This window comes from Camarhynchus parvulus, chromosome 4 (assembly GCF_901933205.1).
Source record: "Camarhynchus parvulus chromosome 4, STF_HiC, whole genome shotgun sequence".
Lineage (NCBI taxonomy): Eukaryota > Metazoa > Chordata > Aves > Passeriformes > Thraupidae > Camarhynchus > Camarhynchus parvulus.
In genome coordinates, this window is record NC_044574.1 from 35,857,624 (window position 1) to 36,001,802 (window position 144,179).

At 35.8% G+C, this 144,179-nt stretch overlaps 1 protein-coding gene across 2 annotated transcripts; it reads left to right on the forward strand.

Annotated features, from left to right (window-relative positions):
* The first annotated feature begins 26,866 nt into the window (after positions 1 to 26,866).
* On the forward strand, positions 26,867 to 108,702 carry GLRA3 (glycine receptor alpha 3). 2 transcript variants are annotated; one of them, XM_030947726.1, is made up of 9 exons: positions 26,867 to 26,985; positions 47,987 to 48,114; positions 53,350 to 53,417; positions 71,992 to 72,215; positions 74,970 to 75,052; positions 85,041 to 85,178; positions 97,487 to 97,701; positions 99,267 to 99,413; positions 108,171 to 108,702. In XM_030947726.1, the coding sequence occupies exons 1-9, from the start codon at positions 26,867 to 26,869 to the stop codon at positions 108,438 to 108,440; spliced, it is 1,392 nt and encodes a 463-aa protein (XP_030803586.1). In that variant the 3' UTR covers positions 108,441 to 108,702. The 2 variants fall into 2 exon arrangements, with proteins under 2 accessions (XP_030803586.1, XP_030803587.1); XM_030947727.1 differs by lacking the exons at positions 26,867 to 26,985; positions 47,987 to 48,114 and adding an exon at positions 52,069 to 52,176.
* The last annotated feature ends 35,477 nt before the right edge of the window (positions 108,703 to 144,179 follow it).

Genomic DNA, 144,179 nt, shown 5'->3' on the forward strand with positions numbered 1-144,179 from the left:
TTCTTGCCAGGTAACAGGATTGGCAAGATCAAAAATGCACCTCCTCTTTACCCATATATATTCCTTTCCCTCTCCTGTTTCACATATATATTGATTTTTAGATAGGATACACACACGCATACTTTTCATCAGATATTAAATATACATTTTTTCTGCATTGTAAGATTTTTCTTGGAGATATCTTTTTTATTAATTTTATGCTAAGAAATTAGGCCCAATTTCATTCAAACACCACTCCCAAGAACAAGATTAAAAGGAAGTCATTTTGAAATCTCAAAGCGTTCATGCTGAAACCGACTCCACAAGCCAAAACAGAAACAATATATTTTATTTTTGTTGCAGTGTAGTTTTCATTAACTAAGAACCAAATTCCATTAAGTTTTCTACTTGTAGCTGTCTTGAAAAAAAGCAATGTAAAAATCAGAGCAGACTTTGTAGCATGAAAAAGATGTATTAATCCCTCACACAAATTTTAAGCCCTTCATTTACTATATTAGACTACATATTTTCCAAATAATTACATTTTCAGTATAAAAAACTAGCATAAAGTCAATCAAATTTTTATCTGCTTCTCTTTCCCTTTATTAGCTACTGAAATAACAGAATATAACTCAGGTAGTATATGTAAGCTTTATATTTCTTTCTGGTTTCACTATTTCAACACTATTACTGAATACATACATAGTTAGTGACACTTAACAGAAAACACACCAGTTTTGAATTCTTTTCTTGACACACAATGTCAAACTCCTGCATTATTCCATAACAAATAACTCATTACATTGTTAAATTTCAGTTTTGCCTTGAAAGGCTCTTACAACTAACACAATCACTCATAATGCAAGTCTCTACCAGATGCAAATGCTTTAGGTAAACTGATGCTAGAAATATGAAGTTCACTTATTATTTATATCCTTACTTTTAAAAATATATTTTTAGAAGACTGTGTTGGTAGATTTGTATTCTAAATTTTTTTCTATCCTGAGAGATAACACAGATTTTTTTAAAAAAGACCTAGAAACACACCAATATATGTCACACACAAATTCTTTTGTTCTGGTGTTTTTTGTTTTCTATTGCCAATGCAAATTCATCAAAAATTTCCTTTTGTATTCTTCTTTCATCACCCAACATCCAAAACATCTATAATTTTCAGAGTAACTTTATTTCATGCAATAAGTAGTAAGTCAGGAGGTTGGGAGGGAGAAAAGTGTCAGAAGATTCCTCCACATCCCACAGTAGTAATATTCCAGTTTCCAGCTTACACCTGTGTCTGCAACCAGAATGTCAACAGGCAGAAATGATTTCGAAATCCTGGCTCCCTCACGTGCACCTGAAAACCTAATGGTTCCCTTACTGCTGTCATACTTGCTTCCACTTGTCTCATTCAAAATTAACTGACTGATATCAAATAAATGTTGACAAAAATAAATAGAATAAGGCAGAATTAAAGCAAATTTCCTATATCCCCTGTTGTTTGTAATCACTGGACAAAGACTTAGGTGGAGGAAACTCCTATAACTAAAAACCAAAGAAACCTCAAATAACAAACAAAAATTCCAAAAAGCCCACAGCATGCTGCTTATCTCAGCAGACATGAAGTATTTCTGGGTATTTTTAGAAAACCATAAGATAGTTTTATTGATAGGTGCCGACTTCACCACGTGAATTTCTCAGGTCAAAACTTGACCTGAAGAGGAACTTCAGACCCTAAATCCTTTCTGGATCTCATCTCTTATACTCCCAACATACTGAAAGTAGACATCCTCCCACAACCCCAACAGAGTACTGGTGTTTACTATTGAACTCTCTAATTAAGATTATTGTGTTTGGTGAAAAACAGAAACAGGCTTATAAAGAATTTCAACATTGTCATATAGAAACACAGTGATGGATTCACAAACAATACAGAGTAACATATTAATTTCAATTACATCTAATATCACTCAGGAGAACAGTGAATAAACCTAAATCATTCTGAATTATTGCAGCACAAGTAGCAATAAAATATGACAGATTCTGCAACTGCATTGAAAAAGCCTGTTATATTTTATGTAATACTGCAAGTCAAAGCTCTGAAGTGATTGCATTAAAATCTTTCAAGCACAGATAAATTCAAGATTTTTATATCTCAGTAGAAAATATACACAGTTTGCACATATCTGCAAGTGTAAATTTCAGTTTGTAAATTCTAGTAAACAAAAAAGAGTGGCTAATGATTTATCAGTGTTCACAATGCTATGTGAGATTAACTGGAAAACAGTGAAAGATTTTATTATCACTAAGAAAAAAAAGCAGAGTATAATGATTTTATCAAACTCTATACATCTGAACCTATGAATTTTTATAAAAGGCTACCTGGATACTGAAAAGAATCTGGAAAAATATTTCCAGAATTGCTGTGTTCTCCCTTTCTCATCAGTTCCTTAAAGTCTAGGGTCAGAATCTTGCAGTGAAGAAGCGAGAAAGAAGCCTCACTTAAGGAAGGGGAGAGAGGACATCTATGAACCAGGTATGTAAGTCAAAGTATATGATTGATTGCTTTCATATACATTCCAGTCTTCAACACCAAAGAGAGCCATATATTCATCTACCCCTGTTATCATCAATTCTTACCATTGTATCCAGCATTAAGTAACGATGTAAGTAGTTTTTCTTTCACTACTCAGAGGAAAGGAGGATTTCCTTGTTTGTTTCAAGGCTTAATTTGAGCTATTTTTAATGAGCCATAATTCCTATATAATAACATTGGTAGAAGTATTAGCCTGGAGACTATTTTGTCCCTGTTCATAAAGTCTATACACAAAAATTGTTTGTCCTGTCTATTATTAAGCCACTCATGAGTCATCTGCCTTAAAAAGCTCACACTTCCAACTGATAGCTTCTCAAATGCTTCACTAGTCGCTGAACATTGAGAAGACTGAGCAAGGATTGATGGTGCAAGCATAAAAGTGCATTAAAATCTCATTTTACTGTAGAATTTTTATTATTTTTCATAATAAAGTTTTGAAATTTGAGACCACCAAGTGTCAACAAATTTAACATCAGCCATTAAGATGTGGGTAAACCACGACTGCTCATAACAATAAATGTGTCTGATCCATGCATATATTTATTGTTGAGTCTAGCTTTTAGACTAGTGGACTCTACTGAAAGCAGAAAGCTGAAAAGCAATCAATTGTTTTTAGCATCTAGTATACTTCTGCACTGCAACATCCAGAACACAGGACCAAAACTGGCTAAGTAAAAATTTACCTAATCCAGGATTTATTCCAAAATGTATTAGATGATACACGGAATTCAATAAAAGCAAATATAAGCCAAATTACTGGCCAGAATGTTTAATTCTTCCTTGAATACAAAATATTTCAAAAATTCTGCACAAAAATGTCTTTTGGAAACAGAAGTTTAAAATCCTAATTATTTGCAGGACACTGCTGCTCAGCCCAGAGTCTTACAATGCTGTAGAACTGCCTACATAATGTTAATATTCAGGCCTTGAACCCAGAAATACCTTGGTGCAATGTATCTGTCTTAAAATGTGATCATAATAAAACTTTGTCAGGAGCAAGATCAAGCTCAAGAATTCCTTTTCAGGAAGTGTAGTTTAGATGCCACATGTAGTTTCCTGAAGTTTAACAGAGTAGGGAAAAAAGGAATCTTCTGGGGTCTTTTTGTAGAAAACATAAACGATTTAGTAGAAGTTAATCTCTTAGCAAGAGATTTGTACTAACCTTGTAACAGATCAAGTCACAGGCAACACAAAACATGACAATGTCAGACTGGCATGCATATTACACTTAACAATCCATACCACAGAAGTTCACTGGGCTGCTGTTAGCCACTTTAGTTTATTTTGACAAATATGGATAAAATTAAATACAAATAAAGTCATAGTTCTCCCCTTAACTGTAAGGCATATCTTTCTTATTTTATTAATAGTTTTAGGGCCAGCAACTGGCAATGCATGATGAGGTTTCTAGGCACATACTTGTTCCCACAAGGAGTTAGCTGTTACCCTGAAACCATGTAACAATGAGGAAAAAAATCTTCCAACTGTTTTTATAGTGTTTGCAGTTCTTAAATAGTACACCTGAAGGTTCTGTTGAGATAAATAATTAATAATAAGTATTTTGAATGCCCTATTAACATTTAATAGGAGAAAATATGTGATTAATTGTATTTCTGTATTTCACTTTCCTGACAAAGTTCAAGACCAAACATTGCATTGCAATAAATGCCATTTACTTGGGAGAAGAAACCCAAACAAAACACGCAGGACAAACAAACAAAACTAAAAAGTGCTCATCAAAAGGTCAGATTGCAGTTGGCAAGACAAAGTTCTCTCAACCTTACTAACATTGAATGCAGTAGCCACAAGAGTTAGTCTTGCATGATCACTGCTGCAGGCAATGGCAGCCTGAAGATTTTCAGCATGAATAAAGTTGCCTGTCCGTGTCCACTGGCAGAGTAAACTTTGGTTTCAGGAATAAATATCCCTTAATTTCCTTATTAATTTGTTTAGAAATATATTCTGTTTAATTCAAAGTAATAGATCTTATATCCAGGTTACAAAATAGATATTATTCTCTTTTCAACTCTTTTTAGTTCCATTCATAATGTTAAAACACCCTAAAAGTATAAAAGTTTTATGAACTTTTCTATCTGCAGGCTCATTTTTATGACTCACTTCTTGGCTACATCCACAATATCTTATGCTTTGGCTCTCTTTGGGATATCTCATAGATTCAGCTGTGATGCCAGCCTTGTCTAGATCTTGAGCCCATGGGGACAGCACACATTATCACCTCACAAACCCATGAAGTCACAAGTAAGATCTCTATTTAAATTCCACATGATTCAAAAAAGCAAGAAGTGTTTATATAATCTGGTTTTGTGGGATTTTTTTGTTGTTTTTTTTTTTTTTTTTTTTTTTTTTTTTTTTTTTTTTTTTTTTTTTATTAGAGGCATTTTATTCTAAGTGGAAGTTGATTACTGATGTCTTGGCAACATGCATTTCATTGTACAGCTGACAGAATTTCCTATCAAGAATTTCCTATCAAGATAGTGGTATAAACAAGCACCTCATTTACACTAAGATCTTGATCTCATCTATTCAGTTGTTGTGGAGGTTTTTTGTCTGAAAAAAAAGTGTGTGTTTGCAAATACCCATGCATGCTCCCTTATGCATAAGCACCAATCCCACCAGTATCCAAATTACTTGGTCACAATTACCCATCCTCCTTTGACTGACAAAAAATTCACTGTTTCCCAAAGCGTATATTTCAATTACTCTAAAAGTGGAAATATTTCATTCAGCAATACTGATACATTTATTTTGTAATGTCTGGATTCACTTTTGGAAATTTGTCTTGGCAAATCACTCTCTGGCAGAACTACATTTAACTAGGATTATCTTGGGAAAAGGAGATAACAGAGAAGTACTCAGTATACTAACTTCACATTTATACAAAAACATAAAATAGAATAGAATCTATGCGGAAGGCTGCCATGAGGAGCAGTTTAAGGAAATCAGCATATGCAGCTGTCTTCTATTTCAAAGCTTCCTCTAAAGAAAATTTTTATATTTTACCAAGACAATTCAAGGCCATAAAAAGACAGTGAAAATGAAGTTGACTTTCCTCTAGCAACATAAAAGGGGAAGAAGAAAAGAAAGATTTTACCCTTGTCATTGTACTCCTTCCAATTATTTCTAGCACTTTTGTTTGAGGCGAGAATTGTCATCAATTTAGAAACAAACTGTAGAAGCATATTCACTATGACACAACCACTTAGCTCTTCATAAATCCAAAGACACTTGTATCCTTTATAACAGCCTGGAAGTTTATTTGTAGAAACAAGTTTGAAAGATTCTAAAAATCATTGTTTTAAATAAAGTCTAAGAATGTTCCATGTCATGTCCCTTGTAGGTCCACTTGCTGCTGTAACTCTGTTGGATACCAACATAACATACAAATATCCAAAAACAGCAATAGGCTTGTAGGATCATCTAAATCCTATCTCTGTCTAGACCTGTTACCAAAGTATATAAACTAGGTTTTGATTCAAAAATTAACACTACCTACGTTTTTGTGTACCAAAGTTAGGTATTAAAATCCTTAGTTGGTATATTTTTTCATTATCCAATTGTGGATTTAGTAACCTTTCTTACCAAAACCAAATGTTCATACCTACCAGCAGTAGAAATACCCATAAACATTGAAAAATAAAGCTATCAAAGACCATTTATGTGTGTGCAAATTGACATGCAAATGAAAAATTACTCCAACATAAAACACTCAGAATAAGGTGAATATTTGCTGAGAAACATTAACTGAATGTTAATGTTTCTCAAATTCAATATAAAAGGATTTTCCAGAGACCCCTTACGGAGTAATAAAAACATAATTCAAACAAACAGCTGCATAAAAACTTAACAACTCAGTAAGTTCTTAACATACTTGAGTTGGTAAGTTATTTGTCACTGTGCACTTAACAATTCTCAAGAGCTTGGAAAAGTTTAACAGCAGAAATACAAACTATTTCAGCTACCTAGAAATAAGTGTTGCAAAGCAAAACCACTAATGACATGAGATATTTCACTGCTGCCACCACAGAAGGGGTTCAGTTTTCAAACAAGGAGCAGGACATGAATTTTATTTAAGCTCCAGCAGACTGAACGCAGACTGTATTGAACTCATGGATTTCTGAAACTCTGGGTGTTCTGGAATCACATTCATTTTAGAGGTATATTTTCCATCACTCTGAATTTTTCTTAAAGTGCATTCCTTCTTATCTCCCCTCCTCCCCAGTCATTCCTTATACAAAAGGGACTTGAGCCATAATCTTGTAGCTGGTACAAATATACTACGTTAGAGCTTTATGCCTGAATTAAACCAGGAAAATATTAATAGTCCCTGACAAAGTGAGTTTATTGGACTATTTCTTCCAGCTAAACCAGCATAAATTCCACTGACATTGGAAGCCTGGAATGTTAGTTCACTTAATATCAGCCTCTTATGCTTAATGTGCCTACAATAAAAAAGTGAGTTTTGCATATTTCTCTGTGTGCACAGATAGCCATGGTCACAGTAACAGTATTTTATGACAAATGAGTAAATTCAGATGCCCAAAAGAACAGAGGGGGATAATCACCTTCCCTGAACATGACACTTGTGACATCCAGGATGTGGTTGGCCTTCTAGGCTGTGAGTGCACATTGCCTAGTAATATTGAATTCTTCATTAAAAAAAAAAAACACCCACCCCAAGTCTTTCTTCCCAGGACTAATCTTGATCCATTCTCTGCTCAGCCTGTACTTATGCTTGGGACTGCCCTGACCCGGATGCAGGATCTTGCACTTCATGAGGTCCACACAGACTCACCTCACAAGCCTCTGTAGGTCACTCTGGGTGCCATCCCTTTCTTCCAACATGCTGATGGCACCACAGAGCTGTGTGTTACCAGCAAATGTGCTGAGGGTGCACTCAGTCCCACTGTCCATGTCACCAAGATGTTAAACAGTGCCCATCTGCTGTGAGGAAAGGGCTAAAACTGGAAAAGTGGAGAGGAGGATGGTAGATTCACTTAAGTCACCTTGCAGCTGGGAATGTTGAAGCCTGTGTGAAGAGTGTGGGAAACCTCATGTATAAACCATATATTATGCCTACTGCTTGTTATGGTTTGTGTGTTTTGAGAAGTGGAATCTCTGTCTAGAGATAACATAGGTGCTTGCAGAGACCTGGAGGCACTCTCACAGATGTGCTTGAGCTCCCTGTCTTCGCAGGGAGACCAAAGCTCAGAGCTCATAAAAAGCACAGGGAGATCACAGCATGGTGATAAACCCTGTGTGTGTGGACCCTTGGTAAATGGGTGCAGACAGCAGCCCCACTATGTTCTGGGGTGAACTGAGCCTGACAGGGTCTCTGTTCCTGCTTGTGTGCCTCTGCCTGGGTGCTGCTCTGGGATCCTCTGGATAGTGAAGTAATGAAATAAATTTACTCTTGGCATTTTGGCTGTGGCTTTGGGGTTGTTCTGGCTGCCTGCCTGTGTCGACTCACACAGTATCTCTGAGGAATACCACTTGTCACTGCTTTTCACTTGGACGTTGAGCCGTTGACCACAAGTCTGAGCACAACCCTCCAGCCAATTCCTTATCCACTGTGCGGTCTGTCCATCAAATCCATGTCTCCCCAGCCTAGAGACAAGGATGGCATGTGGGCCAGTGTCAAATGCTTTGCACAAGTTCAGAGAGATGACATCTGTTGCCCTTCCCTTATCCACCACTGCTATAATTCCATGATAGATGACCACCAAATTTGTCAGGAATGATTTGCCCTTAGAGAAGCCATGTTGGCTCTCACCAATCACCTCCTTATTTCTGACCATGCCCTAGCATACTTTCTAGGAGGATCCACCTCATGATCTTGCCAAACACTGAGGTGAGGCCTGTATTTTCTTTGGCCTTCCCTATTCATCCTTCTAAAAAAGAAATTTATGTTTTCCCTTTTCCAGTCAGTGAGAACTTTACTAGACTGCCATGACTTTTCAAATATAATGGATAATGGTTAAGCTGCTTACTCTGCAAGTACTCCCAGGACCTATGGATGTATTCCATCTGCTCCCACAGACACATGCACCCTCAAGCTCCTTAGATGGTCTCATGAGCAGTGCTTCATTCTCCCAATCCCTGCTTTCACCTTCTGCAGCTTGGGTGCTGTGGCTTGCACACTTGCTGGTGGAGACCAAGGCAAAAAACTAATTCACCTCCTTGGCCTCCTCCATGTCCTGGTGACCATGACTTCTGTGTCCTTCCTGAGAGAATTTTTATTTTCCCTAGTATTTCTCTTATTTTTGGTGTACCTAAAGAAGCTCTTTTTTTGTACCTTGAATGTCCTTGGTCAGATTTACTTCTGTCACTACTTTATCTTGCTAACAAGATCCCTGGCTGTTTGGACAATTTCTCTGTATTCCTCCCAGGCTACCTTCCACTGATTCCACATTCTAAACTACCTGTTTGCATTTAAATTTGTGCAGAATCTCCTTGTTCATCTATGCAGGCACCCTGGTGTTCTTCACTGGTTTACCCTTTGTATTCTTGAGCCTGGAGGATACAATCCTGGAGTATTGTGCAGATTTCTTGGGCCCGCCTCTGACTGTTCTTCCTAAAGATCCTGTATCATTTCATTTCAGCATTCCAGTCATAGGAACCATTCCACAGTGTTTCAACGATGCCAATAAGGTTTCAGCCCTGTAGGCATGGGCACATCTCATTTCTCCTCTTTATTCCCCATGCTGCATGTGATAGCAGAGCGGCATTTAAGCTGGGACACCAGTGAAGCGGGCTTTCTGACTGAAGTGACCAGAATTTCTTGGTGTGGTCCTAATGACCTGTGCAAACTCAACAAGCTCTGGGCATCTCTTGTTGGTTCTGCCATCTAAAACATGAAATTAATTGTTTTCAATTGTATGCCCTACTACTTGATTACTCCTATCTGAAGCACATGGTCCCTGACTACATATAATCCTCAATATTCGTGTTCAGATTACATCCCTTATCTTGCTGCAGGAAAAGTGTGTTACCATTGCTCCAGTGTGCTGCATTTTAGCAGACTAAATATTTTAGATGTCACCTCCTTGATACAATATCAAATGAGATAAAAGGAGGCCATGAGGTGAGAGAGCTCATCTAGCTCTATGGATTGCTGTTATTCTTTTTCCCTGAGATTTGTTGTCCTGTTGGTTTGGGATTTTTTTAATTTTTATTTTTGTTTTCAAATAGTTAGGTCAGTATTGAAGACAAAGGTGTCTTCATAAAGAAGAGCAAGTCTTCCCAAAGTTTGATCTAATGCAGATAGTGTAGGTATTATTTTCTCCCTGCTCCACTTTCCAGACCAAAGGGACACATCACCACCACTTAGCTACAGAGTAGGCTATGCTGAGGAGAGGGACATTTCATGTTCCTCTTCCTATACTGCAGCTACAACAGAGAAAAGCATTGCTAAAATTATGACAGTATATCAAAGATAATTCCCTTTCACGGCAAAGAGGCACAGGAAGCAACACTACTGCACTGAATCCCATAGGGAAAAAAAAGATCCATGCTATAGTTAAAACTTGCATATATTTAGGCTATTTTCCTTAACACAGAGCAGACCATCCTGAGGCATATTTTCCACAATCCTGATCCACTTCTCCTATACCACCTATTTCTCAACCTTTTTGAAAATGTATTTTCAACTCCTTAGTGCCCTGCCTTTTTGTCATAAGCTTCAAATAGCAGGGAAAAAGTGAGAAAAGAAGTCTGACACAAGATGGAATTCAGTTCAGTAGGTTTGCTGTTACAAACCTCTCCCTTTATATGGTTTGTAATACAAAGCAACTTAAACACTTCACAACATCCTTCTGAGAAGTTACTATTAATGCATGTTTTCTCATAAATATTTACAAAGGTAAGACACCATAGTTCTGATCCAGTACCATTTCAAATATTCACGTTAAGCAATTGTGTGAGACGGAGAAAATAATTAGTATTTACATCTGTTCAAATAAAGACTAAAAATCCTAAAAATCTGTTTTTCATTGTGCCATTCACATATTTTTGTGTGTGGCCAAGTGGGAGTGTTGGTCATTACAGCTCAAATCTAAAATCAGTGATAGATTGCATACCAGTAGGCAGTATCATCTATGAACCTGCCTGTGGCTGAGTTACCTCTCTTCAGTAATAGCCAACCTCAGTTTAAGGCCACTTGCATAGCTTGGTAGAGAGCTTTGTACACAAAGACTGTCTGTGGCATAAATAACCCAAACAAATCCCAAACCATACATAGTATCCGAAGTTCTACATAGCAGATGTACTAAAAAGAAGTGATTTCCCTTTATCAATCCCCACAGACCTTGCTGCATTTATTACTCCAAAAATGCCATCAGTTACAAGGTAGTGCATATTAGGCAGAACAGGTAGCAGGTTCTGTTATCAAAGGAAATGGGAAAGAAAAAATCAACACCAACCCCCTCTTCCATACACACTTCTTCCCTTGTTTACTATGGACTTCTTTTTTCTGAGCCTACTCCTTTTAAATATCTGTGATTGTTAACCAACCTTAAGATGACTCAAATGTGTGTGGGAATTTGTCTTTTTTAATTAAATAAGCCTTGCAGTTGCCAAGCAGCAAAGAAAACTTCTACAGAAAAAAGAAAATAATGTTGCAGCAAAACCTTTTTCAGTCCTACTTCCAAAAAGATCAAAATAAAAAAAAAAATCCATGCATCTTCCTTTAGTAAGATTCTAAAATGCTCTTCCATTAATTTCATTACTATCCTTGCAAGTAAAACACTCTGTTTACTTGTTAGACTAGCATCTCTCAGGGAAAAAAAGCTTTAAATCATGAAAACAAAGGGAAAACAAAAACATAGTCACAAGATGCATTTTCACTGGCTGTGAAAGACACTCCAAAATGATCTGTCTGGTCATGGAATGAAATTTCCTCTTTGAAATTCATTAAGTCAGACACTATCAGCCCAGTCCTGCAATTCTGATTCAGGCAAAACTGTCACTGACATCACTGAAAGATTTGCCTCTATGAAAAAGCAAGAACAGATTTCAGGACTGGAACCTAGTTGTGTTTCATTTCATTACCATCTTATTTCACAAACAAAAACCCCATTAAGATCAGAATGATATTCTAATTTAAAGGAAAAACTGCATATCCACAGAACACAAACCAAGCAGGGTATGATTTGCAGTGGAATTTTATTGTGGCTTTTATTTTAACTTTCCGTTAGATGTCAGGACTGTGCAAAAATCAACATATATTTTCTTTATGAGTGTTGGCTTCTCTCAAAGTGATTTATGAAAACAGATCTGCTGCTAGAAGTGCTGTAGGGTAGACAGAAGGTTGTAAGGAAAATGCCAGCACACCAAAGAGACTAAAGAAAAATAGGCAAGAGCAAAGCACAAAAAAAAAGCATTATAGGAATATTCAAGTATTTAATATTTTCTTAAGATATTACAAACACTAAAGAAGCTATCCCATTTATGCTTAAATAAAAATAAAATTTAAAAACCAAACATCTATTGTATCAGAGGGACTTTCAGAACTATGCTAAGTTTGGGAATACCGACCTTCATTTTCCTTTTGCTTTTCATACAAGACTAGAATTATAAATCTCCAAATTTGAGACTTCTCATTGCCTGATCAGAAGTTGCACCTTCTGATCATAAATTTATAGAATATCTCAAGTTTATATCTCTATAAATTTATAGAATATCCCTCGAGTATGGGAGGGACCTATAAACATTATCAAGTTCAACTCCTTCCTCCTCATATTTGGTGCTATTTAGGTATTAATAAACTATTAATAGAATATAAGCAATCATTTTAAGACAGAAAATTGACATTCACTTTTCCTAACTGAATTGTTCCCAGATCAGTATGAAGTGCAATACTGTTGAGATACTTATAACACTTACAGAGTAAACTCAAAAATGGTTGTGGCTGTATTTCAGACCTCCTGTGTCTGAAAGCAATCACTATATATCCGTCATTTTTTGTTTAAACTTTGCCTCCAACAGCATTCTCCTAGCCATGAAGCTACAAATGTCAACAAAGCCATCTGCTCCTCAAATTAACTTCAACCAGGGGAGTCAGAAGAAAATTCTATAAATCTATCTGTCCCAACAATCTTACCACATAGAATCTCAAAATTTTTTAGATTAGAGAAGATCTCTAAGGTTACCAGGCACAATCATAGGAGTCAACAGTCTGTCCACTTCCACAGGATGTCAAGTATTCGCAGCTCAGGTTTTTATACCCCAGAGACACACACTTTTCTAATGCATAGGTATGATCATCAACTCAATAAATTTGCTCTAAAATTACAGTTACTATGCTTAGATCTGCAAGATCTGGTCAAGCATTGCCTTGGATGTGATCTATTGACATTGGAATGACACCTGGAAAAATGATGTACTATTGATTCTATTAAAACACAAGGTAACACAAGAAGGCAGAGAATGTTGCTTAGAGAGCAACATTAGAGGTTATTATTACAGAATATCTTAGTATCACATGCTTAAGATTCATGTCACTCTACTGAATGTGCAAGACAGTTAAAAATATGAAACAAAAAATATGCAGTGCATATTAAAAAAAATTATAAGTACAAAGAAAATATCAGCATGTATATCTTAGTTATTCCATATACAAACCCAGTTTTCCAGAAGGATTCTTTAAGAGAAAAAAGAAATTTAAAAAGAAAAAAAAGTCTGAGGGGATAGAATAAAGTTTAAAGGTTAGCAAGCAACTTTTTGCTAAATATGTCTGTTTGGAAATATGCTCATTACCAGGGAAAAATTCATGAATTTAAAAAAAGCATTCTCTTGGTAATTTTGGGAAAAAGAATATATTTGAATTATCTCTTGGATACAGTTCTCCTCTTTGGACAGTCTTCTAAGTAAACATTTCAGTCCTTAGTATTGTTTGATATTAATATTTTATTATTTTTTATATATCTGTTTTCATCATATATTTTTATTTGCTTTAGAAGGGAGGAGAAATAGGGCTTAAAAGCAGTCTGATATTTTCAGCAGTCATCTCATCATGTATAAATGGATTACATTAAGATTCAGTACATGAAAACACCAGATAATATTTTTTTAAAATTTTAACATAGTATATTGTACATCAAACTCTTTTTATTTAATTGATATGTAAATTGAAGCAGATTACAATTTGGAGACACAGCTTTCCCTCTTTTGTTTCATTGCTCAGATATGCTATAAAGGCAAATCTTCTAAAATACACTGTAAAGCAGACCCATGTTAAGGAAAGAGCATTGGAGAAACAAAAACTCCTGATTCCTCTCAGGTCTAATCAAAGCTGTTACTGGGCAAGTAGAACCTTCAATAAAATGTTTTTCTATGGAATCCACAGAAGGCTTCTCTACATGGAGCTGTGTGCCTTTTGGCACCTGTTCCGCCCAGGAGTACCTAAAAGACATTTGCTTCTACACATGTAGCAGTGCTCCCGCCTAGGGGCAAGTCAGTTGGACCTAGATGATCTGCAGGGTCCTTTTCAACCCAAACCATTCTGTGACTCTCTGAACTGCGTGACAAACATGATGGTATTCATTCTTGAAGTAGTAGTCAGCTGGTTTCTATCTGGCCTGTCCAGCCAAATTAAAACCTACTTTTGTGTATTATATTAAAAAGTACAGAGAAATTTCTTCTTATGGGAAGCATAAACACAGGAAACCAAAGGATACTGCTACAAATCAGACCAATACTTTACTGTACAGTTTCTTGTTACAATTAAATCAAATAATGCTGAATCCCACTAACTTATTTTCAATATGCTTCACAGCCTGGGAATTAGCTGTGTTTTGCTAGGGCTGCTGGAAGCAGGAAGGCAGAGATTTCAGTCACCCAGATGAGATTTTGCTTTGTGATTCTTACAGTCTCAGGACTGGGAACTGCAGAGCCACCTGCAGCAGGTGAAGACCCGCCACTCTTGGTGATTTTTTTAAGTCTGACACCATTTGTCTGTCAGTGATAAGCTATGATTTCATCTAAATGTTAATGCTACAAAGCTTCTGGTTTTACTCAGACCGCTTAGATGCTGCTCAACCAACACCTTTGACCAGGCATCCTGTTAAACACATCGGGAGAAATCACTTAACACCCTATCTTTTTAAAAGGATTTTACAAATTCACAGCACATTAAGAGCTTTCCCTGTAATATACTACTTGGAAATTGGCAGTTAGGCAACACAGTGTCAGTAATCTCAAGTGCAACACCATATGTCTGATCTGTTAGAATTAACAATAACAACAGATAAACACTTCAAATCTCCAACATGCATATGCTCCTGAGCACACAAGTAGTCAGTACAAATGAATTTTTACAGACTGTGAAGAAGACTCTGCAAGGCCTTGGTGAAATAATGCATTAAAATTCAATTATAGTATCCATGAAAAAAAAAAAGTGCGGGCATTCAGTGTTGCTTGCATTTCCATCCCTCAGTTCCTCCACTAGAATCCCAATGTAACTGGGAACTGTCTTCATAAGATCTTATAAGCCACGAAAAACTGCAGCATTGTTTCCTCTTCAGGTAAGACCATTGTGTGAATCTGGTAGATTTTTTAATCATATTGACAAATTCCAGAAGTGACAGGGTATCAACAAAGAAAAGAGCTTAGTCCATTATAAAGCAGTTTTCCCAGATTAAATAAAGACCATTCAGCAGCTTTCAGTTGCTCTTCAGCTTTTCCATTAGACTTTTTTCTATTTAACTGGATGCTAGGTAGAGCTAAGGGACCTGGCCTACATTTATGTAAAACCCAGACATATCTCTTCTTTCAAAACATTTAATTAGAAACATTTACAAATAGTTATGTTTCTTCAACAGACTAGGTGGTACTATCTTCATGTTTAACAGAAATATATATATATCCACCCCTTAAAATAGGAAGGTGAAAAGAAGTCATTACATATTCAACTTCTGGTTTCTACTGGAGAAAATAATCTTAGATGAGGTAAAACTACAGAAAAAGCAAGATATTTTCCTGGTCAGTTCACCTTGGCAAATGCAGTGACAATTGCTATGTGTCTATTTATTGTCCTTCAGAGTTTGGTGAAAGATATCTGGAAAAATACCTGGAAAAAAATCTGGTACTAAGGGCTAAACTGAGTCCATGCTTAAGTGTTTTCTTAATTTCACAGGCTGTTTTCATATGCCACTTTCAGGTTTTATCTGTAGAAACTTCAAATCACAAAAAGTTTTTTAAAATCTCAGTTATTTTTATGACCTGGCACTGTCTAGACAACATTGTCTTGGCAGAATGGCCCTGTCTTCAAGCTAATCAGTTAAGGGTAATAGTACAAGCTTTTCCATAAACAAATAGATTCAACTCACAATGGGTAGTTTGTTGTTTGTTCCAGTATCTGGAAAGCAAATTATCTCAGATAAGGCACATCAATCACTACTGGTCATAAATTACTGTTGACTTTGACAAGCTGTCAGTGAAAAAAGAAAAAGTCATGTTTCAAAATTATTATCTTAAGAAAAAGAAAAATTCCTTCCCCCTAGCGGTAAACACAAACCCTTCAGAAGCCTCAGCATCTACACCCGAAGATGGTCAGCATGAGACCCAGTTCCACACAAATCTTATAAAAGCTGTCTATTCCATAGGAATAAAAACAGCCCAGGTTGGAAGGGACCTTGATAGATCCATCTGGTTCAGCCTTCCATGGGAAAGGAAGCCTAGATGAGATTATTTAGCAATGTCCAATTATATCCTGAAAATCTTCAGTTATGAGGACAGAGATGATCACATCCCTCAGGAGGCTGCCCCCAGTATCCTAGTATTTTATGAGACATTTGTAGCATTCTGAAACTTCTCCCATTTGCCTTCATTCAATAAAAAATAGATTTAAAAAATCAAATTTTGTAACACATTTACACAAAATAGTTGTGTATTAAAAACTTTTCTGAATGCTATGCTGGAAGGGGAAAACTGGGGTACACTAAGCCATCTTCCTTACTGCATTCTAATGTCTATTGAGATAAGCTCCTTGTACACATCTCGTTTTTGGAGAAAATGTTTCAAAGAACTGAATTTTGCCTTTCTTGTAGCTGGAAAGAATTTCTGGTTCACTGTAATGCCAGGCTCCAAACACCTCATGGTTGCCCAGGTGTTTCCTGCCCACTGGCTTTGCAAGATGCCTGCACTGTATTTAACTTCAGAAATTCATTTATATGTGCAACCTTACAATAAAGTATATTATGTCTCACTACTGCCAATATGCATGAAATAGCTTTGTTATTAGCTCTGATAACTCAACGGTTTTTCCATTTTACATTTGTTTCACCTAATGGCCTTCTCTTATTCAAAGTGATTCCCACTGGTATTCAGGCATTTGTAATAATGAAAAAACATTTTTCTGAAGTAATAGTCCATAATATACTACCTTCAAGAAAAAGCACTGTGAAAGAAGGATCATGCTGGTTATATTGAAGTTTTTTTCAAAGCATACTCCTTAATGTCAGTTTTAAATACAACCATTTAAATGAAACATAACCATAAACATAACTGCCAAGATAAGTCTAAATACATTTCTAAACCCTTCCTCCTCATGCTCCATGAACTACATCATTATAATAAAAATAGTCTGTCTCATTTTAATATTGAGAGAAAAATAAACACCAAAGTTGAAGTCTAGACTCTTGATAAACACTGCTCAGATATTTGAAACATAATGTTCTATCTTATTTTTTACTGACATCAGGGTTCACTCCATTCACTGCTAATCTTTGTGAAATACTGAAACAGATAGTGAAACAAGTAAACAATTACTATTGTCTGAGCAAATAAAGCATTGAGATGCTTTCAAGAATCAATATGAATTAGCTTGCATTTGCCTTATACAGATTTTGTATTACTGCTTTTTCATGAATGTGGGACATAGCTTGGGTTTTTTTAGTGCAAACAGAGTTTCTGAACTATGTAAAAATTTGTCTGTTACTATTGCTGCTGAATCCCATTCAAACAAAGTGGAGGTAGCAGTCATCTTTTTCCTCAATGTGTTTTGATTTGTTGACTTATCTGTTGTCAAGGATGTCATAAAAGCTTCAACCTTTCCACCTCTATTAAAAGATTTTGATGAACAAGATATTTTTGTGAAGATGTTTTTATACAGCAAAAATATTTTGAACTTTCCTCTGGCTGAAGTATCTTGATACTAATGAAAAAATTAGTAATATTTCCAGCAGATCGGGTCTGCTGGAAAATCCTATATATTAGTAACATCTCAGACATGGGATTTCTTCTTTGCCTCCATCATCACGGTGGTACTCAGTGAGCTGGATGGATCTCACATCAACATTCAGCTATGCCAAGAAGCAGATAAGAAAGAATTTTTACTCCCATTTTAGAGTTTGGAAAGCAAACTATTTGGAAAAATAGCAATACTATGGATCAGATTTTGATAATAACTATGCACATTCTCAAGGTCAGACAATATTACAATCTCCAAAGCATTTGGAGACACTTCAGTTTGCCAGAGAGTTAAAAACATAGTTCTGTATTCTTAAAACTGGTATAAGGCAGTGCCACAGAGATAAGAACGGAACTGTTGACAGCATCAGTTTCTCTCTGTACTCCTGAAAACTGCATCCTAACCCTACTGAGGCCCAGAAAATGCACAGCAGCTTAATTTGCTTTTTACCATTACTGCATTCCTCCTCCCTTGGTAATAGGCCTCATATTGTTAGATATCCTAACTGCTGAACTGACACACTGCATTTGTAATGCAAGGCTATTTACATTTGTATTGCAGTTTTTCATCCAACTTCCTTTCTTCCAAGGGAGAGGTCACAAAAATCCACTATAGGATTACTCATCAGCCAGAGACTATTTGAGTTCTGCACATTTATGTCTCCAGATTGAAAGTATGAATCACTCTTCTACATCATTTCTGCATATAGACCACAGCTCTCTATCAGGAAATATGAATGAATTTGGATTTGATCCACCAGGGCCTCATCTGTTCAAAAATTTCACACTCAATATAACTTGCATATTTTTCTTCTGTTCTCATTTCCTTAGCTGACATACAGGACCACTTCTTTAAAAAAATCCAAAACATAGTTTGGATAACAATGCCAGCAAGAAGCAACCTGTACATGCCATTTCTACAGAAGTGAGCCTCAAAAGGCAGACAGACTTGTCCTAAAATGTAAGTTAAACAGGGCACCTTGAAAATTAAATGACTTTCATTCGTTCCCATTTTCTAATATTGAAAAACTCTCTGGGTGCAAAGTGCCTGGCCCAGCTTTATCATTACTGAAAGTTTATGCTTTCAAGACTTACATGATATTTTCAAACTACATCCCTTCAAGTTATGAATACATGATCGCCTCACCCCTTCCTCCTTTCCAGAAGAATGAGGCTAAGAAAAAAACCTCATTAAAAGGATGTCCAAATAGTTGCATTAAGTGAATCAACAAAACAGGAGTAACAGTTTCGAATTATGTCTCTCAAATCTTTCCTAGACCCCTCCCCATATGAAGCAATTTGCCATAGACAAATAAAAGCTGGACAGCGAGCTGACAGTAGCACACCTTCAAAACAAACACCAAAACACAGTGGTCAATTATTGAAACCATCTTCTCCCACTGTAAAGCTACTGTTATGCAAAAAATTAGAGCACATCTCTGCACAGTCTGTAGCTTTAGTTGTACAGTTTAATTTCAGAGGACATTATAAGTGCTTATGGAAAAGTTTTTGCACTAGGCTTAGAACTAGAGTTATCAAAAGAGTTTTCATTTAGAGTGAAATCAGAAAGAAAGACAATGCCAAACAACTCCTAAAAATAATTCCAAACTATAGGCACAAACCCCATACTGACTTAGGAAATGCTGTATTAACATCAGTTGATAGTCATGTTACAAGCCCTTCTCATATGTGCTTCCTCTCATATCTGCATTTCAGTGATGAACAGCACTAGCTAGAGATGTATAAGTAGGAAGCATTCGATAAGAGCAAAACTGTTTCAGGGGAAAAAATTCAAATAATTAAACATGATCCTTTTTGAAGGCATGGCAGATACTGCAAACAAGAAATAAGGAACAAGACAATAAAAGCTTATGTCAGGAGGCAGATTTATTTGAGAATTAATAGCTAAATAACAGCACCATGAGAAGTCCAGTAAACATCCCTGCCTTTTCCCTAATAGTAGGCATTATTATACCTCAATGCAAATGATCCTGTCATTCAAGCCCTTATAAACAGATCAAAATATGTTATCAAGCACTCATTCCATATAAAAAGTAATGAATGTAAAACCAATGTCATGTAATTGATTATCACAAAAATAATACATTTTACAGTAAGTTAATTAGCTGAAACAGGTCAATAGATGTAAAAAATTGTTTAAGAAAAGCTACTAAGGAAAAAGTGGAAAAAAATAGTTTGGTTTTCATTCACAACTCTGAGAATCAGTTTTGAGTAACAATGTTTATAAAGAAACAGCCAGCTACCAAACTAAGCTTGCCCAGGTCTTACATTTTGGAATCACTTTCCAGATGTCCTGGAAAAAAGGATCTTCTGCAACCTATTTATGTCATACAGGAATCCAAAGGTTATTGAATGTTTACACAGCTCATAATATCCTTACTAGATTTGTGTCCTTTCTTTGTCCTTATGATGCATGTATTCTGTACAGTCAGTAGTAAGGAGCTGAGCATAAACCACGGCAAGAGGGAGAGAACAATCACTGGGAGATTTTCCACTGTTTTATGTCTTTAGTATTTACTCTCTCCCTAAATTCATACTTGTGTTTCTTACTCCCAGGACATACTGCAAAATTTGTGTACTCTCAAGATGAACAAGGAAAATGCTGTAAGGTAGGGCAGGATAAGAAAATCTGAGTATTCAGTTTTAATTCCTCTCTTTTTACGTACACCTGCTGTCACTACGGCTTTGCTCCATCTCTTCATGGCCACTGAGAAGTGCTTTTATAGAAAGTAGTTTGGTTTGGGGTTTTGGTGGGTTTTTTTTACATTTTAATTTATAATACTTCAGTAGAAAAAAGGTAGTCCAGCCCAAACAGATTTCAAATATATCTATCTAAACCCCTTCTTTAAGCACAAAAATCAACACAACCTAAAATATAAAGCATTGAGACATCCTCATTATAAGTCTACTCACCACAAGACCCACAGATTTTCAACTACATTAAAAAATGGTCTCAACCCCTACTATGTTTTACACATGCAAGCAATCATATTGCTAGCATCAAAATCCATGGGAGTTAATTTGGACAGGTACAATATGCTTCTCTATTATTTTTTTGCATGCAAAATTATCCCATGGGTGAATTAAAAAAACCCCACTCAAACAAAAAGAAGAAACTGAAAGTTTCACACTGGGAAAATGGCAGGCTCTGGATATTTAAGAATTGTTCTAATATGATTACATGGAGTAATTAAATTAAAAAAAAAGGAGCACTCACTAACTAGCAGGAATGGTCTCCCCTGGGGCTTGAGCCAGCAAAACACCCACAGGGCAGCTGACTCCAGCAGATCAGCTCACTTGCTTTGAGCTAAGCAGAGTTAAATGGATTGAACCCTTGATTAATTAATGGAGCGTTTCATACAAAGTATGAAATTAACTTGGAAATCTTTCTGCTTTTGATTGAACTGTGCACACAATGGTTCATAGGCATCTCTACCCTCTTTATAGACTGTTCTGATATCTGAGAGAAAATACTAAGTTCCCAGTGATTCTTATTTTCTAACAGAAATTATAAGCACATAAAGAGATCAAATCTTGCTCCAAGGCCATCAAGACACCACAGACAACAGATCAGCTACACCTCAGAACTTCTTTTCAGGGATGACTACTTTGGGAGTACAAACTTATACTGCATTTATATCCTTTCTTAGTTATCTTCCTATAAAGTGAATACATAGAGACATTTTTTGTAACTTTTTGTAAATGACTAATATTTAACAATAATTTTATATTTTGATATCAGACAACTTGGTGGTATTTTTATGTATATATCTATTATTTACAGGATGGGGAGTGCTTTCATGTGACATATTATTACTCTGAAATAAAATTTACATATTACACTGAAATAACTCTTAACATTGACTGGGATCTTACACTAAGAGTAAAATATAGACCATTTATCTGCATTTTAATTTCTGTTACTACCATAACACACCTCTCCAGATACTGGTGTCTCATATAGATTAGCACAGATCTAAAGATCATGACAGATAAAACTGCTGCCACTGGAACTCAGGAACTCCATCTGCCTTATGAGAATTAAGGTTAAAGGTAGAATGTGTTTGAGAAGAAAAAATATCTGAAGAAAAATACATGCAATCTGGTGTTTCACAGTTTGTTAAAAGACTGAAAGTTTAATCAACCATGAATTAGAAACAATTTATTTGCATGCACCCCAAAATTAAATGCAATGGTCAAAAAGCCTATTTATTTTAGTTATCCCAAAGTCTTGCTTTTGAGGCAATATATTTTCAGAATGCTATGTTTCAGCCTTGTGGTGAGCACACACATTTCATTTTTTAGAGAAAACCGTCTGGCAAATGATTGCATAGAGACTCCACTTTGTGTTTAGAGACTGTAATACATTTCTAAGCCTTTTCTTGCTTGTTGAGGTATATTGAGCAACTAAATTATTCTTTTTAGTGAAGTTACTCTCATATTTTAAAAATGGCCTTTCTATTTTAGGACTGTGTTCATTGAAAAACATATATATTCTATTTGTAGTTTTGTGTTTAGTAATAGGTCAAAGCCTCTGGGGTTTCACACTTGAATGAATTACATCCTGGGGAATCCTGTGTACTGAGAAAGCCAGACTAATTAACATAATCAAACATGTCTCAGTAAAACCAGTATCTAAAACTACAGTGATGTCATATCCCATCACAACACCCTCTTTAAAAGCTTGAATGTACAAACTGGCAATGCAAGTGTGGTAAGGACTACATACACGAGGTCTTTTTTCCTTACCATTACGATATGTGGGGTTTTCAGCTGTCAGTTTGGAAGCCAATCTTATAGGAAAGTAAATAACTCTAACTCTGTAGCTGAATATATCATTATAACACATTTGGGGTTTATAGTTTCACATGTTTTAGCATTGGAGCCTGGCTGACTTGAACTGAATCTCAAGGATCATCAGATTTTTCCCAGTGGCTTCTGGACCAAACCCAGAACATACAACTGACCAAGATCTAAACACTTTAAAGGTGATCAGTTGTGTTCCATTTTTAGGTATTTCAAAAATTTAATTGCTTCAAAGTATGATTTTTATTCTTCTATTCTGAATTCATCTTTTATCAGGTTCCAGTCTTGCCAATTTACACCTCTAATTATTTTAAACTTTATAATTTTTACCTTGACTTCACAATTTCTTTTACTTCATGCAGGTGTCTAAAGACCTTTCAGTTTTTTACAAGATGAAGTTTAATCTTATATTTAAAAAAGTATTCCAAGCTGTAACATTCTTGTAGTTCTTTTCATAAACCTTTGAAATTTGTTGGCAGCCTTTTTACAGAATGATTAAACATACTGAACCATAATGTGTTTATGATTGGGCATACTAAAATGATAGTAATAACTTCTCAAGACTACAACTATGATTAGTTTGTCTTAATATTCCAGAATAATGCTATCACACCAAAATGCACATTAATTAATCCTTCTACCCATACATGCACTTTGGTTCCTCTGTGTGAATAACTTCAAGTAGATACATTATCTTGCATTCAGTTGTATAAATTGTGTGTTAATAAACTGAGGTAGACTATAATATTGACCTATCCTATTTCTTGTTGTCCTAATATACAAAGTTTTTCAAGTATCCCTATTTTTGGAACAACAAAAAAGAAAATATTGTTATGATTCTCATTAGGAGCATCTTCTTCCAGTAACCTTAAACCACTTTTGCCTCACAGGCTACAGCTGGTGAACATTTCTCAAGCTCGTAAATACAAGTGATTTACTTCCATATATACCTAAAACATGGTTGAACCAGGGATATAGTAGCTATCCAGCCTGCTGGTTATAAGGAGAATTAGCGATTGACTTTCGAATATTTTGGTGAAAACTTTTTTTCAACATACTGATGTTTTCCATTTGTAAAGAAAGTACTTCAATTCACCTCTAATACTGCTGAAAATAAATGAGGCAGCTCATTTATTTTCAGTAAATATGCTGAGTTTTGTATGCATGTGACACACACCAGCTACCATGTCTTGAATTATGAGAAATATTACTTGATTTTTTTAATATCAATATACAACATTAACATTTGAGACAGAAGCTCTGGTTTCTGGATTCTGGTTTTAAAACAGATGTTCAAACAAATCTCATTTTTCAATCTACTGTAACTACCAGAAGTATCAAAAGATACCATAAAGATGTTCTAAGGATGGGACATAGCCATTAGTTTAGCTTTATATAATAAGCAGGTAAGTCTACCAGTAAAGATACAGAAAGACTAAAAAGGTGGTAATTAAAACAATATAGTAAAATTAAAACAAAGGAAATATTTTATCAAAGTTTGAAGTCAACAGTAGTGTTTTGTTGAATTGGAACCTTTTATATATCAAGGTGTGTTGTTTTAATTCACTCAGAAGAAAATATTTTAATATTCAACACTACCAGCAGAAAAGTTTGAAAACAGTCTCATTTAGCAGAATAAAATATTGCAACAGTAAACTGGCTACCTAAAGCATAAGCAAGCATATATATTTCCCACAAGGATTTTGAGAAGCTTGAACTCTGCATATCTAAAGTATAGCCTGCATTTATAATTAATAGAACTGTTCCTATTGGAGACATGGAGAGTTTGTGATGGCAGTTTCAAGTAATAGCACCTTAAAAAAAATGCATATGCCTCAGTGCAAATAAATTAAATTAGAACAATTCACTGTTGAAGTACATAATGCACAAAGATAAATAGCTCCTGGAGAAGTAGCCTCACTTCCTACTCATTTTAAGAGAAAAGAGAGGAATCAACTCTTCTAAATACAGAAAGAAAGTACTCCACTGATTCTGCAGAGCACCTGCATTGACAGACTGTCCCTGAGCAAACAGAGGGATTTGTTAGTTTGTTTGCTACTGTGTTTTCAGTTGAAGGTTTAAACAAGTTTCTTTCATTATCATTGTTGACATTTAGGGCTACAGAGAGGAAAAAAAAACAACAAAAGGATCAACGTTTTGCAAAGTGGACCTAGAAACCTAGAGCATCCCTTTGTTTATGTAACCCCTACTAATTAAAAAAGTTCAGGGAATGGAGGAAAAATTGTTAGTGATGTTCTCATGCATTCTTTGCCATACACTTGATAGGCATCAACAAAGAAATCCCAACTGGCTCTAAAATGTGTGGCAGCCATTAATATTTAGTGATAGCTACTTGGAACAACCTTGAAGAAGAGCTAAAAAAAAGAATAGCGATATTGAAAAAATGGGCAATGTAAATTAAGAACTGTGGTGAAAGTCACATGTGGAGTATTTTTTTAAATTAAAAAAAAAAAAAGAAAAGACAATATACCTGCAGGTGGAACATGTGATTACTTTCAAGGTTTCTAATGAAATGCCTTCTTTCTAACTCATACCTATCTTTGGATATAAGGAATGCATTAAATCCCTGTTTCTTATTTCTTTTCTGCATCTCGTCTACTTGATGACCTTTTAATTGTTTTTTTTCTGTGTTAAAAGTTTTTCTCTGTTTCACTCTCTCTCTTTCTCTCTTTCAATCTTCCTTTTTCTGTAATGAATGTATTATACTTTCCTCAAATTTCAGTTTCTTTTTGTTTGCATCATGCGCTTTATCTTACTGAACCTTTGCCATTTTCCACATCTGCTTCCATCTTTGGCACTCAAGTTTTCTATGGCTTTTTAATAGTTTTAATAAAAGTCTGGCATGATATAATCCTGTGGGTTATGCAGCTATTGGAGCTGCACAAGTATTGGGGCTGCCATCTAACTGTTAGTGTTTCCTGTTTAGTGGCTAGAGGGCAAAATAGCAGGCAGACCATACTGAGGCAGTCAAGGAGAGGCAGACGGGCCCAGTCAGATGCTGTTCACAAATGCAGAGCTGTGTCCTGAACTGGTTTTCCCAGATTTCTCTTTCCACTGGCTCTCCCTAGCACGATATGGCCGTTCAAAGGCCATTGTCTTTTAGGTTCACAGAGCAGCCCTACTCTACAATCCCATAGATATTTTCCCCTTCTGCCCTTCTCCGGGTGTAGCCCTTCCTGATAAATCCTTAATTTTACTTTGTGCACAAGCCATACAGATTCCCACAAGAATTTCTCAAATAATATTTCTCAATATCAACTCATAAAGCCTTCCCCTTGCTAAGGAAAGCAGCACCTGGTTTGACTGAAATGTTTGGTTTTTCTAACAATAAATGTAATCATGTCACTTTCCTACTGCCGCCTTTACTTGTAACATTGTTCTCTGTCCCCCGTGTTCTCATTAATAACTTTCTGGGTTCCCTCTTAAGAGGTTCCTTCCCTTGTTCCTTCCCATAATCCTTTCCAGTCTCCTTCCCAGTCAAACTTTCAGACCCTTTGGGTATCCCTATTAGTCCACTCTATAGCTCCAGATCGTTTCTTTTCTGAAAAGTCAAATAGAACAGGATATACTTTTTCTGTGTCAATCAGCGCTGTATTTTAAAAGAAGAGGCTGAAATACAGAGATGGGTTTCTCACCCCTCTCACTCATTTCCTAAGAAAAAGCCTACCACCAGACCTACGGGCAAAGCAGAAGCGGCCCTCTTTGCCCAGTCTTTTCCGAGACACGAGGTTCAGTGAGTTCACCCCACCTCTCTGACGGTCGCTACCCCGCGTAGGCATCGACCCGGCCGCCCCAGTGCCCGCGGCAGGGAAGGCGCTCGGGCAGGGGTCGCTCTGAGCCCAGCCAGCCCCAGCGGAGCGGCCCCCGGGCCCGGTCCCGCCCCGCGCCCCCGCGCCGGCCGCGCTCTCGGGGGGCGGCCTCAGCCGGCCCCGGCCCAGCCTCCCGCCCGCCCCGCCGCCGGCCGCGCCGCGCCCCCGTGCCCGGGATGCGTTCGGCGGCCGACAGCCGGCTGCTGCCAGGAGCCGGGGGCAGCCGGGCGGGCAGGGGCGCTCCCGCCTCCGCCGCGGCTCGGTGCCGCCGCCGCGACTGGGATTAGCTCCCGCTGGGCTGCGATGCGGAGCGGCGGGGCGGGCGCGGCGGGGCCCGGCGGGAGGACGCCCAGGCGCTGAGGCGGGCGGCGGGCGAGGAGCCGCCGGAGCTCTCCAGGGTGCTGGGCTGCTGCCCGCCCGCGAAGCCCCTCCGATGCCTCCGACGCCGCCGCTCCCGGGCTCCGCCGCGTCTCCGAGCAGCATGGCCCGGATTAGGTACCTCCGCGCCGCTGTCTCGGGGTTTTATCTGTGGGAAGCTGCGGTCCTGCTCAGGTAAGTTGCTTTCTTTGGGGAACTAGAGGTGTCCCCTTCCCGGGTGTCGGGCAGCTGAAGTGCCTGGGACGGGTGCAGGCAGCCGCCGCGGTCACCGCCTTTCCTCACCACGAACGCCCGGCTACCTTCGGCAGCCAGGCTGTGGGCACAGAAACTAAATGCGTGAGCTCCACGCTTCCTGAACGGCTTCACATCATTGTGCTGTCCCGAATCCCATTTTGAATTTTACAAGCAGGATGTTGTGCACTTCCTTCACTTGCTCGCAGATAGTTTCCCTGTAAGATCTGTGAATTTTATCATTGCTTTTAGCAGGAATTGTAACATCAATGATATTGAAAATTCTTAAGGTGCTAAGTGTCTATATGTAAAAGTTTTGGAAGATGATCTGAGTTGGTAATATAAAGACTTCTTTATTACTGTCAGTTCTTTTCAGCAAAATGAAAATCACAGATTGTGTTAGGTCGGAAGTCTTGTGCAGAAACAGAGAAACACTGGCTGAGTGTTTCTGAGAGAATATGGTCTACAGAAGTTCCCTTAAGAGGGAAAGCATTTGCTGTGCTACCGACAGTCTGCGATTTGTATTATGAAAGATGGCAACATATCCATAAATTATGACCTGAGTAGAAGACCGAGGTTCATACGGCTTTCTCAGCCCAGCACACTCTTTTTAGGTTAAGTGATGTTACTATATCAATGCAAGCATTTTTTAAACACATAGCTCTGGAAGTGTGGGGATACCAGGCTAAAATGAACTTAGAAAGTTCATTTTAGAACCGGTATCACCACACTTCCAGAGAAAGAGACTTCAATGTCTTATATTCACTGCTGATGCAATTAGCCATGCTTGTTATCAACAAACATTCTAGCCTTGTATCACAATAAACAAACTATGGCATATAACATGACAGTGCCAGACTATTCTAAGAATCACATTGTTATTTAACAGACAAAAATCGAAACTTAAATTTGAAAAGAGAGTTTGGGGATTATACATGTAGGGATTTATAACCATGAAGTTAAGCCAGCAGCATGTATTCCCCACAAGGATGGCAAACTTCATAAATGCTCACAGGTTTATAGCAAATCTTTCCATTTTGAAGTTAATTTAATGATGTCAACATATGTAACAGAAATATTTTATAATGCAATTTTATTGTAATTGTGCCAAAAGAAAGAGATTTTAAGAAATTTGGTCACATGGTATGAGATTGACACTGTGAGGAAAGAGTTAATGCATGTATATTACACTTTAAATTTTGCAGTGAGTATTTAATGTTCAGTGTAGGTGACCAAACACTTGTGTAGTGTAAGCAATAAAAGCAGTACTATGCTATTTTTATTCTATTTCAATGTACTTATAGAACTTATTTCTCCTCTGCCATTACATTCTATGCAAATGCCATCCTACTGTTGAATTGTTCATCCTTTATTTTAACAACGTAAAAACATTTATTCCAAAGGGGAAAAAAGCTATAAAGTCAGTTATGAAAGTCATAGAGGTATTCTTCATAACATAAATCTGTACCAATACTGAATTGTTTCCAAACATATGCAGATATCTTATGTAGCATAAATTCAAACTATTCTCTTCAACATCCAGATAACTGTGATATTGTAATAACATTTTGCTCATAAATAGTCACTTTATGATAATGAACATTGTTACTGTGCACATGGACTATATAGTTGGAGAAAGAGTTCAGAAAGCTGCTCAAAGTCCATGTTTATCTTCCATATCAATCTCAAGATAGAGACTGCTGATGACTTTAGGTCTAGAAATAATACATGAGAAACCTGAGCCAGTTCAAAACACATAGGAGTCTTCTCCACATTTTGAAAATGGAAAAAAAGTGAAAAAAATGTAAAATATGAAAACCTGTAAAATTCTCAACTTTCCTAGAGCCATTAATTCTATTTCTTTTCCAACTTAAGCCTTGTGAAATGATTCCCATTGGAGCAAAGGGAGCAGGGAATAGTAGAATGCTGCTCCTACTCTCTGTTAGACACAGACTCCAGCCTTAGAAGCTGTATAACACTTGATGGGAAGGTGGGTGTGCTATGGATTTCTAGGAACAGTCAAAGTGGTTTATTTACTCACACACTTTGGAAGAAATGATGTTATCTTCTTTTACATTGTGAGACTTCAAAACTTTTCTATTCTTCATTAAGAAACTAAAGGCTGTGTGAGAAAACTGAATGCAACTAACAAGAAAAGCCTTCATTGCTTGTGCAACAGCCCTGAGGCTATTTAAAATTAATGTTTAAATTACATGCCTGTGAAGATAGGAAAAAAAGATGGTTTTCAGTGTAAATTTGGACTGGCTATTTTAATGAGCAAAGTTTCAAGATGCATGCTTAACAAGAAGAAACTTCACCTGATTAATTTTTTTAATAACTCATTCTTCATTCCACATCAAAAGATCCTTCAAATTGCAATGACTGAAACAAGATGTATATTGGTCATTATAGGGTCTAATTATTTAGTCTCTGAAAGATGTAGGAAAAAAATTAGAAGAGCAATGAAGCTGGGAAAGGGTCTAGAGAGCAAGGCTTGTGAGGAACAGCTGAGAGAGTGGGGTTGTTTCATCTGGAGAAAAGGAGGCTCAGGGGGGACCTTATTGCTCTCCACAACTTCCAGAAAGGAGGGTGTAGCCAGGTGGGGATCAGCCTGTTCTCCCAGGCAACAAGTGACAGGACAAGGGGAAATGGCCTCAAGCTGTGCCAGGGAAGATCCACATCAGATATCAGGAAGAATTTGTTCATGGAGAGAGTGGTCAAGAATTGGAATGGGCTGCCCAGGTGGGTGGTGGAGTCACCATCCCTGGAGGTGTTCAAGAAATGACTGGACATGGCACTTAGGGCTGTGGTTAAGTTGAGAAGGTGCTGTTCAGTCAAAGGTTGTACTTTGTGATCTTGAGGTCTTTTCCAACCTGAATGATTTCATGATTATCCCTAGTCTTTCATAGTACTGTGCATGTTTGTACTGTTATATCACAGATTAACACACATATTGATAATGTATTAATAGATTTTAAACCTGAAAAACAATGGTTAAAGCACATAACACTCTTGTTTATGCAATATATTTGAGGATAGAGAGAAAATCTATTATCAGACCCAAAATAAAAAAACCTATTACTTATTAATATTACTGCCAGTCTGAGCCTGAGTGATACTAAGAGGGTCCAGGTGTAAAAAAGAGGCAAAGTCTAGGGAAAATAATGTAATGTAGCCTTGAAATAACTGTCATTTACTACCAAAGAAAGAAAAAAAAAATTCTGAGATATAGTTTGAAGTTATAATAATGTCTAAGACTGAGTATTCTCCTGAGTTTTCAACCAAGTAATAGTGGTAACAAAAAATCCCCTGGATTTGCCTGAATTCCAAAAGGTCATGATGAAAGCAAGATCATATTTGTAGGGTAAATGCAAAGATCAGATTTGTGAGTCAAAAACAGTTTCATAGCAGCTCAGGAACTTTCATGGGCACCAGCACTGATCTGTTAGAGCTACGCTGTTGGGGACTTTAAGGTATTTGCTTTTTCCTCGGGAGATGTAATGTATCTATTTTATATGTAGACCTGTGTATGAGGAAAGAACAGGATGAAAAGGTAGATTGCACTGGGGAAATGCAAAATAGATTCTCCCTATGTGGTATTTCTTTATTTATCTATATTAGCATAGACTAAGAATCATGCTACAATTAGACTCTTGCCTCTTTCCTTGTTCTTTTCAGTACTCCATTGAACTTACATTAAAGAAAACAGTATCACAGACACAGATAATTGCTCTTAAAAACCAGATTTTTGTGGGAAAAACCTCCATGCAACCTAACTTTGGGGCATATGAGTTTAAGGTTAACTGATTTTGAAATTGTTCCTGCATTTCATTGCAAATTGATTTCAGGTGATAGCTATAAGAGGCAGAAGTCATTATCCTTTAGGCCAGTATTAGTTCCTTCAAATAATGAAAGAGAAAAAATACAACAGCTAAAAACTATTAATTCTGACACAGCATCACAGACATCTTTAAAAATAAAGATTTTTAGGTGCTCTAATAAAGCTTCAGTAGCTTATTAGTATGTTAATAATTAGACCTACAATGCTACTCAAGAAATAAAGGCATCCAAATCAAGATGTGAATAAAAGTTTGTAAAAGAAAATCTACTAAAGCAAGATGACAGCACTGAGGCACACTACCTTTCCTCAGCAGCCCAGACTTAATATGAAAGTTACTTTCTGTGGAATAAATCAGGTGACAGACTCCAGGTCCCATGAAAAGCACTTAGTGCATCTCAGGGAGTAGCACAGGAAGGGTAGGTGAGCTGGGAGCTCAGACTTAGAGCAACGCAGGAAGGAACAGGATTCTGCCATAAAAGTTTGCAGTCCCACAGCACTTGTGCAGGAGAAGAACAATTCAAAAGTTCAAATTGATGGGCAAAGGTGGTAATGAAGAGGTATGCCCAAGGTCAAAGCCAAAGGGTCAGGTCAGCAGGTCAGGCTCACGATTAAAATGATGAAGGTACAAGACTGAGTGAAAGTATGCTTGCACACTAGCTCGTGCAGAGAGCAGGAGAATCTCCCCAGCACTTCTGAGGGTGAAAAAAAAAGGAAAAACAAACACAAGTCCTCAGAGAAGAGAGGTGAATCCCTGCTGAGGGTTCTACAAAACAAACAGTTCTGTTTCAAAGCTGAGTTACCAGAGCTCACACTGAGCCCAGTCAGTCAAACACCTGTAATGAAGGATCCTTCCAAAAGTCTAGGAGGAGAGCATCAGTACCTTTAGGGAAGCATTGTACTTTCCAAAACTCAGACAAAAGTGACCAAAAGGGGTTTTGTGACCCCTTATTTGAATATGAAATTCAAAATCTTTTGTATTTCAGCTCTACCGATTTCTCTTGTATTTCAACTATACCACTGAAGACACTGAAATCCTTTTGTACCAAATAGCTACAATTTTTACTTTTCATGAGTAAAAATTTGATTAGTGCTTTAGCTATTCATTCTTTATTTCTATAAAAACTTGGTGATTTTTCTAAGTGATTATAATCTTTATAATTTCAGGAAAGGATTATATATTTATATATTATGTATATATTTTTGTGTTTATAGTACTATAACCTTTAAAAAAATTAAATAATACAGAAGTTTCAATTAAAACCATGAATATTTTAATTCTTACAGGGCTAGTGACATTTTCTTACTTTTCAACTTCTTTTAATTCATTCCTAGCCAACTGATGGTAACAACAACTGAAAGCAAGTAGTATTGTGAGATAAGTGCTGTGCTTCCGTATGATGATAAATGTAATAGCTCTTCTATAATATTGGTTTTGTCCAGACACCCTAGAAATCCTGACAATCAGAGAAAATAAAAATTTTTACAAGATTAGAGCTTCTTATTTTAACAGATTCAGAATACAGGCTTCAAATGACCTTACTGAGTATTATGTAATAATACCTATAGGGAATTATTCCTGCAAATCAGCTTTTCTCAAGTAATAAGTGATGAAGAGCCCTTTTGTGTGATGTTGCTTCTTGTCCTCTTTACTGCTTTTCCTACTAAACTTCATGATGTTTAGTGAAAGAATCAGTGAAGGGAGATAGGAAATAGAAGATATCACTTTCACTGATAAATAGGCATCATGAATAGGTCACGTAAAAAGCACCTTTTTGAGGATATCAACTACCAGCAAAAAGGGAACATCTCAGAGAGCAGGAAAATACACTGTGAAAACTATGTTTAACAAGAATGCAGGACCAAAACAGAAAAACAAAAAGAACATTAGAAAGCAGAATAGTTTGCACTGTAAAGTCAAGAAAAAAGGGTGAGAATCTTGAAGACTGTACTTTTTTCCTAGTATAATCTATTATTTTTTATGGCTTCTGAGGAAATAGTAGCCTTTCTGGCTGTCCTTTCTGCCTTTAGATGGTGTGGCATTGGAAGAAGTGACAATAAAAAGAAAGAATGAGAAAAAAAAAATAGATGGTATACATTTATACAAGTATAAAAGAATGTGTTTCATTATTACATTTCCAGTCAGATGTCTAATGAATTACTCCAACACATTATTGACAACACATTATAGCAAACAGGGTAATAACACCTGATCTACACTTAACTGGACTTTCCACATAATGAACAGAATCACAGAATCACAGAATTAGATTGGAAAAGACCTCTAAGATCATCACGTCCTTTGAATGAACATCCCCATGTCAACTAGACCATGGCACTAAGTTCCACGTCTAGTCTTTCATTAAACATCTGCAGGGACAGTGACTCCACCCTCCAAATTTTTATGCAATTTTTCCATGTTACTTCTCTGTGCTTACCTCTGATGTACAAAATGAGTGGGGGCAGCAGGGAGAGTCAGAGCTATTTCTAGGTAGGAACTTCCCTAAAAAAGATCAGTCCTCTTGGATATCATTATTACTGAAGTTTCTTTCTGGTGGCATGAAACATTAGCAAAATGCAGTTTTCAAGAGAAACAGTTTAAGACCATAGAAAAGGTAGAAAATTTCAAGAACACTCTGGTCTGACATGATCATGGTCACTGATGGAGCTGTTGAATTAGTGGAGCTGCACAAGTAGTGGGGCTACAGACTGATAACAATCAATGGTTAGAGGAAAAAGCAAGGCAGCAGGTTATCCTGAGGCTCTTCTGGTAGAGACAGGAGAGCACAGTAGAACACAGGAATACTAAATTTTCTCAAACAGTTTCTCAGGTTGAGTTAATTGCTATTACCCTGCATGGGATTCTTACAGTTACAACTAATTTAGGAAAATTATCATAAGCAAAATAAAAACAGCTAGGAAATTTAAAAAAGCAAACTCAGTTTCTTCCTCTAATAAAATTCAAGCTGTAGTTATAACTACATCACCTACTGTCTTAATATTTTTCTCTTTTTTGCATTCCGTCTGATATAAGATAGGTATATAGACACATTTAATCTAAAAAAGTATTGGCTTATGCTACCCATCACAGCATTCCTCAAGTCTTCATATACTATGTACAGTTGACATTAAGACTATGTCTAGAGTTTATTTCCACTTCCTTTTAAAAAACATTCCAAATGCATTCTCCCTTTCTGAATTTTGAAAAGTAAAATGTGAACCTAATGTAATCCTTGTATCTCTGGGGATCCACAAGTACCAGAACATGCAATTTTACCGATTACTTTCTACAAAATTGACTGTTAACAATTTTGTATGATTTTTACCAACACTTAGCTTTAATTAATGTCAATTTCACATTAACCACTCAGCAGAAATACCTGGCTAATACAATTATCAGCATGGTTATCACAGGTTTCTTTTCTTTTCTTTTGTTTCTCTTTAAAACTATTATGACTTTACATCTTAGTGGGAGACTGCACTTAGGGACCATTTTGGGACTGAGCTTAGGGACTATTTTGTGAAAATTTGGTTTATAATGTTCTGGCATAGAGTGGGACTCAATTTCTAAAAGGATCTTGAGTTATGGTCCTGATAAGTCTTGGAGTTTCAAAAAGGATTCAAAATTGCACTGTCCTTTATGAGATTCAGTAATGCACAGGAGAGTCCATTCCCTGGGCTAAGTAGGCTAAGACATCTTCAGGGACCAAGTGAACTTCCAGGCTTGTGAGCAATATATGTGCTGACTAAGAGTGCCCTGCTAGATAAAATAAATGTCCCAAAGTGGTAAATTGCTGGCAAAAATAAAATAAATACCTTGAAATCAATCATGACTAAAGCACAGATTTCACACAGCAAAGTTGGGCCTAAATCCTGTGTTTGAGGGTAAATGTCCATTCTGTGCCTAAGCACATACACAGAACTTCTGTGAAGGGATATGCATCTGTAGGATGTTTTCCCTGATGCTATTGGGTCAGATCCATTACCTCTGACTCAGCAGTATTACACCTAAATTCAAAGTGAGCAGATTTCAGCATCATATCTGGAATACATCCCCCAAAAGACCTTTTTTTGAAATCCACAGTGGATTTATTCCACAGTACTTTATTCTGCTAGAAGAATTCTTTGTGGATAGTTTCTTTTCTTTCCTTTTTAAAATTTTTTTAAGAAGCAGATTTATCAAAGTTTGCCTAAACTCTTAATTTGCAAGACTTAAAGTAGAATAAAATATCTTGTAGTTTCCCTCAGTTCTTGTGCACTAAAAATTGATAGTCTATTGTTTTGAACATAGTATTGCAAGTTTTTACCACACAAAATTAATATGAAATGTCTCCACTTGAGACAGTACTCTGTGATTACAAAATGTACAATATAGCGGGGAACTGGAATCAACTATACTATTTGGAAGTTTCTCCATATATTTTACCTTTTATCTTCAAAACTTATCCCCAAATTCTAACACTCTGCAAATAAGTTCTCAGAATATCCCTCTCTCTTTACCTATTTCTCTTTACCTATTGCTGTTTTTCCATACATATCTTTGGATCCAAAAGTGCTCAAATTTTCATCTGTCATCAAAATGTGAGAACAAAGGCATTTATTTAGATTCCATAATTAATGGTTAGCAGAATGCTCTTTTTTCTCCTTTTCAACAGGGATGACTCCTTCAGGAGAAAACAGTTCTTGCGCATAATAAAGCCTTTAACACTGTTTGGGAAGGGGGCGGTGTCCTCAATGCTTTCATGATGATTCAGGGAAGGGGAGAGGGTGCTCTGTCTGGACCCCTTGCTCATCCAGCAGAAGATTTGTGAGGGCGGTGGGGGATCAGCTCAGGTCATGACCCTCCTTCCCTCAGCTTATTTGGGATTCTTTACACAAAGTTCCTAATACTGGGATGATAATTGGAGGGGATGCTGCCATAATGAAGACTAGAAAAGCAAAGACTAAATATATATCAGAGGGGAAGTTTAAACACCACTTTCTGTGTATGAAGGAGAATGTGTGTAGTGGACCAGGATAATTTTGGAGGAAGAACAGAAGGCTAGCAGCACTTTTTTTTTTAACCTTCACATTATTTTCTCTGACTTATTCCGTAAGGAATATGCTTCGGTGCATGCATTAGGAATACTGGGTTCTGTCATTATATGGCATGAATTCTGTCACTCTCATCATCACCCTGAAGCTCAACTCTGTTCTTGTTAAAGAAAGTCTTATACTGATTTATTATAGTGTTGATTCCGAGTAGAATGAATAGAAAAGGAAAAATTACTAAATACACATATCTCATGTAAATTAACACGGTTGGTTAAGCATCATCATTTCTGTTTCACAAAAAATTCCAAAGCTCTGAAAAGATTTTCTCACTTTTCAATGCATTAAAAGAAGTTTAAGTTGCAGAAAGCAGGAACAGTCTCCTAATTCTGTGAGGAAGATGTTCAGAGTCTTTGAAAATTAGAACCTGAGACTCCAGTTTCCATTGACATTGGAAAACTGATTGTTACTGACAAACTAGAAAGGACACTGAACAATGGTCCACCCAAGCCTGTCAACATTTCATAAAGCTACATTGAAGCATGTATGTTTCCTTAAAACTCCATTTCATGAAAACAGTATTTTTTCAACTAGAAATATTTTGTCTTATTTGAAAACCAAATTATTAGTAAGAACCCAGATCTACACTATAATTAGCTGGCTAGTCAGAATAAACAATTTCATGGGAAGCATTTTGGGAAAAAAATACTTTATATAGTGACTTTTCAGGCTATATTTAGATCTTCTTTAACAGAACTTTTATCAAATTTATTTTAGAGAAAAAGTAAAATCTTCTAAACAGCCATCTCACATGGTCACTCAAGATACAGGACTGATATTACCAGAGCTTCCCTAAGGCAAACAGAATATTGTGTCATTGAATTGTGGGTCAGTCTTTACAAATCTGGAGTTTTAATACAAAATCAATTTTTTATCTAGTTTTGATAAACCTCAATCTTTTTATTCTAATATAAGATTTTCTGAGAAAAATTTTATGCATAGTAAAAATTAAGAAGAAGCACAGCAAAGAACCCATTTTCAGTTTTGTTTAGGGCTTACAACCCATAAAAGTCATTTTTACAAGCAAAACAAGATAAAAAAGGAACAGAATACATATGACATTCTAATTGGCCATTAATTATGATTACAAGAAAGATGTCTCTTCTATAGACGTACACTTCAGTGAACACTCTTCTGGTTATACTGTTGAGAGTACAGCAACCTAATAAATGCAAAGCTGATGGGGCACTCCCATAATAGTAAAAAATCCATTAGAACTAAGAAACTCAGTGATAAGCATCTACAATTTAAAGGACATTTTGGAATACATTCTAAATACAGAATCAACAAAGCAGCTATACTCTGTAGAATTTTGTTTGCAGAATTCACAGGTTCTTCCTAGATCTAGGAAGAATTGCCTTGAGAAACAGCAGTTTACAGTCAAAAGTCTCATTTGCATTAATTTCCCTTTCAGCCTTGTGTTGCCTCATTGTCATCTGCAGCATTACCATCCATTGTGGTGGTGAAAGACACCAGTCAGGTCCTGTGCAGGGTCACCTGGTTAGGGGAATCATGCATTAACCATGACAATAAATGTAATTATTCAACCCTGACAACTTTTATAGAAGAATATCTGGTGTAATAACAGAATATTCAAGAAATTATTTTACTTGGTCATTTTGCAATCTATGCCTATAACTTTTCTCCATTATTTAGTGAACACACAAATTACTTTTTATAGTGACAGAATAATGCAAGTTTAGACTACTAGAAAAAAGTGGTTTACAGATTCTGTAATATTTTAAAAAATATTCCATTCCTTTTGGCCAAGTACAATCTATCAAAAAAACCCAACCGAAACCGAAATAAAGTTAATTGAATTTGAAGAAGATGTAACTATTTTTAATTAACAAATAAAGTTGTCAAAACCTAAACCCATTCATTAGGTCCTTGGAAGGGTGAGAGATTTGTCAGAATTTGAATATTTGAAATATTCTTTGCTCCTCTTTGAGTTAGCTTTTTCCTCCCCCAAAGGTAGGCTGAATTAATTTAAAAATGGCAAGAAACTAAGACCTGAGTGTAGATAATTTATAAAAATAGTCTATACAACAGGCTAAAAGAATATTAAGTAGGTGCTTCTGGGAAAACAATGAAAAATATTCAAAACAGAGTCCTAATTTATAAAATACATTAATTCATGTGTTGCATTGCTGAAACTGGCAACAATAAACTTGTCTTATACAGCAAGGCAAAATTACAGAGACAACTTACAGTTTGTTTAATCCATATTTTAATGAAGATAGAAAGCCTTGCAGATAGGATTATGAAGAATGCTGATAAATTAGTTTTCTTCTTTTACCCTGAGAGATTTTTTCCCCCTAAGGAAGGTATAAAGCATTGTGCTTATATACATATGAACTAAGTGACAAACAAAAAAAAAATTTAAATCTAACGTTATCTAGACTATAATATACTAGAATAGAGATCATGACAGAGTGACTTAATCAGAAGACTTCAAATCACATTATTCTGGATTTTTTCTCTCTGTTAAGATGAGCTGAAACATTCCATATCAATCCAAAGTTTTTTGAAACTATAGTCCATAATTTACGTGCTTTATGTTAACATGTGTTAAACATGTGTTTACTTTAACAAGCTATTTTACTTCCATGACAAACATTACTATAGGAAGACTGTAGAACTGGAGGAATTCTCAACTGTATTAATAAATGAAATAAAAATATGACAGCTTAAAGGTTTCAGGAACGTGAAAAAATGCTTGCAACCATTACCTAAGCTACAGGAGCACTAAAATTTAATGTTAATTTTGTAGCTGAAACAGAAAACATATTCAAATCTAAAAGAAAATATTTTTCTAATAGGTGCTGAAATGCAACCCCCTATATATTTAATGTAGCTTTCATTTATAGCCACTAAAATAATAAAGAATAAATATTTAGTGAACTTAAAATGGAAAGGGTTATTTTGTTGCACATAAGTATTGTTACTTTGGCTGAAAATGTGTCCTGGTGCAACTCTACTTATCTCCACAGCTGTGAAAAATCAGAAGAAAATCTAAATTTCACACAAAATCTTTCAAATTTTCTTGAGGGTTTTTCTTATAAAACACCTTTTTAAAGTCTTGGTGATACAATGCTTCTGCTCCTCTTAGTTGATATGACACTGGCAAACATAAGTTAAGAATTCTGTGTTTGTTCTGATAAAGTTATCATTATCTAAAACATTGCAGGATATGAAAATCTGCATTTTCTTTGCACAAGGAACTGTCAATTTTATGGCCTACAACAAGTAAAAGAGATTGCATCTTTAATTAGCAAGAAACACATTATTGTCAGTTTTAGCAGAAATACAATGAAATGCACTTGCAATTTCAGTCTTTGTTAACACATTGCAAACTTAATTCTTTCTCTGTCATTTACTATCTTGGGCTTTATTATATGCCACCCTCTTCCCCTATTCTTTCACCATAGGAAACTTTTTTTTGTCCCTCAGAATGAAATTAATTTATTCACCAATAAATCATTATTCAAATAGAGTTATTTTCATAATGGAATACAAAGGAGTTGGAAGAAAATTATCTCCTTGTATTAACCTTGAATGGTAGAAGGTAATGTTGTCTGAATCAGGCATTTAAACTAAGAGTTCACTTACCCTGAGTTCACAATACAGATAATGTAAAGAGCTTGTCTTCCTAGGATAATTCAGAGAAGGAGATTACTTTTGTATTTTGTTTTGTTTCTCAGAAAAAAGTATCTCTGTGTGAGCTAGAATGGAGCAGCAGTGACAGATTATTTAATATGTCACTTTCAGTACTGGGTCCATGGAGTTGTGACCCCCTGACATAGCTCCTGGCTTTCCAGAATGCCACTAGATATTCATAAATAAATATTGCTGGTGAATGGCCACCAATCAGAAAAGTCTGTTTGTGTTTTTTCTATGAGGCATTTTAATTTTCAGTGAAGAGGTTGAATTTAAAGTTTATTGATATTTAAAAAAATAATTGCTGAAAAATTTTTTATCTTGTCTTCTGAGCTCCCACTTCACAATATTTGCTAATCTTTAAGGCTTCCAAATTTAAAATTCTTTATTGCCGTAAAACACAGAGACTTGTACTTCTCTCCTGACACAGCTATCTCAGTCAGTTTAAACACATCACATCTCAAAAGAATATCTGTGTCATGCCACTTAACTGAACAAATGCATTTCAGTGATAAACTGTGGAAAAATTTGGAAAAACCTTAGCCTTATCCCCAAAAATCAAACAAATTAGTATTGTTTATGCTTCACATGAATGTATTATATTTTTTGGTGCAAAATTGAAGGTAGTTTTTGTCTTTCTAAAAAGAGCAGGATTTATTTTTGTAAAAGCAAGGAAAGCACTAATTTGGATCAGTTTGAGGCCTTCAGTAATCATTCCTGTTATATATATATATTTTTTTTTTTATTTTAAGCTGTCACATGCTGCAACATTCTACTCTCAAAAAGGGGTTTCTGTTCAGGTTTAGGTACATCTTGACTAATGCATGCAAATTCTGCTTACTATAAACTCTGATCTTGTTAGTCCTTCACCTACTTAATTAGTAGATCAGATAGTTAGAGACATTACCATTACAAAAAAAGCCTTTTTTGGTACCATTACAAAAATACTTCTGACCTCATAAAATTAAAAGCTTGCATTCCCCATTAATTCTACCAAATGTATTTGATGAAGTTCTGCATCACTCAGAAGAGGCTTTGAGTGCTTTCCTCGTATCACAAATCTTGTTGCTAAAATTTTCAAAATGCAAGACTGTCAGATGATCCAGCACCACCAATTAGAGGATCATTTCATTCCTAGCATTCTTAAATTACAGGGTTACACTGAATATTTTTTTGTTTTAAAAGCTGATGAATTCTATCACCAGCTATAGAATCAAGGAGAATAGTCATGAGATTAATTCACCTAACCATTGCTGGTGAATCAGTGAATGAGTACCACTAGAATAATTTACTGAAATGCTTTTGTGTAGCAATGTATGTAAGATGCAATTAAATGTATATTGGCTGCAGTTTTTGCTTTCCTTCTAAGGGTGTAATTAATTTCTTTGAACTTCTCTGGAAAGCATTTTCTTATGAAGTGCGTTAAAAACATTCAAACATCAGCTGGAGAGAATGGACCACAAACACAACATCCAGTTGCTCCAGGGGTTTGGCCACACTTGCTGTCTGGGAGAATAAGTTAAATAATGAAATGAAAGACCTACTGGACCATCACAACGCGTGTAGTGGAACTGTAGTACACATTGTAAAATGAAATGCAAAACTTCTACCTCTCTGAAAGACTAAAATGGAATGTGTTTGAGACAAAATTAGTAATTTATGATCAGATGAAAGGAATCCCCAAGACAAATGTGACAGTAACTTGGTGTTAATGTGAAAAAACATTTTTTTCAAGAAAAAATGCATCAGTAGTTTACCTATGGTAGGGAGAAAATGATCTTGCCATATAATTCAAAGAAAATTTGTATCAATTGTGTTCAAAAGTAAGTCTGTGAGACTCTGGAGACTACTCTTAGGTTAATTTGGATAAATGAGCAGATTGTCCTAAACTGGACTTGGAAACATCTCTCTAGGAAGTTTCCAGTGAAAGGCATAATTACATCACACCCTATTCTTTCTTTATCTCTGTCACGTTCCTGTAGCAGCAACAAAACGAGAAGACTCAGCAAATGGTGTAAGATGTAATTTCTTCCTTCCCTTTTGTCTATACTGTTCTTATTAAGCCCTTCTGGAGTGACACCATCTTTTTTATAGAAATGCTGATGGTACACCACTGCCTTTTTTCTTCCATATGTTCAAACAAATATATGTATTTTGAAGGCTGAAACCACACACTGAAAACATTTTTTAATACCCTACCTTGAAGATTAATGTTCAAGTGAGGGAAATCAGTAAAGAACAGCACTTTCTGCAGTCCAAGAATGATAAGTCTCAAAGGTAGTAGGCCTGAAATTACATTTGAAAATATGCCTTTTAAAATAAAGCTTGTATAAAGCACCTTCATATGTAAAGTTTCTTTCCCTTGTTTGTGCTTTGGTAAAAATGTGCAGAAGTTTAGGATAGATAGACACAACTTACATGTAGAACACAGTACTTCTTCAGGAAAAAACCAAAAAAGACATGGGCAAGCAATCTGATTTTTTTCAGCCTTAAATGTTTTAGAGAAGGAAACATTTGTAGGGATTGTACATGCCCTTTGAAGAGTTTTTTCCAATAATTTTCATTTGGAGGAAGAGAAGAGAAAGTTGTTCTCTCACAAACATTCCTACTTCAAATAGACATTTCAGGAGCACAGATTCATGACCCATGCTTTATCTTGGTAGCTAAATTGCCAGCTGATAGATGAGACCTCCCATTTAAATTCTATAGATTTTGGTGCTCTGGCTGAGCTGTGTTAACTATATTTTTTTCAGACTTCTGTAGCAGCAAATATTTTAAAAACATAAAAGAATCAATAATCATGTAAACATATTCTCAGGAGAGGATTAAAAAATAGCTGAATCCCATCACCTGCAATCACAGTCATACATGTCACAGCATCCTAAGGCCTAGCTCCGTCTTGGAACACACAGGGCTATCTATCTCAGCTCAAAGTGCTAAACTATTCCATAACTAAAGTGTTTCAGTGATTGAAAGTCGTTTAATTTTGATCTAAACTTATTCCTGGCAATTTCACATCCATTTGCTTTCATGAAAACGTTATCGTTTAGCTTACAATTCTTTATTCCTTACAGGTGCGTCTCATACACTGAATATTTGCGTCTCTTTTTCCTAGCTGTGGTCAACCTCTGATTCTTTAAACTGCTTCTTGTTTATGGGCAGCTCAAGTGCACTTTCCATTCCAGAGCTGAAGTTCCTACTGTGCAAGGAGCTGATGCTCACACAACTGCTTAGTAAGTCAAATACCCAGCTGTGAAAGGAATTGAGCAAGATGAGCCAACATTACAGCTGTAACTTTCAAACCCCATTACAACAACTGCAAGCCTGCAACCCAACCCCTGTGTAGAAGGACACTGAGAAGACATCATTTCACACTTGGAACTATGCCCATTGCTTCCCTTCCTTATGTTCCTCAAATCAATCAAGTGCCTTTTGACAGTCTGAAGATTTCTGCCTCTGCATCTAATTTGAATTTAGCCTACTTTTCTATATATGAGAACCCATTCCTTTTCACCAAGCTAGCCATATATGAAGAACAATACCTTATATTTTATCAAATTGTTTCATCCAGAAAGCTGTATTGTCTTAGTTGGTACAGTCTGATCTTCTGTTAAGTTATTAAATTGTGTGTCCAAATTCCCATTTGAATTTGTCCAACTCTCATTGGTTTTTCTTCTGCCTTTGTTCTTTAGATAAATGCCCAGCCTTTTCTGTTGCCTTGAGATATTTATACGCTTCAATCAAGCTATTTTTTTTTCACTCTTCTTTTTTGATAAACCAAGATTAAGCTCCTAAAGTCTCTTACTTGAAGCAAATTTCCCTAACTCTCAGGTCATGGTTTAGTGGCTTTGTTCAGTACCTTTCCAAATGCTTTAATGTCCTTTTAAAACTTGGACGTGGAATTTGATGCAACATCCCAGAACTGGTCTCATTAATATCGTATAAAAGAATAAGTGACCTTCATGCTTCCACTCACTCTTTCAATCTTTCCACACTACTGGATAACACAGCAGTGCAGAGAGAACTTCACCACAACAGTGCAGAGTTTTTTGAGGAATTCTGAGTCCTTCTTCACTGCTTTCTCCAACTCTGCCCATGTTCACAGTTCATACAACTCTTAATATCCTTCCTCTAATTGTTTTAAACTCTCCTACTTAAATGGGCTGACTTCAGGAAAGAGGTTGTTTTCTTCACATCATCAGAATTTATGTCTCTGTCAATTCTTTTTGCATTTCTTAGTTTTAAACCATCAATTGCTTTGCATTTTCTTTCCAGATTGTAGATGGCATTGCTGAACACCATTCTTACAAGTAGCTTGCTTTCTCAAATTTAGGATGTGGTAGCTGATCTAGAGAAGCTGCATCTTGTCTGTGTTAGGCTGCTTCTTACTCTCTAACATTCATATCCTACTTGAAATATCTTCAGCTTGACCTAACAGTTTCTGATTCAAATATGACTCTTTGTAGGTGAAGTACCTGTGATTTAGGAGAGGTTTCTATCTCAGTGATTGAAATTCCAACTTGACAGGCCTCAAGGCATTGATGCAAAGCTCATCTGTTCTCAGATTTTAGGTGAAAAAAAAGGTTAATGGACAGCCTAGACCAGAGACAGGAGTAATTATAGTCCTTGTGACTATAATTTTCTGATCTTATCTGGTGTTGTGTGACAGCTTATTTAAAACAAAAATTCTTACCCTAAGTTTTGATCGTGTAAAATTGTCTGGTCACATATAATTTTTGAATGAATCTTTGACATTTTCAATTTTTTTCTTGATTCTTTTTCACATTTTCAGTTATCAAATTTCTTTTCAATTGTTTTTGAAGGCTTAATTTACATTTTAAAGATGTTTAGGATACATCCAGGAAATTAAAGTCAAGTACTGTTTTAATCCTGAAATTGGAAAATAGTAAATCTTTATAACTGTTAGTAATATTTGCCAATTCCTCACAGGAACAACTCAGAATCACTACTAGGGAGAGCATTCTTGTTGGTAACTTTTCCTTATAAAATATGACCAGACCAGAAGACTATCAGATTATAATCTCTCTCCAATAAAAGACTTCAGCAATGGGAAGCTTCTACCTCTGAAAAAGTATACAGCTTTCTTTCTCAGTAATTTAAAGTCACATTATGACTTTATGTTAAACACAAGTCCAACGTACCTTGTTGATAATAAAATTCTTACTGATATGAAGTTCCTATAATTCTGCCTGTTAGAAAATGCATGTAGAAATTCTTTAAAGAACTGTGACAGGTCAGAAGGAATTCCCTCTGGAAGTATGCAAAGCCATTCCTGGACTTATGCAATAGTTGTGTATCGAGGACGAAGTTATGTGCATTATTAACACTAAAAGGAGCTCAATTCTTGGTTCATGAAAGGAGTATACTCTCCTCTAACCCCTTAGCTAGAGCCTAGTTTCCAGAGGCAGTGTGCAATAAAACTGAGGAGCCCTTAATATGCAGAGTAAATTTTTATATTAATCTGGAAACAGAAAATCCCTTCCTAAAATCCAGTGCTTTACTTGCTTTTACTACATTATCAAGTCTAGCTCCTTTTTAACTAGTCAAGTATTCCACATGTCAGCTTTGACTGATGAAAATTTTATTTGTGCAGCAGTATTCTTGAAATATATATTTTCAATAAAAGTTAAATCAAAAGAGCAGAATTCTGCAGAACTCAAACAGCTTTTTCTCATTACACCCCAAGCTTAGTAAAAGGGAAAACATTCCTTGAAGAAATATTTTGTTACAAATTACAACTGACTTTTGAGATACAATGTGTTTATACAAAAGGTATTAATTATGCTGAATGTATTCTTTTCATAAGCAGGCATTGAATTATTCAAGATACTCTGAGACTTAAAATTGACTAATGAAAGCAAATACTAATGATGCCATCATATGAAAAGGTAAATGTCACTTTGAGAAAATTCATAGTCACAGCAATTTCTATTTTTCCCAGTTAGCATTAGTTACCCTAATTTCAAATTACTTTATTCCATGGTAATGCAAGAGCTACAAGTACAACAAAGAAAGATTTACAAAAACTCCAGTGAAGTAAAAAAAGAGCTAAGAAACAAATTCTTCCTTTCTAGGAAATGATATTCAAGCAAACAATGGGCCCTTCTATATTTGAGTTCTGGATAATTTATGTATATTAACAATAAAAATATAGGATTGTATATCCCGTAGTATAGAAATTTCATATACTTAAAGAATAGAAATATAAATTCCTTACAGAAGACTACTAGAAAGAAATCTAAGTGTTTAAGTGTATATACTAAGTGTATACACACAGTAACTTGCATCTCCTTCCTTCCAAGTAGATAATACCCAACAAAGGGTAATCTGACTCTTGTGTTTTATTTGCTTTATAGACATTAGTGATGATTTACAGAAGCAGTAATCACTACAAGTTGTAATAATATGAGGAATCAGATCCATTCAGAATGATTGATAATGAAAATTATGTCAATAGGATAATTTCAAACTGAACTATAAAAAGAATATGTTGAATACTTACTTTCTCAGAAACAGAAATACATTCTGCAGCTATGGGAAGAAATAAAGACCTAGGTTAGCTATTGAAAGAGAGTAAAGAAACACTTTTTTACTGAAAGAGATACCAAAATATTGAAAACAATTTAGAAATATCCAACAATTTAACAATGTATGAACAATTTAAGAATAAACAAATCAACTTCCACATAGAATAGAATGAACACTTGCTAAGAGAATAAACTCAAGGATAAAATTTAATTTTCTGATTTAATGTTACAACTAAAACACTTAATTTCCATTTTTAATTAAAATATGAGCAAACCATAGCATTCTAGAGGCTTCTATGTTCATATTCTATGTGTTCCCAAATTTGTAATTCTCAAGGACTAATATGGCATCTTTTTTATTTAAGATAATAAATCAAAATTTCAGACTTGAAGACAAAAATTTTAGCAGACCTTCTAAATGGAAGCTTCTATAAAAATGTAACTTTTAACATCCTGGGTAAAAGAGTCTTGGAAAGAAAGAAATTACCTTCTCAGTCTGTGCTCCACATGGCCTCTGCATACATACATACCTGTATGGAATTTTTCCATTTTGATATTCCATCCATTGTTAAGAAGCAAAATTTAGCATGGGTTTTTTTATGAGTCAGAAAATTCCTAAAGGCTTTATATTATTCCCTCTGTGTACATCTAAACAAAAACATATTTAAGTAGTTCTAAAAGAGTGAATTGATATGGAGACAATGAATTGGGTAAGTAAAAGAGATTTAAGTCCTTCTGTAATGGATTTTTGACTTGAACTCAGCACAAACATGCAAAACTCTTGATCTTTTTTGAGACTCCAAAAGCCACAAATGGTTTCAATTGCACCATGTATCACAATATTACTCAAAATTTATGTATTTTCTGACTGTCATTTTTCCAGTGTGTTAGCACTCAAGAGTTGTTCCACAAAACAAAAACTTTCCCTTTGGGTCCCATGGCTGATCACAGCGCCGCTACTCTGCTGTCTTTGCATGCGCAGAGCACACTTTAGAATGTCAGTGGGAGTTGTGCATGCATATGAAGAGGAAGTTATAGGAGATGGCATTTGACATGTCGCCCTGAGAAGAAAAGTTTGCCCTAAAATAGTTTCTTCAGTAAGTTGTTAGGGTTTTGTTTTGGTTTTTCTTGTTGTTTCTTTTTTACCCACTGTAGCAGTCACTTTTGTTTTAACAGGAAATGAAACTTGAAGACAATGTTAAATACCACCTGCCAAGAGACTGATCTGTTTTAATATGGTTACCTATCAACCTAAAACAAAAATTTGTGATAGTAGCACTATTCTAATCAATTCCTTAGTACTTTTTTTTTTCTTCTGATTCAGGCTTCTGTCACAGCACACCCAGTTAAAATAGCTCAGTCTCAGAACAGACTCCAAAATAGGACATTCCACATACACAGCTACGCCTGTAGATGACATTATTTAACTCTATTTATCAGTATTCATTTACTCCTGTAGATGTCATCATTTAACTCTATCATTATTTAACTCTGATCATGATATTGATTATTGCTGACTGAAAGTGTTATTAATCTTCAGAAGTTCTGAGGAGAAAGTAACCTATAACTGTGCAGCACAGCAGAATAAAATGTATGTATTAAATGACAGATATAGAAAGAACTTGCTGTTTCAATTTCTTTACTACTACTGTTTTTGAAGTATTAACTAACTTGAAAGGCTGTCTTGGCTTTCCTCTTTTCCTGTTCCTACAAAAATGAACTATGATTGACTAAATAAAATCAGTTTTGCTAACAAAACTCCTAACAAATTTTTGTTTGTTTGTTTGTTTGTTTTCCTTGCTTTTAGCTTGGTGGCCACAAAGGAAACAGACAGTGCAAGATCTCGTAGCATGCCAATGTCGCCATCCGATTTCCTGGACAAGCTAATGGGGAGGATGTCAGGCTATGATGCGAGGATCAGACCAAATTTCAAAGGTAATTTCACAACTAAACTTTCAGGTTTTCAGTATGTCAGTATTACTGCTCACAAAAATGCAATTTCTGAAACAAATATGAAAACTAAGAGGTACAGTCACTGAAAAATAAAAAGTGCCTTCTTTTGCATTTCTTTTGTATGTGTGACAGTTCATTTCAGTAGCAATACACTCTACACCTGCCACTTTCACAGCTGCCCAATTGCAGGCCTTTAGTAAATATACTTTATCCTTACATTTGAGTTGTCCGATATGATTTGTTAGTTTCTTTCATTTCCTGAAATGCTTACTGATGGATTCAGATCCCCACCTTGGACTGCCATAGCATGAAACACTACAGAAAGCAAGCTCTGTGAAAGATTGGCCAGATCTTCATATCTGGTTAAAAAGAGTGTATTAATGACATTGACCGTCAAACTCAAGACAGCTTCTCTTAGTTACCAATTCTACCACCAAATTATATTCCACTTCCTTGGGCACCATTTGTGCCTTGAAATACCAAAAGGACCATCTTTCCTCTTGTTCTTTTCCCTGTTCCCAGTTCTCCATTGAAATTTTAAGCTCTCAATACATGGAATTTTGTCTTGGCATGTGCCTTTTATGCACTTATCACAAAGGAGATTCAATTAAAACAAAGCAGATTCAAAGGCTGAAACAGTTTGCAAATGGAATGACTGCTCTCTCCTGAGGGTCTTAGCATATTATCCAGACTCAGGTACATTAGAGTATTTAATGAAGGATTACACAAAATATATTTTTATATGAATAAGGAAAATATCATACATACAAACGCCATCCATTCTAGTCTGGGAAATCTGGGTAAATTTGACTACTCTTCTTTCTGAAAAAAAGGAGATCCAGTGTTAAAATGGAACCCTATTTAACCCTATTACTAAATTTTTAAACAAGGTATCAGTCTTTAAATTACTCAGAATATAAATAAAGTTTTGAAAGAACAAACCCATTGCGATTAAAATTATAATATTCTTATTTTGCCTTAGTTGCTTTGTTCTATGCCTATCTTCTTGAGTCCAAGAGATTCTCTTAGCTCTAACATTTCACATAAGCCCCATATAAGGCTTTACTCCATGTTTACTACAAAAATTTTCCTTCAAGCTGGCAGTGCTTTCTCCTCTAAGTCATCTGTCACTGCCTTTCCATCTTAGTTCTTATTCAGCAAGAAATGTTATAATTTTTTGACATCTCCAAGTTCCAGAAACTTAAGTGGTTTTGACTCTAAAGCCACTGCCATGTGCTGGTTTTACCAGAATTTGCTCAGTCTGATTCATAAGGACCATGTAAGAGATTTGTCAGATTACTTCCTCATCAGCAAACCATAAACAGTTGCTTGTGTATATGTAAACTTGTTACCCAGGATTTACTGCAGCTGGAAATGCTTTGCTCTTTTTAAAGTTAGTGGTGCTGATATTTCTCAGGAAATTATAAACGTGCACTGGAATTTTAAACACATCCTTATATGATTTGGGGATTGAATTTTATAGTTTGTCATGGACAGCATCCAATCACAATCTTCTGATGGGGCAACAGTGAAGAATAGGCAGATGGTTTAGAGATTATGAAATTAAATGCAGTACTTCTTGAAAGTATAATTCAAAGGATTTAGAGCTTTGTTTTGTAACTATTGAGACTTAGAGACAAAACCTAATTTGACGTTGTTCCTTTTCAAAAAGTGCACATTCTAAATCTTCTGGACAGCTATGCAGTTTGAACAGATCTGCCCAGAATGATTCGGACTTACCACTAACAATAAGTATCTCCTTAAGTGACTTTCCCACTTTTTGGTTAGTTTTATTACTCCTACAACAAGGGCTGGGGCTTAATGCCTTTTTGAGGTTTTAAATTGGTGATAGCTTAAAGAAAGAGGGTAAGTACTAATAAGATAACTCAGATATTAATTTTAAATCATCTTTTGTTCCAGTAAAATTCCTATGCAGACAAGGTTTTTAATTACTGATTTTATTCATAATTAATCTTGGTCAAGGAGACAAAATTATATATTTTGTCTTTGTGGTCTGCTTTTGGATATGGAATACTGCATATGAGTTCTTGTTCAAAAAGTATAATAGAGAAGACATGGTGTTTATTCAGCTATGGAATACACCAGGAAATTGAGAATTATTGTAAAAGCTTTGTTCCAGTTGCAATCTTTTTTTAAATGTTACATTAAACCTATAGTAAAGTGCTTCTTTTACTCAGTGTCCCATTGCAGATGATATCCATTCCTGCAAGTGTAGAAAATACTTCATTGCCTTTTAAATTTGAACACAATTATGTTACCTAGATGTAAAATTTAAATATTAAAGTAAAAATTTGGGCATTTATATGGGAAAATGCAAAATATTACTTGCACTGATACTGGCAAGAATTTTTCAGCAATCATTGGTTTAGAAGCTTTGAAAACCAGGACCTAATTAAAAAAATTTAATTTAGTTATTACATATGCTCTCCTGATCCCTTCTGGAAACTATTTCTATTTTTGGCCTTTTCATTATTTTCTGGCAATAAAACCTTTGTTTTTTGGAATACTAAAAAGAATTTTTTTTGTTTGCTTTAAATTTGCTAATTAATTTACTGATTTTATTGCCATGTGACATACTAAGACATGGAGAAGTATTACCTCCTTTTGATCTTTACAAAGTTTCGTATTTGCAGATTATTGCCTACTGTATACCTTTTCCAGTGTTTTCTACTTAAGCTGGTTTTGTGTGGCAGCTTTTCATAGAATTTTTGATTCTTTTTGACTTTTTGACATCTTTCTCCCTAATATATAAATATATTAATTCATGTAATGTATTTATATATAATATTAATCTGTATCTCTTATTTATAAAACTTCTCATTATTTCTACCAGTTTGGCTGGTACAGAGGTAAGATTTGCAGGAATAAATTTCATGTTCATATCCCCCACCATCATACCTGAAATCTGGGGGGCATTTTTATGGTTAAAGTTATACTTGCAGAACATGGAACACATTTCCACTGATTACAAAATTGACGCAGGTGATAGCTAACTCACAGTAAATTGTATTTCCACAATTCCGCAAAAATTTTTATAACGTCTGGATTTATATCACCTCAGCCAGCCAGTTTGTTCCTGTTCACTTGGTCTGAAATGTCTTCTACAGTCTTCATACAAAATTCCAGCAGAATGGCTCTAGCATTTGACACAGCCAGCAATTGGAGACAAGTGCTGCTACAAAGACTTCATTTGGCTTTTCTGCTCTGACCTTCTTGACTTCCATGGGTACTTTTATACCTTAATCATCTTCTTTCAGCTTTCAGATCTTGGCAGGATTCTATTTTTAATGCCTTGTAGATAGCGATCATTGTTAGCTTTTCTGTCTCTAGTGTGTTTTAGCTCTATTTCTTTTCTGCCTCTCTTTAATCTATGTTCAACTTGCCTGAATTCCTGTGTTGGAACATGACTTCCAGCTTTTACAGCTTCTCATTCGTGATTCTTTGTGACCATATTCTGGGAAGTTCATTTTTACTCTCAGCACAGTGTCTTTGAGTTAACTCTAAAGCATTTGGAGGCTTTTAGCTTCTACTTTTGTGCCCCTTTTAACTATCTATTAACTATTTTATTGTAATTTGAAATTAGGCATTGGCACTGTAGTGATTTAGAACTTTTTCTTAATAAAAGCAACTATGTTGATAAAGCAAACATTTTAAAGTAGAGTACTATTTTAAACAAGATAGCATCACATCAAATTTGAAAGGATGGCAAGTACTACAACATGGAAGTGTTTGAAAGAAAAGCTGCCTTGCAAACAAATGACTAATATGGGCAAGAAGTACAATTTTCTGCCTGACAGTTTTTAGTGAATGCCTTCATTCATGGCCCCTACTTTTCCTTTTCCCCTTGATTCTTTTCAGGAGTTGAGCATGTAAAGCTTTTACTGAATTCTCAGAAGTACTGGATATACTCCACAACTCTAAGTAATTAACCGTGTACCAAAGTGACTGCAAGTGCTACCTCCTTACCTGAGAATTCCGTTCCATAGGTGTAGTCTTGTGTATTGCAAAGACTGAAGTATGTGTGTAAGTGTTTTGTTCAAATTGTTGTACAGGACTTCAAAACAATTTTTGCTCTCAGAAAAGAAAGCTGGATGTTCCAAGTTCTGTCCTATTGGGAGAATTTTTAATGGACATCCTGATTCTTCAAGTATTTAATTTGAAATTTATTGGTCATGTTAGATTTTGCTAGTTGCAATCCACCAATAGTGGCAGAGGAATATTTTTCTTCAGTGATACTAAAAAGAAGTATTACATAAAGGTTTATAAGACCAGTCTTCATATTCCAGATACAGATGTCTCATTGTTAGACAGCTTACAACTACAAAAAGAATTCAGGTTCTCCAGTGCTGAAGTGGTTTATTGATATAAGAATACTGAATCGTAGGAAGGTAACAAAAAAAATGGAGATGGTAAAACCTTGTTTGGCTTGGACACAGATTGAAATTGATAAGGAATAATGGAAAAATTAGCATGCTTTTCCACAATGACATTTTTAAAGTGACTTCTGGAAAATAATTTAAACCCTTTTCCATGAAGAGGCAATTTCTTGTTCAGTTATCATGACTGCTCTGCCACTATTGATTCTTCAAAATGCAAGATAAGACAAAACAACAGTTGACTGAGGGCCTATGGTAACAAAGAATCCAGTTGTAAATGGACTCAAACATTTTGTGAATTTAAGAGAAATGGGAATAGAATCTGAATGACTTTCCTGTAAGCAGTAGAGATAAGAGCAGCAATAATGCATTTCTTTTCCCAGTGATGACAGATAACATTGAAGGTAGACGCTGCCTTGAGTGAAGAAAATCACTTTCCTCTCTAATTGTTGTAAGAAGTGACATGCATTCTCACTAAAATACACATAAAATATTTTTACTATATATTTCAAATGGGATGTTGGTTTTTTTGGTTTGTTTTTTTTTATAGAAGCATGTGTGCAGGTTTATCCTGAACTTGTTTCTGTGGGGTTTTTTTAAATTGCTAAACATGGTCAGATAGGTAGTGTACCTTTGACAAAAATCAAAAGAAAATAATTAGAAACCATTCGATTTAATTGTGCGTTAAATTAGTTATGAATGTAGCATTATTTCTTCCAAAGTCAGTAAATATTGTTTGTAATGGTTTATATTGAATAATCAGTCAATAAGCAATAATTCTGGAACAGGGACTGGTGGAGTTTTTTTTTCTCTTTTGCAGGTCCTCCAGTTAATGTCACATGCAACATATTTATAAACAGCTTTGGATCCATTGCAGAGACAACCATGGTAAGATATTTTAACTAAGTCAATGTTTGAAGTTCAAGTGAAATATGTTCCATGAGCTCTAAAGCTAGCTAGGGCTTCTCTTCAGCTGGAACTCAGTGAAGAAGGAAATCCACATCTGAGAATGGAAAGTGAGAATTCCTAATTTGGCAATTGATTTTTTTTTCTAACAAAAATTTCATCATTATGCCATCACACACAAGTAAAAGTAAAGCCAAGCCTAGAAAGTTTTTTTTAATTATTTCTACCTAAGTTTTATTTGACAGTTTCAATGAAATAATAATTAGATAGATATTAGTTTCAATAATGTCCCACCTTCCTAACCTCAAAAAGTGCTAATTCATTAAGCAACTTTGTTAATAATATTTTTTTAATTTCATCATGTACAGTGTATACTGAGATGAATACTTTATTTTGAAAATCCTTCTTCCATAGTGTTATTGCAGTGAAATAATAGAAATTACTAAAACTTTGAACTGGTATATAAAATTTGGAATAAAAAGAAGATGGTTGCGTACTTTAGTACATATACTTAAAATTTATCTACTAAAGAAAGATGATACAGTACAAAAAGATGAGATTTTAACAAAATGAGGAGAAGAGATCAGAGTGTAAAGGTAGCAAAACTAGATATTGAACTGTGAATTGATGAGAGCTCTCAGGATAATCTCACTAAAAGGTGAGACATATGCTAGTAACTTGGAGTATATAATCACTAAAATTCAGTGTGGGGAGATATTGTCATTCCTTCTCTCTACAAGCATTTCACATTTGTTTGAAGAAAGTTAAAAACACCTCTTTGAAAACAGTTACATAGTAATTTTGGGGCAGAGTGGGTTAAAATACAGAGAGATGACAGAACAACTGTGGGAGTTTGTAAGATCCAAATATATAAAATACTCTGAAATCCCAACAATTTCAGGAGTCAGGATATGTATTTGGAATGACAGAACTGAATTGTTATAGCAAGAAAAGAAAAAAAACCCCAACCCAAGCAAACAAAAACCTACCAGAAAACCCTAGAGTAACCAAGAACCAAGGACCTGTATCTAGGAAAACAAAAAGAAAAATTCATATAGTCAAATATTTATACTCCCTATCTTCAAGTGGTATTCACAACTGCCTGTTCTTTACCTACCTTGGAACGTAGTAGTAGATGTTGTTGAGAGAGGTAGATGATTTTTTTTTCAAATAGAAAATTACTTTAATTTGTATTTGGGGGCCTTTCCAGATTGCAAATCCCAAACAGATTGACAGGGCATCTAGAGAGATTTATTCAGGTTCAATCAGAGGATTAAGCAATACCCACATGATTAGAATAGTGTTCCACAGCTACTTCCTAATGTCTGGACTAGTGAATCTGGTTCAAAAGAGGAGACAGACCACAAGGTCAGTAAAGTTCAAAGACTAGCCGCTCAATTGCTATATAAAGGATATATACAAAGCTGGAGTTGTTAACACGCAAAAATTGTCCTGAGTTTGGGAAGAGGACGACCAAGTTCACATCTCAATTGGATTTTCTCTCCAAAACCAGAGAATTTTAAACATTTCCTTTCAGTGCAACTTAGTTAAGTTAGTACAATATTTCTATTTTATAAACAAACTACATTCTGCTCTGTGTTACCTCCAAAGTAAATTGAAACAGTCAAGGTAGACCAATGACCTGGTCTGTAACAAACAGTTCCAGGTAATGTAATATGTTACAGAAAATACCAAACCTGGTCAGAACCAGAAGATTTTTCATTGTCTTATTTTCATGCATTCAGAAACTGGACATTTAAGTACAACCTTGACCTTCATGATGCTTGTGCTCTGTTAATAATGTATTCACTGGCATAGCTCAAAACAGACTTCTACTTATTGTCAGCAGCTGATGACCTCTCAGAGACTCAAACATTTCTTTGCAGAACAAATGCTTTTGTCTAGATAGGACTTTCAAGTGTGTGTTTTATTAGCTTTTCTTCTCCCTAATACTGATGGTGAACTTCTGAAAAACATTAAAATCTTTCTACCTTTAAATTGTGAAAGCAATCTTGCATTTCACAAACTTAATTTTTAACTATAGTTAATTCACTGCAGTTCAGTATGTCTTCAGTTTTCACTATTTTATCAATTGAATGCATTGTAGCCTTTAAAATTCAGGTACCTATGTCTTAACTCATTAGAACGAATTCTTAGACTCAAAAAGACTTTAAATTCTTGATAAATACTTCTTTTTCCAAACTGTAAACAGAACTGGTTAAGTAAGCAACAAGTGCAAAATAAAAACTGGCCACCGATACTTTGTATTTAAAACTACCAGCTGATAATGGGATACATAAAGCTGTATACCAGCTTTAAAGGAGTCCAAACACATCCAGCCCTGTCCTTCCCTATCGCTGCAATTGCCCCTGGATGTGTCCTCTGTCCGAGCCTCCCAGGTTCTCTTGCTGATGTCCAAAATCTTTGAGCTCCCTCTGCTGCCTCGGCTGTGCATAACAGAGGAAACAGGCAGAGAAACAAGGGGTTAAAAAAGCCCGCTTTGCCCGCAAAGTAGCCCGGCGCCAGTTTCACACTCCTGGGCTGAATAGCTCTCAGCGGGGCGAGGAGTGTGGCAGTGGGCAATGGGAAGGGCAGCGTGTGGCTCTCGGGCAAGCCCAGTCCCTTTAACTCACCTACACCTGCTCTAACAGCTCAGGAGAGGCAGACAAACCGAAAAAGTAGCTTTATTTGGCTTACTGATTGTCAACTCTGCAAACTGGTTCACTTTTCTTTCTTTCTTTTTCTTTCTTTCTTTCTTTCTTTCTTTCTTTCTTTCTTTCTTTTCTTTTCTTTCTTTCTTTCTTTCTTTCTTTCTTTCTTTCTTTCTTTCTTTCTTTCTTTCTTTCTTTCTTTTTCTTTCTTTCTTTTTTTTTTTTCTTCTTTTTTTTTCTTTTTTTCTTTCTTTCTTTTCTTTCTTTCTTTCTTTCTTTCTTTCTTTTCTTTCTTTCTTTTTTCTTTCTTTCTTTCTTTCTTTCTTTCTTTCTTTCTTTCTTTCTTTCTTTCTTTCTTTTCTTTTCTTTTCTTTCTTTCTTCTTTTTTTTTCTTTCTTTTCTCTTTCTTTCTTTTCTTTCTTTCTTTCTTTTTCTCTTTCTTTCTTTCTTTTCTTTCTTTCTTTCTTTTCTTTCTTTCTTTCTTTCTTTCTTTCTTTCTTTCTTTCTTTCTTTCTTTCTTTCTTTCTTTCTTTCTTTCTTTCTGCCTGCCTGCCTGCCTGCCTGCCTGCCTGCCTGCCTGCCTTCCTTCCATGGGTTCTAGTTATTTAATATTCCATTTCTTTTTCTCAAAGTGCAAATCAGATAGTTCACAACAGGGAAAAGAATGCTACCTCTTTCTAGGAAGCTGAGTTGGACCTAGGTGATTTTAAGTGATCATATAAGCACTTTCATTTATGTCATGTATGCTCTGAGGGGGCAGGCAACAAAGTAAACTACATAATTGAAAGCGCCCTTTAAACAAATTTTTTAGCATTGGCACCACTTAGGTTCCAGCCCCACCAGTTATTCTGTATTATCAAGCTGAATGGTAGCACTAGATCTGTGCATGTCTTAATGATATTCACAAAGAAAGAATTTCACACTCATCCTCTAGACAAGAAAAACTCTATTGCTTCACATATATAAAGGAAAACCTAGGACCAGTGTTTCGTATTTTTACATTTTGCTGTTATTCTGGGCTTTTACACATAAGAATTTAGAAATTGAGAAGAATAAAAGATTAAAAAATTGGGAAAGCCCAGAATAAAATTACTATTTCATTATAATTAAATTAACATAACATATTTAATACAAATTAACATGTGAAGTTTTTCATTTGAGATAACCAGTAAACACCTAAGCACACATAACAATAAAAAGCTGACAAATTGGTTGGATTGCTTGATCATATAAATTAAATGTATATTGGCAGCATAGAAACTATATCCTACAGGAAAGCAAATACTTTTCTTGCTGTAGCAGTGGAACTTAAATTTCAGCTTTTATCACAATATCCTGAAAAGTTCCTTAGAGAGTTTTTGTAGCTCAGGTTGCACTCAGCTTGTATTCACACTGTATCTCCTAAGGCTAAAAGATTTTGTGATCATTAAGACCAGCGTCATATATATTGTTGGTAATTACCAAAACATAAGAGAATAGATTATTCAGTCACACAAGGTCAAAATAATATCAGTGCCAACATTTTCAGCTGCAAAAGTTCAGAGTCAGAATACAGAATACACAAAACAATTAGTCTATTGGGTACATAATAGGCCATCCAAAATATCTGCTTTTATTCTAGGAAATGTGACTGATAAACTTGCTCAAGGTTTTCTGAGTTTCAAAGGTCAGGTACAACACTGACCTTAATGCAGATTTACAGCAATTTTGACTCAGAGTGTGTTAATACACTTAGCATAATGCATGTGCTCAAAATGCATTGAAGGGGATGATCACAGGAGATGTGACGGCAAATAACAACAGTGCAGACAATTAACACTGAATTAATTAATTTAATTATAATCAAACACTCTTAATTAATCTCAATTAACAATTGAAAGTCATGTCTCTTATTTGTCCTTACCATGTTTTTGCTCAGGGCCATTTTTTGATTCAGTCTGAAAAGAATTTAATGTTGATAGGAAGCACGTTATAGGTCTTCCTGTACTCCCCCCATTAATGAGATCATCTTGCATTTGCAAATAAAATATGCTTTTAAACCACACCAACACATTTTTAAGCCACCATAATTACTGTTCTTCCATAAGCCACAGCTCTTTAATTTCTTTAGCTTCATCTTTCTTCAATAAGCATTTCTGATTTTGTTCTATCCTACCTATTCTAGGTTGTCTTTCAGTAGATTACTTGGAAGAAGTGTTCCCTTGTACACATTACAAACCTCAATGCTAAAGAGCCTTATCAAGCATTTTTCCTCAAGTGAATCATTTAGGCTGATATCTCAAATATAAGGAAATAGATGCCTTTCTTTACTGAAAATACACTGAAAAATCTGTCCAGTATATATAGCAAAGTGTTAATACTGAAGAGTGAGGAAGAAACACCTACACTTTGTATCTCAGATGAGTGAAAGTGAGGCCTCGCAATAATGGCCACTTTACAGCTTCAGAATTAAAAAAAAAAAGTCCCTGTTTGCCCTTCTATCATGGCACAGAAAAATGGATTGTTCTTGTGCAAGTTTGGGCATCAGATTATATAACATCGTCTATTTTTTCATACACTGGCCACTGCCACCCTGATCCTGGGTTACAGAGTCAGAAGTAGACAGAGATTTTACAAATTCTAGTCGGTCTACAGCTGTCCAGTTGCCCAAAGTAATCATGTCCAGAGTAATCCGGGCAAATCCTGTTGCTGAACCTGCATTCTAAGCAGAGAGATCATATCACTCTCTGAATAGAGATACAGCATCGATTCCATATTATAAGGAAACTCTATAGGGTGCAACCAAAGTTTGCTTGGAAAAACACATCAGTAAATACAAGATACAAATTTGCAAACAAATATAATTTTTTTTTTTCAAATTTAAAAAGGAATTCCTATACCCATTGATTTTCCAAGCAGAAATGGGAAGCATTTTTATGTACACTTTTTCTCTGGAACTTTTAGCTTAGGATAACCTTTTAGATGGGAATATTGGAATTCCCTGGAAATTGTGGTGGAAGATATCATGTAAAACACTGGCTGGCTTTACAACAGCATAACGAAGTGGAGAGGGAGAAGAAAATACGAGGCAAAGGTAGCTCAACAATGTTCCAGATGTCTTACCGACTTGCAAGGTGTGGCAGGTGGACCCTTGCAATGTAAGGTGTGATGCATTACAACAGTGGATCAAGGGTGAGGTGTTTGTTGTATTCCACATCACTAACAGGTGTTGAGGACGTGTTTTCAGAAGTGCTGGTTAGGAATGAGTTCCATTTGAAGCTGTGTGTAGAAACATGAGAGGCAAGTATCTGATTTGCTGATATATCCAGAAAATATCTCTATACTACTACCAAATGCATACTGTATCTTCTGCTCTGACTTCCTGGTCCTGGAAGAAATGTCAAATCTGTTATACAACTATCTATACCACCTTCAGGTATAAACAAGTTCTGAAAACAAAACCCATTAGTCGGTGATTGTTTCTCAGGTCTAGGGAAATGGTAGCAGTAGTAGCCTTGCTGCATGTGTGCTGAGTCACGTTTTTTAATTCTTGTTTACAATAACGGAAACCTAGCTTCAAATATTTTTTACTTCATTTGAAGAAAAAGCTGAATCCAGACCTACAGTTGCCTTACTACTCTAAGCTAGAAGTAATTGTTCTGGTTTATCTAAAATAGGTAAATATTTACCAGTACAGGTGTTATAATCAGCTCATCCACACATACAAATGTATCCTTCTTTCTGGTGCATTTTAACAAGCATTCTTAAAGAATTTGCAAAACACTGTATAATACAGAAAGCTGAACAGCTCCGTTTATAGGCACAAAGCTTTCTACTTCCCCATGGCACTTACTGCAACCATTAGCTACAGAAGACCTGAAGTGACCTCCTACATCATCAGCTCAAGCCCTTGCTAATGCATACAGTGCTGCTTTAAATACTACTCATCACCTGTTCTAATGCTTCCTAAAACCAAAATGGTTTCTTTACAAACTTATCAAAGGTTCTTGCAGAATCTTTATCTTCTCATTCCAAGGGAGGCAGCCTTTAGTTAAATTTTTATATCCTTTGTTTACCTTAAGTGATTTAATCTTATAGCAAAGCTGGGAAACAGTTCATACCTCTTATTTCCCCTTATCTATGTTTGTTTACACTGATTCCTCTTCCTCTGACTGCTCTTTTTCACTTAAAGGGAAAACCATTACTTGTACAGCACTGCACTATGAAATCATGTGGCATTACTCCCTTCCCTCCCAGTATCTTCTTACTTACTTCTACATTATTATATTACTTCCACATTATTATATTAGTCTTTTCAATCTGTTTTAAGGCTGTTTTCAGGTAGGCTGTTCTTAAAAATCTACATCCTGATATAGCAATTGCAGCATTATCCAGAAAAAGATGTGAAAATGTCTCATTTGCAAGCTGAGTTCTACACAGTCACTATTGTAGGAAATCTTAGTATCTGTGAAAAAAAGATTATGGCATCACTACATAGCTCTGTTCACATCATATGAGGTATGCTCTTTATGAAGTTTCTTATTTTGTTGCAATCATGAAAGATTAACTCACTTGGGCTTATAATTATGCAACATTCGTGATGATTTGTAAAATTATAACACAGATATCAGTGTAAAAACATTATTGAAAATAGTTAAATCAAAGAACTAGTTCAAAAGTATATAGTTTTAAAAATATCTTTAGTGTAGCTGCTTCATTATATGTGTTTAAGCAATGGAAATTCATCTCATCATGATATATGTGGATTTTGTCCTTAACTCCCATTAACGCTAATAGGAGTTAAATCCATAAATCCCCATCCATCACTGTATGACTGTAGCCTGTCTCCCTCAGTTTTGCATGAACTTGCAATTTACTAACTCTCTTTACAGTAACAAGAGCTGCAGTGGACTTCAGAATAGTTATTGAATGAACCTGAATTAAGAAAACAAAGGGTTTTCAGATTGTCACCTTTGTTCCTAATTTCTGTTCTGGAGTCTAGAAAATATACCCTGGAAAAGTTCTCAGTACAAACATTCTATATGACCTTGAAATTCTTGATGTGAATAAGTTTCAAGGCATCATTTTAGCATCAGTTAAAAACTCCATTCTCCCACTATGTCTTCATTCTATTCCAAACACTTGGTGTTTCCTGCACTCTGGGTGTGCATTTTTAATTACAGCAGCCAAAGTAACCACTCAACATAAAAGAGCTGTATACTCAGACTTCTATACATCATACCCATACTGCAAAGGTATATTTTAAATCATATATTTAAAAAATTGAAACTATTCTATAATACTTTAAAATTAAACAGTAAAATTATACAATTCATCAAAAGTTCTTGTAAGAATCTGTTTTTTACGCACCAGATTCTTTTTTTTTTCCATAGACAGTACACAGCAAGCTATCAATTATGGCTGTTAAAAGCTAGCAGAACAAGAAGTATTATGAGTCTGTGAACCAGACTAATTTTCTTTAAAAGACAAGATAATCACAGCAAGGTGTAGTATGATATGCATCACCTACTGACATGCCTCTCCCTATGCATTACATCAGTAGTGTTAGACCTCTTCCTCCCCTCTCCAAATCCTTTTAGATCCTAATACAAATTTTATCATCATCTCTCAGGTAGTTTGATTCCTTTTTGCACAAAATAACCCTTATGACTTCAGATATTCTGATATACTATGTGGGTCTCAGCAGCAGCAGCCATCTCCTTCAGCACAGAAATTGGGTTCTGTCTTCTCTCACTCCTAAGCACTTCCATTTGACCCTTTATCTAATTAATCATCTTACCCAGGAAATGCTACTCTGCTGTTTAGATTCATCAGATGGGTGTCTCTAGACAGAGATCTACAGATTGACACTTTCCTCCCTCTCTCTAAATTGCAGGTAATCCCAACTCACAGGTTTCTCTGCTCCTATGCCTCTAGTGCTCCAGCTTGCTGAGGCTTTGAAATTCTCAACAATTTCATCCAGGGCTGAAAAGCACTGCAAAGCCAACAAAAATCCCTCATCATGATTTAACCCCAGCCAGCAAACGAGAACCACACAGCCTCTCTCTTATTCCTCCACCAGTGGGATCAGGGAGAGAATTAATTGGGAGGGTAAAAGTCAGAGGACTCGTGGGCTGAGATTAAGACAATTTAATAGGGAAAGCAAAAGCTGCACACACAAGCAAAGCAAAACAAGGAATGAATTCACTGCTTCCCATGGGCAAGCAGGTGTTCAGCCATTTCCAGGAAAGCAGGGCTCCATCACACATAACAGTTACTTGGCAAGACAAACACAATCACTCCAAATACGCCCCTCCTCCTTCTTGCCCCTCTACCCATTTCTCACCCTCAATATATCCTGAGCACGACGCTATATGGTCATATTGGGTATATTGCCTTGGTCAGTGGGTGTTAGCCATGCCAGCTCTGTCTCTTCCCTATTTCCAACACATCTCCAGTCTCTTCACCAGCACAGCAGTTTGAAAAAAAAAAAAAAGCAAAAAAAGCTTTGGCTCTGTTAAAGCATTGCTCAGCAATAACAGAATACCTCTATATTATCAACTTTGTGCTCAGCACATACCAAAACATAGCCCAGTAACAGCCACTGTGAAGTAAATAAGCTTTACCTCAGCTCAAACAAGCTGCAGACTTCTCCAGAGTTCAAAAAGATCCCAACCTGCGAGCCTCTAGGCTTAAAATCTAATTTTGCCTTGCAGCAAATTTAGTCTCATATCTTTCTTCCCCATAAAAAAAAAAAAAAGAAACAGGCAGCCACCTCCTCAAGGCATTTCTCATTGGAAACCGAGGCAGTGTGAATAAATACTAACCTAAAACTTTATTACAACCATTAAGATATTGAAGGTGAACGATAAACAAATACATTGAACACACACCACTGAAAAAAGTAGGTATTAATTATTTCTTGTTTACCTGTTTTTGATGATAAAACAATAATCTTCGAAAGCACTCTTGGAGAATCTGAATTTATTCCCTTGCTTTAAAAAATAACCAGTCTTTACAGTGCCTGATCTTTCAGTCACTAGGTTTCTTTTTCAGTTAATGGATTTCAAAACGTAAATGTATAGGAACATATGCAAGCTAATTTATTGGCATAACAGGATTAGTTAAAGAAGATTTCTAGTCTGATTTCCATCTACAAACATTGTAAGCTACAATATGCCAGATCTCTCACAATCTCCTTTCTGGTTCTTCTATCTTCTTTTAAAAGATTTAAATTGAATGAGGGTTTAGCTACTTAACTCCTGGTAGGATTGAAGGGATAGAATACTGAAAATTTGATGTTTCTAGTCAGCCATTATTAGGTCCCTTGTTTGCAATATATTTTTCCTTTTTTTTTTGTGAATGTGGCTGCTCTACAATTTCAGAAAACTGACTATATTAAATACATAATTTGCATGTCTTGTTAATGTATATCATATATGTATATAAAATATATACTATATACAAATATAACAACATTTTTCATTGCATATGTTGATATTTTACACTGGTTAATTAATTTCCCAGCTTAGCAAAATGTAGGGAAAATGTTTTAGATTTGTGCCTGTGACTACTGTTCTGGTATTACTGTGGTATTACAAATTACAGTCTCTGAGATCTTTTAAAATAAGGATTCACTTTTCAATACGTTACCTTTACTTCTACCCCTTGGTAGAAGTTCATCATGGACCTAGTGGAAAGCCATAAAATGTATATTTCTTCTTTCTCCCTTTCTACTCATCGAGACACACATGTACTTGTTCACAAAGTTAATTTCTTCATGAAAGGGACAGGTTAGCAAATCAATAGTGAATGGAGCTTATGTCTATTGAAGTTTTATTTAGTTGCCTGAGTGTATTTAGTGTGGCCTTAACAATCCCTAAGAATCCCTGAGTTATCTGGGAAGGTAGACCTATCACAGGATTGCAGAAGACATGCATCTTTTTTAACCAGCAGCCAAAAGGCATAATAATTTAGGGCTTTTCAAATGCCACCAGATGATGTCTTTGGGTAGACAAACAAATTGTTCCCTTTCTCCTCAGTACTGGTACAGTACAAATACACATAAAATTTTATGTGTTACCATGGTATCATTGTTAAACCACTAAATTCCCAACCTCTTGGTGCATTTCATGCATATCAATAAATTTAAGGTAAACTCATATCTGATCAAGTTTGTTTAAGTTAGAAATATATTCCTTTTCATAGCCCACTTGAGCAGGTGTTTAGACTACAGGAGTTAGCAGGCCCTGCTTGTAGGCTTGACCTAGTTTAGCTTTACCTTTTATTTTACCTTATTTACTCTATTCTAGACAATGTCATACTTGTCTACCAACACAAGGAAGGCATCAGAGAAATTTAATATGGAATTCCCAAAATCGTATTTGATGTAGTTTGGTTATATTTCTCTGAGGAGATGAAACAGAGGGTGATTTCAAATACATCTTTTCAGTAAAGAATTATAAAATTAGCCCATTCAGTCACTCATGGAAACCAGTCATATTCAAAGGGCTAACATAAAATTCATTAATAACAAAATGGAATATATAGCACCAAAAATTCATTAGAATAAATGAAAAATCTTAGAAAAACTTAACTTTTCACTTAGCAAGAACTACTTTCTGCTGTAGAGCAAAAACTTCTTCAGGGACACATCATTTGCTTGCAGAAAAAAACCAGAATCTTTTGTCAATTGAGAACATGCCAAGGACCAAACAAAGACAGAGGCTTAGTGTATGTTGTTTGTTCATGTAATTGTCATGTCCTTTATCATCTAATCACTTATCCTACTGCTTGAAAGTGCAAACGTTTTAAAAGCCCCTGAGCTAAAGCTTAGAAAAGCAATCACACTGAACAAGTTTCAAAATGTGATTTTAGTGTAATGCATTAGGACTTGGGAACACACAACTTCCATTAAATATGGGAGTAGTATATTGAATTTTTAATTAATAAATATTCTAGGACATGCAGTGGGAGCTATGACAAACATTATTATACAGTATGTCAGTAATATAATTAATCTTTTTAAGAATTTAGCATCCTAGATATTAACTACCTTTGACTTCTGCTGATTATATGTGAGCACAGAAACTAAAATCCAGTATTGCTACTGATAACAAACTCAACAAAATAACTCAATGCTAAAATAAACCAAACACATCCATTTGCAATGTTTTATCCCTAAAAGGTATGGAAAGTTAGTAGATATTGTAGGACATTGTTGAATTCAACTGATTTGAAACAAGGGAGTAAGTAAGGCAAAAATCAAGGAGCTCTGTCAGAAAATACCAACTATATCCTTTTTTTAGCTGTGGATTGAATGATAAAGTCTGATAGCTCTGTGCTAACAAGCATCCCGTAAATGACCCAATACTTCATCTAAGGCAAAGACAGAACTGTAGTAGTTGCAGTAGGTTCTCATCTTCCATCATTTGTAGTGGTGGAAAATGAGGTATAACTTATCCCAGAAGAAAATAAAGCAGGAAGTGTTCATCTGCACCAGCCAGAATGCTAACAGAAGCCATACCACTTCAGAATGCAAGGGAATGAAAGCAGGTGGCACACCTAGGGAGAGCACTAGGTGCAGAGTGGTGTGTAAATGTATTTGCTGAACTCTAAGTTTGTAAGGAAGTCTGAGAGGTCTGATAGCGCAGGTAACAATATTGAAGTACCAGTCTTAGCCAGCTCTTTACCAAGTGACTTCTAGTTCTATTGTCTTCAATATGAGCATTGATGGATGGTTATTGGAGTCAAACTCTGAAAGGAATTAGGTAAAATTGAAATAAAGTTTTAACCAAACCATTCACAGGACCCCCATTGGGATATCTACTAGTTCTGAAATGTATGAGAAACAAACAAAACTATACTAAACCACCAAAATTAACTTACCAAAAAAAACCCCAAACCCTAGAAATATTAAAAGCATTAATACACACCTTAAAATCTACTGCTCAGAGGACCTGTTCATTCAAATCTATCAACAGTCTTTTCTGAATAGCTCAAATAATTTTTAAATCTTCCTGAGATCAGAGGCGAGTTAGTTGTCACCTAAACCTCCCATCCATCTGGGCTGTCCTACTTAATGGAGGGAGCAGGAGCACCCACAATTTTCAGTATGGACTAGGATTAGAGCTTTTTTCCAGGAACTGAGCAGGCCTTACTGCTCATCCTCAGCCTTCAAGGGCTGAAACCTAGACATCCTAATCACCCACAGTGTATTTAGCCAACTAATTTCAGGCAGGACCAGACAGGAAAGTTTTCCATGTGTTTGCATGTGGAACTGAATCTTTTTCCTTATACAGAAGAATCACAGAAATATTAGAAACAAAAATTGCAACAATTCATTTTCCTAAGGCACATCCTCAGACATTGATGTCTGGGGAGGAATCATGTGGTTCTAGAAAATTCACAAAGTTGCTTTGTACTAAAGTGGTACAGTACTGCAGTTGCTCTCAGCCTCTCTCTGGGTTCTGTAATTCCAGTCTGAACAAGGAGGACATCCTTAGTTTTACCCACTGCCAAAATCAGTTTTGGAAAGAGAGATCCCACCTGTGGAAATATCCAGCAACAGATCACCAAGAAAAAGTCTCTGTGCCATAGACAAACACTTTATCAAAATTAGCAGTGTATTTGCATTGCTTCTTGTAATGAATGCCCTACAGCTCTTCAGTACAGAAAAACCTGTTCTCAGGGATGTTTGGCAATAGTCAAATATTGGTACTCAGATACAGATTTAATGTGTCAATTAAAGCTAAGTACTAAGCAATTGATTTAAATCACAGTTAATTTCTCTTTAGCTGCTATGGTAAATCTTTGACAGATTAATGAGTTACAGTTAATGGTGGAGCATGAAGCTTGTTGCAATTGGTTTTCACTCATTAATTGAAATGCCAAACAGCTTAGATATATGCAGTATCCTGCAGTTCAGCCCTGGAATCATAGAATGTTAAGGGATTGGAATGGACCTTAAAGACCATGGGCAGGGACACCCCCACTAGACCAGGTTGCTGAAAGCCTTACCCAGCCTGCCCTTGAATGCTGACAGGATTGCAGCATCCAGAACCTCCCTGTTCCAGTGCTGTTCTGCAGGCTGAACAGCTCCAACATTCTTACCATGTCTTTGTAGCAGAGGTTTTCCTATCCTCTTACCAACTTTGTGGCTCTCCTCTAGACTTGCTCAAGCAGTTCCCTTCTTATGCTGGGAACATGGGAATTTTAAACAGTACTCCAGTAATAGTGCAAAGATGTAATAAAAATAAATAATCCCCCCTTTACTATAAGAAATAAGACCAATGAAAATATCACCAGTGTTTGTTGTCATAAGAAAATAGATGAACCATTTCAGTTCAGTGTAAATTTATTGAAAGTTAAGGAAGGATATTCTTGTCTTTAGATTTAAAATGTTTTTTCCCTCCCCTTTGAAATAGTAACAGAAAGCAACCAAGTAATAAATAAAGTCATAACACAAGTCCTTTGCATTATCAGTTTAAAGAAATCTAACTTTTCATGTCTACTCTCACAGAACTGACTGCCCTGTCCAGTCCTGTATCATTCTTCCCTGCACTTTCTTTTACATATCCTTTTGAACAGATAAGGCTGTACCATAAGTAATTCCAGTAATTTGGATGCAACTCCAATGATTAAGCATGAGGAAATACAAGGCAATCCTTCAGAATACAAAAACTATATTTGCATTTCTCAAATGTGAGTGTGAATTTCACGGTTCTTCTCCTACTTTGATTTTGCAATGGCATTGGTAACCTGCATGGAAAATGACTTGACAATTTGAGTGGCTAACTTCAATTTAAAATATTTGAGTTTCTGTACTCAAAATATTTTTGTCTGTGTTTTGTCAAAGGTATATTGAAATTGTTAGCTGAAAAACGTTTGGTCCAGTCTGAAATTTTCAGCTATGTAAAGGAAAACTAGAAAATTCCATCTATTTGGACAAAGTAATTGATTACCTAATGTGCAGCCACAGTACTTAAGAACAGTGAATAAATTTAAAATGGAAAGATGTTATTGCCACAAATAAGGCCATCCTGTAATTATATCAATCAAGGCAGCAATAAAAAGCATGTCAAGTTGCATGTTTTTCAGACACCAAGATAGTTATTTTGGAAAATCTCAGAAGTAAAAATTAAAATTATCAGTGTTCTGCAACATATAAGCTTTTCTTCTACACTGGTGAAAATGAGCTTTCTTACAAGTGTCATAGTTAGCCCATGAAGAAAAAAATTTTCTACAAGAACAATATTTGTTATAGTGTCTTATGTTTACTCTTAACAGTGTTCTTCCAAAGTCTGTAAGAACTTTTTCATATTAAAATTTTACAGTGAGTTAAAACAAGTGAAGGAAGAATCCTTTGACTACATCATACAAAAGACAAGTCTAGATTTCACTTAGAAGCATATATTACGCAAAATTATTATATTTGGAATGGCAACAGAGAGAGTTCTGTAATTTATGCATGAAATTCTGAGGACTTGGTCCAAATAACAGCATACAAAACTTATGAGAACTCAATGTTCAAATGAGGGGCATATTTTGGAAATCTCTCAGATCTAGAAGGATTCCACATGAAGTGCATATGAAAAATGCTTTAAAAATAGTGAGATTTAGGAAATTAATATCTTGAAGATTTGTGCAAAAATTTCAATAAAGCTACAGTCTGTATGTTGTGGTAATATAGATCTATCTGTACAAGTATAATGAAGTAGAAATCAAAATATCCTGTAAGTGTTTCAGATTTTACTGTGTGCTGGAAATTACTAATCAAAATGTTAGTATCAAGGTCCATAGTGGCCTGAGCCTTGGCATGGACAGCAAAGAGCAATTATCTGATCTCCAATTTTTATTTTATTGAGCCTTATAGGCTTACAGGTGAACAGTATCCTGACCCTCTAAGGAGGTTCACCTTGTGCTATGGTTTTGAGGTATGGTGAAACAAGTGCAGACCCACATCTCACTCTCATTCTGTAGAACAAGGGTACAGCAGCTGTTCAGACAATGGCAGCCTTGAGGTTACAGATGAGGCTGTGGAAGTCACAACAACTGAAATAGTGTTTTCTTCCTCCCCTCAGGGGACTTTTCTATCACAGTTATTTGAATTAGGAGTCATCTTTTCAGACAAATAGCACATGAGAATACAGAGCCTCTTTTAGGATAAAAAAATCAATTCAGGCCGTTTGATTCTGGTGTCTGTGTTTGCATCAAACAACCCTACTTGTTTAAAGTAGTTAGGCCTTGTGCTCATAATGTGCAATTATAAACTGAGATGATGAAGTCAAATAGCAGCATCTTTCCTTTGATAGATTAGGATATGTTTTTTAAGTGAATAATGAGTGCCAATGGCAGAGATTTCAAGGGAGATAACAATGAAAAATATCTCCAGTTGCTTCAGTGAGAAGTTTAACCAGGACTTTTTTTCATCTTAAAAGCTGGAAACAATTTAAACCAATAAACTTTAGTCATACTGACATACAGAATAACTTAATATAATTTTGAAAGGATTACATCATTTGTCATTCTCCATTTTCCTTTTTCATTTGGCCTTCATGCTATGCATTTTTCACCTGTTCTGTCTCACACATGCGAGAAGACCTTTACTCTAAAAATGATCCTGTCCATAAAGTCTTCATATTCTACTGAGAAAAGTAAAGTAAATAGACATACCTCAGGTTATATAATTTAAAATATAAAGCTTGGGTTGGGCAGAAATACAAAGTCTGAGAGCTGCAGCGCTCCCACCCCAGTGCCCCAGGTTTAGAGCTTTTTCCTTAGTGCAAGGATCACCCACACTGGGAAAGGCAGTGGCACCCTCATTGCTCCCACATCCTTCTTCCTCCTGTCATTTTGATTTTATACAGCAAGCTGGAATGGAAACTGGTACTACATGATATTTGGGATGTCATGCAAAGAAATAGGAATGTTTCAGGACTTATTAGAAGACACCAAAAATACAGTTCTGTGAGCACTGAGGCACAAGCTTGTCTAAGAATTTTGTCTTACTTTGGAAACACACAGAAAATACAGGCTTGTTTCTATACATCTGTAAAGTACAAATCCCTGGCTCTGGTTTTACCACATCATGGTACTAATTGTAAAAAATACCAACGGGTTCTCATAAGAACTTTTTGACTTTTGAGGCTGTCCCTACCCATGATGAAAAAGAAAATGTCTTTCAGTCCTTTTCTGAAAGGGGTTGGGGTGTGTTTGTGTCTGCGTTTTTAACAAATTAATTAAAAGTTTATTTCTTTAAATAAAGCAGTTGATTAACAATTCCAATGCACTTAATGTTACATGCTTCTATTTGGTCAGAGAGCCTTTTTCCTCTGCTGGAAAGAGTAATCTGAATTAATTTCATTTTTCAGGTGTAGTTTTCTACTTCCCTTCTTTGTGCTAAAAATTGTTAAAGTTATGTTAATATTAAATTCTTTACTGGGACTTTCTCGATATGATTTGCAAATATTGGCAAGTATTGGCAATACTTGGTAAGCATGTTTTTAGCATTTTTGACCACACTTACTTACTCAGTCAAGCTGAGTAATTAAATTGACCAAAACAGCAGGGTGCTGAAGATATGAAAAACTGTTTCTTATGAATAAATGTTGCATATTGAGGTTCCTGTTGTCCTTTATTACGTCTATTGGCATGATTCTTCCCACTACATGGTTGCATGCCCCAAGTTTCCTAAGAGAAATATCAATAACATGCTGCATTTTTAACCAACAATTTCTACACCAATGGGGTTTTAACTAGTTAGTCTAACCTATAAAAACTAGTATCCATAGTTTTTGGCTAAATTTTATTCTCAACCCTGGACACTTAATTTCCCATTCTGACTAAAAAAGCCTTCTTGTTAAAATTAGTTTTCATAATCTTTTTTAATCATAAAAAAGTGATTTATTTTTACTTCTGTTATATTCAGAAGTGTCATGTAAGGTCTGACATCCAGTTGCCATTTTCTCCCTGCAGCTAACCTATCTTTTTCTCTATTTTATTTTGATCTTTTTCATTAATGCAGTTCAAATAATGAGGAAAATCTTATTATGACCAAGAAAAGAATAGCTCCTATGCCCTTATGTTTGGTCTCAGTTCTAAATGCAATGTAATGAGAAGCTATTATTCAACTTTATTTAAAACCAAGTATTTTCAGAGTGGTAAAGTTGTAAGAAAGTGGAGCCATAAATATATTTGTGACAGAATGTATGTGCAAAATGACTTCCAGAAGTTTGAAGCACTCACTCATCTTTTATAGAAAAGTCCTCTTGATTAAGACAGGACTTTCTGTAGAAATTCAGGTGACTACACCAGTAGCTAATTTAATTTATTATAAAGACTTATAGGGTTTCTACCCTATTTTAAGAGAGGAGGAATATGTGCCATTCTCAGACTGCTGTATGGCATGCTACTGCTCACACAATGTTCCATAGGAAAATGAGGCACAGAAACCTGTGTGATGAGTCTAAAACAAGTAAGGATTAAAGAGCGAGAAAAAATAATATTTGACTTCCCTTACAGTGGGACAGATTCTCACTGACAGAGAGAGAGGGAAGTGGGTATACCCCTGCCAGGATTTGAGCAGAAACAGGTAACACCATAAAACTCTTTTTATGCTTCTTATTTCAAATTCAAGACAAATTTGTGACAGAGTAGGTAGATAGACAAGGTAGAGTTATATGGAATTATATGAACTGTACATGTAGGTTGGATTTCCTTATCTTAGGATTTTTTTGATTGCCCCGAAATTTATCTTTATTCTTATCCATTGTGTCCCCACTAATATAAATAGGTATCATTCTGGCATTCAGCTAAGTAATTCTTTTGTCATCCACAGATGGACGGGGGATTACATGGCTAAGAAATGAAATAAAAGCTAAATCCCTATGCTTGATAAAGCTTTGCATGTTTTCTCTTTTATTCAGGATTACCGAGTGAACATCTTTCTCCGTCAGAATTGGAATGATCCACGCCTCGCATACAGTGAATATCCAGATGACTCTTTAGATTTAGATCCATCCATGCTGGATTCCATTTGGAAACCTGATTTGTTCTTTGCTAATGAAAAAGGTGCCAACTTTCATGAGGTTACAACAGATAATAAGTTGTTGCGGATTTTCAAGAATGGAAATGTACTTTATTCCATCAGGTGAGTCTCTAATCGAATGGGGTTTTTTTCAGATAGAAACTTAAAAGTATAATTAGGATTTTCTAAAATATATATTCAGTTGCTAGTCATGCAGAACTATTATTTGTGAGTTTTGAATGCAGAATTTTGTCAGCATTCACACTTATATTAAAATAGAAAATTATCACTCATTAGGCATGTACATAGCAAAAGTAACAAGAAAAATTTCTTTCCTATTTTAAAGTACAGGTACTGAGTCTAGAGGAACTAGGACACTGCACAGAACAAACAATCCTGTAGTATTATGATCTGAGTTGGCCTATGTATGAGTTTCACAGTCTGTGGCCTCCAATGTCATGACGATCAAATTTTTACTTCTTTTCCCCCTTTCTGGATATTGTAGTGGCCCTTCAACGTAAAAGTACATGGCCTGTTTGAGGAAGTGTGACATTTAAAGAACAGTCATTTACTCATCTCTGAAGATGGAGAGAAAACTGGAAAGTAATTTTTTGAAAAAGTTTTAAGAAGCTGAAAGCGCTAATCATAAGTATTGACAAAATCTAATTATCCCACTTCTATTCCCACCACTTTCATTTTAATACAGACATCAGTAGGCATTTTACTGTTGTCGTCAAAATCCCAATCTAATGAGAAGCACATTAGATATAAGTATGCTAATGCCCCACTAGATTTGTTATTGAAGCAGTGACTCACTTGTGCAAAATGTTACTCTTTTCAAAATAAATATACTATTGTTCACTCAGTGTTTTGCTTTGCATGCTTTTATGACACTGAATTAATGTGTAATTAGACTCTTTGAAGAGACATCGGGAATATGTAAACACTTTGTATTCTGGAGGAAAAGAAAACTTTATGAATTGCATGAATTTTGTCAGTGGCACGGATCTCCTTCCTCCTTCCCTCCTTCCAGTGCCATTAGGCAGCACTTCTCAAAGCTTACACAAGGAGAAAAAGTTGGGTTAAAATTCTTATGAGGATTTCATATCCAAAAGGTTAGTCTGCCACTCTGGGAACATAATCAATCCTCAGTGTCACAACATGTATTCTGTCACTAGAAACAGATTCAAAGTAGATTGAAAGGATTCCTTCCCTGGATTCAAGTAGAAATAGATCTAAATCAATTATCTGCAGACTGTCTTGAGTCCCCCCAAGAGGCACTGGCTGTTGTTCCACTCTAATCAAATAACCCCCTACCTTGCCCTACTCTTTCCAAATACACACAGCACACAGTATAAAACCCTACCACTCAGCTGAAACAAGTTTGGATTGCAACTTCAATACAATTCAGAGCAAGTTCATGGCCATATGAAATGGGGTGGAAAACCTCAAATGTGAGAAATAGTACCATATTAAATTATACAGGCAAACATCAACTGTGCTGAAAGCAGACACCAGATAGTTCCTCCGTTTCTTATGAAGCCAGAAAGTTTATGTTGCCTTGATTTAATTAAGACCTATAACAGTTTCTAAAACAGATTTAAAATCATGTCATTGGCATCTAGTTTAGTTATGTGCATTTGAGTGAGTTAACCTTCTGATAAGGGGAGATATGCTAATCTCTATTGTGCTGATATTAAAAGGGAAAAAAAAGAAGTTTCTAAATTTGCTTCTTTTGTTCATTCCCTAATTTCTCCTCATCTCTAATTGCATTGGGACAATACAGACAAAAAAATAATGGAAAGTAACAGTTCCCAGCTCAATGAATAATTAATATAAAATACTAAAATATTTACTGAAGTACAAATTAAAGTCCAGGTGCCTCTGAAATGACTTGCTGTGTTACCTACTAGCCAGAATTTGCCTTTGGAACTATTTTTAACAGCATGGGAATAGGGGATGGGTCTGACTTCCCTCTTCAGACTCTCCCCATGCAGCTCTATCACTGGTTGGCTAAACAGAAATCATAGCAACAATGAATCAAGAAGGTTTGGTCACCAACAAAAAATAGGTGAAAGAAAGATACATCCATACTTGCCAGCTACTGCCCGCTTCCCTTTAGCCCCAGTGCCAAAACCATCAATGGATACATAGGCATAGCCAGGGAGGGAAAACTTGTGCCTTTATCTCTTATAAATACTTCTTTCTGATTCCTCAGAGCACTTTTACTTGAAAGATGAATTATTGTCAATAATTTATAAATTATTATAATAAATAATAAAATAAATTTTTAACTTAAAATTTAAAAATACCTCTTTGCCTATAATTTGCAAGGAATTTCACAGGGAGTATTAGGACTAACACTGATGCACAGCTACTGTTCAAAATTGCAGCCATATTTTAGTTTACCATCAATATCATCAAATGTTTCTTTAAGCCTTTGTGTTGACATTTTAAGCACTTTATTTTAGGACAGCAACACATAAAACTACTTTTCCACCATGACTGCTGGCATATGTTATGAAATTCTTGCAAATTTGGATAAGTTTTATGCCAAGGGTTTGAAATACTGGAACTGTGCAATAATTCTGCTGTAGCACAAAAGGCACACTGCTGCTGCATTCCTTTAGACTTCTCATTAAGTTAGGCAACCCTACTGAAAAATTTAGTTTTCTGAAAGTCTGTAAATTTATTTTCCATGCTGTCATACTAGGCTGAGTTAGATGGATTAAGCTAATAGAGACCTTTTTTGAGAGCTTTCTACTGAAACATGTATTCTATTTCTAATTGCTTCCATTGTATTCATGCATTCTTCCCACACAGTTCTATGGCTTTTTTGGGGGGTATGTTTTTAATGGTTTTTTTGTGTCCTTTCAGATTGACTTTAATACTTTCCTGTCCGATGGATCTCAAAAATTTTCCAATGGATGTGCAAACATGTATAATGCAGCTGGAAAGCTGTAAGTTTGCGTAATATATTATCCTATACATACTTTTGCAGAGATTACAACAGCTATACAGGAGGTAGGAAAACCCCTTGTAGTGGTACAAGAACAAATTTTCAAAATGAATCTTCTATTTTATCAATAGAATCTGTGAAGTATACATGATTTTGAGGAAGAAGTTCTTTCATACCTATTTTAACTGAAAATCGAGAGTTTTGTGTAAATCTGAAGTTACCATTAAACTCAGTGACAGTTTATGCAACAATTTCTGCACATAGGGTTTCACCATAAGTCTTTCTGTGTTCATACATGCAGGAGGTAAATAATATGGAGAGCATAAAGGAAACATAAGAATAACTTAAAGAAGTGATTGATGGGACTTTATGTGAAATGAAATTATTCTATTCTAACATATAATATATTTTACTTATCATCTACCTTGATATCTTGTTACTTAAAAGAGGATGAAAAGTGCAAAGCAGCTCTGCCATTTCAAGGCACAAGCACACTCACAAAAGGAGAAATCAACTATTCTGCCTGATGCATTATATTCTCATTTCCCTTGTGATATGAAGAATTTGGGAATTGCTGTTTCCCTTAAATTGAGAGGACTTTGAAAGAGACCTGTAGCAGAAAAACCCTCCTAATGATGCAAAGAACAAAAATAAAATAAAGCATTCTTTGAAAGCTTCCAGCAATCTGAAGTTAGTGAAAATAAATGACAGGAGTAAGAAAGATTAAGTATTCATCTAAAAGATCTAGATTTACAGTTTTAGGGCCAATAAGTAAAATAGTTCAAAAATAAAAGAATTATGCATATAGAATGAACATATTGGATTATTTTGAATATATCATAGATCAGAAACACAACACACATAATTTTATTAACATTTTTTGGAGTTTTTTTCTTCTTTTACTGGAACAAAGCAGCACCTAGGGGAAGGGGAGATAATTATCAGTCAATATGTCAGAACTGTTTGTTGTATGGTGTGCTATTTATAGACTATTGCAGGGTGAGTACAAAAGCCAGATCTGTCTTTTATTACAATGGACAGATGGTAACATTATGAAGCAGCCTTTCAATATGAGGGCAACAGCTGAATCTGACAGAAGAAATTTTCTTGACTAATATTGAGAGATCGTTATTTGCTACAAATGTCAAGGAATGTAGGACAATATTATATATCCAGGATTTGAGCAAAACTCCACAATCAACCTGAGCAGACAATCCTACTGATTACCTGTATAATCAATGTGACTAAACAAAAGGTTAACAGGAGGCAGTTGCATCAGAGTACATGCAGAGGGCAGGTATACTCGCTAAATACAATTATGCTTCAAAGAAGAAGTATCATAATGTTTGTCTGAGCAAGTAAAATGTATGATTAAAAATGCTTTGAAAAGTTTTGAAGCTTTTGCTTTAACAGCTTCATAAATCTCAGCTGCATTTTTCCTCTCTTTCAGCTGTTGTGAGGACAGGTCACACAACAACTGATCATTCTTGAACAAGCAGGCATCTGGTTTGCTTTAGAGAAACCTTGTAGGAGCCCACAGTTCCCACAAACTACACCACAGGGAACAACATTTATTAGTTGAATAGCACCGTTGATGTTCTACTGTATTTTCCAGCAGAACATTTTTCACTGCAGTGTTGTTTTTAATCATTGAGTTCAGTGGGAATAAATTCCCAGCTGCACATTCACATGGTAAAGAGAGGTTCTCACAAAAGAAGAGCTGAAGAAAATACAGATGAGTGCTTCAAATTCTTATTCACAGAGAAAGATCAAATTTGATTTCATAAGGAAGTTGCAAGTAATAAAGCTTTTCCCATATTGCTTTGTCTAATTCTATTTTACCTGTAACTTCAGACATCAAAAAACAGACTATGGGAAAAGATGATGGCCTGAGGCAGAAAATTTTGCAGCATGTGGGAGCTCTGGATATACTTACATGTCTGATAGCAGAATAACCAGTTAGGTTTGCAAGAACAAGGCAGCATTTCCTTGAGATTATTTTGGGACAGATCCAAAACAGATATGTACAGTGACCTAAGTTCCAAGATCCTAGACCTTTGAGAGCAGGAATTCACCTGTCCATAGCCAGTTTCTCTGTACAGGAAGGACAGGAAAGGAAATAAACAACTTAGAATTGTTACAAAAAATATCTACATGCCAGGAAGAAGAGTAACCAGGTAAAAAAAAAAAAAAAGTAGTTTATATGAGAGTGAACTCTGACCAATTTCCAAAACTTAGGAAAGGATGAGCAGAAACACTCAAATTCCAGACTCTCTGGCTAAGAAAAGGCATCTAGTTCTATTTAAAATGATAGAAGAAAAAAGGAGGATGGTGCATTTGGCATTTTCCCAGGCTTCACATCAAATCTCCTGAGGTAAGAACTGACATAACCCTGAGAGCCTGATTCCATCCAAGCATCTCTAATTTCTAGGCCACAGTGTCATACTCTGCTCTGGCTGTCTGCCTTGCATTTTTTGGCACTCAGTGAGACAATGTAAACAGGGGGATCAAAGCAGTAACCCTAGTGGTTAATGCCTTGTCTGGGGAAGTGGAAGACATTTGGGTTCAAAACAGAAAACACAGTCCTCTCATGTCTTGAGTGAATGATCTGACCACCAGGCTATGTTATAAGAAACCAAAGTGTTTGCTGGAGCAAAACAGCAGTAGCTGTGCTTCCAGATGTTTCTTTTTGAAGCGATGATCATTGCTGTTTTTTCAAGTTGTGTAGGACATTGTACATTATGAATTTACAAGGCCCATTTGTCTCACAATTCTGTAAACTGTGTCTCATCTTGCAAGACTTGCTTTCACTAAGAAAATTAGAATCAATCACTCATAGTTTTCTTTACTCAGGTTAGCACTGGGTTGCAAAGACTGACAGTTATAACAGACAGATCATGGGTTTTGTTTCTCCTTTAAGTAGTAATTTCTTTTAGTACTGGATACTTTCCTTCAGTATTGATACTGTTGCTCTATCATAGAAAAATCTAAGAGAAAAAAATCATGTATAGCTTTTATTCCCAAATGATATTTTTATTTTTAGCTGGCTCATGTAATGTTTTCTCCAAGGTCAGTCTAAGCAGCTGAATTTGCCCCTGGTAAAACTACTTCATTAGATCATGAAGCGTCTGAAAAATATTTCAGTAGAAATGTCTTCTATTTTTAAAGGATCTATTTTACCAAATGATTTCTCAGCAGCTAGAATAGCTGCTTTTTTATCTTAGAAAGGGAACAAATGAAAATGCACATATGAAATAATCCCTTCTACAGTTCTGTGCCTTACACCAGGGAAGCCTATAGGCATGTGGGATTATTTTAGTTTTATTCTGCTTGAATAAGATACAAAGAAATGTCAACCAGATATGTATTTATTTCTGTGGCCTGTCTCCCAAGAAAGAAATGTTTTTCTTTCATATGCTAGAGCTTGTTGTCTTTCTTTTTGAAGTTTCTCTTTTACCTCACAGCATTCCTTTACTCATAACTTACAATTCTAACTTTATGTGACATTTAATATCCCTGAATTTTCAAATAATATTGAAAAGACTAAGTTACAAAAGAAAAAATACTATGAAAAGCAGCAGAGGTAAGGTATAAAACACTTTCTTACCTCATAATTTTAATTTGATGTTGATTTTTAAATTAAACAGTGGCCCTTTTTTTCCCCCTTCTCATTTATGGAGGCTTTTTAGTCTTTCTATGCAATTATGCTCCTGTCTTCTGGATTGTTAAAGAAAATGCCCTCTGTACTACATGATTATTTGCACAGTTTCTTTCCCCCCCAGTCTCTAATTTGGAGATTGTACAAGTAGAAAGATGGGTATGCAGGCTGCAGCAGTATAAGTTAATGCATTGCCAAAAAGTGTAATGTGCACATTTTGCCTTTTCCCACAACAGCACAAAGACCGCATAGGAAAGATGAAATAACTGGAGCATATTTCTCATCTGCCAGGGAATTCTCAGGTCTCTACCTGAATGACAGAAATTATGGACACACTAGGTCAATGCCTGTCTGTGCCAGAAGGTGTAGAACCATACTGCCTCTCTCATTTCCATTTCAGCAGCACAAAAATTATCAGCTGCTCAGGCTGTGGTTTTTATTCTGCAGATGAGTGACTCAAACTATTGTGTCTATCTGAAGAGAGACATGACACACAGCTACAAAGATCAGCAGACTTATAGTCGTCAGCTCCTGGCCAATGCGGGATGAAAGGGCAGTAGGAACTGCACAACTGCTGCTGACATACAGAAACTAGAATAAAAGTGATAACTGAACACCTATAGGCTTCAGCAAGAATAGTAGGTTTGAGAGATGTGCTAGAGTGCTGAGCTGAAATGTTATTTTTTTCCAAAATTCAGGCTAAGAAGAATAAACCTATAACTCCCCAGGGAGAGATTCCTTCAGAACGACTTAGAGGGCAGTGCAAGGGGCGGAAACTTTGCTAAGCAGCTCAGAAGTACATTGAATAAAATTCTGCCTTCTTGGAGCTCCAACACAAATTTTGCCTTGAAATGAATCACAGCTCATTTCTGAAGATATTTAGTGCATAATGTAGGAGAATTTGTTCTAATCTCAAGCCAAAGGCAGATTCCTTAGCTCTGTCATATCTCCCCCCTGCTGTGTTGCTGGGAATTTAGGGCACAATTCAAATGTCTGTCATGCTCTTAGGAACAGCAATGTGCAAGCAGCCTGTCCTGGAGGCAAACTGATGGGATGCCCAACAGAAGAGTAGGGGAATAACCCTAGTCAACATGACTCTAGTTCTTGCTTCAATTGGACACCTAAAGAACTGATGGGTTTGGACTGTACCTTACTAAAAATTAAAGAAATGAGAATTGAATTTAGATAAATAACTGGGATTAAAAAATAAATGCACTAGTTAAACTAAATGCTTTTACAAAAAAAAAAAAACTTTGCTCAGTTGTTTCATGCTGAGCATGTGCCTGTTTATTGAACATGATAAAAAGAGTTGGGTTTTAATATACCTGTAGGTACTTTAAAATGACACAAGGGGAGCACAGCCTTCCTGTAATGAAAAAAATGAGTAGAAAATTTACAGGATATATTGATATTCAGCTGCATCAGAAGTTTGCTCATGGCTTGGAAAGGTGTGCTAAAGGAGGATGGACAAAGCAAATAAAACCGTGTCAGCAGATGTGATAAAAGAATTATGTTGGAATTGGCAAGACAATAACAGTTCAAAAGTGTAGAGTCTCTAAAGGTACAGGGGAGCTGCCTTGAATAACGTTTCTGTAATGGTGTAGTCCTTGGAGGAGCAGAAGAAGAGATGTTAGACACGTCAACAATTCTTCAAAACAAACTTGTTGGCTGTTCACTGTTTTGTCTATAAGATAATGGGCTTTTAATGCCTACCACTGGTACTGAACTAGCTAAAATAAAATCTTCCTACTTTTAACATGCAACTGATGTAAACATCTTGGTTCCAATAAGTTCTATAGAGTAATGTGGACTGATGTGGGTTGAATGGGACTCTTTATTTAAGGTAGGCTTTATTCCTACACTTTCAAAATTGGATGAATGAAAAGCTGATATTTGTTATTAATGGTAGTGCAAAAAAATACAAAGATACAGTCTAATCCTTTCTTTCAGGAATCTCATATGTGTGTCGAAAACTACTTGTCAACACTGTTTTTGAAAAGATAATTTTTTTCTGGGAAAGATGAGTCAGACCAAGAGAAAAGTTTGGGTTTTCTTTCAAGATGCTGTAGATGCCCTTGATAATTAGAAATATTTCAGCAGGATCACATTGGTTTTTCCTGAAATTTTTCTGGAACATGTAATTGAAAATGCTGAAAATTTTCACTCTAGCTAGACAATTTTCTGTGCTGTCTAAAGGCTAAAGTTACTATGTCTGTCTTGTCCACCATCTGACAGAGTTTTTTATAGATTACATCAACTAGATAAAATGCCACTTAAATTCAATTTTTATTTGATGTCCAGTTATTCAAAATCTTTCATCAACTATTCCAGACCCAAGTCCTGGGAACTACTTTTCATCAATACCCTGTCTCTTCCACCTTCTCCCTCTGTTAGTGTGACAGAATTTTACTTGCATTTTGTCGCACTTATTACCTGTTTCAGAAAACATCATTTTCTAAAATAATATTTCTGCAGACCAAATCCAAGTTTCCCAATTGTTTCAGGCCTTCTTCCCTTCTAGTAAATTATAAATGTTCCCTAGTTTGTCATATTCTTCTCAGGCAGAGCTCTTAGTCTGCTATTATATGCTTCATTAGCTAATTACCTGGAATGACTTCAGGCTCCTGAAAATTACTTGTCTCTTTAAAAGAACTGTGCACAGAGGCTACAGTGCCATGCATTCACACAGTTATTGTGTTTTCCTGAGAAATACTCCCCCTGGAAATGTTCTCCTCCTGGAATGATGTCGTTTTCATATAATTACCAACAATTTGCCTTCTCCTTTTGCATTTTAAATGTGCAAGACCTCAGACTTTGGGTTAATAGAGTATTAATGTAACCTAACCAGCCCTATAACTCCTGAGCACCACTGTTCAAACATAACAAAGGTTTTTTTCTGTCCTTTCTTTGTAGTTCCATGAGGATACCCTCTAGATTTTGTATAATTAGTAATACCTTTACAGAATCAAGTAAGAGTGAGTACTGCACAGTAGCCAGACAAAATGAAATACATTGCTAACTGCCCTCCTATTCAGCCACAGAAGCTGGTGTTTGTCCTTTAAAACACAATTTAACAACTCTTCTTCCCTTCCCAGCCTTCATTCTTTCATGCCCTGCAAACCCAAGCCCTAGTGCACTGCATTTCAGTGACAGAAACATTTATTAGTCCACTTGATTCAGTTTAGATTGGGCTGGTCCTGAAGACCATGCTAGATTATGGCCTCCATTGTTTTCCGCACTTCACGTAGAATAAAAATTTGACTTTTTGCAACAGTGAGCTGCACCCTCATATGCTACCTAGGCTAGTGTTTGACTCCTTTTTTCAACAATAAAATTTACCCACTCAGAATTCCCTACGTAACGCTGCACTTCCCAGCCACTGGGAAGATAAAAATATCTGGTAGCAATTCATAAAAGTCACCAATACCACCTCATAGTAAAAAAAAAAAGCTTCTGGTTTAACAAGAGGCTAAATATCATGCTGGGTTGCAGTTAATCCCTTATAGGCCCTAAAGACAAATCTCTTGTTCTTTATAATTGCTACATATTTCAGTGCAGTTCCTACAAGTTGCATAATATGTCTAACAATATAACTGACACATATAGCACAAGTTTGTACAGGTAGCCACATATCCATTCAGAATAAAGCCTTCATATTTCAAGACACACTTTACTGCTCCATTTGCACAGTGATAATCATGTAATGGTTATCAACTTCTCATATTTTTTATCTCATAGACCATTTGGAAAATAGAAACTCTGTATTTCTAAGCTTCAAAAGCAGACCAGTATCAGCAACAGGCATTTAGACTTTTAGTTAAATTTATGTTACTGAATTACTTTTTTAAAAATTGTTTTAAAGATAATGCACATTTGTTAATCAGGTAGCAAGTAGGCAAGAATCAAAAGCTCAGGTGGACTTCAGGTTTAGTATTTCTAGAACAGGACAGGGACAGTTATTACAATAAAGCAGCAGAGGCCCCAAAATTAGTTTGCCAGGGGACTGTATTTTAGCCTCATTGCATACATAGCACTACATACCTAAACTCTAGTAGTATAAATACTACACTATGGTAACCACTGGTTGTTTTAAGGAGTGATTTCTATAAAAATGTCTTTTTCCCTTTATGCACAATGCACACAGTACCATGACCATTCTGAGTGTTAAGCAGTGTACTATCTAGCAGGTCCTCTTCATAAAATTAATTGAAAAAATAGATTTTCTTTTATTTCATTCAAGCTGATTTAATTTAACATACTAGTGGAAACATTATACTATTTTAAATTTAATTGGTATAACAGAAACTCACATCTCCATTAAGCTCTCTATATTTTATGACACTTTTAATTTATGCCTATGACCTTGAGTTACAAACCTGAAGTTACAGTTTTGAACGCTAACACTGTATTTGGGCATTTAAAATGTAAACACGACAAAAACTATATGCTGCTTTTATTTGTACTATATTGCATTATAGAAGAATTAGTGGGCAGAGTAGAAAATCAAAATTAAAAGCATGCATTAGAGATGAATGAACATGATTTAGTGAAATAAATTTTGACACTGCAGTTGTTTCTTGCCAGTTTAATGAGTTTTACTCAGGGAATATCACTTCTGGCCATAATCTACGTGCTTCAAGTGGTAATCTGCTTTACACACAACTGCTTTTTGTTGAATTAATGCAAAGTTTGATAAGGTATATACTTCTGATTTTTCACATTTTATGGCATTTAATAGTGAATTTTAACTGTGTTTATGGAATATCATGCAATTGATAAAAAAGCAAGTGTTTTATTGATATATGCTTGTAGTGGCTTGAGCAATGTCTGATCTTAATTACTTATTTAAAAAGATATGGTGGTCTCATTTTTATCATATTTATCCAGCCTCAAAAAAAGTACCAAGTAAATCAACAGACAACCTGAGTTCCTGTGAATACACTGTATAAAGGTTCTCCCCAAAAGAAACATCAAGAACTTAGAAGGAAGAAGAAGTGTTGAAAATATTTTTTTTATTTATAAACACTAATTCTTAGCTCCTAGTTTCATTCAACATGGATCAGAAAAGATGAAATTATTTCCATTTTCAGGTCACTGAATGCAATTTATAAGTGTATTAAAAGAGTAATAAAGTCATTTAATATAATGGAGTAAAATTTGTGCCCACACAGCAAAGAGGTTCATTTTTTGCTGAAACTCAAAATGTCAGTAATTTTGTCCAGACAATTACTCTTAGAAGGTTCTAACAATATACTTTAAACAATAATTTGTTACTGAAAGGTTAAAAGAATTTCTTGTTCTCAAGAGGTTATTTTCAACAGCTTGTTAATATTGGACTAAAGCAGAAAGGAAATATTGCAATGAAACTGAAAGCTATATAAATCAGGTGAAAAAATTCTCCTTTTACCTTCTGGTTCCTTTTAGAACATGTGATTTAAACTTGAATGAAATTATGAAGTTTTTTTTTTCCAGGTGTAATAACCCGATAAAATTTATTTAGAAAGAAAATTAGAATGAAACTCCTGGGAAAGTTAACAGATCACATATTCAGAAGAAATAGGGATATTTTCCCCAATGATATCCCATGCAAACATTTATCTGAGAGAGTGAAATTGAAGGAAAAAGTACTTGTCTGTTGCAAAGTCTGGGCCTTGATTAATATTAGTCTTTTGCTGTTATAGGTAATCTTATACACATGCATGAGGTATGGATAAGTGCAGGAGTCTGAATATTAAAGCTGAGTGCTTATTAATATCATTATATGTCACAGTCAGTTAATATGAGGAGATTATAATCAATTGCTTTCCCATGTCTTGTTCCAGTTTGAGAGAAAAGCAATTTCTCAATTCAACCAATACTACTGCAGAATTTGGAATCCATTGTTGTCTTTGAACAATTTGCACTTAACCATTCAAATTGACATAAATCCATAAGAATAAATTTGACAATCCACATTTCACCTCAAGTAAAAGGAGGAAGAGATCTGAGTGTAAAAGGCCTATTTTATCCTTCATGAGTTGAGGAGGAAAAGATGTTCCCAAGCACTGAAGTGAGGCGTATGTTTAGTTAATTTAAATGCTTTTATTGAACCCATTAATAGAGCATCTAATTATAAGGATTTAAAAGAGTTTCATAAGACAACTGTTTTGTCTCTTCCAATTCAGTGTGGTATAGAATGTTAGATAAGAATTCGTGACTAACAAGTACAAGCAGACCTTCTGTATTACCTCCTTTGTATAACATTTACTTAAAATGTTTTAATTTGACATGTTACCGCTTTACAAAGCTTGCAGCAGACTTAGAGTTTATTTGGGTTTTTTCTTTGTTTTAGTTGGATACACAATGAATGATCTCATTTTTGAGTGGCAAGAAAAGGGAGCGGTTCAAGTAGCAGAAGGTCTCACTCTGCCACAGTTTCTGCTGAAGGAAGAAAAGGATTTATGTTACTGCACCAAGCATTACAATACAGGTAGGAAAGTGATTACAACTGGAACGATATTTAACATTTATTTGTTATAATAAAGGTCACAGTTGGAGTATATTTTAAATGTTCTCACAAAATTCGGAAGAGGGTTAAAACATGCAGGCACTTTGTGCAAGGTAATGCAGTTTTAATAACTGGCAAACAAACCAAAACTACCTGAAGACTGAACAAACTTTAATTTTAGGTACCTTAAGAAAATATAGAGTTGAAATAATTGAGAAACTGTTCATTCAGGGACTTTACTTGTTCAGTAGGTGCCCTGACCATATTTACAATGTGGGATCTGAAGAACTACTGAAATCCAAAGGTCTACATGCAGTGCACAAATCATAGCCTGGCTCAGTCAGGAAAAAGGGACACAGGGCTGCCAAGTTATCCCTGTCCTAGTTCATTCAGCAAGGGGGCAATGTGGATGAGCTGAAAGGATTCTTGGTGTGCAATGGCCAGGTGTACAAACTATTAATGAGCATGCAGTGACAGGACAAGGGTAAATGGATTCAAACTGAAAGAGAGTAGGTGTTGATAGCAGGAAGAAATTCTTTATTATGAGGGTGGTGAGGCACTGGAACAAGGTGCCCAGAGAAGTTGTGGCTACCCCATCCCAGAAAGTGTTCAAGGCCAGGTTGGATGGGGCTCTGAGCAACCTGGTCTAGTGAAAGGTGCCCCTGCCCATGGCAGGGGGGTTGGAACTAGGTGGTCTTTAGGGTCTCCCAACTCAAGTCATTCGATAATACTGAATTGAGGCCTTTGTTGAACTGAGATATTTAGCTCATCTCTGGGATTATTTGAAAAAGAAAGGGATTAACATAAATAATATAGTTATTATGTTTTTATTCTTAATTGTGAAAAACTGTTTTAATAACTGAACAATCACAAGCGCAATAATCCTGAAGTGCAAAGCCTAAGAATGCACAGTTTATATATTCTCTTAAAAAAAAAGAAGCTAAAACTCTTCCATTCTAATCCATATATCTTTTAATTTTTGCTCTCCAGTATGATTAATCATGTCTTAAAATTTAAGATTAGAAAGATTCATTTGGATTCTGCTGAAATGTCAGAGAGAGAAAAATCAAATAAGTGGTATTTGTAAGGAATGTCCTGCTACAATCAAAATTAAGGAGGAGTGCTTTCCAGCATTAAGTTTTATCACCACTGCAGTGCTGCCCTAAGAGAAAGGAAGGTTCTCTCAATTTCCATTTGCAGGACGAAGATACTGACAGAGATATTTTGAAGTGCTCAATAAAATAAATTGGAAATACTTAACATGCACTTTTATTGTGCAAATACTAATATCTGGATAATCCTTGAAAACCTTCTAAAATTTGTGATACATATCCTATAGCAGAGTAATTTTTTCACTCAGACATTTCTTTGTTAATGATAATATAGAAAATCCTATTGTTCCTTTTTTCCTTTCTACCATAATCCTTATGACAAATAAGAAGGTTTTATTTCCATTATTTTCTAGTCTCCTTTGAGATATACAAGAATCTTAGCCTTTCTTTTTAGGATTCTTCTGCTTTTGTGCCATTTTAATGAGCGTCTGTAATTGCATTCTATACCCTGTATATGATATTAACTAATGAGAAATCATGTTATAGAGTATTCTTCTCTTTTTTCTAATGCTCATTTGCATAACATGATGCATCATAAATCTCTAAGAAATTAAGACGTTACTGTGATGCATAACCTCATACTGAATGGAAACCTGGTCTGAAATCTCAGAATTTCCAGTGATTTCCAAACTCTCCATCCAAAGCTGAGTTGTACTCTTACTCATTTGTCTGAGAACTTACATTATAATCATCTGAGTTTAAACCTTGTGATTTTGACTACAATTTCATTTTTTTCAATATTTTGAAGGCACTAGGTTTTTCTTCACAACCTATGTTTCAAGCCTATTTAACTTGGTATCAATTTTTATCTAAGGAAAAATAGGAAAATATGCTATGCCTAGGCACATTATATTAGGTTACATGGGTTCAACTTATACGTACTCTTTTTCCACTGTTGCTCTAAGCTGAGTGGAGAAGCAGATGCAACAGATATTATTAACTGCATGTGAGGCCTATTGGTTCTCAAGGTGTGGCTACGAGTGTGCTTGTGTTTGCAATTCTGTCACGTTTAGGTGAGAGGAGGGGTTTACTGCAATAAGTCTAGAGGACAGTGTGGCCAATCAGCAGCCTGTTGTACTCTGTATTGCTTTGGCCAAATTGTGGCCAAACATGATCCAAGATGTGAGTGCAACTGACAGCCCTGGAAAGATGAAGCTCATGCCTGTACTGAGAAAGTAATTTGAACATTTAACTTGTCCACAAAAAAATCAAGCCATTTGATAACACAGAAACCTTGGAAGCCTGGATGCAGTTAGAGGATGGGAATGTTAAAAGATGTCAGCAAAAGATAAAGCAATTGGACAGCTGTGGGACCTGCTTGTGATGGGCAGGGGGAAAAAATATGATGCTGATGCTGAGCAGTGGGTGGAAAGGTGTGTCCTCACCAGGGGAAGCATCTGAGTGGCCTGCTCTGAGTTACAGCACCCAAATTACAGGTACAGAACTTTGTCAGGGCAAATCAGAAAGAAAAGGTGGTTTTACCCAAAAATGACTACATTTATTGTGAGAGTTTCCTCTTTGAGATAACAGTGTTTTGTCCAAAGTATCACAGAATCACAGAATTTCTAGGTTGGAAGAGACCTTTAAGATCATCGAGTCCAACCCATCTTCTAACACCTCAACTAGATCATGGCACCAAGTGCCAGATCCAGTCTTTTTTTAAACACATCGAGGGATGGTGGCTCCACCACCTTTCTGGGTAGATGATTCCAGTATTTGATCACTCTTTCTGTGAAAAACTTCCTCCTTAATTCTAGCCTGTATAAGTATTATTTTTTTTATTCAAATCTTCAGTATGAAGCAAATTTAATCAGATTAGAGGGGTTTGGTTTCCAGGGGAGTAAGAATTCATTTTATTTCTTTGTTAAAACCAATATTATTAACTACCATTTGTAGGCTAAAACCCCATAAACATTATATTAAAAGACAACAACTATTTTCACTATGTCACTTGGATACATAACCAGTACTGTGTTTTCTTAAGGCTTCTGCAATGAGATACTGCAGGCAGATATGCCTTTAGGATACTCCACAAGAATCAAAATTTACAAAAAGCAATTTTAAAAACATGATGTGAAGTCTGTTTCTCTGGCCTATGACAGATGAGATAAAATGAATTCTTAAAATAATGCTAAGCAACTGCAGCTGGTATGCAGTAAGTGACCAAAGAAGAGTTTTCAAATTAAATTTATTAACAACACAGGATGGAAAGCTCTTCTGAGACATCCTGTAAAACAGAAAAAAATCCCAAAATTCTCCCTGTGAAGCAAATTAGCATGAAGCTTCAGGACAGTATGTGGAAACTCATCAGTGCATGTCCCATCAGTGTTTCATGCCCAATTGAAAATGGTTCACTGTAACCAGAGCTCAAAAAATAATCTATATATATATCTAAATATAGAGACATACCAGTTTCAGCAATAGTACAGCAAAATGGCTCACCAAATCTTGTGTTCTGAAGTGACACAGCAACATTTCTGATAAATTTCATGTTTTGCCTTCACAGGCATATCCGCAGTGACCAATTTGGAAAGTGAAGTAGAACCATAGCAACCAGAAAAATCACACATGAACCATTTACATTACAAGGATGGTCTTGCTTTGCCACATTCCTATATGACATTGATTTCTTCCCTGGGCTGTTATGCAACACCTAAATGTTATTTTAAACACAGCTGCAAAAAGCCCAATATGCATTAGCATGAATTGATACATAATGGCATTGGCTAACAGGCATAAATGAGTCTTGACTTTACTCCTGCATCATGGATAATGCTTTACCCCCACACTTGAGTGATGCTGCTTAGAGCTGTATCTTAGGTCTAATAATGCCTTAGGTCTAATAATGTCTTAGGTCTAATAATGCCTTCGCATCAAATAATTGGATGTAGTGGTCCTGGAAACAGCAGAGCTATGATTGTTGCATTCACCACTAGAACTGATAGATTTTGTGTGTAACCTTTTCTGATAATTGCAATCTTGATGAACAGCATGTTTCCTTAGCCCCACACTTCCCATCTGACTTCCTAATATGCACATCCCGAACACAATTCTTTCTCATTATCCCATTTGTTCCCCCATCATAAAAAAAGGTGCTTAACACCTGCAGATTGTGGCCCTTCTAAGACTCACCTTCAACCAACCCAGTGCCTTATATTCAGCCATCTTGCTGCCAGCTGGATGACAGTGAATAAAGGAGACATAACTTTGATGTCTTACTCTGACAGCAACTCAAAACTTGCTTGTGTTGGCAAACACCTAAACCGCTCTTTCTGAGACTACAGGCCTGATTTTAACTACCTCAGGTTTTTTTTCCTAGAGCATTTCTCCAAAAAGGAGGTTTGTACTTTTTACCCAGGAGATAGTCTATGGGTGTGAAATCTCTGAAGCTGCTCATTCCGTCACTGAAAAAGCAGAAATTATAAACACTTTGTAAAACAGAACCTGTGGCAGGCTGAGGATGTGACCTTCCCTAAGATCACAAAATGGCACTGTCTGACCCCAATAAGGCATTTTTCTCAAGGGCAAAGAGGCCATAATTGTCAACCCTGCACTGATCAAAATTTGAGCATTCTACTTTAAAGATTCATTGAATAAAAATTCATCATCTGTCCTGAAGTGGAAACATTACATCTAGATGTCTCTTCAGTTTATACTTCTCCCCTCTCTGCCCCGGCTAATGCAGTGCAGCACATGACAAGTCTTTCACATCACAAGACTTCTGTTCAGCTTGATATCTCTCAGGCTTCCAAGCCTGGGAGACCTGCTGCCTACCCAGTCCATCCCCAGCCTGTATCAGGGTAGGGGTTACTCCATCCTCATCACCCATCTGTGCATTTCTCTTTGCCTTGATGTCATGCTGGCTTCTCCAGCCTATGAAGTTCCTGCTCAATGCAGCTCAGTTCGCATTTCTGAGGGACATGAGAACCACAAATGCAAATTTATCAAGATGAAAAAGAAATAGTTTTTCTTTTCCACATTTATTTTCAACTGTCTTTTACTGCAGCCATTATCACTCTTACACCAATGTCAAGTTTACCACCTGCCTCAGCTCTTTTTTCCAAAAAAAGCTATGTAAAGACACTTCCCTCCTGTCCAGGAATCTATGTAGTCAAAGAGAGGTGACAGCCTCAGCACTGATTTCCCCCAATACACTGCTGATATCCACAGACTGGGACTTGAAAGAAAGGCTAAATGGTAGTACATTCCTAGAGTCATTTAGTGAACCTTGGCTTTAGATACATAGGCAAGTGCCGTGTAAATGAAAATTTGTCTAGTTCTATGTGTTAGACACAGGGAAATCATAATTTCTTTTCAGGCTGTATGAAGATAGATATGGTGTTTTATCTATTTTATGATGATAAAAACATGAGTACGTTTATAAGCAGCTTTTATCAGCAAAATATAATCAAATTGCAATTTATATTAAAGTGCAAATTGGAAAGTTTCTAGAGACTGCACTGACCAAGTGTTTTTTTTATTAACCTGACTTCTTAGAAAGGTATGAAAATTATTTCAGCTAAGTTTACTTATATGCAATCAGTTTTATAGGTAAAAATCTTTTGAAATAATGAGCTTTGCACACACATATTTTTTTTAATTTTATTTTTTGTTTAAAAAATTTTATCACTGGAAGGCAGAGGAACAGAAAGCATTTAGCTGTATTTCATAATAAGTAAAGCAGAGTTGCTCTCAAACAAAAGTGTCACGTTCTTGGAATAATAAAAAAGAAAATGTCTTTAATGAAAAAGGTAAAACCAAGTGGACTGCTATTCTTGTAGTGATATTGATAATGACTCAAACAGTAAGAGAAAGTAACGGGGACAGTATTGCATCATGGAAAAGTCAGTTTATATATTTCATTCTCCTTCATCTTTATGAAAATCATCTGCCATTCTGACTGCAGTCTTGGCAACATAATATGCTGTTGCTAAGAGATGTTAATTGCAATCTTAATTTTAGCAGATGCAGAGAAAAAAGAAAACACTCAACAAAAGGCAAAAGAAAAGTGCTAGTGGTCTATGTGGTCCCTCTTATGGCAACACAGTTTATTTCCTGCCAAAACTGTCTATTTTCAGCTAAGAAGTTCTTTCAGTTAGAAGATAAAATTGTCCTCAGAATTTCAACATTGACAACTTCAAACAAATCTTTTTTTTCACGAATCCATTTTGTCTGAAGACAGTTGGAACCAATAACCACACTCTCACTAAAGGCAATGACCTTAGCCAGAGTGATTCCATCCTGAGTACTAGATAAAACATTAGGGTTTGTATATGTAGGGCCTTTAATAAAAGTGTTGATTAATCACATGATGAATGATATTGTCTCAGGACAATACTGATCAAGGTTCATCTGTCTGGGCCTTTAACACAGAGGTCTTTAAAGGACTGGCTTTCCATTACCTAGCACACCGAAGTTCCCCAGCTCAGTAGGAGACACAAGCCAGAATCAGCATTAAGGAAGGGCTGGAAAATTTCAGCAAAGGGAAGGTCTGTGATGGCCTGCAGTAAGACCATATTTGCAATATATATTATATGTCGTGAACTATCCTCAGTGTGGGTTGTCCTGCAACAGATATTTGTTTTGAGTAAATATTTGTCCTTGAACAGGGAGTAGATAGGAATACTCAAAACATGGCAGTGACAACCATTTAGTAAGAACCTGTGAATCCAAGGTATTAATCTTTAGAAAGCAGTCACAGGCATGAGATATAGTAACCATATTGCATCAATCTATACAAAATCAATTTCTTGAGTCCACCTATTGTTTCATTTTGGAGGAAGAGTCTTTAACTTTTGTCTTGAGAAGAACTATCATTACTTTTATCTCTATAGAGAAAAGAGTGTCAGCTGGCTTTTACAATATGTTAATTTGTTCTACATAAGATGACAAAATCTGGTTTTTACATGTCTAAAAATATTAAACACAGCAGAGGTTTAGAATAACACCGAGAAGGAAATCCTCTGTCTAATGCAATTTTCAAGCTCATTTTGAATTTAAGATCTCTGTCAGGATGTAGGCAGTATAGGAATTGAGGTTAAGAAATGGCATTCCAGAAGACAGACAAGTGAGAGAAGCTCTCTATTGTATTAAGAGGTGTAAATCTAAGTCAGCCATTTAGGCTGAGCATATTTTAGCCGCTGAAGTAGTCTCACTTTCCCTTTCTCCTTTCCTGCTGTCTCTAATTTTTCTCTAATATTGCGCTAAGCCTTTGTCACTAGCTTTTTTTTCAAGAGGAAAAATGAAGTGTTGTTGCAAAGGAACAGAACCAGGACAGAACATCATCATAGTTCAACTGCCCCAGGATTCTGTTAGCAAATCTCCACAGCTAGCAATATTTTGATTGCTAGACTGGCTGCCTGTTGGCTATCAGTCACTGCTAAAATCAGAATTATGTAGTCTACATCCATACCAACAGATGTGTTGTAATCAGAATATGAAATATTTACTTCCCAGATCCAAGAGACATATTCTGCAGAGCACTGTATGTAAAGATTTATTAAGATTTGCCTAACTCTGTTTAGTTTTGCTAAGCTTTAAATCATCTCTATTCACCAAGCATAAGTTTCTTATTTTAAGTGAATAGATTCATGTAATTTCATTAAGCTGTATAGTCTTTCAGCCACAGTCCTCTCTATATCCATAAGATAGTTCACAGTAAATAATTTATTAGCATTATCAATGACTTACAAGGTCAGACTACCATTTACTACTATCTAAAATAGTATCAGGAATCTTCAGCAGATAACTCTCCATTCTGCATGGATTAACAGTTGAACTCTGCATGCTTAGTTTTTTTCTCATTTGTTTATACTTATTCATTTCATATTTTATTATGTTATTAATTTTTAATTTTATAGCAGTTTTATAATTGTTACTCCTTTCTTAATTATTTCTAAGGCACACTATTTCCTTGACTTAGAATCTTGAAGTAATTCTCCCTTATTAAAACTTTCTGTATAGATTCAGAAACAGCTACTCAGCCTTCCTGGGAATTGTAACATGTTTATGACATTGTAGGGGTACAGTAAGAAAATCTTTCCCCAAAAGATACCTTAAGGGCTACTAAAAGGAGACAAATACTTTTAACTCCTACCAACTCTTACCTCTGGGACAGTTTGAGACAGATGAAACTATAAAAGAGGAATCTTTATGGCTTGAATTTACAACTTATGCTTGATTTTTCTTGCATATCCCACACTACTGACAGTACCTTTTACTGACACAAGCATACTGCTGCCTGCATAGCCCATTTTTAAACAGCACATGCCACAATCAGAGGAGGCTGTGTAGTGTGAAGATTACCTGAAGTAGAAAAATTCTTTTCTTGGGTTGGCCATGGAAGAAACAGCAAAAGTAGTATGTGATCTAGACACTGACTCCAAAGAAAAGCAATTTATTCTTTCTGGAGAAAAGAAAAATCATGTATACTGACTACAATTTTATTTTTTCACTACACTAATGGTTTCAGCATTGACATTGCATGGAAATCTTGCCAGTACAGCAGCTCTAACATTGTTGTTACCAAAGAATATGGGTAAGAGATAAAAATGCACCATCACATGCATTTACACCAGTATCTTCACATGCATAGATACAATGCTCATCAAGTCAGCACTTTTGGGGCCTTTCATGCATCTAATCCCTGGTTAGGCGAGACTTACAAACACAAAAAATCTAACCTCAGTTCAAGAAAAAATATTTATTTTGGGAAGCCCTGCATAGTTTTTCTTTCCTTTACTTTTCAAAAATCCATTTTATGGATTGTGTGCACACTTATACTTAGCTTTAGAAACTACCATCAGTTCTTAATTTGTTGCTCAGCATCAGCAAAGCCACAATACCAGAAGGGATTCCTGTCCTCCTGCTAGGCACTCTCTGGGACATTCACAATGCATATCAAAATGAACTGGAACTTACCTTTCATGTACTGCAAATGAATTACTAGAGCAATGCTCTTAGTTGCTTGTCTATCTCATTCCCCAGCTGAGATGACTATATGGGTATCTCTCTTCTGATCCATTCAAGCATCCAGTCAAATATATCAAACCACAGCTAACCTACTTTGAGTTTGAAGTGGAATACAGAAAGAGAAAGGAGGCCCACAGCTGGATGCTGCCTCAGGTGGGAAAAAACAGCACAGCCTCTGCTGGCTGGAAGCTCACATCTGCTAGAACAAGTGTTTTCTTTTTCCACTCAGCTTCATTAGCCAAGTTTACGCAGGTGGTTCTGATTTCAGTCAGGAAGGGCAAAAGCTAACATCAACTCTTTCACACTTAGACCAGCAACTGCCGCAAGTGCAGTGCTGAGACTGACTGACATCTGCAGCCTTTCTCCAACACTCAGTGGTAGAGCAGAGAAGGGTAACTGGGTAGACACCAGTCTTCCTGAGGAGATGCTATATATTAATTTTTCAGTGCTGTACTGGAACAGAGGAACACAGTAGGCTTGACTAGGAACACTGGAAGTATGCCTGGTAAGTCCATAAACTCTCTGGGTCTAAGACAAAGGCAGGACTCTAGAGCACACCTGTTGTGGAGCTAAACAAAGGTATTTTTCTACTTTGAGACAGATTTCACTTTCTTTTTTCTTTTTTTTCAATTTTTTGTTTGGTCTTGGTGTTACAGGTTTTGAGGGCTTTTTTTTTTCCTTGGTCAATATATTTACAAAAATACTAAACCAAGCAAAAAATGATTTTGTATAATTCCTCTGACACATCATTCAGTCCTAGTTCTGGCGTCTTCATTATCCCCACTTTTTTCTCTCCTCCCCTGTGGTTACAATATATTCCATTTGCACTGCTTTCATTTAAAAATCTATTTAATTTTTTTAGGATTCTGTTGCTTACAACTATTCTTCTCTTCCTCTTTAGTTCAATTGGATCTGTCAAATTTGCAACCACATAAAATAATCCATATTAGAACTACTATATTATTTACTGTTCACTGTTTGGGACCACAGAATTTTTGTGCTGAGTGCTCTGTAATAGTTCAAGTCCACTGGAGTCCTCAGGAAAGAAACTCAGATCTCTCATCCCACATTTCTCTGGATGGGAAAATACCAACATACAAACAATAGCTATTGTTTATTGACACTTCATATATGTGTATGGAAATATTATGCAGTCTGATGCTCCTTAGTTTTCCTTCCTAATTTGTTTCTAAAGGAGATTATAGGACCGCATGCAAAGAAAATATTGCATGTTGAACAATTTTTACTGATACGGTGCCAAATACAATGGCTTTGCTTAGACCTAGATTGGGCTGATGCATTTCTGTTCCTCCTTACCACCACGATTTTCTGTGATGTATGAGACAGAGACTGCTGCTGTCCAAGGCTGCTGAATTAACAGAATGAATGTCGAAAAAAAAAAAAAAGAAATCCTCAGGGTAAGAACCAGTTTGAAGTAAGAATATGATTCCAACAAAGGCCAGTCAGTGCAGAACTTCTGGTTATGTGGGGTGTACTGAACTGCTGAGCGAAACACTAGATTGCATAGGTATCCTTTCGAAGACCATGGAAGAGAAACGTAGGGGAATATCCATGCTTTTCCTCAACTAAACACCAAAATCCCATTCACTTTTTTAAGCCAGGATTTCATCCCATGACTGGGGCAGAAATCAGTCCTGAAGCTGTGGTAGCAGATGATTGAGCCAGGATCTGGGACACAGATTTTGGGAGCGTAGATAGGATTCAGAAAACGCTGGCAATTAGGAATGGAACTAATAATTGAGCTTGCAGATAAAAAAGCTCCTGACATACAGAATGTAACCTTAAAATTAAACATCATAACTAATGTCTTTTTAATTTTTTTAGTGCCTCAGCAGAATAAAATTGTCATAAAATTACATTAATTATGACATCATAGAAAAATTAGTGTCCTGTTAAAAGAACTGTTGTGAAAATAATGAAGTTCAGAAGCATTTAATATCCCTAGAATAAAAAATATTTGTTTGACTTTATCTGAAGTTCATTTTTGTCACAGCATAAACCACAATATATTAGTATTGTATAAGCTCATAAATCCATTACATAATTTTTTTAATCTGATAAGTATCAAATCTCTATTAATATGGAAAAAATTGTATAAAATGGCATTTTGGCAACTAGAAATTGATTAGGAGAATATCTATCAAAAATGAGTGGAAAACATAACCAAAGACCTTCATACCACTTAAGAAATATATAACAATATAGCGTTCCTTGTTAAATCTAGAATTAAGAGAAGTTTTCACTCAAAATAAGGAAGAAATCTGAGTTATGTGTATTTGTTGCTGTGATAAACTGTTTTATGTCTACACTACTTGCAGTAACAGCATTGCCTTCAGCACCATCCTTATGTGACTGATATGGCCATTGGGCAGAATTAGAAAATCTAATGAGGCTGGGTCAAGATCTGTGAAATTATCTACAGCTTGCAGGGTGGAAAAAAACCCCAAGCCTACAACAATCTGGCTAATCTAAAAATATCGATTTATGAAATTTTTATGAGCTACCAATAGATTTTTTTTTCTGGTTTGAATAAGTCAGTAGAAGTTGCTTGATGTTTAGTACCTGGATAAAACTAGGTCATTTAATCTCCTTCCTAAAGCTTCCTAATCTCTGTCCTTTCTAATCTTCAGTCAGTGTTTGAAACTTGATCATTTCTCTTATGAGCTGAAACTGTTCGAATGGGGACACAGGGAGAGATTTAACAGATTCTCCTATTGATAACCTAATGCCCATACTGATAGCGCTATATTTTCCCAAGTTTTAATAAAAATAAAATTAAGTTTAAAATTGAACCACACATAAAGGAGATATTACACAATGGGGAAGCAAGCATTTTCCTTGTGCACAGAAGTATTTCAAAATCATAAGTCACAAAAAAGCATGATCTCACAGAGGAAATTTCCTATTGTTAAAATGAATCATGGGGTTTTTTTATAAGAAAATAAGAATTTCAGACCTTATCAAAGTCTTAATTTTTCAGATATTTTGCCCCTTTTCTTTCCAGTAGATATTCCTGTTATAATGGGGACTGTCTATATTACAAGTCACTATGGATAATTGAAAACATAAATATTTTTCTAGTGAACAAATATATTTGACATAGCATACATTCTTTAAGAGTGTGCACTAGATGTTGACTGTAAAAGCATTATATTTCTCTTGAATATTTCTTCTTTGTTGTAAAAGGGAAGTTTACGTGTATTGAAGTCCGGTTCCACCTGGAGAGGCAGATGGGTTACTATCTCATCCAGATGTACATACCCAGCCTCTTGATCGTGATTCTCTCCTGGGTGTCATTTTGGATCAATATGGATGCAGCTCCAGCCAGAGTGGCTTTAGGCATAACTACTGTACTGACTATGACAACACAAAGCTCAGGTTCACGAGCATCTCTTCCAAAGGTAGGCTAAATTTCCTTTGCTTGTACTATATTGATCAGAATGCTCCGCAGCAAGGACTTTCATTAAACCTTATGTGGTTTAATTTTAACATCCAATAATTTCCTAAACCAGATAAATAATTTTGAAATATGTAGGAGTTTTTTGATTCTCCAATCAAATAGATTCTATTTCTCCCCTGTCTCTACTATACAGCCAGCCAAGTATCTAGTTAATTCCATAAACCTTAACAAATAATGAAAACAACATTATTCAGTTTTATATAAACCCTACTTAACAATTGACAGGCTCATCCTATTTCACATCCCAGTATCTGGTGACATGCTAGAAGATATTACTTAAATTCTAAAGGCCATTGATTCTCACCATAGATTCTCAATTGTATTCCTTTCTCAAAACTGCCTAAATTACAAATTAGCTCACTAATTACAAACACATTTATATTAAGATGTAGAAAAATGTGAACCTTAACAGCTCCAAACAATTGCATGAAGTTATTCTCAACACAATGAAAATCACTTAAACTTTATTTCTATGATTAAGTATTTCTGTTTTCTTAGTTGTAATTACTTTATATATTTTCCATTTCATTTTAAGGCTTACTCCTTGACCATCTTCATGTGCCATTGCAGCTAATAGAAATAAAATGTATACAATAAAAATAAACAAATTTCAATTCTGTATTAGTTTTAACATGATGTTTTTGTCTAATTAATTTTTTTAAGTAAAACAGATAGCCCTAACAGATTTGAGCATGCTTTGTGTCCCAAATATATGGAACTAGATGTATCCGAAGTTAGCATCAACAGATAAAACAGAATGCTCTAAAAACTCGAAAAGAAAAAAAACAATGCAAGAGGCTAACAGAGAGCTGCAGCTTATTTTGTCAAATTTTGAGGCCTGAAGTTAGCTATGTTTGCTTATATAGAAAAGCTCTTGTAACTCTGCAAAGACAGAGTAGGTTCAGATCATGTCCTGCATCTGGTCTTGGCAATACAGGATTGCAATGAGCTCTGACCTGTTTCTGATTTTTAGTACTTTCACTGTGACAAAACTAAAGGACTAATTTGAAACTATACATTTGATTTTCTGTGCCTATATTAGCAAAGAATGAACGCATCAGACCTATCTCCTTTACCTATCTCCTTTCTTCTACCTAATTTTTATTCCAGGAGCTTTCAGCCACATCCATTTTAATACAGGAATTCCAGCTGGTCCCACTACAAGCTATTTTTTGCTTCCTTAGTGTCATTCACAGATCTCAATGTGACAAATGAAGGAAGAGCATGTGGTTTTTTTCAGGATTATTTGGTTTGTGATGTAATACACTATAAGGAACTGTTAATGATTTAAACACATTTTGTAAAAGAATACATTTTTTTAACAAAAAAACTATTTATAGATTGAATTGTTCTTCTTATTACTGTCTAACTTTCATGCAAACTTTTTTTCAATAAAAGTACTGTTGAGATATGGAGATATTAATGCACTTCCTCCTGCCATGAAGTACTAAACCTCACGTCTGTGGAGCACTTTACCACACAGGCTTCTCCTGTCTCCTCTCATAGGTGTCATACGTCAAAGCCATTGACATCTGGATGGCTGTGTGTCTGCTCTTTGTATTTTCTGCCCTTCTGGAGTATGCAGCTGTAAACTTTGTGTCGAGGCAGCATAAAGAGCTCCTGAGGTTCCGACGCAAGAGGAAGAAGAGCAAGGTAAAAGTAACAGCTTTCAGTTCTCAGCTTTTAAAGGGTCTCACTGAGCTGTGCTGGGATACAGGGTTAATTTGGTCAACACATTGCAGCTTGAAGTGGCGATAGAAATAAAATGGCAGCACAGCATAGAATTCACTTTAGGCAGAGGGTCACTGCAAGGACTATGAATTGCATAAATCCAACTTGAATTCTCGAAAGAGGGATTAAGAGGGATTTACATGAGGCATGGGCCATGTGGGAGCCATCTGCACAAGCATGAATTTCACTCTGTTGGAAGAGTTAGATTATACTTCCGTGAATGAATGTTACTGGTATTTGAGGCAGTTTTTACTACTGTGAGATTCAACAAATGTTTTTTCCTCGTTTTATTCTAATACTCGATTCAAAGCCTTAACAGCTGTGTTTCATGCAAATATTTTTTAATACACAAAGTACTTATTCAAATAACATTATTGGTAGAAGAACAAGCATTTTATTTTAAAAGGCTGATAAGTTTGGGTTTTTTTCCTTCTGTCCAGCAATTTTGCTTTAGTTGTTCATATTATTGGTAAGAAACTAAGTAATTGGCTATTAGTATTTATATTACAGCTGGAGCTATACAGACTACCAGTAAAATAACTCACTACCAGCATGCAAAGCCAAACAGCTAAGGTTACAAGTTTGAATTCTGAAATGTGTGGTTAAATCAAGCAATAAGGCACATTTCTTACAATGTGTAACTCCTACTTCAGATTTTACAAAGCGTAAGTAGTTCTCCAGTCTACTCATTATGAGTACCCCCCCTCCCCCAACCAATGTAATGCAGAGCCTGTCACTATCAGTCACTATCTAGAATATTACTAGTGGATGAAAGTCTGACCATAGCTAAATTATTCAGTTCAACCATCTTTCATTGCTGAAGACCTAGTCTACTGCTTACATCAGTAGGATAAGATATTTTACAAGTTTCCCTCTTAAAAATTCTGCACTGCTGTAAAGCCTACCTAAGCAGTCTCTGTCAGTAAGACTCAGTGATAAAAGGCAGGCCAGACAGTCAGGTGAAAATGACATTTTCATACATTTGCCTGTCCCTGTGTGGTGAGTCCCAGACTTTTTCAGCTGCACAGAGAAACTCATGTACTGTAGACTAGAGGATGATTCAGACTGCAAGTACCTGTGTTCAATGTTTGATCCTATGAAAAATGTGCTTCTTTCTTCCTGCTGAAAGTAGCAGAAAAAACAGCACTTTTGTTACAAGGTGTTTTTTTCTTGAAATATGGCAGCTCTCTGAAAGCTGTCCTAAAGTTTGGAATGGGAAGAATGGGGTTCGGCAGACAGGAATTACTGGATGGGGTTAGGTAAATCACAACAAGTGAATTTCATTTTCCTTCTTCTTTTGTCTTTTGCAAAGTCAGTTACTAGAGCCCAAACTTATGAAGTTTTGTATGTTTGTTATTCCTTTGGACTAGGTCAAACAGCTATGGTAAGTGACATAATATGTCGCTATACTTTTAGTACATTCATCTTTCTCACCATGTATTATTGTTTCTTCTGGATCTCAAGCAAATTTACCAGTTTCAACTTAAGTAATATCTCTCTTAAATGCAGGTCAATTATTATGACCACAGGATTAGGAACTGGCAGGAAGTATCTTCCTTCCTCAGAACCAAACCAAATTTCTTTTCAGCTCCCTCTTAGCAAGACTCCAAATTCACCAAAGACACTTGTTCAGCTATCACAGCCAATTACATTTCAGCCTAGAGGTATGTGAGAGAGGAACCACAATATAAAAAGGACTTCTAAGAGTAAAAGAACTTTTAAAGAAAAAAGGTTTGTGCTTGAATAACCACATTGGCTTAAGTGTTTTTCTGGATCATGGTATTCTTGAATTCACACTTAAAAATCCTTATTCTAATTTTACACTTTGCTAGACAGTCTTTAGCTTCAGGTAGATTGTCTGCTAAATTCTCATAAAATTACAGAGTTAGAATTAGAGACTTTAGAGTGCACAATAAATTATCAAGTACTTTGCTTTGATTCTGAAGGATGGGGAAGTTCATTTCAATGTTTTTCTTCACAATGTACTTCAGGTGAGGGTATTAAATATATTCAGGGGTATAGGTCTTTCCCTTCTCCCTATACCTATATGTTTCACCATGAGACAAGCTTCTCATTCTAAAATTACTTCAAAATTCTTTGTTCCTGTACAAGGTTATGATTTTAGGAAAATAGTAATTTTTCAGAAAATATTAATTTAATTAAATGTTTTTAACTCACTCTAGACAGCTCAGCTAATTGTTTCTCTCTTTCTCAATGTTTTATGAAACCTTTCCTTCAACAACAAGTATACAGGACTTGAAACACGGAGATTTTATCTCTTAAAAAGAAATTTGGATCACATCTTAAACCCTCTGTTATACAAATAATATATGAGTCTTACAGATTAAAAACTGCAGTTAATGACTTGCCTTCCTTACCACAAATGTTATTATTTATTCACCACAATTTATAACATGAAATGCAGGCCCTAGGATCATAACTCAAAGTAATTTCGTTTTCCTTCTTCTTTTGTCTTTTTCAAAGTCAGTTACTAGAGCTCAAACTTACAAAGTTTGGTATGTTTGTTATTCCTTTGGACTAGGTCAAACAGCCGCTGGCTCTCAGGGATTAGATTTTATTGACTTTGAAAACTGCCATGTATTAAGAAATGTTCATTTGACCATCAAAGTCAAGAGGTGAAAGGAGTTTATGTAAAAAGGCTGCATTTAAAGTAAACTTCAGGGGCTTCCTTGAACATTACATCTTCCTTGGCAAAGAGAAAAATATTCTATTCAGTATTTATGTCCAAAACTATTAGAGAAATAAAGTAGATAGGATAACTTATTAGACTTTTTCATTCTGTATGCTTACCATCTTGGAACATTTTCCTAAGATCAGGTTTTTTTACCAGGTGAAGTCTAAGTGTTGAATACAGAGTTTTGTTGTTGTTTTTTTTTTTTTTTTTGCCACTGGCATTTTATCTACAAGGGTACAGCAAAACTTCTAGTGATTTGACGTGTTGTAAAAGTGCAAAAAATAGATCAGTTTGGAAATGTTTCATTTCAGGTATGTGTAGGGCAGCTGAAGAATTTCCAAAGTCTGTTTTCTTTGTAATTAGTAAGATATGCTTGTCGCAATAAATATTTACTTTTACCAAGTAAAAAAGGCAAAAGTCCTATGATTGAATTTCAGTGTCTTTGGGAGGTAAGTGGATCCATTTTGCTGACTTAAGTAAAGATCATTTATACCTAATTCATCCCAGCCAAAAAAAATTCCATAAGGTCCCTTGAAATCTATTCCAATTGTTTAAAAATTGATTTTTTTCCTAATGTGTTTTTTTGGCCTGTCATAGCTTGTCTAGAAAAGACACAGAAACCAGATTGCTTCATTCCTTCATGTCACCATTTGCACATTTCCATTCAGTCTTTTTTATAAATATTCCCAGTGGACACAATTTTTGGTTTTGGTTTGCTTTGGGTTTTGGGGTTTTTGTTTTGTTTTGTTTTTTTCTCATTCACCTTCCCTGGAAATTCTCCTAATAAGCCCATATAATTCCTCCAAACTATGTTTGCAACATGAACGACATGAAACATATACAGTAACAGTTGAGAGCAGCCAAAGGATCAAGCGATGCCAGTAATACAGTTGTTTATCCAAACCAGTTACCATTTGCCTTTTAAACAACATCATGTTATTGACCCATTTCATGATTGTGATCTTCCATATCTTCTGGGTCTTTTTCCAGAGAAACACCCTGCAGGGACATTGGCTTTCCATCTAATACAAAGCTGATTATTTCTGGCTAAATGTCATACTTACTGATTCTCCTGTATTTTTCAAATACTTTGTTTGACTCATTGCATTCAATTTTATTTCTAAACATATCTTCAAATAAATTTTCAGGTTTTCATAGTTTGGAATATTTTAAAAATTAATTTAAACTATGGGTTACGTCCTTCTGAAAACACAGAGGAGCTGGAATCTCTCTATTAAGAAGCATATGTTTGAACTCAGATAAGACCCCTGCAGTAAATTCTATTGCTATAAAATTTACAGTTCTGTACAGAACTGTAACAAGACATTTTGGCATCTAGAGTTCATCTATCCTTGTCATTTTCCTTATTCTTTTTCCACTTATCGTCACTGCCTTTTTTACACACCATCTGGTTCATTTGGGCCTCCCTTCCAGAAAACAATAACAGCATCATCAGTTCTTAGGTACCACTGCACCCTCTGGCCACCATTTTTATGATTGTAAGTATGGACTTCATTCAGTGATTCCAAATTACTTAAAGACAAATTTCTTTTCAGAGGCCTAACCCAGTTTGCACAGAACTAGCAAAAATTTTTAAGTGTCTGGGATTGTGTTATATATTCATTTACAAATGAAAGCTGTTGTTGCAACATAATATGCAACCTACTCTATGCTTTTTTCCAACAAGCATCACAGTAGGTATAGGAGGTTTTTTTTTAAAGGGTATAATGTCTTTATGGTTACACTAACGGCATAACAAATCCTGAGAACAAGGGAATTTTGGTTCCCAGTTTGAGACTTCATCTGATACTTAGCATATGAGCCACAGTTTTTTGACAAAAACAAACCTGGCCAGTGAAAAGAACTATTCAGAAATATTATGTTACCACTCCTTCAGAATGAATGTTAATTATTCATTTCCTTCCTAAAAGACAAAAGAAAAAAAAGGCAGAAAAAGAAGTCATACAGGGATACTGAAACACACCTATGATCATTGTTTTTTCTTAGTTGCATTTACATTGTATGGGCAAAATATTAACTGTGTACATATACTGAATAATAATTTGATTTTAGGTTAGCTGTTAATTTATTTAGGTTTTGGGAATATTCAGTCTATTAGTTCTATTTTCAAAATCTAAAGATCACCATATCTTTAGAGAGGAAAATAGACATGCAAACTAGATTGTCTTTAATGGTAATCATGCCTTTTTTCTTTTGTTTTCTTTTTGGTCAACCATCCATTTTGATGAAAGTATTTTCAGGGAGTTCTTGATGGAAATGAAATCAGTGAATCATTACAGCATAGCAATGGCTTGAGATGTGCAGGACGTATAGACGGGACTTTGCCTCAAATCTACAGTACAAATTTAAGGGTAAACTATTGAGAAGATGTCCCATTTGTCATAACGTGCTATCCAACCATTAACAGAGGCCCTGTCCTTTTGTCTACAATAACACCTTCCCATGTGAACTTCATATACCTTCATTGCCACCTGATGTGATGACGTGAAATGTTAGTAAAGGTACTGTCTTGTTAAATTCATAATCCATTTTGATCTGTTTAAATATGGATCAAAACATAGTACTAAAATTCTGCACTGTTTGTAGTACAAAAAAACTCAATACCACTTTCCTTCTCAAAACTGAGCAACAAAAAAGAAAGTGTTCAAATTACCAAAGTCAAGTCTTCAAATAAGTTTTTGAGTTGTTATGATGCCTTACAATCAAATGGCTATGGAGTTATTTTCAGCCCTTATATACACATTATTTCTCAAGATAAATGTGCTACCAAGCACACTAACTCAAAGCACCATAGTCACAAGACCACAAAACTCACAGTTTTCTATTTATTTATAGCTAAGTATTTTGTACAACACTGATAGAGAAGTAAATGAACTGAAATTATTTCCTTCAGACCACCGAAGAATTCTAACTTTCCAAATAAAACTTCTTATCTAAATTTTTTTCATTCCTTAATTTCATTAATTTTAATAGAAATGATAAAATGTTTAAATGTAACTGCATGCAGAACAACTTTCAAGTTTTTAATTCTAAAGCTGAATGGGTGAAAAATGCATTCAAATCAAACTCTTACTAAAGTTCATTCAAAATAAGATTTTTAAAGCTTTATCAAATATCTGTAATAGTTTTCTGTAGTGATAATACACTAAAAAAGGTCACAAAAGAAACAAAAGCTTCCTTATCACTTAAAAAAATAATTCTATTCATTCAGCCAATATGCAGGACTTTTTCAGGAAGATTCACTGTAAAGGCTCTCAACTGGGTCATACAGGGCATTGTCCTTCCGATGATTTCTACATCTGTAGACTCAGACACATGCATTCTGAGACATATTTCTAGTCAAAAAGAGGGATTTTAGCCAAGTCAATCAATAGTAAAAAAAAAAGAAAAGGGGTGTCACTGGCATAAATGCCTTCAAAAAGGCACTCAAAGCTAGTGTTGATAACAACAGCAACTGCGTCTTCCCTGCTGTGCACAAGCACCCTCAGATATGAATCTGAAGCCAACCTAGTGGTCTTTCTGCATTATGGATCTGCTGGAAAACTTGCAGAACCCCATTTTGAATATTCAAGCTGCTGCCCCTAAAAGGAATTCTGGTGGCTCTTGGTGTGCTCCAGAAGGTCTTTTACTGCATATCCACCAGCCCTAGCATTTGGGCATGATTTGGATGGCTCCAGCCATCCTGCCTGTCTTCGTGGAGACACCATCCAACAGATACTGGGCAGAAATGCTGGGCTCCTACAAGGAGCTTCACATCAGTTCAACTACAAAGAGCATTTCCAGCCAGACTGCTTGCAGATGAATTACAGGAGGTCTGCAAGCACAAAAGTAAGGAGAGACCTGGCCTTTAAAACATTCTAGGGGATCATTCCATTCAGGTAAACCTGAAACAAAGACAATAAAGTCTTAATATATAGTGCCTGATCCTGAAAACATGCACAGCTGAAATCCGCTACTCAAAAGCATCATTATTTATCTTACTCAGCCTGTGCAGTACATATGAAGGTATTTAAATGGCAAGTTTATAGTAAATTCTCACAGTACATGCATTTCTAACTTAATATTTCTCTTAACTGCAACACAAGACTACAGCTATTATAGAATACAAGTATATTAAAGATGTTATTTTCCATTCTTAGCTGACAGGAGAGGAACACTATTGCAGTAATTAAATCTCTGTTTTATCACGTCATCAAATAATGATCCTATCATTTTGTATTTCTGTTTTTCATTTTCATGGTAAAGTCAGTCAGTGATTTTTCCTCCTCCTTTTTTTTATGTTAATTTTTTTTTTTTTTATTTTTTAAAGGCAAATTCTAATATAGATTTTAGATATAGCAGTTTCAGTGAACTTTATCACTCTCACTATTTATTCAATTTACATTTATGAAGTATTTCAGTAGGTTGATATCTACAGCTCTGCTGGATAGTCATGCTGATGACCAAGCAGTTCACTTCAAATGTGGTAATTTATCCACATTCTTTTGTAGCTAACATATTCAATTAATATTGTGAATAAAACTTGGATTTTTTTAAACAAAGTAATTAGAAATTATTTCATGAAATTTTTAAATTTTTAAAATTAACTCTTCATTGTAAAGTTTTTTCAGATTTTCAAAATGTCAGACATTTTCAAAATGAAAAATTGGCAACTTTGGATTTAATTTGTGCTCATTGAGAAATTGCATTTTTATAAAGTAAGAGATTAAAGTAAAAAATGCTTCTATCTATTGAATTGAGATAGTAATTATTTTACTTGCTTGGGCAAGTAAATATTTTTTAGACATGTTTTAATTTCAGCTAGGAAAAGCTTTAAAATATCAAAAATTCTCCTACAAAAGAAAAATTGACAGCTGCTCAACTGTTTTTATAGTAGTTATAAAACCATTTTTCAAAATACTTATTTAAGAATTAATGTAATAATTTCTGTATTTCATAAAAGTGTAAAATCCTAAAGTAAAGAGGCTAAATTAGATATGAAAAATAGAGATTCCTGAATTTAAAATTAGTATTGAAAAATGGTGAATGCCATCAAAATCACATAATTATTCTTGAATAGTCTACATAAAGAAGGAGTACACTGGAATATATTTCAGAAGCAAATCTAGCCCTGACTTCACAGATTATGTATCATTTATTTGTCTGCATATGTGCCTTTTTTATTACTTGAGGATACCCAGGTAAAGAGAAGTAAAAAAGATGTCTCCAGGCACAAGATACATTTTAAAATTTTATGCTATGAAAATATGTGTATCTTCAAAACATCTACCATTTCTGTGCCGTGTGATTAAGAATCACTTTCTTTTACAGTTCCCTAATCCTGAATGTCTTTGCCAGTTTTCCCCTGAATTGACAAAAGTAGAGTCAGAAGAAAAATCGGGCCTTTAGCTTCCATTTCCTTTATTTTAAACTAAGACACTTTGCTTACTATTCTTTTTATTGGATGCATTCACAGGGAACAGCAGAAATTAGGCAAATAGATAAGATTAATTAAATATACAGTGGCCAAATAGGCAGAATTCTCACTAATATAATGAATGTGCATATCATTAGTGATTTTATGATGAGCATCCCTAGAGGCCAGGATCCTGGGTCGTAAGGCAATGTACAGACTTAATAGATGTTTTCTAAAAGAGCAGTGTGAAATTTGTCCTTTTGAAGACTGCACATATTTACTGTAAATGGGGAAACTTAAACCAAATCAGAAGTTGTGTGCCCAATTGCCACTAGTTTACTAGGCTTTCTCATTTCTCTAAATAGATTACACAATCTAAACAAACAGAAAAATTCTGTGTTTGATAGGGATGAAATTTCAACAAGATAAAGTGTGGATTCAAGAAGTCAATGAGGTAATGGTGCAACTGGTATTTAGCAGCAGGTGAGATTTCTGTAAACAATAATTTAAAAAAAAAAAACCACTTCTTGCTCTTTTTCTTTCTTTTCTTCTTTTTTTTTTCCAACAGGATGATGATACACGTGACAGTCAGTTTAGCATTACAGCATACGGAGTGGGCCCGTGTGTGCCAGCAAAAGACGGAATAACACAAAAGGGGCCAAATAATCCTGTTCAACCTGTACCAAAAAGCCCTGATGAGATGAGAAAGGTATTCATTGACCGGGCCAAGAAGATAGACACAATATCCAGAGCTTGTTTCCCATTAGCCTTTCTGATTTTCAACATTTTTTATTGGGTAATCTACAAAATCATCAGGCATGAGGACATTCACCAGTAACAAGATTGAGGATTGCAGTACGTAAAGATCTGGCTGTCACACTTAGCAGGAGGCTTTTACTTAGAAATGCACATCAGAGGAGTGATTGGAAGAGTTAAAAACAATGAGGGGAAGAAAAAGTATCCTGCATGGCCTGCAATAACCAGCTACAGTGGGATGGAAGAATGAAACCCAGAGAAGATACATCTGCTATTGCAAACTTTCCTTGTCAAACTAAATATTAACAACTTTTTCATTGAAAATCACTCTCTACTGAAGCTTTACTGCCAAGTATTTATACATATTGTTACATAGTGGTATAATTGTACAGTACTCTTTGATGGTCCTTAAATTTTTTTAATTCTGGTGTATTTTTAATTTTAAAAATGTTTCCAGAATACCCTAGGTAAATCCCACAGTATTACAGAATAGACTAGTGTTTGTAAATTTTCTTTTCATTTTACAATATAATGACAAATTACAGATTGGAGAAAACAGCTTAAAGGACTTGATGTAGTCTTAAGGACAGTACTGGTGGTTTTACAGTGAACATATTTAACAGTTTTAAGTCATTTAATTTATTCAATGTACTTCATATTACTGTTCCCCTGGAAGGTGTGCATTGAAATAATCTCAGCACAAGGTATACAGCCTAACAGTCTACATTTCATATGAGAAATATACTAAAATTTCTAAAGTATTGATTCCTCCAAAGGATTTTTCTTCTTTTAATTTCCTATACTTTGATAATTGAAGCATATTCTTTAATCTTTTTTTTATATTTTAAGGAGTTTTTTTTCCTCAATTCATAAAACACATACAGCTTGTGAAATAGACAAATTACATCAAAATTTTGCAATGCTTCATTTTGATTCAATGCAAAGCGATCTTGGACCAAAACTGAAAGCAAAGAGTCAACCGCTTCACTGAAGCATTTGGAGGATGAATACAGTTATGTTTATGCACATTCATCTCCTATATATTACATAATTCCAGGAAGTTTAATTTATGAATGTGTCAAATTTTCTGACTCATTCCTTGAAGTTTGTTAATGTGACTTAGATACTGGTTAAGAAGCACTTCACAACTTTGGAAAAGCACACAGCTCTTCTAAAACAAAAAAAAAAAAAGACCTGGATGGTCTTTTACTTTACTGGATTTCACATTAATAAATAGGAGAACAACTATTAAACTCTTAGATCTTCCCTGTTTGGGTTTAAATAAGCCATGTTAGTTGCTTCTTTGAATTGTAACACCACAGAACACATTTATGGCACCGTGTCCAGGCAAGAGTATTTACTTTTGTCAATCTATTGGCAAAACAAATCCATGCTATGATGTGGAAATATTAAGTCCAGTCAGTGAGGCTGCGTCTCATTGCAAAATATTTTTATTTTGGACATGTTTAAAATTTGTGCTTTGTTGATGATCAGAATGTGTATACAAAAGCAGAATGGGCTGGAGGCGAACATCTGGTGCACAGCCAAAGGCATGGTGCATATGAAGTAACAGAAGCAATGTAACTCTATTCTGGGGCTTGTAACATAGCAACCTTAGGTTCGGTTTGTTATTGTTTTCCTCCCAGGATTACTTAGAGAGATTCTACAATAGTAGCTCTCACATTTTGTTAAATTGTGTCAGAAAGAACATGTTTAATCCACCTTCATTTTAGACCTATTATTCTTTTATAGTTTTGCTTCATTTATAATCTAAAATTAATTCAATTAACTTTTTGCTTTCTTTTTTTTCTGATATTGTGTCTGATTTTTTTTATTGATTTCTTTATGTGCATGTTCCAAAAAATCTCATTCGCTTATGAAGGTGTAAGGGGGTATCACGAATTTATAGCTGATATTCACTTCTCTCAAAGTTAGGGCTAGTTATATTGTATGGAAACGTTAACATGTTTCTGTTATCAGCAAAATCAACTGTGTTTTGTTTAAGGGCTGTTTTCAAATGCACATAACATTTGGCATGTGATTCTATTTTAATACAATGGAACCAAGATCTCTCTGCAGCTGATGGTTTTGTGGACTTTTTTTAACGGAATCATAACAATTACCAAGGTAACATAAGCCTCTGTAGTCCACTAATGTGTTTCTCAAAAGAAAAAATAACTTCAAATTTAATCTTCATTTAGATTATTCCTAAATTACTTAGTAAAAAGTCACATGGTAGAGAAAGAGAGAAATGTCATTTAAGATGGTAAGAAACTTCAAGGCACAAATGCCTGCTATTCACCACTGACAACAGGAATAGTCCAAAACTGCCAGCAGGCATGCCACCCCTCTGTGCAAAGCTGGAATCAACAGCTACTGACATCAGCTAAGATTACTGTAAGAGAGTATATGTTTGTAACTGTATAATGAAGCAGCAGGAAATGATGATAAGATGCAAGAATTGAAAGGTACTCTGCAGTATTTACCAGACTGCAGTATTTTTGTTGCACTCTCATCAAAGAGACAGTGAAAATGCAGAAAAATGCTCATCACGGAGATAATGCCTGAGGCAAATGGTACCTAGCAGGCTTCCTCCTGCATACAAAAAAGACCCCATTCATTAGGCTGAAGTAATTGCTACCTCACTTCACTATCACTGGACCTGGGCTCTGCAGAGAACAAGTCCTTGGCAAAGGCACACAAGAAAGCTTCTCATAAGCACAATCCCTGTGTGACAGGATAATGCAGCTTTGTCCCAAGTCATCATTCAACATAGGTGCAGACCCTGTACTTCTCAGGTCATGTTTTTGTGGACCAGCCCTATCCTTTGAAAATTAAATACTGACACTAGAAGGACACTGTAAGACAATGAGAACAGAGACACTGGAGGATCTGGAGGAACAGCCCAGTAACAGAGCTACTGAGGAGCTGACACAGTCACCATGAAGGGAAAAAAAGATCAAGCACTCTTAGTATTTTTCCCAATCCTGCTGTGTCTCTGTAGGTACATTTGATCAGGTGGAAGCAGTAACTACAGGGGGAAACAATTTATATCATCTGCTGCAAAGTTTATGTTGTTTTGTGACAGTGGTTTCTAGCTGGGCAGATTGACTTCCACATCATCCTCTTTCTTGATAGAAGGAGAAGCCAGACAGGAAGGTACAGGATGAAAAGTCTGGGCTGTGCATAGCAGAACAGGAGCCACAGGGAGTGAGAAAGCCCAAAGCAGAGCCTGGAACCTCTTACATGACTGTCTTTTCATTCTGCACTAAAGAGAGATGTGGCCAAATCCGTGTCACCTCTCAGAAGGCAAAAAACTTCAGTACCTTGAGAGGGGAGAAGAAAAGCCCCTTAGAGGTGCAGTAGGAATATTCCACCATCACTGTGCCAAACTCCTACGTAAATTCCAAACAGCAAAATGCATTTTTTTAAAAAGATATTCAAATATCAACACAATAGGCTTTCATGATTAGAGGGATGGGTTTTTTCTCTATAATGCTGATAAACTATGTGAAGATGTAAGGGAATAAGGAATACTAATATTGTACTACTTAGAACTCAGATATTTTAACACCAAAATAAAGTACATTTTACTTTCAAGGACTTTTGACAGCAAGTAGTATTGTTTAAACAGGTTAGTGTAATTCAGGAGGATTAGAGCATTTACTTAAGATTTAATCATTTTTTCAGCTCAGTCACACATTAGATTTCTTTGGATTCCTTTTCTTATCATTCATTCCAAAATCTGCTTTATAAAGAATCATTTGTGATGTGTGAGAGATGATTCTATTTACTCACTAGACAGAAATATTTAGGTGATTAAATGAGCACTTTACATTTAAGGAGTGAGATAATGCTTCCACTTTGTGTATAATCCCTTACAGAACTGTAGACTGATAGTGTAGATAAAGATAGAATATAATAAACTGTACAAAACCTTATATTTTTTAATAGTAGGGAAAGATAAAAAGTCTTCCTTAACCTTAGAAAAAGAAAAAGTATTATTTTCAGCAATAATTTTATAGTAGAAGGAAATAAATTTATTTATACTATTCCCAGCCCAAGCTGACATGACTGGTTGCAAAAGATACACTTTTCGTCCAGCTACTGCTCTCATTTGAGCTATCATAGAAATTAATCTAATCCAACAGAATAGAATTTGGCCTTAAAATGTGAAACTGCTGGATGAGCTAGTAATACATACAGTACCCCTGTGAGGTAGTAAAATAGATTTATCCACATCTTACTGCACAATCATGTGGTTATTTAGATGAGTACAATATCAGATTTCACAGCTTTTTTCCTTTTGAAACAACTAAGAAGAAAAACATAAATCTCAAACCAGACTACTTGTTAGTAATAAAATGGGTGTTCTGTTTTGGAGTGGTTACAGAAAAGGTGTCTTCAGGCAACAATAACCTACAGTAATTACTGAAGTACTATCAGTTTGGAAGGCTTGTGGAAGCAGGTTAGATTGCTAGAAGCAGTAGATTAATGCCAGAAAAATGTTGGCTCATCCTGTCTTCTTGACATTCTCAAATATTACTGCACTTCTTCACTTTCATCTTTGTGAAATATGCAAGAAACATTTCTTATGTTTGTATTTTAATGTACGTCAGAGTGATATTAACAGATCAAATGGACTCAAGTAACTACTGATGTTCCATGAAAGTGGAATTGTGAGCTGTGTAAAAACAAATTGTGCCATAAGCTTTTGACATAAAAGTTTAACATAATATATGGTATTTTGTGTGTTAGTGATCCTGGCTTTTTAAAGGCTACAGCGAGAAAAAAATAAAAATTTATATGATAGTGTATTAATAACTTGTCTGTGAGTTTTCAAAATATTCTCCTGTGAGTTCTCTCTGACAGCAATTCCATCTCAAAGTACTTCCTTTTTTGTAAAAATCTATAAATGTGTTGTGCATGGATTTTATTAGATTCCTTTTTATTGTATGACAGTATCATATTGCACTTAAACTGACATTCTCTGCAGTCAGAAGTGTTTAAAATGTGAGATTTATGGTGTCGCCCATGTCATTGTAGATATTTTGTTCAAAAAAGAAAATAAACTTATCTTTTTTCAGAAACTGTGAAGTAATTTTTGTTATATTTTTGAATTTAAATGAATTTAAAGTGAAAAGAGGAACACACAACACCATTGGAAAAAAGGATTAAACCCGAAGCAGTAGTTACCATGCACTACCATTAAGTATTTCAGGAGTGAAAGCAAGAGAGAGGAGTAGAGTGCCTTTGAGTAGAGTGCCTTTGATTGTTATATGGGCTCTAGCTCTGAAAAAAACCCTTGTTCTGAAACTCAGGGAATGTTTTCTTGACAAATGCCTATTGAAATAAGTACAGCCACTCCAAAATAGTCCAGCTGAACTTATCATCAAAAAGGCAAAAAGTTTCACTTGCAGCAAAATAGCCTTATGAAAATTTTATAGGTCTCTGAGCACCTCCTATGTACTCCTTGATATAAAACTTGAAGTTAGCAGATAAGAAGTCATTTGAGAGCACTCTGAGTTCTTCTAATCTGATTACAGCAGTGTTAATGCTCTTATAAAGTGCACAGTCAGTAACAGCCCTGTCTTTAGGAGACAACTCAGATGTTTGTCACTCCCTGCCCACAAAAGGCAACATCAGTGCATGCCTCTCAATTTGCTTATCGTGTCCACGGGACGCAAAACAACAACTTTGACATACTCACAAATGAAGTGTTTCCATTATCAGTTGCAAGTAATTCAGTACAGCAAACCTGTAGCTTGGAGCTTTATAGAATGGAAATTTCTCAAAGGAACAATCAATTGAAACAAGAACACCAGAGAAGCCTTAGTAGAAATCTTGTGTGAGCCTTCACAGAAACTGCAGAACTGTCAGATCTTTGCTATTTGTGACAGCTGTTGCTCCAGCAGATCTATACCATCTTGTCTCCCCTAAAGCAAAGCACAGCAGGTACCTCTGTCCTTGTTCAGATATATTCACAAGCAACAATGTCATGAAACTACTGCAGTAGCAAATGTTTCCATGATGAGGTACGCAGTTCCCAGAGCATGAAAACTGCAGATGCACCATACCAGGTGTGCAACAAACAATTAAAAAGGAAAGTAACAGCCAGGCAATGTGACCTGAGAATCATAGGAAAAAGAAGTAACAGATCTTAAAGAGATCAATATGTGATTTATGGCATAAACTATATGGCCCTTTCAAGACAATGTTCTGGAAAAACATATCAAATATCCTCTTTTCACTATTGCATATATAGTGACCAATTAATTTTAGAAATACCTAGATATTTAAAAATATTTTTAAAATATTTAATTTCACATGATCCAGTAGATTTTATTCTGTATTATCTATACATTATCAGATCTGAGAACATACTTTTTTTTTTCTGAATAAGACACAAGCTCGTGAATTTAAAACCCAGGACAACAATGCTCAAAAGTCACAGACCTAGAAATACAGAGCAATTTTTCTTTTGGAAATGAACCACACTTTCTCAAAAATTTATTAAGATTTCCAAAAATGAAATATTTAAACATTTATTTCACAGAGTTACAAAGTCACAGACTGGCTGAGGTTGTGAGGGGCCTCTGGAAGTCCTTTTGTGCAAACCCCTGCTCAAGAAGGGCCACTTACAGCCAGTTGCCCGGGGCCATGTTTGGACAGCTTTTGAAAATCTCCGACAATGATGACTCCACAGCCTCTGCAGTCAACCTGTGCCAGTGCTCAGTCCCCCTCAGAGTAAAAAGTTTCCTGATATTCAAAGGGAGCATCCTGTGTTTTGGTTTGTGCTCATTGCCTCCCATCTTGCCACCGAGCACTGTTTAAAAGAGCCTGACTCCATCATCTTCACATACTGCACACAAATTTTTACACGAGTTGATGAAATCCCCCAAAACTCAACTCTGTAGTTCAGGTGTGGCTCTACCAGTACTGAGCAGAAGGGAGCAATCACCTTCCTCAAGCTGCTGGCAGCACTGTTAGGGCATCCAAGCCTGGCATCAGGGGTCCTTGTCACAAGGGCACGTTTCTGGCTCATGGTCCTGCTCTGAGCACCCCCTGTCCAGCTGCTCATCCCTCAGCATACACTGGGGCCGGGGGGGTGTCACTGTCCTGGGGCAGGGATTTGCAACTTCCCTCACAAGGCTGAAAATATTTTTCTTGTAGTAATAGTCCCCATTTGAGTAAATCTAATTTAAAACCTCTACTGAGGTATTGAGTTCAGGCTCAAACCCACGTATGTTTTATTTCCTCTCGTAACGAGCCAAATAACACACTGACTTGCCTTGAAAACTTCTCAGTGTTACTTTAGATGTCTTTGGTTATTTTCATTAGGCAGGTTCAGTAGGTTCAGAAGACATTAAATAGTTGTTTTTAAAAGTGCATGATAGAGCTGGTTTTCCACCTGAATATGAGGAAGAACTTTACTGTGTGAGAGTGCAGGGTAACAGATTTTCCAGAGAGGTTGTGGAATCTCCCTCCCAGAGATATTCGAGAGCTGTCTGGACACAATCCTGTGCTATTTGCTTTAGGATGACCCTGTTTAAGCAGAAGGATTAGACCAAATGAGCCACTGTAGCCCCTTCCAACCTGACCCATTCTGTGATTCTGTATGAGAAGTAAACCTTACGTAGGGATCAGAATAAGTCCACAAGTTTCTCGAGGTAAGCTTAACATATTTAAAATACAAGGTTATCGAACATTTTTACAAGCCTCAACTACATTTCATTAGTTACACACGAGCTGGTGTCCTGCCCCATCCATTGCTCGTTTTACTGTAGCAAAGGCACACCACGGTTTCCCAGGACAGTTTAAATTACACCACAAGATGGCGCGCCCTCATATGGATTGCGGCACGTTTTGGGAACACGTTCCTTGTTCAAGGACAGAAATCTTAGCAAAATGCATTCTTCCTGAAGATATTTCACCCACTAACAGTCATTATTAAGAAAGAAATGTATAAAATATAATTACTATTCATGCTACAAATCATAATTCATTTTGAAAGTGATGGAAACATTTTGAGGCGATGCTGTCAGAAACAAAATTAAACACTGAAGGTCTTTGGAGTAGATTCCTCATGGTAAAGGATGCCTTCAGAGTACAGGTGCAGCTAATGCATCACTTATTAGATATGCAAAATAGCCACTCCACTTATTCCCACACATGTGTTGTCACACTGTCATAAACACGAAGAAGGAAGCATCAGAAAGTTTCAGGGTGACTTGAGTCTTTCCAGTAGCTGAAGGGAACATTCCAGAAAGACAGAGACTTTTTGCAAGGGCATGAAAACTTTTTACATAGGTCAAGGGGAAGTGGACAGAAACTAGAAACGAAAAGACACTAAGTCTAGATGAGATGTTAGGAGGAAATTCTTCCCTGTGAGGGTGGTGAGGCACTGGAACGGGTTTCTCAAAGAAGCTGTGGATGCCCCACCCATGGAAGTGTTCAAGAGCAGTCGGATGGAGCTTTAGGCAGTCTGGTCTACTGGAAATTGTCCCTGCCCACAACAGAGGGGTTGGAACGAGATGATCTTTAAAGTCCCTTCCAACCTAAGCTATTCTATGATTTTATGATATACGAGTTTCATTGAGGAATAGATAACTTCATATTATCTCATAGCTAAGATGAGGTGAGCCCAGACACTTCAGCAACATTAACGATGTAAATCTGTAACTCAGTTTGTCTTGTAATAGTTTGTTGTATCACCACCCTCTTGCCTTCCTAGCAGACTTCACCCCTTCACACATTCATTGAACAAATATGGAAACAGCAGTAAGAACATCCTGAACTTTGATCTGAAATGATACTGAGAATGTTATTATAGATAGATACTACAGAATAGCTGCAGACTAGGATAGATACTACGCTGTACCACTAATATCCTTTTATTGTTCGTCCTTCATTTCTCAAGGGAGTACAACATACAGTTTCTTTCATTATTTAGAAGCTAATTAAATAGGACCACTATGAACATTACTAATTTTGAATTTAGTAATAGTCAATAAATTATCTCTCCAAAATTAATGAAATAATTGTATGTTTAAGGTTCACATAAGTATTTATGACTTAAAATCAATGAGTATTGAGGTTGTTTCTTTTCCCCATAGGCTTTGCAGGCTCTCCTCAATGATCATTCAACTGAAATACTTTATACTTTGTATTTAAATTCATTGACAATAAAAGAAGGTCAGTAAAATAAGTCAAGGAGGGCATAACTCCCTTCAATGGAAAACTTTTGAATTGTATACAGCTATAATACAGAAACAATTTTATACTACACACAATTTTGAGAAAATAAATTTAAAAGCACTTTCAAAAATTATCTGTCTCCTTTCCAGTAGCCTCAGATTTAATTAAGGTTTATAAGTACAAATAAAAAAAAATTGAATTTTGTTACTGCAAATATATGAGACCAAGCAAATTTCTGAAGAGTTCTGAAGCAGTATCAAGCAGCTGCTAGATGAGGGAACAGGGAGGAGGTGCAACAGGGAGGTTGTGGCAATAATTCTGTCTTCAGGCAAAGTCTTGATATAAGAAGGCCCCTTTCTGAGAGGTCCTTACATACTGATTTCACCCCTGAGTTAATTTCTTCATTTCTTAATGACACCTCCAGAACGCTGCTGCCATTTAAAAGCGAGTACATTCCAACACCACCCTGTGACACAGAGCAAGTGTATTAAACTGGTTTGTTATCCCTGCTCATCTTCTAATTATTTCTGCCCTGTGACTGGCATCAACATCACACACAGCTACTCCTCTTGTAGAACAGTTACATTGTCTTTCACATTATTAAACCTCTAATACTTTATTCTTACTTTTAGTACTCATGCTTACATTCCTACTCTGGCATCCCCTGCAAGGGAAAGTATGGACTCAGATTAACATGAAAACCCCAAGCACTCTCTTGGCATAAGTGTTACTAGAAAATTTAGGTACTTAGATCCCTTCTTCACCTCTTTTCTTCATTTACTACCTAATCCTGGAAAAGTTTTTCAGTATTAGCAAGTCCAAGCTCTCTTAAGTCTTCTATAAGTGTCTTTTTCACTACGCATTTTCAAAGTATCAAACTTAGGTCTAAATTGTATCATAACTTATATTTTTTTTTATTCCTTCCTTGTTTTCTCCTGGGGGGCACAATTCTTTTGGGATGTCCAAAGGGACTTTGGACAGGATAATTACTGTAAATACACAGAAAGTCCTATACACTTTCTTTTCCTGCCTACCCTCATAATCTCTCCTAAGCCTGCACTAGCTCTCATCCAACCATATCCCACTCTCTAATACTTAGGAGATGTCTACAGAGTAATTTGGTGGATACACCCAGCATTAGCTGATCTGTGAATTTTGTAAGGTTACTTAACCTTTTTTAAATTAAAGCAGAATATTTTACATGTAACCACCAGAGCAACACAACCTGCATGCCTCTTGGGACATGTGCAAAACCACCCAAAATAAATTTTTTACATAGTAACTAACCAGGCTACCAGACCACACTGAGCTGTCTACCTGGAAAAAAATAATATCATATCTGTGGGAATGTTATTACAAATTATGCATATCCATTCATGTTGCCTGATACAACTCTCCATTAAAAAGGTAATTCAAATTGCATAGCTAATACTTTAAATCAGTGGGTGAGTCAGTTAATTCTGTGGTTGCAATCTTCTGAACTTAATATCCTTGACAGAATTTTAGTGGCTGGAATTTCTGTGAATTTATTTTGAAATAGAATTTGCTGTCAAGCCTGTTTGGGAAGCTACCAATAGCTCTGTTTTGTGAGTCTGAAGCAAATGCAAAAATGTCTGAGAAATTGGATCAGGATGGTCTACCTACTTAAAAAAGGCAGTGGTTATACATCTCATTGTATCTGGAATTTTAATCATTGTTTTTTCAAAGGAAATTGAATCACCATCTTTGACATAATCTTTCTGAAAAACTTCAGTTTACTTCAGACCCTAAACAGATGTCCTGAACTCAGGGAGTTAGGCAAACTGTGAGTCCTTTCCAGTGCTTAATTGTTGTGTGCCTGCAAGTTAATGAGCTATTTATTCTCTCCATAAAAATAAAGTGCACCAGAATCTAAATTGAAACTCAAGCATCTGAACCAAACTTGAACATCTGTAAAATATGCTTGCCATCATGACTTTCTTAATTTTACTGCCATCAAATCTAGCTCTGCCTTAAGCAAAAATATTTCTACAGATCTCAAACATGGCTGGTTTCAATTATATTATAATATTTTAACTAGTAAAATAAACATGGAAAATATTGTCAGAGATGGTAACATAATAATCATGCAACATCCAGAAACACTAACAAAAAATTATTTTAATCATACCACTTTTTGACATATCTTTTATCCTCCAAACTATTTTTTGTTGTTGTTGTTTGTTTTGTTTGTTGTTTATTTTTTAATTCTAGGAATAAAAACCTATGGAAACAAAGTAAATATTTTTGTTTGTGCTATTTTTATCTAGACAGTAAGTAGTCAGCAGAGGTCAGAACAATGAAAGAAACACTTAAATTCCCTATCTCTAAACAGCATATTTGAGTTCAGATTTAGAAAAAGATTGCTTTTTTCTTTTTATTTCAAATTTTAAAGAATATTCATAGCTATCCCAAATGGGTCACGTTTTTGTTCCTTTCCCACTTGAAATCCCAAATTGAAATTTTCTACATCAACATTTTAAATCCATTAAACGATAACAACTCTTGTCTTTCCCCAGACAATAATCTTATTAAAACAGAGCAAATCCTTTGTGGAAGGAAGTGCAGACTCTGCATGTACCCCCAAAGAGATATACCATTGAACAGAGATATTTTTGACACTGCTCAAAGTTCCAATATATAAACTGCCTCCTTGGAGTTTCTGTGCTGATAACACCTTCCCTTTGGTCATCAGAAACAGGGTGATGCACAAGTGATGAAACACATTTGCGCAGGTGATGAAACAGATTTTACCAATATTTTACCTGCAGAGGAATCATCCTTGGATATTGTAGAGAGTAAAAATTACTTATGAAATAGATCTATCTAAATAACTAGTTTTCCTATGACTGCACAAATAAAAATTTGAAAAAAAATTTAGCCCAATGTTTGTTTATTTTTAATCAAAGTAAAATTCATTTTTGTGTGAAATCAACAATTTTATTGGAAACATAAGTAGGTGATAAATAAAATATATTGAGTAAAATTCAAAATTATAACATTACTATTTTCAGATATTTTGTAGTGGGCTGACTCATTCTGAATGTCAGATGCCCACCAATGCCACTCTGGCACTCTTCTCCTCAGCTGGACTGGGGAGAGAAAACATATGGAAAGGTTCATGGTTCAATATAAGGACAGAGAAATCACCCAACTGTTACCATAACAGGCAAATCTCAGTTAACTTGGAGAAATAACCTGAACTTATTACCAATCAAACCAAACTAGGATAGTGAGAAACAAACCCAGATCTTGAAAACACCTCCCCACTACTCCTCCCTTCTTCCCAAGCTCCACTTTGATTTTCTCTGCCTCCTCCCTCTCAGTGGAACAAGAGGGTGGGGAATAGGGGGTTGCAATCAGCTCATCCCACATTGTCTCTGCCACTCCCTCCTCAGGAGGAAGACTCCTCAAACTCTTCATCTTCTCCCATGTGGGATCCCACCCATGGGACACAGCTCTCCATCAACTTCTCCAACGTGAATCCATCTCCCAGGCTGAGGGATGCACTTGAAATATTCCATAACAAAATGTTTTGGTTAAGGAAAAAGGTCAAGTACCAGTTATGTGATCCAAGTTTATGTATTTGGTGTACCTAAAATGTGCATTGTAAGTGAACATAAAATCATAGAAGTAAAAGAGATGTCTGAGTTAATGTAGAATCAGATATGTATGTGTGGACAGACACTTGTTAAACCTGTTTTAAAAGAACTTCCCAGCTTCTCAGCAGCTCATTATTCTTACTCTTAGAAGTTTTTTTCTAAATATCTTATATAACTCTTTCTTTTTGCAACTTAGGTTATTATTTCTCATTTTATCTGCAACAAACAGGGAAAGCATTACTCCCTTCCTCTTTGCTAATGGCTTGTTTATTACTTTCCTTCTCCACACCATATTCCTTTCTTTTTCTCTTTTGCTCCTGAAGAAAAAAAAAAATCAAAATCACTTAGGCTTTCCTTGTAGATCACGGTTTCCAGAGTTGAAATCATTGTTGCTTCTCTCTTCTACATGCATTTCAGCCAACCCTCAGCCTGTTTTGGAGAGGAAAAAAAGAACTGAACAAATTATTCTAATGAAAGCCTTGCTAGTGAGGTGCAGGGAGAGGGACTACTTTGCATGTTTTTGTTATACAGTTCTGTTTATATGTTTTCCTTTTCATAGCTGCATGCCTCTGCTAATTCATGCTGAGCCATACTAATCCATAGATTTTCTTTTGTGCAGAAATACTAGTAAACCTCCTACTTCACTTATTTGAGCAAAATATTTTTCTCACTTCTTGTGAACTTTCCTTTTAAAATTCCTTCCCCAGCTTCAAAACTCTTCAAAGGTTTTAAGACTGTGTCGGTAGAGCTGTCCTCACCACTCAATTATAACAAAGTTTCCCTATCATAGCCAAGATACATATTATTCACATGCTGTAATAAGAGTGCTTTTAAGGAAGAAAGCATGAAATATTGAGCAAATATTCATCTCATGCCATTTCTTGCTTTCAGAAAATAAAAAACAGATTTCCCATCCTTCCCTTTTCATACATATGTGCTCATAGGAAGCTGGCACATAAAGAGGGGGAGTTTCTGTTATTGAATGGAAAATTTTTTGTGATAAATGTTAGAACAACATAGGTGTAATTCCTCAAAGTGTGTTGGCTGCATAGTAATACTTTTTTAGAGAGAGAAAAGAAAAATCTGAAATTGCTGATTAAAGCACTGACACATTTAGGTCATCACAGTGTCATTTACAGAAGGACATCTGAATGTAGTGAGAAGAAAAGCCTTTGAAGAAGGTGAATTCAGAAACCTGTAGTACCTCTATGGAAAACTGTTTTTAAAGTTGTCTTTCCCACCTAGAGGGTACGTAATTCAATATTTTGTTTTTTATAAAATTGCAATGATCTAAAGTGCAATAAAATGCAGCAAAACAATTTAATATTCTTACATTTCCAATATTTCCAAGAATACACCCACACCTCTATTCCCTCCTTCCTGTTGCTAAGGGCAATGTGTTTAGAATCAATACTTATTTTTAATTTTTCTCTGAACCTGCCAAACTGTTCTGCATGTCAAGAACTATTAAATGGGACTGCCAGTTATTTCAGAGAGAACATGGGGGAAAAAAGACCTAGATACCCTTCCAAAATCCAGAAATGTCAGCAAATACAAATTCTTCCCTTGATGTAATTTCAAACATCTGAAAAAACATTAGCAACCCAATGCTAAGGATTTGTCCTGAGTTATTAAAGAAACAAGAAAAGAGATCTAATTCTTAGTACATTTTGTCTCATATAGTTATTATCTGGGCAAAGCATGTACAGAAGAAGACACTAATTTTAAAATTGAGAGAGAGGGCAGGGAAGTATTTCCTCTGTCAAAAGTAAGCTTTTTGATGTAAACTGTGAACTGATTTTATACCAGGTGTCTCAGATCCACTGTGGAATATTTGTCCTCTTAAGGACATTCTAAAGAAAAGACAATAACCATGAACTGGGGATGGTGAACTCTCCTTTTACTTCCCTCTTCCATATCAGTTGCATCTCTGATTTCTTTGTGAGAAAGGGAACATGAGGTTATGTGTCCCCTGGGAAGCAGAGTAAGTAGCAAGGTGTAATAAGACACTGAGAATTTCAATATTTCAAAAAGAGTCTTTTTTTTCCTTCACCTTAATTTATTTTTCTAATAAGGTTCTTACCTTGTTGTTCATACTTAATGGCTATCATGGTTTACTAAATATATTAAAATAAGTGACAAAATGCTATTTCAGTGATGCTATATCTGTGATGCAGAGAAATGGGTTCTGTTGAAACAGGAATGAAGTCAGAATTCATTATGTAGCATGGAAGGAAGAATTCCCACCCCTTTTTACTGCTTGTTTTGTTTATTTGTTTGCTTGTTTTCCCTAGGATCCTGGCATTGTTGTTTTTACGTACAGCTCATCCAAGAGGTTCTATAACCTTGACTTTGCTCTTTTGCCTGCTTGAAATGGGGTAAATTACTATAAAAATACAGGTTAATAGAGAAGAAGGGCTGGTTGTGACCACAGTTAAGGAAACAAAATAGCTATCTGAAAACTAATCGTAACTTTACAGTGACTCCCTTTTTTTTTTTTTTTTTTTGCCATAAATGAAAGGAGACAATGAAAAGAGAAAAAGGGATAACTGGATAAAATTTCCATGTAAGTATGAAGCTTCAATAAAACACATTACACTGAAAATGGAAATTCCCTGAGTGGTTCTGCACTCCTGTCACACCAGGCCCATTATGAAGTCATAGGCATATATTTTTCCTGGTCACAAAAACTCCTTCCAAGAACTAGATGCAGTCAATTAAGTTATATTTAATAGCTGCTGCTTGGTCAATCCTGTGACTGTTTAGAAGCACGTGGTACAATGCCAGATCAACATGAGCAGCGCACGTGATCCATCACAGCAAGTTCTGTAGCTCTCCAACAATGTGTCACGTGAAATTCAGTTTCACAACTTCCAAACACAGCTGTTTGGAAATGTGTAAAACAGTTTCCATAAACTTCTCAATGACCTTGTATGCTAGAGAAGGAAGGAGAAGCCAACTTTCATTCAATAGTATAAAAGAGAAAGTCTTCAAATTATTCAGTAAACAAGAATCTGGTCTGCTTGAAATGCCCAGAAAAAAGGATTTAAGATGACCACAGAATAGCACGAAACTGTCATGCATTGCAGGAGAGAAAAAGGCAAAAGGAATCATAGGAAGCATAATCAAATACAATTTTGTTACAAAAATATCCCTTTCAACAATCCTGGAACAGTTCTGAATGAATATGTTCAAACACCTAAGGCAGATCCAGAGGAGGACTATTTAGATTAGGAAAAAAATATGAAATTTGTCTTTCACATAAGCTTAATTTTCTTAATCTGGTAATAGAAACAGCAAGCATATATGACTGATTTGCAGAAAGTGAACATATCCTTGCGATCCTGATGAGAGATAAACACCAAGAACAAAAAAAATAATTCTTTTAAGCTAAGAAAGGATGTCAGTGGGAAAAAAAGAGGTCATTAGTATTTCAGACGTTCTTCTTATGGAAGAAAGAGTCCTAACCTGTAGACCTTTCAGTATTTGGAATACACTTCTAATGAAATCAGTAGAAGTAAAAGCCTTCAAACAGAGAACTTTGAAGGAACATGATGTGTTTTCCTACAACAGAATGGGATTTCTCTCAGTGACTTCTTTCCTTCTAGATCATTGTTTCCATTACTATGTGAATATGTACTAGTGCACATACATACACATACATGTGTATGCAGATAAAATTTGCAGTCTGTAGAAACTACAGGTTATTGTACAATGCATTTCACTCATGGCAGTATGTTTTTATCCATGGCAGTATGTTTTTACCCATGGAAGTTATTTGATCTGACTGTATGCATGTGAAGAATAAATAGAGATATGTGAAATGTTGGCTAGGAATTAAATGTCATAACCTTTTGCCACTGAAAAGCAAACTATGTACTTTGGGTGTATAGCCCTGAGTCAGTGTTTTTATTGACATTAAATTGTTATACAATATTTTTATTTTAGATAAACACAACGACAAAGCAAGAACAAACATATTTTTTCCAGGAACTATTTAGGGTCGAGTGTACCTTAGTATACCCTGAAAAAACAGTGTATAATTTAAGAGTGACTCATTTACCACCAGCTTTGGAGGATTGTTCAATTCCTGCTCTATCATGGACTTACAATTAGTCAGAAGAAAGCCAAGTGGGGCCTATTTTTACTATTGTTAGTTCAACCACAGTGTTGATGGAATTACTGAAATTGGGACTAAGTCACTCACTGTATTGAGTGTAGCAGAGTCTTCAAGAAGGTGTGATAAAAATTAAGGCAGTCCAGCAACCTACTGACAGTGAAAGAGGTGATGTCATCCCTTCCAGCCTCCTCCCTGATACCCAGATACACAGCTCTGCCCTCTCCCTCATACCGGCTCTGTGTCTGCCCTTCAGAAATCTAATTCAGGTCACTAAGCTCACTACTTCTGTTTTATCAATAAAAACAGGGAAGGGAGAGTCAATTCTAGGTGGTCTAAGCCAGGACCATGGGAGACAAGGCTGTGCTTTTCAGTATAAAATATTCTTCAATTGATTGAGTCATGTGAAACTGCATTCACAAAAGGGATGAAAAAACCCTATTTTTCAAGAGCAATAATGCCTTTTCCACAGATGTCTTCTAGGCAATCATTCTACCAAAACATTGAGGAACAGGAAGGAGACTTAATTTTTCGAGTATTATACCAAAAAATATGCTCATTTACATCTAGCATTAATCTTTAAATTACTTCTGGTTGGATAAAAATTTGTATGTATTTGTGAGTGTACTGTATGTATATAAATAAAGAATAACCCAGTTACCCATTTCATGCTTAAAAACTCATTATTAACATTTATATCCAAAAATACCTGGGGCATTGGTGATTAGATTATCCAGAATAGGAACCCAAACTATCTAAAGAAGCAACATTATTTGCTCCATAGTACTGAAGGATTTTTTGGATATTACTAAAGGAGCAAAAGAAATTGTAGTATTTCTTGAAGGAGCTGGCAGAGGCCCTACCCAAGGCCCTTCTCAGGTTTGCAATCTGTTAGGCTCAGTTACTGAAGTCCTAAGCAGTCCTCAAATTGAGCTGGATTAGTTTGAGCAACCGGACATTGACTTGTCCACTGTGACTGAAATTATTCCAGGAACAAATACATGAGTAGTTCAGCTAACAGAGCGGATGGAACTGTGGTCTCTGGCAAAATTTCATAATATGCTTCCAGGTTTGAACAATTCCAGCCAGCTTATTTCTTTTGTGATGAGGACCTATGCCTTAAGCCCCTCATGAGACACAGGAAAAAAGACCCCTGGACTGCCACCTTCAGCACACCCAGCTAGTTAAACCTGGGCCACTCAATCACTACTACTGCAAGGCAGAATCTGGAAATCATCGCTAAAAAAGCTGAAGTTCTTCTGCAGCAAATTCTGCCATTTTAAATTGTATCTTATTTTTTTTACAGATACAGTGTATTTTCTACAATACTGATCACCATATTATCTAACAGCTCCATTTGTATTTTTACACTACCTCTTTGGGTGGAAAAAATGATGGTTTTTCTATATATGAATACAGAAATCATTAATAAGTGTCACGAGAAATTATTTTTAAAATTTAAATTTAAAAAACCAACTCACCAAATTACATAATAATAAGCCAATAGCAGCATCATGTCCCATTCTTAAGTTCTTTAGTGATGTAACTTTAATAAAAGAAACATGGGATACACTTAATTTTTTTATTTTACTGCCTTCATCCATCTTTTTTATGCTCAATGGTATTAGCAGAAGCAATGCAGCCTGCTCTCAGATACTCCCAACAGAAAAACTGATGAACAACTGAGGCAGTTGGGACAACTTTTCTTTCTCTTCCTAAAGAATCAGCATCCATTTACTGTGCATTTGAATAACATCGTTTTTCAATAAAACATTGTAATGTTGTGCTGATTTATTTGCATTTTTTTCCTATCTAACTGGTAGAACAAATCCTACAACACACTATGCATATATAGCTCTGAATGACTTTATGCAAAAGCAATTCTAGTGGTTTCTTTCTTCTGCTTTCCTTTTTAGTAACTTTTGTAAAAGTTCTTAGTAAAGAAAATAAATGCTTTCTTTTTCTGAAATGCTAAAATAACTAGCTATCATCAGACCACAGATCACAGATTAAGCTATGGGTTTGTGCCTCAGCAGAAAAAAGATTGCAATCAATTTTTATTAGTATCATACCTTTCCATTTCCCTTAAACTCTCTTTCAAATCCTTAGTTATTTTTGTTGAAAGGTTCCCCATTGTGAAGGGAACTGCATGAAAAGCACAAGTGCTGCAGTTGTACTGAGGATATATTATTGTGCTTTGTTAAGAGTCAGACTGGATGGAGTCAAAACATATTAGTTGGTCTTAAGAAATACTGTCTGAAAAATAATCAAAATCACAGATATACATCTGCTTTTATACAGTATATAACATCTGGACTGAAATTTTTCCATCATCCTATTGAAAGCGATAAATATTCTCTTTTTTTTCTGTGTTGGATCTACTCTAAACTACAAATATATGATTTTTTAACCCTTAGAGATTTTATAGAAAAATCTGAAAACTAATTTCTGTGCAGAAATTATGATGCCTAGTCAGAATATTTTCTTTTGGTTCCTCTTTCCCACAGTGTCAGTGGTAAGTTTCATGTCTTCATGCAACTTCTGAAAGCTTTATCTCACACCACACAAAGTCTAAAAATCAAGTTATAGGCATGAGCTTCTCTGTCACTGTAATTAAAGCCACTGACAGATGCTCTTTCTCTTCTGGTATCTTTAGTTACACCCCCCACTTGATGCAGCTTCCTCAAACTGCAACACTCAAATGTGAATTTGTCCCCCGAACACCATCCCTTTTCATATTCACATGACAGGAGATGTTTTGGAGTGTTTTATGACAAAAAGAGAAGGATGAAATTCACTTTACAAACAAAGGCTGAATGAAAGTACCTGCACAGTTTTGGAAAGCCAGATTTTTGTATGACGCAGAACTCTAAACCTTGCTTTCGCACAATCATGGCAATTGCTCTTCAGAAAAAACAGTATTGGAAAGGGGATTGCTCTGAAAGGTGAGAAAAATTGGACATCAAATGTATGGCTAAATGCCCTCTCAATGTGGATGTTTTTAAAACCTGAAATAAGCTATTGTTGAGTAATTCAGAATTTTTTCTTGAAAATGGAGAAATATTTCATTCATTTGTTGTTTTCCTTTTTTGTGTTGCTTGCTTCTCATTTTTCCCTGAACAGTCTGAATGAGTTGCCTTGAAGAGCATTTTTTAAGGCAATACATAGTCCAGGAAGTTAGTGTAAAAGAATTTGACTTTATGTCTTCAGAGGAGGGTGGGGGATGGTTGTTGTGTGTTTAAGAATAATAAAATACAAACCAGAGTGAGATCACTTATTCTGAATGGTTTCCTTCTGTTTTATCATTATCTCAGCAGTTTCATCCACTCATTTGAATGTCTGCTTCTTATGAGAATGTTGATGTACTACTGTCTCTCACTTGATCCTCTTAACTCAAAAATACATAAAAGGCAGGTTTTGGGACCACTGTAGGTTTTTTGTACCTGTCAATAGCTCATTTCACATAGTCTAGGAAAAAGAAGATGGAGAATTCTTTCACCCTGAAAATTCACTGATGAGGTGATTGAGGAGGAAAATATTGTACAATCTATTCTACAAAATAGACTTGTTTCTTGTGGTCTTCTGCTTAGTTAAAATAAACATCTTTTAAGCCTAAAGCGATCTCCTAAATTTAGAACTCTCAGTTGTGTACATATTCTTGCGGACATTATGAAAACAAGAAGTTCACTGTTACATTTTAAATTTGTACTCAGCAAACCTGCCAAGAGTGTTTCCAGTTGACTTATAAAATGTCAAGCTATTGCCTTGGAAAAGAGGATATTAAAATACTTGTTGATAATTTTATTTCCCTGGAAAAAAAATTGAGGAGAGAAGCCTTCCCTGAACAGTCACATAGTGATAGTGACATGTGTTTCAATTCATAGTGTGTTCTAGTTAAAACATACCTGAAAGTGATGAATTAATGATATGCATAACTGTGTCTTGCTTAAAGAGAGGTATGTGGGACAATAAAATCTTTGAGCCAGATACAGTATCATATCAATTTACAGAACTCTGATCTTGGATGTACTCATCATTTTCCTGCAAAAGTCCAATGTTCACCAGGTGTACAGATATCACAGCAAAACTCTGTCTCTGACAATTACTGTTGGAGCTTTTACTCACAAATGTGTCAGCTGTTTTCCACTAGGCCCAGTAGGTAGATTGCTTAGGTGAAAATAGGCAGGACCATGTGTTATGGCTGAATATCACCTGATTATTTTGAATTGTATTTTTTACATACACCTATGTACATATATGTTTATATATGTGCGCTTATATAACGTATGTAAAGAGCACCTTGTATATTAGCTACCTGAAATATTTGTTACTCCTACAAGCCTGCAGAAGACAGCAATTACTTAGCAAGAAGTCAAGAATTTTACTCTGTATTATTAGGAGACTGGAAACATATGTGGTGCTATGGGCAGATTACCAGTTTATGACTGACATACAAAAGGTTCACTTGAAAGAAGAATTTCTGTAAGACTCTCTGCCCTAACTGAAAAAGAACCTTTTTACATCATCAGTCCATTCCTGCATCCCCTGCCTTCTTGTAGCCATAACTGGCATAGAGACAATGTTTTCCTACTTTGTTTTGTTTTCAGTCTTCCATAACAAAGAGGGAGAAGTCATGCATTGTATTAAACAGTTATTGCAAAATGAATCATTATCTGACATACATCAGAAAAAAAAATATGAAATTAATTATGGCATGCTCTAGCTACAGCTTTTGGAACCTTGCCATTTGCCAGATTTATTTTCTGCTAACTTTATTGAAAACAAGTAGAAGTCCACTAGTTTTGTTTAGATAATTGTTACTATCAGTTTTCTTATCAATCTTAGCTGTTATTTATCCATATAGCACCATCAGTATTTGTTCTTTAGGATCCACAACCTTCCTACCTCAACATGAATGTATTCTCAAGTAAACAAACAAACAAACACAAAAAAAAGGGAAGAAAACACTGAAACAAACAAAAATAAGGAACTTCTTGCTGAAAAGAAAAACATTTAACAAAACCTTACCCTATAGAGTTCTCTAAGCAAAAACTTTTAAAGCCAGCATAAGACTGTCTTCAAAGGTCTTGACAGCAGGCTCTCTCAAACTGATGGGGGAATGGGAAGGGCCTCAAATTCCAAAATTCAGGCTATGAGCCACAAAACATTTAACTGCTGCTTAATTTGAAGCAGACAAGTAGTCCAAATGACTGCAAGCTCTGTGTGCCTGTGTCTGCCTGTTTACTTACTTACCTGCCTGCAGCTAGCAAAATCTTTTCCAGGCATGGAAGCCATTCTCATGGAGATGTGTCTTCAGTAGGAAACCAGGTGTGCTGTCACCTAAGGTAACAAGTGCCTAATAAATTCCTAATGAAGACAGGCAATGTGTGGCTTTCACAGAGTAGCAATTCACCACAGCTGACTGTGCTGCAGCAAAGGTCCAGCTTGGTCTCTAAATTAATGTTGAAATTCTGAACAGATTTGTCTTCATAAGGACTTTACCTCATACTAGTAATCTTATTTATCATGTGCTAGCTAAACTGAGCAATGATTTTTTTTTTTTTGAGAAAACAAGGTGTGTGAGAATTCATCTGTTTACTTGAGATGTAAACTACGACTCATCTGAAAACAAAGTCTAATGAATACACTGAGAATAGTCTGGCGATCTTTATCATCTTGGTGTTACAAAAGAAGGAAGTTTTTTGAACTATTAGCATGCAAAATAACTCATAAGAAACACAGGGAGGAGGGGAGTTGACTATGTTTTGGGACAGATATTGGTCCCTTGTTAAGGGCCTTGGCAAAATTTGCTAATTAGACTGAACCGTGCAGAAGGTTTTAAACAAAATATTTTTTGTCTTGGCAAGCAATCATAAGGTTAACATTCTTTTAAAAATCCAAGCCAGGATTCTGGTGAGTTGCCTGATTTTCCAAATGAAACATACACATGTAATGTTCCTAGAATCCTGCTTGTTATGCTTTGGGGTTTTTTAGTGGAGATAATTACCTGCTTTATTGCTTTAGAAAATGGTAATTTGAGAGGAGTTGTTTTTTATTGTTGCTTTGCTTTGTTTCATTTTTACATCCAGTTGCAGACCTATGCTGAATTCAAAGCTTAGTAGAGGCAAAATTCTTCAGTTTTGCTTTTAGGTAAAATAGATTGGGTTAGCAGTATGCCTTCAGGTGTCTCTTTTTGTTTCATATTTATTTACCTGGTAGAAAAGCTGAGGTTCCTTGTCACTGCTTGCATTTTGCTTGTAGTAATTACCCTGAGGTAAAGACTTACTTAATAATCAAAGACAGAGTGAGGTTTTTATAATTGTGGGTTTGGAAGGTTGGTTGCATGCAGTCGGTAAGAGTGTGAAGCCTGATGCCTGCTTAGTAGTACTCTGAAATTATTACTGTTTATTAAATATTAGGAAGTTCACTTTTCCCTTCCAAGAGAATCTACAGGGAACCACACTTATTCCTGTCTTGCTTTCAGATAATTTTTTTCTGAAATAATGTCTCTAGGTACATTCTGAGGAAAAATGTAAAGCAACTCTGCACTTTATCCTGTACCATGGCTCCTGAACAGAGCAAGCAAAGTCAGTATAAACCTCGAAGAAACAACTACACATAAAAACTCATATACAATAATTATTGAGTTAATTTAAATTTAATTAACTTAGTTAAATGGCAAAGTTCATCCAGTAATTTCCAGTAAATTCATACATGTTCTTATTCATACTCCTCATTAATCATATTAATATCTTTGACAGTTTTATTCTTTGAATGTGTTTATTGCAGAGGCTGGCAGCCTGCTTGTATTTAACATAGAACTAAATTTGGACAAATTTGTTAAGAATACCAGTGCGAATTAATCCATTTCAATGAAGTGATTACTGAAATTCCCTTATGCAGAGACTGATTTTACATACAACAATAAATACAAAAAAGTAGTAAATATAAAATGTAAATAAATAATGAACCAGAACTGAAGTACAGAAAACTATGAGATCATGGGCTCTGAGTAAAATTCATATCCCAGTATCCTGATTCTAAAAGACAAAGGAAATAACTAGGAAAAAGTTAGTGCAGGGCAAGCATAGATTATATTTTCTCTAATACTTTCTCAGTTGTTTTCAGTTTATCAAATTTCTTGAACCTCATGTAGTTTATCTATTTCATAACCCCTCCCAAGTACTTGCATCACATTTCTAAGTGTCTTTCCAGTTGTTTGCTTATGTGTTTATTTTATAATTAAAATATTATTTAGCAAAAATTTCAAAATATATACAATAGTACTGTATGATCAACCAGCTCTTTCTGTTTTTAAACTACAGTTTTATTCATTAGCTCCCAGCTCCTGTCCTGTAAACACAACTACCTCCAGATAGTTATGATTCTGAAGAGCTTTACCATATGCCTATCTAGTAATCTCTCAGTTGAGCATCATTCAGTTCAATCATTATTCATTCTGAAGCTGTTTTATGTCTTTGATCATCCTTGTTTCTCCTTGAACTTTTTTGATTTCAGCTGTAGGCCTATATTCTGCTGAAGTGAGATAAGGAAAAAAATCACAGAATTCTAGGAGAACATGAAGCGTATATTTACAAAGTGGCATAAACATTTATTTGGCATTTGCTCTTGCTTCCTTTTGTAACAATTCTAAACATTCCTTTTTGTCCGCTGCTGAATGTTAAGTCAGTGTTTTGACAGAGCTATTTATCATAGCACTGATTCACTTATGAGGAGCAAAGCTGCAGATAGCCAGGTCTCATGTAAAGCTAGAATTTTCTTTCCTCATGTGCATCTTGTTGTATATATCTAAAATTAATATTAGCTGCCTCTTCATTACATAGTCACATCAAATTCTAAGGTCCTTTAGCTGTCTTTAAGGGCTCTAATGAATAATATTATCTAAAAACTGTTTCACCCCCTGAGAATATAATTTTCTAATAATTTATAAATATGTTGATAAGCCAAATTCTTATTGAAGATACTGGGGAATGCAGTGGGACTACAGTGGTAACCTCTCTCTCTCTTGTCATGAAAACATATAATTTCTCTTTTGGTTATCTTTGTTAACCAGAGTTTTATCAATGGGACCTTCTCTCTAATTTCATGATAATTTAGTCTCCTTAAAAGTCTTTGGACAAATACCGAAAAAGTCTTTGGAGAGGTAAACTAGCAGTCAGATTACCTTTAGCCACATATCTGTTGAGCCCTTTGAAAATCTTCAAGAGGTTTACAATGCAGGACTTCCCTTTAGTAAAGCGATACTGAATCCTCCCAAAGGATTGAAGTTACCCATGTTTCTACCCTCAATTAATTTAATCCACATTAAGATTGCGATCCCTTAGATAATGAAATGTTTAAGTATTTTGTTTGCTTGAGTCATCTTTTAAACAGCATGAAGCTATCTAAATGGATGAAGTGCTACATCTTTTTCAAGAATGTCCTGTGCTCTAGTATGGACAGGTGATCTGGTTCTTTTACAACTACATGAAATAGAGGGGTATAAGTGCACCCCCCCAACTCCTAAGCTATCACAAAATGTTGTACTATAGTGCTGACGAATTACAATGACTCATTCCTAATAGCTAAGTTTGTGTTAGAAGTTGGAAGCAGCTCTCATACAAACAGATACTTAGTCTGGAGAACTAAAGCATGGTGTTTGGCAAGAGAATTTTTCATCATCCTTTGGGCTCATTCTGAATTCCTTAGTAGCCAAGAGCAAGGGAAGCTTGTATTAGAAGTGACACCATAGATAGATAGAGAGAGATAGAGAGAGAGAGATAGATAGATGACAAAAAAAAAAGAAACAAGACAAAACAAAACATGAACAAACTTAAAAGCAATATTAATAAAACACACTAGACAACTGTCAGTGATTCCTAGTCTAACTTCTTCTTGGCAATTTTGCAGAGAAGTAGAGATGTTTGGACCGCTCCTCAAACAGCTCAAGGCTCCAGGAAACAATATAGTGCTAAGTGATTTAAAAGCTTTGCTTTAATAGTTATAGAAGCAAGGATTCTCAAAGCTCATTCATAATAGCTTTTCATTGTGTGTAATGGTTATGAATATGCTTTGATTCTGATAAAGTATTCTAAGTACTTACAGACTATCAATTTTTACACATACATACAAAAAAAAAGCACTAAAATTTTTTTAATATGGCTGAGGTGAGAGGCAAGAAATTATATATTTGGAAATACCAAAAGATATGTAGTCAGGGTGGAGAAGGATAAAGGAATAGGAAACTTGAGAAAAGACAGTATCTTCCAAGACATAGGAACAGAAATTGAAATCTTGCACAATTCTGTCATTTCAAAGGATCCTAGAGAATTTCAAAACATTTGAGAGTCAGCAGTTACCTCTAAAGTAGCTTTTTATTTCAGACCAAAAACGGCCTCATGAAGGAAGTGCCTCAGTTGCCTCCAATCACTAAATACTGGTTTGCATTGCAGGGCAGAATCAGAGTGCATGAATTGATATACTTTTGGGCAAGACTGTTTTACAGTGCGGGATCTCACTTCCATATAACACTCAGCTGATAACAGGCATTGACTTCATGCAAACTGAGAGCTAACCTGAAGTAATCTCTACCACTGCAAATGCGTCGCATGGATGTCCTCCACAGCTTGCTACCAGCTAAGGCAGATATAGCCAGAAAAAGAGAGACATCAATAGCTCACTCAGTGGAGCAATGAGTGAGCTATTGATGTGTGCTATAGCACCCAAGCACAGTTTTGCTCAGCCTTCAGAGTAACACATTGCAAAATCTATAAAACTGAATTGTTATGATTCCATGTGCAGACTAGAATTAAGTTTAACTTATGGTAATACTTAAAAGGTATGCATGGAATTTACTCTGCTTGAACCCAAAACAGATTAATGCTGAGCAGGAAAAGTAGTTAAGTATGTGCAGCAGATGTGTTTTCCACATTTTCATAATCAAGTATGATACTTGGCCTGAAGTTAATTTTTCCTCAGTTCAACTTTTGAATTAGATGCCTGGCAGTAATAAATACCACCTACTTTGGTACTACACCTGTAGGACATGGCAGTTCCAAACTGAGTCACTTGAACACCATTTAAGGTCAAGTCTTCAGCTCTTTCTCTCTTATGACAGAGAAACCATATTATCTTAAAACAAGTGTTGGATTTTAAGGCATCCAGCATGCGCACACACACACACACACACATGCACACACACACACATGCACAAAACCAAACCCAGACTGTATTTTTCAAGCCCTTGTAGGTGTGCAAATATGCCAGCAGAGTACATATATCAGTCAGTCACTATCATCTCTCTTTGCATGAGAGAGATTCAGAATTGTACCCAAGTATCTCATAAACCACAGTCAAGGCCAAAATTATCATAATAAAAAAGGTTTATAATTTTTTCACAGCTAAGAAAGTCATAATTTATCTTAATCCCAGACAGTTTAACAGGTCTTTGCTAAGCATTATTCCATTTGTTCATGAACAGATGTTCAGCATAGATTACTTGGTGAAAACATATTTACTCTACTTGACACACAAAAAGGACCAATATTGGCAAGTCTGTTTAAAGGAGGAATCCTCTAGACTGTGGAACTCCTAAGGCAGCTACAAGATAGATAACATCTAGCTTTTGGAACAAGGGCAATGAGGATATTGTTTCAACAAAGCAACAGTGAAACATATGGAGTTATTACAGACATCCACGTAATGACTTGGACATGATAATTACAATGTCAATCAGGGTGGAACATGATCAGAAACAGATGAAAGGGAAGGCAAAGATCCAAGTAGAAAATATTATTTTAATTCAAGTGAAGACTAAAAGATGGTAAATACAAAAGGAATTTAGACAGATGACAGCAAAGATGAAGGCTTCAGCAGAAGCAAAAATGAAAATTTTATAGTACAGGAAGCTGTGCAAAAGATTCTGCAGATAATTAGAGTAGCCACAGAGGGTACTCAAGGGAAGTCTCTTTGCTGAGACAACAGGATAACTTGGCAGTGGCTGGAGAAACGTGATGAAGCTCTAGAGCAGCTAGATAGAGTGTTCTATTATGTGAGTCCTTGCTGTCCAACAAATGGACATAAATTCACAGCGTTAACTCTCCTATTGTCTGACTTTCCAAACATCAGATTGCTTTTCAGCCACTCTATACCTTGCTAGACTAATCTCTCTAACCCAAACATCATTCAGCATGCAAAGATAGCTTGGAAATTTCTACAGAACAAGTAAAGTGAACTCTGATTGAAGCAGAACGAAATTTTATAGAAACTGAGAAGGGAAACCTGGCTGCCATATTTTGCAGTAGGAACTACAGCACACAAAGCTTCAACAGCAGAAAATTGAACAGATGAGACACAGTGGCGCTTTGTTGTTACATTGCCATGAGTCACATCTAATGGAGCACTGTACAGGATGTTAAAATCATAATAATAATTCAACAAAAACTGGTCAGATGAGAAAATCCAAGCTTCTTGAGATGGATACACAATACAGATGTTTTTGGAGAGGACTGCATAACTGGAAAGTATTTATTGTTTTTCTGAAAATCTGTTTGTAAGTAGGACATGAAGAATGATTTTTCTATGTAACATACACTGCTGTGATTCATAAGGTCTCCGTAAATTTGCAGTAGAATATTCAAAGGTTCAAAGAAGGTACTCTGACAAAAGAAGCAGTCAAATTGTTTAGACCACACAATACAAAGACCTGCATGACAGTCTTAGGCAGGTATTCACAACCAGACTGAGCTGGTGATAAAGACTGAGCTCAGATGAGTTAAGTGTTAGCAATCTCTAACCTACACTGGTATTATCAGCAGATTATCACAAGTATGCCCCAGGCCTAATGATGAGGACATTATTTGTCTGAGGCATTTTTAATGGGGAATGGCAGAGGGAGTGTATTGTGATACAATCTTTTCAAATTAGTCACAAATAATTATCAGAAAGCTTCTATTAGCAAGAGGTCTCTTATGTGAGGCTCCAAATCTGTGAGACTGACATATCAACATAAGCCATTATCAACCAAAATCTCATTAGGTCACAGAGTCTGAAATGTCATGTTCTTGGTCTCACTGCATGTCTGGTGGTGCAACAGTTAGGAAGAGAAATCAGAAAGTATAGAAACCAATGGATCACATCCTAATGTGATGATGAATCTCATGAAGGTGAATTACAAAATCCAGAGGACAGACTAAGGAGGAATTCATGACAGCTGGAACGGCAGGAGGTGTAAGTCAAAAGCAATCCACAGCAATACTCATCCAAGGCTAACATGTACAGTGACATGACAAAGAGTTCCTATGCATGACTGCCACTTAGGATCAGAAAAGCGATAAATTAGTTGTGTCCTCCCTTCACAATTGCTTCTGACAGTGGTGTAAATAAGATAAGCATAATGGTCCTATATGATCTCTTTGCTGTGTATTCTAGTTTGCAATGATTTGGGGTTTATTTTGTGGAAACACAAATTTGACATAGCTGCTTTGTAATTGATCTCATAATAGGGAGAAAAGATAGTTATGTTTTATTCCATTAATGTTTTTCTTTCTTTAAGAAAAGGGAAGAAGAGGTAGAAGCACTCTTTCTCATTTCAGGAAACAAGCTGCTTCTTTGGTCTTATTGAAATCTGGACATTTTCCATGCCAAAAGAACACCCTTTTATCTAACACTGAAAGATTTGTGTGCTTAATGCAGTAGTACATTTTACCCAAGTTCACCCATCTGAAATAGGTTTAATTTTTCCATCTCAGACAAAATTTTAACATTAGCTAGAATTTTTATTAAAATATATTATATACAGAAATAATATGGCTCTTAAATGAGATGTGATAGTCTTCCTAACATAAAAATTCATATGATTTTCTGTTAGTAAGCTAAGAGGCAAAGTGGAATGCTAATATTTATGCTGTTTTCACTTTTTCATTCTGTCACAGATGTCTTAGACTAAACAAAACAGTTCTTTTTTAAAGCAAGAGACTGTACAGTTACTTTAAGGAATTAACAGAACTTCTAGAATATTTACTTTTAAGAGACTAATGGGAGAGAGCAATATTATATAAACATACCGAAAGACAAATAAACACACTATCTAAATAAAAAACAAGTTAGAAGAATAGTTTGGCTATATATTTTTTTAAACATACATACATATCTTAGGTTAACTATTTAAAATAATAAATATCCCCATTATTTTATTGTCCTACATATTGTTCTATTTCCTTTCATTTCCACATATTATTCATATGGAATAGGTCATGCTATTTGTACATCCAAAGTTTTCCTTCAGTGACACAAACTTAATAAATCACAACATGAGACATAAATATATTTTTAACCTCTGAACTGAACTGAAGGTCTAAACCTTGAAGTTAAACTCTCAAACACCACATTGACTTTACTGAGGTTTCAAAAAATATATTCAGGAAAAGTAGTGAAGTGTGTTGATTTGGTTTGTATTTAGTTGGTGTCAATTCTATAACCTGTATTAACAATAAATTATAAACAGAGATCAACAGATATCTTCTTCAATGATGCTTCAGTGGTCACCTTTCTTGGGAGGATCATGACCACTCCAACATCTAGTAAATTACTTCTGATGTATTAAGAGTATAGCAAATTCAATCATATCTAATAATGAATAAGAGAAAATTCCAAGAAAAACTACTTATATCAATTAACCCTGGCAATTGTATAACAATTCACAGCTTTTTAATCTCTTTTTGACATCTTTTCTGTCCTCATATCATATATCAAAATATTTTCCTGCAAGTTCATCTCTATGTTTTTACTTCATACCAGTTTATGCCTCATTGCGTATTCTGTAGATGTTTAGATCATGCTCCTGTATTTTCTTCATTATCATCATTATTATGCATAAGGCTAAATTAGTTACAGATCAGCATACCCTTATGACAAGGGTGTTCAGATAAAATGAATGCAAATTATGGCTTTGCATATGTGTGTATATACATATATTCTCAAAGCACTTCAATTTACAAGTAAACATTATATGACCAGGTTCTGTTGAATTGAAGCTGCTTACCTACACATGTTTAAGCACATGTCTAAATACTTACAAGATTTGATATTTAGAAGAGTTCTTTTTTAAGAGGAATAGCTTTGTATACTACTGTATGTTAAGAAGATCCTTTTGTTGTCCCTGAGGCAAAAAAGCTGTGACCTGTCATAGTTTTCTAGTTTATGAATGAGAATTATTTCAAAGTTATTTGAGATTTGGAGATAAAAGAAGCAATGAAGCCCCCTGATAGTCTCATAGTACTTTTGGCATATGTAATAGTTGTTCTAGAAAAGTTTAAAATAAAAGCAGAAGTTTTGCTTCAGGATTTATGACATTACATGAATTATAAAAATTGTAATCCTGTAAAAAATATTCATCCATAAGGACTCAGGCCAAGTTCTGCCTAAAGAAATAAAAATCTGGAATCTTTTTATTGAAGTCAATGGATATGTTCCATATTTAAATGGCTGCAAGTAAGGGTAGAGTTGGCTTCACATTTTAGTCACAGTCAGAAATTTTTAAGAGTAGGATATTCGGCAAATTATTTTTATGTAGTTTTCCTGTGGAAGGAAATATGTATAGTTGTTATGCTTTCAGCTGGAAAAAATATGATTATTTATTCCAACCCTTGCAAAAGGAGGCTGATAGTTTTGCCACATAGGATGAACACAAGACTGAGTCATGGTTACAGTATGCTGGGTGTGGCTACAAAAGAAAGAAATATTCCTTACCTTGACAATATTTGTTTTTTGTGGGGGAGGTGAGGATGGGGCAAATATGGGTGATTTTGTCAGTGAATGGGTGTGTTCCTAGCAAATCAGTATGGGTATTAGCTGGGTATGCCAGCTCAATAGGATTCTCTATGAACTTTTGGTATCAGAACATAGTAGCAAAGACAACAAATAGTCTAATAAGGAATCATAGCAAATCTTGAAGTTATAGGAAAACCGTTACATTAAGTTTGAAAATGTCTAAAGCATCTGAGGGAGGGACACAGTTTTCCCAACAACAAAATTTTTTCCAGGTGCCAGGACAGGTAGATCACACACTGTTACCATACTTGTCCATCTATAACATCCAGATTACCCACTAAATCCATTGCAGTTCAGCAGCTATGCAGATTAAACACGAGTCTTAATACCATATGTAAAATGTTAGAGCAGAGTATTTTTCCTGTTGCCTTTGGTCTGCAAGAGCCTGCTGCTTTTCCTGCCTGGAATCCACTGGCCCAAGTTTCCATCTAGTCTTCCCCTTCCACTTCAACCTCCCTCCTCCCTGATTTCCACGGCTCGTGCCCCCTGTGACCACAGACACACTGCTGTCACGCCTAGCCGTCCTGTCACCTTGCAAAAGTTACCTGAATGTGTGGGTTATCTGAGCCCTTTTCAGAGATCAGAACTTCAAATAGGCATGGATTACTAAGTGCAAATATTTACCCAGGAAAATAACACTCTCTGCTTGTGCACATGAAGATCAGACATCCTTTCCTCCTTCAGACTCGATTTCTGCGTGTCGGGTGAGAGCCTCAGGATCTCCCCCAGCATCCATCAGAACTGGACTGTCAGCCGGGCACTGGGAAGGGCCTGGTGGCAGGGAGGCAGCCCAAATCCCAAACCCACAGATGTTCTCATGTGCGGCTGTGACAATGGCTCAGGCTGGGCCTGTGACATGCACCAGCCCAAGGTGGCTCCCGAGGCCCTGCCGTGGGCCACTCAAAGCCACCACGTCACCCGGTGGGACAGGGCTGTGTGAGGTGGCCTGCGGGATCCACAGACATTGGAACATTCCAGACACAAAGGCAGAGGTGAGACACTCCCAAAGAGGAGAATCATGGTGAGCTGAAGAATCTTCCTCATATTTAGCTCCAGTGTCAGAGGGGCTAAGAAGGCGTGAAGGCCCCTGGCCAGATAATATACAGACACAGCCCTTCAGGAACACAGCATTGGACAGGGATGGATACACTCCAAAAGCATATGGAAGCAACAAGTTACAAAAAGTGCCTCCTACCTTTACTGTAATTCCTTTTCTTTTTTTTTTCCCTGTTGGTGGTAGTCCCATTCCTTATTCTTTTCACAACATCCAGGTCGGGCTGGCAATGTGGGAGCCATTTCACACAGTCTCAGAGAAGTTCTAGCAGCAGGTAATCCACTTGATAGTGACCCCTTAGGCTTCTGGGCTTTGGGTTTTTTTGCCTAAATATCACCACTGATCTGTCTAACCTACTCTAAACTGAAAAATTACTGATACTAAGATTACTGAGAAACCAAAAAGTCTTTGATATATCGTGTGTACTAATCTGACAGTACATTATGAACCAATTTGCCTTTTAAATGTTTGCTTGAAATAGGGAGCTACTAAGCAGCCCTTCAAATGTTGTCTCAGGCCTGAAGAAGGCTTTTTTCTCTGCATCAGGCTTAGTAGACAGCATGTTTACTGAGATGATACACAGAGCATAAGGCAGGTGCTGGAGGTACAGCTTGTTCTTCCAGATCTCAGGGGAGAACAGGAAGCTATTAAAAGTTTGTGTCTCTAACATTTCCCTTATTAGCACACTTGTTCTATATTTGTTTTGTATTCACCTCTACCAGTAAACACCTTTCAGCATGACCTCTAGCAATAAATTATCTTATGAACCAGAATACTTGGGATGGACTTTAACGTGGAAGCCTACTTTTTATTGAGTTAACCAAAGACAATTTTCAACCTATAATGAACATGTCCCAGAGAAATATCTGCATGCAAGAATTCAGTCCTGATGCCTTTCAGCTGAAATTCTATAATTTAGTTCTCCTATGAAGATTCTCACTTCCCATGTGAGGAAGTGTAATGGCACATGCCAGGGAAGCTCAGGCTAATATGACTTCCAGTCTCCCTTATCTTCTTCAAGCTCTTGTATCCAAAAAACACTGGCAGGTCTCATGCAACCCCTCAGAGTTCTTCCCTAAAGACTGGCCACATATTGCAACAGAACTGCAAATATTCAATACTCTTCTTACTCTTTCTTATTGCTGCTAAGTCTTTTCAAGGATGGACACACACAGACAGACAAAAGACAGACAAAATATTATCTATGAGTCAATCTGCATGCACTGAAAATTTTCTTCTGGAGACCGAAAATTGATTTCCAGGAATCCAGTTCACACACTATTCAATGGCACATTAAAGAACAGAGCATAGCAAGCACCAAAATATGTGCCAGGTATTTCACCTACTATTCAATCAAGGGAACAGGAATTAGTCTGGACAAGTTGATCCCCCTTCAGACTGTGTTTACCTCAAGTTCCATTGGATTTCTTACCTAACCTGAATATCCTTTCTTGTCCCATTCTAGGAGCATAGTTCTCCTTTCATCATCGAAGTGCTACTCAACTCTGTTACAAAAAAAAAAATTACTAAGACCTCAGTGATATATAAATTTTAAAAAGCTGGTAACTAAAAGACTTTTAGCTTCTTCTATAAAAAAAAATTATTTTCTTTTATCTAACTATACTCCTCTCAACAGACTTTATAGGTTTTTATGCCAGGTGTTTGTTCCTATACCTATATTCCCTATGACAGTGAAGATATTTTAGATAAATCTTCAATAGCTGGATATATTTTTTCCTCAGTAAAATGCTGGTAATGGAACAGAGGCTTTACCTGCAAGGAAAATATTACAGCATATGACTGCAAATGTCATATCAGTCTTATAATACACAAAAAACCAGGTGCCTTTAAGTTCATAACCCCTAATGTTGTTCTGCAATAAAACTCGGGCTAGACTCTAAATCTTTTGTTACTGACAGCCAAAAGTAAATAATCTATTGTAAATTATGTAATTTTCAAAGCCCCTTTACTTTCTCTTTGCAATGTCATAACAAAACTTATGGCAGCTTTTATAGCTGACACCTCAAAATCCCTGTTGGCAAAATACTTTGCTGTTTAAGAAAAATGCATTTGTTATCTATAAAAAACAATGAAACCCTCGTTTCCAGTGAACCCATGGTCAGGTCATCCACAGATTAATGGGCTTTAAGCCTAGAAGGTACTATTATGACCATTTGTTATGACCAAGTACACACAGCAGAGCAGATCAGCAAGTAAATTCTGCATTATGTCAGTCACTTTCTCTTGAATTGAACTATATCACAATACAGAAGAACTGAACTTCTGTCACCTAAATTTTAAGAAACTAATGATCTGGGAATACATGGTGGAAAGAGAGCTTGGAAGAGAGCCTTTACACCTGAGTCCATAGAGGTTAGTAAAGGTTAATAAAAGGTTAATAAAACCTTCAGAGTCATTTGGCAAACCAAATTTAAAGAGAAAAATACTGGTGCTTCTAGAGAAATACACCATGCTTTCAGCCTCTGGATTATGCATTCTCACTCAGAGGTGTAAATCTGTTAGCCTCACCTGCAGGTGTACACCAGTCATCCTGCAGGATGGCTGTGACTGCTTGAAGACCACTTTATAAATACTTAGTGATATGCTTCTAATATCCAACCCAAGAGTTTTTCCAGGGTCAGTCTACATGCATTTGTTCTTGTGCCAGCATTGTTCTTTAACTTAAACAGATCTGTTCCCTCATGGTGTTTATCCTTGAGGAGAGCAATCTTAGCCCCTCTCAGCCTTCCTTTTGCAAAGTTAAATAAATCACACCCTTCCACTGTCTTTCGTTACTTAGGTTCTCCTTTCCTGTTGTCACCTTGTAGTCTTCTCTGCAAATGAACTAGTTTCACTTTAATTTATTGCATATCTGTGACAGGAGTTTTAACTATTCCTGCCCACTGCAGCACCATCGTCCTGCTCACTGGCTCCCCTGGGGTTCTCCTGGAGGGGAATATTTCAGTCTCATTTGCCTTTTTTCATGGCTCCATCCCTTGAGCA

Excerpts from the sequence above, each read along its gene's own strand:
- GLRA3 (XM_030947726.1), top strand. The coding sequence starts at position 26,867 with ATGCCTCCGACGCCGCCGCTCCCGGGCTCCGCCGCGTCTCCGAGCAGC. Across the intron at positions 75,053-85,040 it reads TATAATGCAGCTGGAAAGCT|TTGGATACACAATGAATGAT; the intron begins GTAAGTTTGCGT and ends TCTTTGTTTTAG. Across the intron at positions 99,414-108,170 it reads GCAAGAGGAAGAAGAGCAAG|GATGATGATACACGTGACAG; the intron begins GTAAAAGTAACA and ends TTTTTCCAACAG.